The 121,687-nt window shown below is 43.2% G+C and overlaps 3 protein-coding genes and 1 long non-coding RNA gene across 7 annotated transcripts; 1 reads left to right on the top strand and 3 right to left on the bottom strand.

Annotated features, from left to right (window-relative positions):
• Positions 1-7,740: 7,740 nt before the first annotated feature.
• On the bottom strand, positions 7,741-36,602 carry LOC110523945 (long-chain fatty acid transport protein 4). The gene is made up of 13 exons (XM_036977677.2): positions 35,957-36,602; positions 31,148-31,309; positions 24,451-24,845; positions 20,264-20,422; positions 19,889-19,958; positions 15,929-16,020; positions 15,412-15,521; positions 13,362-13,571; positions 12,685-12,811; positions 12,061-12,198; positions 11,454-11,618; positions 9,072-9,218; positions 7,741-8,846 (listed from the first exon to the last, which is right to left on the bottom strand). The coding sequence occupies exons 2-13, from the start codon at positions 31,306-31,308 to the stop codon at positions 8,689-8,691; spliced, it is 1,932 nt and encodes a 643-aa protein (XP_036833572.2). The 5' UTR covers position 31,309; positions 35,957-36,602; the 3' UTR covers positions 7,741-8,688.
• LOC149983300 (uncharacterized) lies at positions 36,435-38,171 on the top strand. The gene is made up of 2 exons (XR_016496084.1): positions 36,435-36,705; positions 37,652-38,171. It is a non-coding gene; the product is annotated as an uncharacterized LOC149983300 (long non-coding RNA).
• A 950-nt stretch (positions 38,172-39,121) lies between these two features.
• swi5 (SWI5 homologous recombination repair protein) lies at positions 39,122-41,742 on the bottom strand. Of its 4 annotated transcripts, none has more exons than XM_021603104.3 (5): positions 41,409-41,742; positions 40,645-40,693; positions 40,453-40,556; positions 40,086-40,180; positions 39,122-39,757 (listed from the first exon to the last, which is right to left on the bottom strand). In XM_021603104.3, exons 1-5 carry the CDS (start codon positions 41,690-41,692, stop codon positions 39,693-39,695), a joined length of 597 nt encoding a protein of 198 aa, XP_021458779.2. In that variant the 5' UTR covers positions 41,693-41,742; the 3' UTR covers positions 39,122-39,692. The 4 variants fall into 4 exon arrangements, with proteins under 4 accessions (XP_021458779.2, XP_021458780.2, XP_090091147.1 ...); XM_021603105.3 differs by having other exon boundaries at positions 39,122-39,754; positions 41,409-41,713; XM_090235021.1 differs by lacking the exon at positions 40,086-40,180 and having other exon boundaries at positions 41,409-41,687.
• A 23,499-nt stretch (positions 41,743-65,241) lies between these two features.
• fam163ba (family with sequence similarity 163 member B, genome duplicate a) lies at positions 65,242-108,351 on the bottom strand. The gene is made up of 3 exons (XM_021603102.3): positions 106,793-108,351; positions 70,840-70,955; positions 65,242-69,421 (listed from the first exon to the last, which is right to left on the bottom strand). Exons 2-3 carry the CDS (start codon positions 70,930-70,932, stop codon positions 69,020-69,022), a joined length of 495 nt encoding a protein of 164 aa, XP_021458777.1. The 5' UTR covers positions 70,933-70,955; positions 106,793-108,351; the 3' UTR covers positions 65,242-69,019.
• Positions 108,352-121,687: the final 13,336 nt, after the last annotated feature.

Below are 121,687 nucleotides of genomic sequence, written 5' to 3'. Positions count from 1 at the left end.
CTTGAGGCTCTCGACCCGCTATACTACAGCCCCATCGACGTGGATGGGGGCGTGCTCGCCCCTCCATTTCCTGTAGCCCACGACCAGCTCCTTTGTCTTGCTGACGTTGAGGGAGAGGTTGTTGTCCTGGCAACACACTGCCAGGTCTCTGACCTCCTCCCTGTAGGCTGCCTCATCGTCGTTGGTAATCAGTCCTACTGATAAATAAAAAGTGCATCATGTGGCTAGGTTGGTGAGAAGAAGAAGGGTTTACTAATATTACTTATACCATGGCATTGTTGAATGCTCGTTTCTGATTGGCTGAAACATTATTGTTTCTGAAACATTATTGGAATTGGTGAATTTGATTTTCATAATAGCAAGCTAGGACTTATAGTTTGGTTAGCTAAACTAGCAAGTCTGTTTGTTTGGTTACTGTCACTATCTAGCAAACTTGTTAGCTACTTCAGTGGATGTTTAACACATTTATACCCACAAATGAACACATTTCTAGCTATACATTTGTTAAAATTATAGCCATGGTATAAAAGGGACAATCAGCTCGGGGCTCTTTGTGTTCCTTGGGAAATAAAGCAACTCCGTGGAAGGTCAGTTCCACTCCGAAAGTGTGTCATGGAACACACCTTCCACATGGTTCATTATTTTCCAGAGAACGCATAGCCCCCTCGTTGATTTTCCCTTCCTAAACTGGAGTGATCCTTTCTGAGACCAGAGAGATACAGAATTATGCCACAGTCAATCATCAGATAGAAGAGAGGTGTTTTGCTCTCCACACACAATACACATTACCCCATAATAGGTTCAGATGTCTGACACAGTTCTCTTGACATGTCAATGGCTAGAGTGCATTGAGAAAACAAGGACACGGAGAGAAACTCAGTTGCATACTCCTGGCGCCAAAACCCATTGGATGAGAAAGCCAGAGGTCCCGCCCCGCCGACCTTCTCCTCCAATGGGTTTTCGGAATGGGGCGAGTAGAGAGGATGCGAGGAGCATGCAATTGAGATTCTCCCCGAAATCACATAGCATATTCATTGCAGGTTTCTAGTTCTACATTCTACTTCCTTTTCTCAGTAGCATCGGGGTTTCATGATTGGCTCAGGCATACCATATAACATGGTTATAGACCATTGCTTACTGGCCATTTGAGACTCTCCACTTCGTTGAGCATCCGCCGAGGACAGTGCCCAGCTGCAGCAGGTAGAGAGGGAATGATAGACATTGCTGAAAATTCTTTACTACAATTCTGAGAGGAGAGCAAAGAAGACCAAGCTTCAAATACACCAGTCGTAGGATTCAGACAGATAAAGGGACATTTGTGCTTTTTTTTTAAACAATTATTCAATTCACTGTTTGTCCTTTTACCAACCAAGAAGCCTTTGTTTTTTGACTGAGTCATACACTGGGCAACACTGTCAGAAGAGCAACATGTCATTTTACAATATAACCCCGCCGCCCAAAAAATACTATTTGAATCCTATTTATTAATATGGATTCACTATTGCCAATATTTTTGTATGCATGATTTAAAGCCAGCTAGTCATTTATAGACAAGAGGACATCAGCATTGTCACGTTCTGACCTTAGTTCCTTTGCTTTGTCTTTGTTTTTGTATGGTTTTTGTATGGTTTCATTAAATATTACATCATGAACACTTACCACGCTGCGCTTTGGTCCGATCCTTCTTCCACCTCTGAAAACCCTTACAGAAACACCCACCACCAAAGGACCAAGCAGCGTGGTAACGAGCAGCAGCAGGAGAGGCAGCGATATTTGGAGATTCTGGACGGCAAAGGACCCTGGGCACAGTCAGGGGAATACTGCCGCCCCAAAGCAAAGCTGGAGGCAGCGAGAGCAGAGAGGCGCTGGTGTGAGGAAGCAGCACGGCAGCGTGGCTGGAAGCCCGAGAGGCAGCCCCAAAAATGTCTTGGGGGGGGGGGGGGGGGGCACACGGGGGGTGTGGTGAAGTCAGGTAGGAGACCTGCACCAACTTCCCGTGCTTACCGGGCAGGCACCGTGTTATGCGGTGGAGCATCCCAGCTCCCCGTATCGGAGTGGGCATCGGGCCAGGTGCCATGAAGCCGGCTCTGCGCATCTAGTCTCCAGTGTGTCTCCTCGGGCCGGCATACATTGCACCAGCCTTACGCATGGTGTCCCCAGTTCGCCAGCACAGCCCAGTGCGGGCTATTCTACGTCGCCGCAATGGCCTGGCTACGGGGTGCATTCAACTAGGTAAGGTTGGGCAGGCTCGGTGTTCAAGAGCTCCAGTGCGCCTTCACGGTCCGGTCTATCCGGTGCCACCTCCACGCACCAGCCCTCCGGTGGCAGCCCCCCTCACCAGGCTGTCTCTCCGTCTCCTTCCTACAGGTGCTCCCGCCTGTCCAGCGCCGCCTGAGCCTTCCTCCTGCCCAGCGCCGCCAGTCTCCCGTCTGCCCTGAGCCACCAGTCAGCTCGGAGCCGCCAGAGCCGCCAGTCAGCCAGGAGCCGCCAGAGCCACCAGCCAGCCAGGAGTTGCCAGAGCCGCCAGCCAGCCAGGAGCCGCCAGTCAGCCAGGAGCCGCCAGAGCCGCCAGGAGCCGCCAGTCAGACAGGAGCCGCCAGAGCTGTCAGTCAGCCAGGCAATGCCAGAATCGCCCTTCACTTTTTTGTGTTTTTGTGTTCGGCCTAGTATGGTTCTCAATCATAGGCAGGTGTCGTTAGTTGTCTCTGATTGAGAATCATACTTAGGTAGCCTGGGTTTCACTTTTGGATTGTGGGTGTTTGTTTTCCGTGTGAGTGTTTGGGCCACACGGTATTATTTCAGTTTTCGTTCGTTCACTTTATTGTTTTGTATTTCAGTGTTCAGTTTGTTTCATTAAATATGACATCATGAACACTTACCACGCTGTGCTTTGGTCTGATCCTTCTTCCACCTCTGAAAACCCTTACAAGCATCCTCACTACCCCATGATAGGTTTAGGTGTCTGATGCAGTTTTCTTGATAGATCAAGGGCTAGTGCATTGAGAACAAGGAGACAAAAATCTAAATATGGTTAACTGCATACTTGGAGTGTGTTTGAAAGTGGGCATTGCAAAAGAAGTGGATGGATCAATAGCGATGGATGTAACATCAGTGGATGGATCAATAGCGATGGGTGTAACTTCAATGGATGGATCAATAGCGACGGATGTAACATCAGTGGATGGATCAATAGCGATGGGTGTAACTTCAATGGATGGCTCAATAGCGACGGATGTAACATCAGTGGATGGATCAATAGCGATGGGTGTAACATCAGTGGATGGATCAATAGCGATGGGTGTAACATCAGTGGATGTATTAATAGCGATGGGTTTAACATCTGTGGATGGATCAATAGCGATGGAAACGGATTAGGCTTAGCTAAAATGCTACAGTTGTCAACAATCGAGTCGTTGTGAGGCCAAATCAGCCCCACAAAACAGTATTGAGTGGCAACAAACCTGCCCAATTAGCTGATTCGCTTTCCATATACCCACTTCTGTTGATCCTCCCACTTCTGTTGATCCTACCACTTCTGTTTACATGCCCACTTTCAGATTCACTCAGTCTATGCAGTTACCCATGACTCCAAAAATCACCTAACATATTCAATGCAGGCTTCTAGTTCTACATCCTACTTCCTGTTTGTCAGTATCATCGGGTCTCATGATTGGCTCAAGCATACCATGCAACTGATATGAACCAATCATAAAAAATAAAGGTATAGAGCATTATTTATTTACCATTTGGGACTCTTCACTTCAACACAGTATACATCCAAAGGTAAACAAAGTAAGTTTCCATTCATCAATCAGTTTTATTCGTTATCCATCATCCCAGTACCCCAGTACTATAGAAGAGCAATGCATTGATATTTCAACAATATATTTTATAAATAAATCAGACATTCTTTGATACAGTTTGTTAGTAGGACATAATAATAATGTTTAGTCCTATGGAATGAGGGTTCACTGGTGTGTTAGGCAGCAGCAAGGATGATTTTGCTGGGAAACAGCGCCTCCCTCTGGTTAAAGACCTGACCAACACCCTGTCCCTCTCACACACGTTACAATACCTCCCATTGGTTTGTGACACATGTGCCCTTGTCCAGAAACAACTCCTAGCCTCTTACCCCTTAGTGTGTGCGTTCTACACAACTTCCTAGCAGCTAGGGAGTTGTCTCTGGACATTACCAAACAGAGTAAACTGGTAACCTCAGAGAGTCTGTGACACTCGCGTCTCTCTATTCAGTGTCACAGGAATAAGATAGCAGTACGTAAAGATAACTCTGAAATTGGGATGTGTGGGTACTAGGTAGGCCTATTCTCTGTACACGCCTGCCCACAAGGCGTTAGAAATAGCGGCATCAAAGTTACAGTGCAAAGCAACAGTATTGATGTAATGGCTTATAAAGTAAGCACGTGGCCATTATTCATCCTCATCTCAAGTTTCCACATATTTTTAATCTGCTGGGGACAGAGTAATCTCGCTCGCCAGACTCAGGGAACTCTGCACAGTTGTGAGACGAGACTGCTTGCCGTGTGGGGTTTTAGGCTGGGTTTCTCCACATCACTTTGTGACATCGGCTGATGTAAAAAGGGCTTTATAAATACATTTGATTGATTGATTGACTGGGGACAGATTGACAAGAGACATATTGGAATGGAATGTAGGACTAAACCTGTTTCTTAAGCGGTTGGACTGTAGCTATCCAAACAATACACTCTGATATTGCCATACTCTCCTTCGACTTTCATCTGTGCGTGTGTCACATTGTGACCAATGCAGGACAGGTATGAAAACAGAGGGCCTCCGCACAGCAGACTGTATAGAAGGGATGGCGTTTGGCGCCCTCCAGTTGTCAGGGGCTGTCATAGGTGTGGGTGCTGGTCAACGGTCTAACAGGCAGACAAACTCGCGGAGCCCCTTCACTCACTTCCAGAATCCTGACACATTAAAGCTTTGATTACACACAGAGAAAATAACAAACAAACACAACGCATAGCTCTGACACAGTCAATGCACATTCAAATAAGGAATAATTCATACTTAAAATATGTATAATTTAAATTCCCCCCCAAAAAGGAAGTGGGAAACACATCTGGGACAGACAGGAGGTGTATCTCAATAGTCTAAAATAGATCCCGCTCCTGGTCTCCTCTCCTTTAACACAACAACACAACAGGTTAGGTGAAAGCAATACGGCTATGGCTGTTTTTCACTCGTCTCCACTCCTTTCATATCAGTGCAGATGAAGGAAAGACGACAAGCGAGGAAACCACTTCAGACTATTGCCCAATGCCCATCCAGATTCCTCTGGGCCTGCCCAGTCATGCGCCACCTCGTGGTCATACTATCCTATGACACCCCAGGATCAAAAACGTCAAAGCAGCATTCTCATATATAACCCCCAAAATGTATATATTCCTCTTTACAACATAACTATTGGTCTAATTGTTTTCTTCCACAAACACTTTTCCTCTTTAAACATTGTGAGCAACAAAACGATCATCACTAATAATAAATACACAAAATGGTGGATAGAGCTGGAGAGCAATGTCATCACTTCCTCTTCCTCCTCATCATCCCGGTGTGCACGTATGTAAGACGACAGACACACCAGACAGGAGACAAAGGGGAGGAACCTGGCAAACTACACTACCCATGATCCTCAGCGTGGTAGGAGAATCCTTCTCCCCTGGTCTCCACCATCGACTTCACACAGACAGGATGTTTGGCTTGCCGAACTGGCTCATGATTTGTTTGCTTGTTTTGAGAGGACACAGAGATAGAGTGTACACTGACAGTCGTCGGAGTGGAGACGGTAGAAGTGCATTTATGTGCTCTGAGAAAAATTACAGCATGACAGAAAATGTCTAGCCGCAAGAGAAGCAAGGATCAAAAACAGAAGTGTCCGGGTGGGATGAGAGTTTGAGGTACTTTGGTGGGAGACATGCCTAACGGGAGTGAGAGAGGGAGAGAGGGAAGAGACTGAGGGGAGAGAGGGAAGAGACTGAGGGGAGAGACTACGGGACAGTAGGGAGAGAGGGAAGAGACTGAGGGGAGAGAGGGAAGAGACTGAGGGGAGAGAGGGAAGAGACTGAGGGGAGAGACTACGGGACAGTAGGGAGAGAGGGAAGAGACTGAGGGGAGAGAGGGAAGAGACTGAGGGGAGAGACTACGGGACAGTAGGGAGAGAGGGAAGAGACTGAGGGGAGAGAGGGAAGAGACTGAGGGGAGAGACTACGGGACAGTAGGGAGAGAGGGAAGAGACTGAGGGGAGAGACTACGGGACAGAAGGGAGAGAGGGAAGAGACTGAGGGGAGAGAGGGAAGAGACTGAGGGGAGAGACTACGGGACAGTAGGGAGAGAGGGAAGAGACCGAGGGGAGAGACTACGGGACAGTAGGGAGAGAGGAAAGAGACTGCGGTGAGAGACTACGGGACAGAAGGGAGAGAGGGAAGAGACTGAGGGGAGAGAGGGAAGAGACTGCGGAGAGAGAGGGAAGAGTGAGGGGAGAGACTACGGGACAGAAGGGAGAGAGGGAAGAGACTGAGGGGAGAGACTATGGGACAGAAGCAAGAGAGGGAAGAGACTGAGGGGAGAGAGGGAAGAGACTGAGGGGAGACACTACAGGACAGTAGGGAGAGAGGGAAGAGACTGAGGGGAGAGACTACGGGACAGTAGGGAGAGACGGAAGAGACTGAGGGGAGAGAGGGAAGAGACTGAGGGGAGACACTACGGGACAGTAGGGAGAGAGGGAAGAGACTGAGGGGAGAGAGGGAAGAGACTGCGGGGAGAGACTACGGGACAGAAGGGAGTGAGGGGTGAAGGAGTAGGGTGTTATGGGACAGGGCCTGTGAATCTGAGTCGGTAAACTCACAGTGAAGGCACAGTGCTCTGTTTGTGTTGATCATTCATGCTGCTAAGAAGATGAAACAAGGAAGAAGAAGAACAAACAACGATGACGAAGAGAATGATCTTTGCCCTTTCCTCTCAACTCTCTTCGATCGTTTGGTTTGCTGCACCAGAGTCTGAGAGAGAGTTGAATTCCTTCTGAGGCACCAGAATATTACTCTGCTCATATTAAATCCGCCACAGAGACGGACAGAAGTTGGTGCTTTTCAATTCAGCGCTCTTTGTCCGGCTTTAAAATATCCACTATGCCATACCATTTAGGCCCAACCTGCACAATACTGACAGAAACCCTCCCCATCTAAATCAGAACCTTTCAGAATTAGAATCTTCTATCCCAGGTTCAGAACCTTTCAGAATCAGAATCTTCTATCCCAGGTTCAGAACCTTTCAGAATCAGAATCTTCTATCCCAGGTTCAGAACCTTTCAGAATCAGAATCTTCTATCCCAGGTTCAGAACCTTTCAGAATCAGAATCTTCTATCCCAGATTCAGAACCTTTCAGAATTAGAATCTTCTATCCCAGATTCAGAACCTTTCAGAATTAGAATCTTCTATCCCAGGTTCAGAACCTTTCAGAATCAGAATCTTCTATCCCAGGTTCAGAACCTTTCAGAATCAGAATCTTCTATCCCAGATTCAGAACCTTTCAGAATCAGAATCTTCTATCCCAGGTTCAGAACTTTCAGAATCATGTTTGAAACTGTGAGAGTTATGTGTTCTAGCGGCCGGTGGTTGGTTGAAGAAGGGGAGGAGAACCCCGTAAGGTAGTGAAGGGGAAGTCAGGAGAAAGCCGAGCGCAATCGTGGACATGACATAACATGATTAGCATTTTGATTTGCATTTTATTAGGAACTCGATGTTAAACATCATCGTTTATTTTTTTTAAAATATGTAAAGACTACTCTACAAATTAAATATATTTGGTGTAACGCAGACATATTTCAATATTATAGACAGCTTCTTCTCAGATCACCTTATGGCTGGCTGATTATTGATCTGCCAATGCTGGATCCCAGTTTCAACCACATGTGAATCTCCCTCCCCTGACATACAGCCTCTAGGCTTGCTGTACTGTATGTCTAACATGGATGGGCAGACCCCGCTCCACTAAAACCAATCTGTCATTTTGTGTAACAACAGAAGCCACTGTTCACTGACTGGGCATTGTGCAGGCTGGGCCTCAGATGGAGTGACCTCATCAACATTAGACAGACAAACCCGACAGACCAATAGGAGTGTTTCCTTTGTTCAATTCACGTTCCTTCATTGTGCCATGTTCATGTTCCTCTAACTAGTTTTTTTTTTTTTTTTTTAGATTTGGAGTAAGTTATTATGTTTTTGCATTCTGGAGACATGCCACATGCCCCTCTCAGCGAACAAGTTGTGTCCTTCCAGCGGGCGCTCCTCTTGGTCCAGGTCAGGTGACGCTCTGGGGTTGGGGGGGGGGGGGGGGTGAAGGGTCGGGGGAAGTGCCTCAGGGGTCAAAGGGCAAAGGTCGCTCTAGGTGTATCATGGGATAGGGTGTCAGATTGGCTTGTCATGTGTTCCAGATGAGACCCAGCTGCCCCTTTCTGGTTGCTGAGGTAACGAGGGGCGTGGGCTTAGAGAGAGCAGATAGGGGGGTTGTGGGAGTTAGACTTTTTCTGGGGGGAGGGAGAGTGACTTCAGGTATAGGGGTGTTTCTGTGTGTGTGGGGGGTGGATAGGGATGTTTTAGGAATATTGCCTGAAGGGAGGGGAGGGCAAAGAGTGACCAGATCAGATGTCACATTTACAGTTTCTGCTTCCCTGAGATGATGCTGCTGTAGAGCTCCTGGTGCAGCTCCACATAGCGCCCCCTGCTGGGGTCAAGGAAGTACAGTTTGTTTGACGTGATGCTTGGGTCAAAACCCTCCCGCCGCATCTCTGTCTTCTGGAACTTATAGGTGCCTGGAGGAGGAGAGTGAGGGAGAAGAGGAGAGGTGGTAGTGCGGTAGAGAAGTGTGCACTAGTTCACTACTTCCCACAAATCTAAAAGCATTGGATTGCCGGAGGCATGGGCTAGTGGGAGTTTACGCCACATTTCTTATACCAGTAATTTCATTTCAAAGTGAACAAATGCACACTTTGGGAAGAAGGAGAGATCATTGGGACACAGCTCCAGACTGAACCCACCTGTCTTGTTGACCTCGTTGAGGAAGCGTAGGAAGACGGGTCGTGCGTATGGCGGCAGGGCTTTCTCCAGATCCTTCCCAAACTTGTCCAGGTCTGTAGACCTCTCTGGGTCTGCTACGGCAGCCATCCCAGCCTTCCCCTCGGCTCCTGAGACAACATAAAACCCCAAAAGCTTTTATTTATTTTACGGTATGGTCATTTAATTAACCTCGATTTAACCAGGAAAAGACCACTGAGGTTATACAACTCTTTTGAAAGGGCGACCTGTACATACAACTAGTGAAAGATCAAATCATTCACATCTGCTGTAACAACCAAGAGGCGGCTGGAATTGCCTTAAAGAGGAAAACATGCTTTAGTGATGACATCATGGGGTCAAACATTCCAAAGCCTGTCTGCTGCTCGGTGCTCACCGCCACCACATTACCGCCAGTAGGCGACATGGTCGGTCGGCAAAGCACAGTCAAGCAGACAGACGTGACTAACAACATATCCTTGAGAGCGCAAAGCACACACCCGTGACACGCTATTGGCAGTCACAGCGCTGCAGTTCTTCCTCTTCTCCTCCCATCACCAGAACCGGGGAGAGTTTCACATAAGCTTTGAAGCTAACGTGGTGCTCTATTTCGACATGGCGACTCAGTCCGACGCCCCTCGTAGAACGGCAAAGTGCTTCCTTTGACACATTCTGTTTGGTCACATGCAGAAGAAACAACGATTGATACACTCTCTTGGCTGTGTGGCTGGGTTTGTCCAAAGAAAGTTAAAAAAGTGCCAGGGTATCTATGACCCTTTCCGTGGGGAAACTATAATGATTAAGAGGTGGGGGAGGGTAACATGGATTATGTCCCCAATGCTGAAAAAAAAAGAGCCGTGCTGACCTAGGGGGTTCTAGCATCCTTAGGTCATTTATATAGTAGCAGGCTCAAGGGGGTGGGGTTTCCACTTCACCCAGTTCAATAAGGGGGGGGGGGGGGGGGGTAATCAGCCAGTCCAGGTCACAACAGGTAATATAGATCGCACGCACACCTCTCCTGTTTGTGCAGCCCGCTTCCTCTTTTATCCCCAAGCACTCCATGGCTTAATGATCCACAGGCTTGCCTCGTTGGGGAAGGAAGTCCATATAAGGCTCGTGGGGTGGAGCCAGCGGGCTGCAAGATATCTCCCTTCAATCACCACTCCCCTCACCTCTCCTTGCCTTCTGCCCAAATATATATACCGTTCTGAGAATATGAAATATACTTATTCATGTCACTGAGGGAGAGATGGGAATGTATAATGTTTACATTCTGTCCGGATATGTTATTGTTAGCCATCAAGGATCCTATGGGAGGAAAATAGACAGTCTGGTACGAGTAAACATGACAGCCGTGAGTTGGGGAGGAGTGAGCACTTTGGGGCAGAGGTCAGGTCAAATGAATTGAGGAAGAACAGATATCACTAAGGCTCTGCCTAGCAAGAGAGATGCATCGGCTGTTCAGATGTGTAGGAGGAGACTCAGCATAGGAGAAAGGGTTAAATACCAGCGCTTGTGTCATTATGTATTTTATCTTATGCAGCTGTGTGTGAATAAACTTGGTTTGAGATTTATTAAGCATCCGTGAGTTTTAATAGGTTCATTTAGAACCTAACAAAACTGAACAAAAATAGAAATGCAACATGTAAAGTGTTGGTCCTTGTTTCATGAGCTGAAATAAAAGATCCCAGAAATGTTCCACACGCACAAAAAGCTTATTTCTCTCCAATTTCTCTCCAAGGTGCACCTGTGTATAATAAAAGGCCACTAAACTGTGCCGTTTTGTAACACAACACAATGCCACAGACGTCTCAAGTTTTGAGGGAGTGTGCAATTGGCATGCAGACTGCAGGAATGTCCACCAGAGCTGTTGCCAGATAATGTAATGTTAATTTCTCTACCATAAGCTGACTCCAACGTCAGTGTTACAGAATTTGGCAGTAGGTCCAACCAGCCTAATAACTGAAGAGCACGTGTAACCACACCAGCCCAGAACCTCAACATCCGGCTTCTTTATCGGCGGGATCGTCAGAGGGGGGAGGGTGGGTGCTGAGGAGTATTTGTGTCTGTAATAAAGCCCTTTTGTGGGGAAAAACTCATTCTGATTGAATGGGCCTGGCTCTACAGTGGGTGGGTCTGATTCCCAAGGGTGGGGTCCTATGCCGTCCCAGGCCCACCCATGGATGTGCTGCTGCCCAGTCATGTGAAACCCATAGATTAGGGCCTAATGACTTTATTTCAACTGACTCATTTCCTTATTTGAACTGTAGCTCAGCAAAATCTGAGAAATTGTTGCATGTTGCATTTATATTTTTGTTCAGTATATATACTGTATATATCTATATATAAGATATGTGTTACTGTACCTGGGACCTCGACTCCGTAGACCACCACGTCCTTCATGTCCAATAGACGACTCAACGTCCCCTCCACTTCCGTGGTCGACACGTTCTCTCCCTTCCAGCGGAACGTGTCCCCAGTACGGTCCTTAAAGTACATGTAGCCATACTGGTCCATGATGAGGACATCGCCTTGAGGGAGACAGGGGTAATAAGCATAAGAATGTGTGTGTGTGTGTGTGTGTGTGTGTGTGTGTGTGTGTGTGTGTGTGTGTGTGTGTGTGTGTGTGTGTGTGTGTGCGTGCGTTTGTAAAGTACAAGTAACCGTACTGGTCCATGATGCCTCAACACCACAGAATGTGTGTGAGAGAGAGAGAGAGAAAACAAGAGAGAGAGAGAGAGAGAGAGAGAGAAAACAAGAGAGAGAAAACAAGAGAGAGAAAACAAGAGAGAGAGAGAGAGAGAGAGAAAACAAGAGAGAGAAAACAAGAGAGAGAAAACAAGAGAGAGAGACAGATAAAAAAAGGGGAAAGTGAGAAAGAGGGAGAAAAGGATACAGCGTGAGAGAGCGAGAGATTGATTGATTGATTGATAGAGACAGGGGGATCTATGATTAAGTTTAGTAGCCTTTTACCTGACAGATAGGCACTGTCTCCCTTCTTGAAGACGTTGTTAGCGATCTTCTTGGTGGTGGCTCCTTCGTTCACGTAGCCATCAAACCTTCTCAGGGGATCATTCTGAATGATCCTACCCACCAACTGGCCGGGCTCACCTAGACAGACAGACAGACAGACAGACAGACAGACAGACAGACAGACAGACAGACAGACAGAGAGACAGAGAGACAGAGAGAGAGAGAGAGAGAGAGAGAGAGAGAGAGAGAGAGAGAGAGAGAGAGAGAGAGAGAGAGAGAGAGAGAGAGAGAGAGCGAGACAGAGACAGAGAGTCTATTACATAAAGCAACAGGCCTGGCCAACTCAACTACTGCAAACACAACAAACACAACATTTTAGTCACAGCGACCTTTTGTGCAACCTTGCTGCTTTTGTTAACAAATGTATACTTGGTTTACTTAACCAAGTACACACAGTCTGCGGTTGTCCATTCCACCAATTTGCTTTGGGTTTTGCTTCTCCTAATATACATTGGTGAACTAAAATGTGACTTTATAGGTGGGCAAAACTAAATATTCAACCACTGTAAAGAAAAAAAAAGAAGGTATAAATAGGTATTGAATGGGTATAGGGCGGGGACGTACCAGGCTTGCATGGGATGCAGACTCCATCGGGCCCTCTAGTGAGCTCCATAGTCTCTTCGTCCACCTTCACCAGTCTGATGGGGTAGATGAAGGGGAGGATCTGGCTGTTGAACCCGCACGCTCCCGTCTGGTGGATAGATAGCATTACTACGACATTACCACACTGTAACATCAACCCAACTAACATCTAGTGGGTACACTACAGGGTTGTGCGGTAGATGAAAGGGGAGGATCTGGCTACTGGACCCGCTACGCTACCGTCTGACAATAGAGGCAACACTACCAGATACAACTACTGGTCAACCCAAACTACTGGTCAACCCAATTCAACTACTGTTACAGAAAAAACGGTGCACTGAAACTCTGTTAACCTTTCAGCCAATAGCTACGTAGGTCAGACGAGGCAAATCAATGGGAGAAATTCAATGTAGAGTGACATTTAATACAGTATTTTACTCCTGATGATTAAATACCATACAATAAACGACAAGACTGGTGAGTTCTTTGAGCCCCGTGAGAACATAATTAAGACCAGGCAGCGTTACAAAGTGGACGTCGATCCCCATGGATTAGATTCTATAGTAAAAGACCAGAACATGCCCCGTGAGAGCCACTACACCATATCATCTGAGATCTAGGTTTGTGCTAGAACCAAAATGTCCGCCTCAACGCCTCACCATGTTGCCGAAGTTGCCTAGGCTGCAGTTGCACTCTGTGGCGCCATAGAACTCTGCTATCTGTGGCACGTTGAAGCGAGAGGTGAACTCCTCCCAGATGGACTGGCGCAGGCCGTTACCCAGCGCCATGCGGACCCGGTGTTGCCGCTCTATGTCCTTTACTGGCTGGTTCAACAGGTACCGGCAGATCTCCCCGATGTACTGGACAATCTGGAGAACAGTGTCAATCAGTCAGTCAATCCATCAATCACCAGCACAGCGAGACAAGGGGGTATGAGTGAGGAACTACAACCCCTGGCCACACACACACACCACTCTTAACACCCTTACTTTATTATTCCACAAATCTTCTTGAGCTACAGTACCGTTCAAAAGTTTGGGGTCACTTAGAAAGGTCCTTGTTTTTGAAAGAAAAGCTACTTTTTTTGTCCATTAAAATAACATAAAATTGATCAGAAATACAGTGTAGACATTGTTAATGTTGTAAATGACTATTGTAGCTGGAAACGGCAAAATTTATATGGAATATCTACATAGGCGCACAGAGGCCCATTATCAGCAACCATCCGTCCTGTGTTCCAATGGCACATTGTGTTAGCTAACAGCGCAAACTGTCTCTAAACAGAATAGATTGAGGAGTGGGAGGCCCCGGTGCACAACTGAGCAAGAGGACAAGTACATTAGTGTCTAGTTAGAGAAACAGACACCTCACAAGTCCTCAACTGGCAGCTTCATTAAATAGTACCCAAAACACCAGTCTCAATGTCAACAGTGAAGAGGCGACTCCGGGATGCTGACCTTCTAGGCAGAGTTGCAAAGAGAAAGCCATATCTATGTCCAGTGTCTGTGTTATTTTGCCCATCTTAATATTTTATTTTTAATGGCCAGTCTGAGATAAGGCTTTTTCTTTGACACTCTCCTAGAAGGCCAGCATCCCGGAGTCACATCTTCACTGTTGATGTTGACACTGGTGTTTTGCAGGTACTATTTAATGAAGCTGCCAGTTGAGGACTTGTGAGGTGTCTGTTTCTCAAACTAGACACTCTAATGTACTTGTCCTCTTGCTCAGTTGTGCACCGGGGCCTCCCACTCCTCCGTCTATTCTGTTTAGAGACAGTTTGCGCTGTTCTGTGAAGGGAGTAGTACACAGCGATGTATGAGATGTTCAGTTTCTTGGCAATTTCTAGCATGGAATAGCTTTCCTTTCTCAGAACAAGAATAGACTGATGAGTTTCAGAAGAAAGTTCTTTGTTTCTGGCAATTTTGAGCCTGTAATCGAACCCATAAAATGCTGATGCTCCAGATACTCAACTAGTCTTTAATCAGCACACCAGTTTTCAACTGTGCTAACATAATTGCAAAAGGGTTTTCTAATGATCAATTAGCCTTTTAAAATTATAAACTTGGATTAGCTAACACAACGTGTCATTGGAACACAGGAGTGATGGTTGCTGATAATGGGTCTCTGTATGCCTATGTAGATATTCCATAAACATTATGCAGTTTCCAGCTACTATAGTCATTTACAACAATAACTACACTGTATTTCTGATCAATTTGATGTTATTTTAAATGGACAAAAAAAAGTTGCTTTTCTATCCAAAGCAAGGACATTTCTACGTGACCCCAAACTTTTGAACGGTAGTGTATCTGTGGGTCCTTCTGTAGAAAAACAGACAACAACCGGCTTTTATAATGCTGTCTACAACCCTTTGCAGAGCCCTTACCCGAAACCATTACCTCAAATTTCACTACTTAGACATCCTGAACAGATTTCTCCCAGACCCCCTAATCCTAAAACCAAATCTCCCTGCGCTATCGTTGAGCTTTTCTGTAGATAAACATCAGCCCAGTGGAACAATACATTAACAACGCTACCTTCTAAACCAAACTAACCCAAAACATGTACAGTATCTCCTCTCAGTCTCTACTGATCCCAATTTTCCTTTTCTGTACAGATTTATCCTCCAGTCTCTGAGCTACTCTGTACTCATTAGGCTACGGAGTTAGATAGCTTACCATGCGGAGTGTGTGTGTGTGTGTGGCTCACCGTGCAGTTATACTTGGCACAGTCATCCCAGAACCGGGAGGCAGAGAACTTCTTCTTGATGACCACTGTCATGCCATGGATCAGGCACTGCCCCACGCCGACTATGTTACCTGGGCAACATATGTATGTGTTTAGTATTTCAGAGGTAACACACACACACACACACACACGGACACCTATAGCCACGGAAAGTAGTTTGCTGGGTGGGCGATGCTGAATTTGTTTTTATTTTGCCTGCGCTATTCATAAAAAGAAAAATAGAGTTCTGAATATTTGTTTTTAGTCTGATTTTTCAGGCGGTGCTGCAGCGACCTCAGCACCCCTACTTTCCGCGACTATGACTGACACGCACACACACGCATGCACGCACACACATTTAGCTTCACCCTCTCAAGCACACACTCGCACCTACACATGCACGTACACAGACACGCACAGGCATGTGCAGACACACACACCACGTGCAGACACACACACACACACACACACACCACACCCGCACTCGCAGCACTGTTACCTGCAGAGTGGTAGAGTGGAAGGCAATCGTACATCACATCATCAGACGTCATCCCGAAGCCATAGTATACCAACGCTGCCATGCGGTAGTACCTGTCAAGCACAGGTGGGAGAGAGAGAGACAGTTAGAAGAGGGGGAAGGAGGGATGGAGTGAGAGACAGTTAGAAGAGGGGGAAGGAGGGATGGAGTGAGAGACAGTTAGAAGAGGGGGAAGGAGGGATGGATGAGAGACAGTTAGAAGAGGGGGAAGGAGGGATGGAGTGAAAGAGAGAGAGACAGAAGAGGGAGAAGGAGGGATAGAGTGAAAGAGAGAGAGACAGTTAGAAGAGGGGGAAGGAGGGATGGAGTGAGAGACAGTTAGAAGAGGGGGAAGGAGGGATGGATGAGAGACAGTTAGAAGAGGGGGAAGGGGGGATGGAGTGAAAGAGAGAGAGACAGTTAGAAGAGGGGGAAGGAGGGATGGAGTGAAAGAGAGAGACAGTTAGAAGAGGGGGAATGAGGGATGGAGTGAAAGAGAGAGACAGTTAGAAGAGGGGGAAGGAGGGATGGAGTGAAAGAGAGAGACAGTTAGAAGAGGGGGAAGGAGGGATGGAGTGAAAGAGAGAGACAGTTAGAAGAGGGGGAAGGAGGGATGGAGGGAAAGAGAGAGACAGTTAGAAGAGGGGGAAGGAGGGGTGGAGTGAAAGAGAGAGATCCAGTGCCTTCAGAAAGTATTTACACCTTGACTTTTTCCACATTTTGTTTTTGTTACAAGTCTGACTTGAAAATGGATTCAATTGAGATTTGTCGTCACTGGCCAACACACAATACCCCACAATGTCAAAAGTGGATTTATGTTTTCCGAAAGTTTTACAGATGAATTAAAAATGAAAAGCTGAAATGTCTTGGGTCAATAAGTGTTCAACGCCTTTGTTCTCACAAAACTAAATAATTTCAGGAGTTAAAATGTGCTTAACAATTCACATCATAAGTTGCATGGACTCTGTGTGCAATACTTGTGTTTAACATGATTTTAGAATGACGTCCTCATCTCTGTACCCCACACAGATAATTGTAAGGTCCCTCAGTCGAACAGTGAATTTCAAACACAGTTTCAACCACAAAGACCCGGGAGGTTTTCCAATGACTCGCAAAGAAGGGCTCCTATTGACAGATGGGTACACATTTAAAAAGCATACACTGAATATCCCTTTGAGCATGGTGAAGTTATTCATTACACTTTGGATGGAGTATCAATACACCAAGGCACTGCAAACATACAGGCATCCTTCCTAACTCAGTTGCCAGAGAGGAAGGAAACGGTTCAGGGATTTGATCATGACACCAGTGGTGACTTTAAAACTGTTACAGAGTTTAATGGCTGTGATAAGAGAAAACTGAGGATGGATCAACAACATTGTAGTTACTCCACAATACTAACCTAATTGACAGAGTGAAAAGAAGGAAGCCTGTACAACATTTTTAGAAATCCAAAACATGCATCCTGTTTGCAACAAAGCACTAAAGTAATACTGCATGGGCAAAGCAGTTCACTTTTTGTCCTGAATACAAATAGTTGAGTACCACTTTCCACATTATCAAGCAAAGTGGTGGCTGAATCATGTTATGGGTATGCTTGTAATCATTAAGGACTGGTGAGTTTTATGGGATAAAAAAGAAACAGAATGGAGCTAAGCACGGGCAAAATTCTAGAGGAAAACTTGGTTCAGTCTGCTTTCCACCAGACACTGGGGGATTAATTCATCTTTCAGCAGGACAATAACCTAAAACACAAGGCAAAATCTACACTGGAGGTGATTAACAACCAATTTGACAGAGCTTGAAGAATTTTGAAAATAATAATAAGCAAATGTTGCACAATCCAGGTGAGAATATCTCTTAAAGACTTACCCAGAAAGACGCAGCTGTAATCACTGCCAAAGGTGCTTCTACAAAGTATTGACTCAGGGGTGGGAATACTTATGTACAGTGGGGCAAAAAAGTATTTAGTCAGCCACCAATTGTGCAAGTTCTCCCACTTAAAAAGATGAGAGGCCTATAATTTTCATCATAGGTACACTTCAACTATGACAGGCAAAATGAAGAAAAAAAATCCAGAAAATCACATTGTAGGATTTTTTATGAATTTATTTGCAAATGATGGTGGAAAATAAGTATTTGGTCACCTACAAACAAGCAAGATTTCTGGCTCTCACAGACCTGTAACTTCTTCTTTAAGAGGCTCCTCTGTCCTCCACCTGTATTAATGGCACCTGTTTGAACTTGTTATCAGTATAAAAGACACCTGTCCACAACCTCAAACAGTCACACTCCAAACTCCACTATGGCCAAGACCAAAGAGCTGTCAAAGGACACCAGAAACAAAATTGTAGACCTGCACCAGGCTGGGAAGACTGAATCTGCAATAGGTAAGCAGCTTGGTTTGAAGAAATCAACTGTGGGAGCAATTATTAGGAAATGGAAGACATACAAGACCACTGATAATCTCCCTCGATCTGGGGCTCCAAGCAAGATCTCACCCTGTGGGGTCAAAATGATCACAAGAACGGTGAGCAAATATCCTAGAACCACACGGGGGGACCTAGTGAATGACCTGCAGAGAGCTGGGACCAAAGTAACAAAGCCTACCATCAGTAACACACTACGCCGCCAGGGACTCAAATCCTGCAGCGCCAGACGTGTCCCCCTGCTTAAGCCAGTACATGTCCAGGCCCGTCTGAAGTTTGCTAGAGAGCATTTGGATGATCCAGAAGAAGATTGGGAGAATGTCATATGGTCAGATGAAACCAAAATATAACTTTTTGGTAAAAACTCAACAAGTCGTGTTTGGAGGACAAAGAATGCTGAGTTGCATCCAAAGAACACCATACCTACTGTGAAGCATGGGGGTGGAAACATCATGCTTTGGGGCTGTTTTTCTGCAAAGGGACCAGGACGACTGATCCGTGTAAAGGAAAGAATGAATGGGGCCATGTATCGTGAGATTTTGAGTGAAAACCTCCTTCCATCAGCAAGGGCATTGAAGATGAAACGTGGCTGGGTCTTTCAGCATGACAATGATCCCAAACACACCGCCCGGGCAACGAAGTAGTGGCTTCGTAAGAAGCATTTCAAGGTCCTGGAGTGGCCTAGCCAGTCTCCAGATCTCAACCCCATAGAAAATCTTTGGAGGGAGTTGATAGTCCGTGTTGCCCAGCAACAGCCCCAAAACATCCCTGCTCTAGAGGAGATCTGCATGGAGGAATGGGCCAAAATACCAGCAACAGTGTGTGAATACCTCGTGAAGACTTACAGAAAACGTTTGACCTCTGTCATTGCCAACAAAGGGTATATAACAAAGTATTGAGATAAACTTTTGTTATTGACCAAATACTTATTTTCCACCATAATTTGCAAATAAATTCATTAAAAATCCTACAATGTGATTTTCTGGATGTTTTTTTCTCATTTTGTCTGTCATAGTTAAAGTGTACCTATGATGAAAATTACAGGCCTCTCTCATCTTTTTAAGTGGGAGAACTTGCACAATTGGTGGCTGACTAAATACTTTTTTTGTCCCACTGTAAATTACATATTACTGTATTTCATTTTGAATAAATGTGCTAAAATCTTATAAACACGTTTTCACTTTGTCATTATGTGGTATTGTGTGTAGACGGGTGAGAAAATACATCTATACATTTTTTAAATTCAGGCTGTAACACAACAAAATGTGCAATAAGTCAAGGGGCAGTAATACTTCCTGAAGGCACGATCGATCGATAGATCGATAGATCGATAGAGCACCCGCACTCGTCTTTCTACAAACACTCCTCTTTGAAAAGGAGCTCCTCAGAGATAGTGTAGAGAAAGACAAGAAAAAAAGAGAGGGAGTGAGTGAGTGAGAGAGAATAGAGAGAGAGAATAGAGAGAGAGAGAGAGAGAGAGAGAGAGAGAGAAGAGGAGCTACTTAGTGCCTACCTGCTGTGAACCACGATGGCAGCTTTGGGCATCCCAGTGGTCCCAGATGTGTAGATGTAGAACAGACGATCTGTAAGACAGAGACAAGAAATCAATAAACACATACAAAAACAAATAAGGGAAAAACAGTCAAAATAAAGGAAATACAATAGAAAACAGTGGACAAACCAGTACAACTATGGGCTTGATTGATCTTGCCTGGCTAGCGCAATGGAAGCAATGGAATAGTCCCGAAAGTGGAAACACTGCACTTCAGACAGGTTCAATCAAATGTTCAAAATATTTGTAAGAATAAACTATTTGAGCCCAGGTCTGGCTCCTTATACAGTGTCTGAGTGTGATTGGATGGATATTTTGAGTGACAGATTGACTGACCTGTGAAGCAGCGGTCTGGGCGGCTGGGCAGGTGGATGGGGGCAGCGTCCAGAAGAGGCTCCAGGCACTCTGTCCCCACAGGAACCTGTTTGGGGTCCCAGTCCCCTGAACACAGCATCTGCACTGTCTTCCCCATGGAACTGTGTACCTCACACATGGCTGGACGACGGAGGGAGAGGAGGGAGGGAGGGATGGGGAGGAAGAGGAGGGAGGGAGGGATGGGGAGGGACAGAGGGAGGGAGTGGGAGAGAGAAAGAGAGAGAGAGAGAGAAATGACAGGAGAGAGTGAGTTAAAAGTTAATTTCACAGAAACAGAGACACAAATAAAATAAAAACCTACTCGGTCTGCATTCTCTCAGCAGGAAAATATGCTGACTGCATTTGGCATGTTTAAAACGCAGAGGGATGCAGGGTTTCCTGACTTAAACATATAAACCAACGGATAAAAGATAAGACTTGATATATACTGTATGCTTTATCATTAGTCTGAACAGGACCCCACATCTCTACATAGTTAATAGTCATGTGTCCTTCCTCTTTTTACTATAGATTAGACGTCTCTCTCTCCTTTCTCTGTCATCCTCCATCTGTCGAGGCTCCTCGTCTGTGTATTCCAGTTCAAATATAATAAAGGCTGGCCTGCAAATTTGGAACACTTCCTCCTCGTGTTCGTAGGCAGACATGTTGGACGCGTAAACACGTCGGAAACGTAGTAGTTTGAAAGAAAATATATATACAGTGCCTTGCGAAAGTATTCGGCCCCCTTGAACTTTGCGACCTTTTGCCACATTTCAGGCTTCAAACATAAATATATAAAACTGTATTTTTTTGTGAAGAATCAACAACAAGTGGGACACAATCATGAAGTGGAACGACATTTATTGGATATTTCAAACTTTTTTAACAAATCAAAAACTGAAAAATTGGTCGTGCAAAATTATTCAGCCCCCTTAAGTTAATACTTTGTAGCGCCACCTTTTGCTGCGATTACAGCTGTAAGTCGCTTGGGGTATGTCTCTATCACTTTTGCACATCGAGAGACTGAAATTTTTTCCAATTCCTCCTTGCAAAACAGCTCGAGCTCAGTGAGGTTGGATGGAGAGCATTTGTGAACAGCAGTTTTCAGTTCTTTCCACAGATTCTCGATTGGATTCAGGTCTGGACTTTGACTTGGCCATTCTAACACCTGGATATGTTTATTTTTGAACCATTCCATTGTAGATTTTGCTTTATGTTTTGGATCATTGTCTTGTTGAAAGACAAATCTCCGTCCCAGTCTCAGGTCTTTTGCAGACTCCATCAGGTTTTCTTCCAGAATGGTCCTGTATTTGGCTCCATCCATCTTCCCATCAATTTTAACCATCTTCCCTGTCCCTGCTGAAGAAAAGCAGGCCCAAACCATGCCACCACCATGTTTGACAGTGGGGATGGTGTGTTCAGGGTGATGGGCTGTGTTGCTTTAATGCCAAACATAACGTTTTGCATTGTTGCCAAAAAGTTCAATTTTGGTTTCATCTGACCAGAGCACGTTCTTCCACATGTTTGGTGTGTCTCCCAGGTGGCTTGTGGCAAACTTTAAACGACACTTTTTATGGATATCTTTAAGAAATGGCTTTCTTCTTGCCACTCTGTCCAATGGACAGAGTCTCCCACCTCAGCTGTAGATCTCTGCAGTTCATCCAGAGTGATCATGGGCCTCTTGGCTGCATCTCTGATCAGTCTTATCCTTGTATGAGCTGAAAGTTTAGAGGGACGGCCAGGTCTTGGTAGATTTGCAGTGGTCTGATACTCCTTCCATTTCAATATTATCGCCTGCACAGTGCTCCTTGGGATGTTTAAAGCTTGGGAAATCTTTTTGTATCCAAATCCGGCTTTAAACTTCTTCACAACAGTATCTCGGACCTGCCTGGTGTGTTCCTTGTTCTTCATGATGCTCTCTGCGCTTTTAACGGACCTCTGAGACTATCACAGTGCAGGTGCATTTATACGGAGACTTGATTACACACAGGTGGATTGTATTTATCATCATTAGTCATTTAGGTCAACATTGGATCATTCAGAGATCCTCACTGAACTTCTGGAGAGAGTTTGCTGCACTAAAAGTAAAGGGGCTGAATAATTTTGCACGCCCAATTTTTCAGTTTTTGATTTGTTAAAAAAGTTTGAAATATCCAATAAATGTCGTTCCACTTCGTGATTGTGTCCCACTTGTTGTTGATTCTTCACAAAAAAATACAGTTTTATATCTTTATGTTTGAAGCCTGAAATGTGGCAAAAGGTTGCAAAGTTCAAGGGGGCCGACTACTTTCGCAAGGCACTGTATATTAGCTAGCTAGTGGACACGTTGTTGTGGACTGGCTAGACTGCTTCTGAACCAAATGAAATCAAATTGCATTTGTCACACGGGCCGAATACAAAAGGGTATAGACTTCACCGTGACATGCTTGCTTTACAAGCCCTTCCCAAGAGAATGCAGAGCGATGCAGAGTAAAATAATAATAATACAATTTTAACAGAAGAGGAATAAAATCAAATACACAAGAATGGAGTTATATACAGGGAGTATCAGTACCAGATCAATGAGCAGGGGTACGAGATATTGGAGGTAGATATGTACATGAAAGCAGGGTAAAGTGACTAGGCATCAGGATAGATAGATAGATAATAATAAGTGGTGGCTGCATCATGTTATGGGTATGCTTGTAATGGTTAAGGACTGGGGAGTTTTCACAGGATAAAAAAATAAACAGAATGGAGCTAAGCACAGGCAAGATCCTAGAGGATAACCTGGTTCAGTCTGCTTTCCACCAGACACTGGGAGATGAATTCACCTTTCAGAAGGACAATAAACTAAAGTGACTAGGTATCAGGATAGATAATAATAAGAGTAAAATAAAAGAGAGAGTAACAGCAGCATATAAGGACCATAAAAGTGTGTACAGTATGTGTGTGTCGCGCAGTAGCGAGAGGAACGAGGAAGTACAAGGCAATATGCTTGCGGCAGAAATTATAGCTTGAGTTCAACAAAATGGATTATAACGTTGCAGATAAAGTTAGGAATGACACAATTTTAGAATTAAAACTAACAAAATGTGGAAAAAGTCAAGGGGTCTGAATACTTTCCGAATGCACTGTTTGTCTGCAAAACCTGCCCATGGTGTATACAATTTCCTTAAAACAAAGGCTTTCAGCCAGAGGTGGCACCACAGGTCCCAGAGTGGTTTGGGGAGAAGAAAATAAATAGCTGGGCCCAGTAGTTTTTCCTGATCTGGTAACGGAACCAGGTAAAACTACAGACCTCATACAGTATAATGTGATTCATCTTTTGTAAAAAGGTTTAATATGGGCTATGATGGGACCACAGTTTTTCTAATCAGGTCACACGGTTTTGAGAAACTCCTCGGGGAGGATGAAAACCCTGTCAAACTGCGGCAACCTTGTACTTGTTCATATGAATGATATTTTAAGGACTTGCGGGGGTTCCTATACACAGACACAAAGGAAGCAACATGATTGGACAATAAAAGTTACAGGGCTGAGCTTGATTTTTGCAGGTTTGCATCGTGTAGTCCTGCCCTATGCAACTGTAGATCTAATAAAATATCAACTCAGAGTTTTTGCTTGTCTGTCGGGAGCACAGGCGGCTAGTGGCACCTTAATTGGGGAGAACGGGCTCATAGAAGTGTCTGCAACGACATAAATGGAATGGTTTCCATGTGTTTGATACCATTCCATTCACTCCATTCCAACCATTATAATGAGCCGTCCTCCCCTCGCCTGCCTCCTGTGGTCGTGAGTGATGTGTTAAAAAAGTGGAGAGCGCCCCTTGAGCTTTGTGCGTTGGGCCCGGTCCGCGCTACCTGCAATTTCCGTGAATCTGATTGGTCATGGCATGCAAAGAGCCTGCAGCAACACTCCGATGTGAAGGACAGAGAAAATGTGCGTGAGTCGAAGAATCAGGAGTCAAATCGGTTTAAAACAAGCAGTACTTTGCCCCTCTTTTATACGCTTTGCGTATAATATATTATATTAAATTAAAATAAAAAGTGGGGTATTAAATGCCACCTCGCCCTGCTTCCAGCAACCTGTCACTCAACCAATCACTCCTTCCGTCCACTCCCTCCATCCCCCCCACTTCCTCACCTAGACCTCCATCCTCTCCTCCCTCCACCCCCCCCTCTCCTCACCCTTGGTCAGCTCGCTGCCGAACACCACAGCCTTGGCGTTGGAAATGGTGACACAGTGCACCAAGGCCTCCAGCCTCAGGTTGAAGTTGATCAGGGCCGCCTCCACACCAATCTTGGCCATGCCCAGCCAGAGGCCCACGTACTGGGACCGGCTCTCCATGAAGAGAGCCACCACATCCCCTTCCACGAAGCCCCTCTGGAGCAGCAGGTTGGCCACGCGGTTGGAGTACTCGTCCAGCTGCCGGAAGGACCACTTCTCGCCAGTGCCTTCAAAGATGAGCGCTGTCTTGTCCCCATAGCGACGCACGGTCTCTGCGAAGATCTTCGGGAGAGTATTTCGTTCCCGCAGGTGACGCTTGACGTTCCATTTCACCTTGATGAGGACGCCCGCTGCACTGTAGGGGTGGAAGGAGGTGAAGGATAGGGTGAGAATACGACGACGACAACAACAACAACAGCTCAAAGGTGCTAAGGACGACGACAACAACAACAACAGCTCAAAGGTGCTATGAGTCTAAAGAGAACAACAAAGTTCATCTGAATGTTGAGACATGGTAGTAAACTGGGCCGTGTTCACTAGGCACCAAACAGACAGAAACAGTTTGAAACAGGGAGGGACTACCTAAACTTAAGTGCCCTAATGAACACGACCCTGATGTTGTTCCGCATGTTTTTTCCTGACTATTTAGCAGTGGACGTGATGTACATAGTGATAAAGCAATACCATCGATCTCTGTTTTGCATCTGGTATCTGGTATCAAAGTTCAAATTGAGAAATTTCTAGAATTCTATGCTGTATTCTTAAAAGTCCAATGTAGCCATTTTTATATCAATGTCAAATCATTTATGGGTAACAATTGAGTATGTTACTGTGATTGTTTTCAATTAACTACTCCCGAGTGGCACTGCATCTCAGTGCTACTACAGACCCTGGTTCGATCCCGGGCTGTATCCCAACCGGCCGTGATCGGGAGTCCCATAGGGCTCCGCACAATTGGCCCAGCGTCGTCTGGGTTAGGGGAGGGTTTGGCAGAGGTAATCTATCATTGTACAATAAAAATGTGTTCTTAACTGACTTGCCTAGTTAAATAAAAAAGTTAAAATTCGAACTAAACCAAAGCATGGATTGCTGTCATACCTTGTCGAATGACTGCTTACAGGCTAAGGAAAAACACATTTGTCATTTTGTAATTTGGGTGAACTATCCCTTTAATGAATTTACATTCATGAATATGACATTGGCAAAGGTCATCAAGAATATCATCAATTGTAAATCTACAAATACCTTACCTTAATCGCTACACATGTAGACCATGACTAAATAACTGCAAAACTGTTTCTGGATGCTCATCACAACAAGTAGAGTTAACGTCAATATGTCTTTTGTTTGTCTCTTCAGGTAATGATTCACAGGGTAACACTTATAAATCATCCTGAAAGAGACCTCTTTGACCTTGTTAACAAGCAGGTATTTGAGTGGTAATAACCAAACTTTTTTTTCCCAACAGATAGGATTGACAAATGTATTCCAGTAAGTTGTGACATCATGAATAGATACAACATTCCCCTTGAAATAAAGTATCTGTTCTTGTTCTGAGGGAGCAAGTCATTTCTATACAACATATCCTTATCGTTCCAAATGAAATACCTATGCGGGGAAAAAGTAGGGTTATATATTAATGACCACGCTAAGAACACTTGTCGATGAAAAGCAGATGATTCTGTAGGAATCTCATCGAATGTTGTAGTTGCAAAGCAGAAACAAATTGAAGCCACCAAAACGGGAGAAGATATGAGGGATGAAATTCCAAGTTGAAGTTGTATTATTTATTAAGGAATGTCCAATTTACCTTAAAAGTATTATTCAAAGTAGGGAAACCCACAAAAATGGACACCACCGTATTCATGCGTTCATAACGACAGATTTCCTAATATAACGTGTACGATTTTTCCGTCTGACGTTGAAAAGCATCTGGTCAACAGATTTACCCATTTTGTTATCAAGATGTTGGGACTGAGCTGCGTAAGGAAGCCTGGAGCCTGGAGCCCCACAGATGTAGATAGCAACACTCAACCTTTTCAGGGATAAATCCCTCTGCAACCATTGGTTCAACTTCTTTTAGTTTTTGTTGTTGTTGCAATTAATAGGCTTGAAGTTTAATGAGCATCTTTCCGGTTGATCCTAAACTATGGTAATCCCAAATTATGTTACTTTTCCTTGACTGGAATATTGCAGATAGAAGCTAACAATTCACACTTAAGATTTAGGCAAAAGACCAGGGGCCTCATTTATCAGTCACGCGTAGGCACAAATCTATGCGTAAACCATGCTTGGGATCGTTTCCACACATATCAACAAAGTACTGAGTAAAGCGTCTGAATACTTGTAATAAATGTAATATTGATGTTTTAAATTTTTTATAAATGAGCCTTTTTTTTTGTTGCTTTGTCATTATGTGGTATTGGCTGTAACGTAAGAAAATGTGGAAGAAGTCAAGGGTTCTGAATACTTTCCAGATGCACAGTATATTTTGGTATGTCATGGCTGAGCTGTGGAGATCTGCCGCAGTCTAATGTCAGCTCTTCTCTCTGTACGGTGTTCTCTGTCATATAACCATGTTGTCACACCCTGATCTGTTTCACCTGTCCTTGTGCTCGTCTCCACCCCCTTCCAGGTGTCGCCCATCTTCTCCATGATCCCCTGTGTATTTATACCTGTGTTTTCTGTCTGTGCCAGTTCGTCTCGTTTGCCAAGTCAACCAGAAGTTCTCTCTCTCAGCTCCTGTTTTTCCCCAGTCTCTCGTTTTCTCGTCTTCCTGATTTTGATCTTTGCCTGCCCTGACACTGGGCCCGCCTGCCTGACCACTCTGCCTGTCCCTAACCTCGAGCCTGCCTGACCACTCTGCCTGTCCCTGACCTCGAGCCTGCCTGACCACTCTCCCTGACCTCGAGCCTGCCTGACCACTCTGCCTGTCCCTGACCTCGAGCCTGCCTGACCACTCTGCCTGCCCCTGACCTCGAGCCTGCCTGACCACTCTCCCTGACCTCGAGCCTGCCTGACCACTCTCCCTGACCTCGAGCCTGCCTGACCACTCTCCCTGACCTCGAGCCTGCCTGACCACTCTGCCTGCCCCTGACCACTCTGCCTGCCTGACCACGAGCCTGCCTGACCACTCTGCCTGCTCCTGACCTCGAGCCTGCCTGACCACTCTGCCTGCCCCTGACCTCGAGCCTGCCTCCCGCCCTGTACTCTTTTGGACTCTGCCCTGGCTATGAACCCTTGCCTGTCCCCGGCCTGCCTTCTGTCTATCCCTTGGACTATAATAAACAGAGCTAAAACCATCTGCCTCCTGTGTCTGCATCTGGTTCTCGCCTTGTGTCGTTTCCTTTTAGAAATCTCATTCAGGCGAATGCCGCCTTCCTCACCAACGGTCCGATAGCAGGGTTTCAGTTGATTTTAGGTGTCAGGACCCTTCCGTGTGTAGTATGCTCGGGAATAACATCTGACCACCTCCTCTTCATGGCCTACGAAGAAGCGACCATCGTGTATATCAAAGAGTATCTCTCCTCTCTCATTAGAACACAAGTTTGACTTTGACGTTAAAGCAATGGTGTTGGGTTTACACTGACGCTTTTCCAGAGGCGGTCTGTGTGATGGCTCTTATGGGTTCGTCATTCCGAAGTACACCATATGTTCCATCCCTTTAAATATTGTATGATCTCTCAAGTTCTGGCCGCTTATGACCACTCCCATGTTAATTGTATTCTCATACACTCCAAGAATTTAAGACTAGCAATGGAACATCAGTTGTCATCACTAGAATTAACACTGCCTTTGTCCTCTCGTTCATGTTATGCTAACTGCATGCTGACCACGGGCTGCACCTGGCGAACCCCTGTCGAACAATGATGCTAGCAAAAATGACAAGATACTGCAACTCATCATGGCTCCGGTTCCTTCGACCAGCGTTGAGAGCGAGCTCTGAGCTACAGACAGCCCACTCCAGCATGGACGCTGCTAGTGCTTCTCAATGGGTCCCAGCGTAACCTCAAGATCATTGGCCTCTGCTGCTTACAAACAGAGATTGTGGAAGCCTAGATGAGTTACTGCAGTAATGGTTAATCGTGTCATTACTACTATATACAGCACCAGTCAAAAGTTTGGACACACCTACTCATTTCAGGGGTTTTCTTGATGTTTACCATTTTCTACATTGTAGAATAATAGTGAAGACATCAAAACCAGGATATAACGCATATAGAATCACGTAGTAACCAACAAAAAAAAAAGTGTTAAACAGATCAAAATACATTCTAGATTCTTCAAAGTAGCCACCCTTTGCCTTGATGACAGCTTTGCGCACTCTTTGCATTCTCTCTGCAATGAAGCAATAAGGCCCGAGGGGGTGAGGTATATGGCCAACAAGCCGACTCGTGGTTTTCTGAGGAGCTATCTCAGTACGGTGTGCCTGCTGTAGCTTACACGTAGTTTATCCTTCACGTCACACATATGCAGTAGCAACCATATTGGTGATCTTAAAAGCTCTTGGTGGCGTGCGCCTGCCGTGAACATAGTCCATTGTCTGTTTTGGGGATTGGTATAGCATACCTTGATATCTGCCTGTTATTATTATATCGGACATGCAGTGAGCTGCCCTGAAGGAGCCGAGCTCCACTGCTGATGTTGCTGCATCTATTGTCATCGTCTAATAAAATGGTTTCCTTTCTGAAATAAAGAGCAAAAGGCTCATACAGGAAACACGAGTGTTGCATCAGCTGATATTGCACCAATTTGATTCATCACCGTACCTTAATATAGCTGTGGACACACACACACACACACACACACACACACACACACACACACACACACACACACACACACACACAGCAATATTGTAATGGCAATGATGGAGCATTGTACATTTGTATAGTGCACAATGTATTGTGTGATGTTTTGTTGCGTTTCTGATGTAGATTATTGCTGTGGTGTGTTGTTTCTTCTTTCATTCCTGTTTGGACCCCAGGAAGAGTAGCGCCTTGGCATCAGCTAATGGGGATCCTAATAAAAACTAAATGGTGGTCTATTAGTCAACCAGGTTAACGCACACATACTCCGATGGCTGCCGTGCACAAGCTATGCGCTGGTGTTCTCGGTGACATGCTAATGCTGTAACATGCGTTACTCGCCATGCCTGTCTGTATTCCTGCTTTCCCACCACCCACCCCAGCCTCCACCTGTTTGGGCTCTGCTTTTGTTTTCGATCAGGGGGATTGGTATAGCAGTACCTTGTTTTCTGCCGGAATTAATACATCTTACATGACGCATGATCGGTCAGTGAGCTAGCCCCGAAGGAGCAAAGCCTAACGCCAAGGCTAACGTACAGTACTGCGTGTATTGCAATCTTCGAATGAATGGCTAAACTAATATGTGACGTTTCCTGTCTGAACCATGGTGGACGCACAACCAGGCTAGAGTAGTACAACTCAGCTCAACTCAGCTCAGCAGTGTGACAGATACGGGTAACAACCGATTCCCCTTCCCCTTCAATGTTTGCAGATGTGTAAGGTCAACACCACTACACCATTCCAGACCGTTCAGATCTGCAAACATTGAAAGGTTACATGGGGGCGAGGGGTAGTGGCTGTACCTGTCACCATGGTTTTGTCTGACACGTTGTTCCCTCTGCTGCTGTTGGACCAGGTCTCTCTTGGAAAAGAGATGTTATCTCAATGAGAAAAAAACCTGTATAAACAAAAGGTAAAAAAAAAAAATTACAAAAAGAAGGTGAACAGCTTATAACGCAGAGAAACCTCAGCACCTGTCTCTCTCGTGTGTCTGCGCTATGTCTCTGTTCTCTCTGAAATAACCCTCCATACCTGACCTGATTAACTCCTCAACTCTTCCCTCTGTCACACACTTTAGCTTGTCTTACAGGAATATGATCATTTTCTTGTAGGAGACATTTGCACTCCTAGTCCTAGTCGCATTTGTTGTTTTAGATCTGTTCTGCAAAGCTGTAAACTGGTTTAAGGAGCAATGACTTCCTGTTGTTGTTTCGCTCCACTTTTTTGCTTTGCTTCCTGTCTTTAAGTTTGGTTTTAAATTTTGTTTGCTTGTTCTTGGGCAAATTAAGTGGGCGCTCATGGTGTGTTTCTTTTAGGTCTCAGTTGCTGTTGCTCGTCAACTTTCAGTGGACACCCAGATGAGTGTCTTTCAGAACCCCTCTTAAAACCACAACTGTTTAGTTTTGCTTGTTGTCAGTGACTCTTTGTTAGTTCTCCTTAAATTTTTGAGCGTCAATTTTTGGTTTTCTTGCTGGGGAACGTAACACACATACCCCTAACCCCCTACTCACTCCAGGTGTCGGCCAATGGTCTTGTCGAGCGAGCTGTGAAGTCACAACACAGAGATACCTCAACAGTCCCCCCCGTCCCCCCCCCCCCGTCCCCGTCCCCGTCCCGTCACACACTTTAGCTTGTCTTGCAGGAATATGCTGCTTTTTTTTGCTGGAGACGATTACACAACTATTTAGCCATGGTCAAATTATCTGTTGTTTGAAAGGTCTTAAAACCAAGCAGGACTGACACACATGTTTCCATAAAACAGGCTTCTGAGTGACTTGAAAAACAAACCCGTGTACTTGTAGGCAGGTACACACACACACACCGCAGCCCACACTATACTCCCACTCACTGTACGTCTCTGCCGATGGTCTTGGCAAAAATGTGTATGAACTTCCAACCTCCAGAGCCCAGGTAGAAGATGAGGATGGAGGGGAGGACTTGGAACCAGGGCAGGCCCACCAGGAGACGGAGCACGAAGAGCAGGACAGTGCAGCAGGCCAGGCGCATCATCCTGGAGAGTAGGAAACACAAGTCACAATGTCAACACATTCTATCAATTTTCAAGAATATTTTCTAAGGGCTTTAAAATCAGTGGTCCCAAGTTCTGAACACAAGTTACTGTACAGTCGGTGACGTGACGAGATGGCATTTGCCTGTCATGTTGCAAAGGACACCGTGATTTTTTTTTTGAAAGGCTGTGAGGAAAAAAACATGATAAAATGTTACAAAGCATAAACTAGACCTTTACTTTCATTTACTGGTATGTCATTTTATTCTAGCACAGAGGTTGCACTTTCAATGAACCTGTGGTGTGTGGTGTGTGGTAGACTCGCCTTCCTTAGCCGAATGCACTTTTTGTAAGTCTCTCTGGATAGGAGCGTCTACTGAATTAGTGATGTGTCAAGTGTAACCGTGCATAGGCCTACACCCTGCCTATCTAGATGAGGAAGGAGACTAAAAATGTGACCTTTGACATTCGCTGCCTCCGAGCCTTTCCTGAGCAGCATTCACAGCTGGGTATGGTGGGGTCGGGGTCGGGATGTTGCTGATCCATTCTGATCATTCATGCTCTTCTCGATCAGAATAGAGGGGCCTCAAACGTTCTCTGTTCTAAATCTCTATAGGAGGTTCTCTGTATTCCACATCCATTTTCCCCTTTAAACGTCTTCCTACCTATTTATAACTTCCAGATTTAGATCTACTCTACATGTCTTTTTGGATAGGCTTTATGCTAAATTACAAGTGAACGAAAGTAAAGGTCTAGTTTATGCTTTGTAACTTTTCCAAGAATGCTTCATAACATGTTTTTTCCTCACAGCCTTTCAAAAAGCAAGGTGTCCTTTGCAATATGTATTAGAGCGGGTCGAGAGCTTCAAGTTCCTCTGTGTCCACATTAGAGGTCGGCTGATTAATTAGGGCCGATTTCAAGTTGTCATAACAATCGGAAATCGGTATTTTTGGGCGCCGATTTTTTTGTATACCTTTTATTTAACTAGGCAAGTCAGGTAAGAACACATTCTTATTTTCAATGACTGCCTATGAACTGTGGGTTAACTGCCTTGTTCAGGGGCAGAACGACAGATTTTCACCTTGTCAGCTCAGGGGTTCCAATCTTGCAACTGCACAGTTAACTAGTCCAACGCTCTAACCACTGCACTCCACGAGTAGTCTGTCTGTTACGCGAATGTAGTAGAAGCCAAGGTAAATTGCTAACTAGCATTAAACTTATCTTATAAAAAACAATCAATCATAATCACTAGTTATAACTACTGATCCAGTATAGCAGGCAATATTAAACAGGTGAAATTGTGTAATTTCTCTTACGTTCGTTGTACGCAGAGTCAGGGTATATGTAACAGTTTGGGCTGCCTGGCTCATTGCGAACTAATTTGCCAGACTTTTACATAATTATGACATACATTGAAGGTTGTGCAATGTAACAAGAATATTTAGACTTAGGGATGCCACCCGTTAGATAAAGTACCGAACGGTTCCGTATTTCACTGAAATAATAAACGTTTTGTTTTCGAAATGATAGTTTCCGGATTCAATCATATTAATGACCAAAGGCTCGTATTTCTGTGTGTTATTATGTTATAATTAAGTCTGATTTGATAGAGCAGTCTGACTGAGCAGCAGCAGGCCCGTAATCATTCATTCAAACAGCACTTTTGTGTGTTTTGCCTGCAGCTCTTCGCAAGCACAGCGCTGTTTATGACTTCAAGCCTATCAGCCTAATGGCTGGAGTAAGGTATGGAGTAACCAATGTGAAATGGCTAGCTAGTTAGCTGAGTGTGCGCTAATACTGTTTCAAACGTCACTCGCTTTTAGATTTGCAGTAGTTATTCCCCTTGCGCTGCAAGGACCGCGGCTTTTGTGGAGCGATGGGTAACGATGCTTCGAGTGTGGCTGTTGTCTATGTGTTCCTGGTTCGGGGCAAGGAGGGGGACGGAAGCTATACTGTTACACTGGCAATACTATAGTGCCTATAAGAACATCCAATAGTCAAAGCTTTATAAAATACAAAAACTTTGTTTTTTGCATTATTTAAACCAAATTGAACATGTTTCATTATTTATTTGAGGCTAAATTGATTTTATTTATGTTTTATATTGTTACGTTTTTTTTTTTTTTTTTATAAATTTTTTTAAAATCGGCAGATTAATCGGTATCGGCTTTTTTGGTCCTCCAATAATCGCTATCGGCGTTTAAAAATCATAATCGGTCGACCTCTAGTCCACATCACTAAGGACCTATCATGGTCCAAACACACCAACACAGTCGTGAATTGGCCAAGCGTCATTGTAAAAAATCATTTGTTCTTAACTAGTTAAATAAAGGTTACATTTAAAAAAATAATAATATTTTTTTTTTTTTAAAAGAGGGCACGACCACACCTCTTCACCCTCAGGAGGCTGACACGGGCCCTCAGATGCTCAAAAAGTTCTACAGCTGCACCATTGAGAGCATCTTGGCTGTCTGCATCCCCGCTTAGTATGGCAACTGCTTGGCATCCGGCCGCAAGGTGCTACAGAGGTTGGTACGTACAGCCCAGTACTTCCCTGGGGCAGAACTCCCTGCCAATCAGGACCTCTGTACCAGGCGGTGTCAGAGGAAGGCCCTAAAAAATGTCTAAGACTCCAGCCACCCAAATTATAGACTGTTCTCTCTGCTACAGCATGGCAAGCGATTACCAGAGCACCAAGTCTGTGACTAAAAGGCACCTGAACAGCTTCTACCCCCAAGCCATAAGACTTCTGAACAAATGGCTAACCGGACTATTTACATTGACCCCCTCTATTATTTTATTATCTTAATTGTTTTGCACTGACTCTCTTGCACTCGCTCTTTGCACACTGACTAGACTCTACGCACACACTCACACATACTACACTCCAACACACACACACTACATACAAAAAAAACACACACACGCATATTGACACGACACATATAGACGCACTTTCCCACACGCTGCTGCTACTCTGTTTACTATATATCCTGGTTGCCTAGTCACTTTTACCCCTACATACTGTATTACCTCTACCTACCTCGTACCCCTGCACATTGACTCGGTACTGGTACTCCTTGTATGTAGCCTTGTTATTGTTTTCATTGTGTTACTATTTCCTTGTTCTATTAAAATATTTGTCTTACTTTTTAAAAACTCTGCACTGTTGGGAATGGGCTCATAAGTAAAGCACTTCACCTGTTGTATTCGGAGCATGTGACCAATAAAATGTGATTTTGATTTGTTTTTGCAAGGTCCAGTTTGGGAATGTCCTGACCACAAGGGCTCTCCAGGCCAGGCACCAGGCCAGCGCCATATTGACGTAAAAACAAAGCCAAAAGGTGTCTCTGCCTATGACATATTTTGGTATCAAAGAATTATAAAATTGGCTATGGGCCATTAGTGTCATGTCAGTATGCAGTAGGCTATGCAGTAGGCTACAGGTGAGAAATGTTGTTTGTTACAATTTTATCTGTCCACTTACAGAGCAAGCTTGGGCTCACAGATGACATAAAAAAAAATATTATTTACTGTTGGACAAACAGATCAGAACCAGCACAGAGCCAGAGGGCAGAGGATACCAGCGGTAACAATAATGTGTTGACGTTGGTCCATCTCAATGCTATCTGATATGGCCAGTGCCTTTTGTTAATGAGATAGAAACCTTTATCTGACGCGACTATCTATGCATCGGTGTCAACAAGAACACATGATTCTTATTTATAATATTTTCTGTTAGGAGGCGGGAGCATGATTATGATAACAAATTATCGCTTGCGTCAAAGTGCTCATCATCAGCGGATATAACACCATCTGGCCAGCATGGCAATAGGCTACATACATTTATAATGTAGCCTAGGCTATGGCCCACAGAAGATGATTAAACATAGCTGCGATTAAATAATATGACTATTTAGGCTATAAATCATCATTCAACATCACAACTTACGCAGGGGCTTGGAAAATGAGAATGTTTGGCAACCTGCGCATCTATAGATGGTCTATAGCTATAGCCTACATCCCGGAAATTTAAACGCGCGTACAGTAGCATCACAGCAGCAGTACTGCGGTAGTAGGGAGAGAGAGAGAGAGAGAGAGAGGCAGGCTCACTGCTGATGGGAAATTAGAAAAAGACTCGACCAACACCAGCAGCTATTTCCATGTGCGCGACCCGACCAAATATAAATCAGAACCGTTACATCTCTAAAAGGTTTCAATCATGTACATCCGATCGAACGTCCATGGTGTCGATCGACACCTATGATAAGGTGATAGCAACATCAGCAAGGTTGCATGTGTCGCTATAGTGCGCAACGAAATACACACCAGAATGGAAGTGGTGGTGGCTATTCTGTAGCCTCTCAATTTAGTGTGTCAACGCTGGCCGATTTTCGGCCACACGCCCTCTTGGCACGGACAACATGTAATATTAGGGTATTCTACATAACGGAATAGAATCGTCCAACAGATTCGAACCTGGTCCATTCAAACACAGGCTTCCATACACTGGCAAGGTTGTTAAAGGACAGTTGGTGAAGCCTACGCTATTCGGACCTCACTAGGCTACTAAATAATCATGGAGCCGGAAACCAGCCCATTGAGGGAAATAGAAATGACAAGTGGTGTGAGTGTTCTCCTTTGACATACCTTGTTTCACGTCCCCCACAATCACAATAATGTGCGTATTACACCGGACGTGGAACCCGTTTTGTAGTCTACAATTCCGCCTTGATCGGCTTAGCAAAGCCTTCCACCGCTCTCTGGCTTTTACTTGTGCGTTGGAACACACACACCCAACACACACACAGCACACACACCAGGGTTTCAGCGAACTGCCCTTCCTCCTGTAGGATTATATCAAATTCGCCTGCCTCCTTGGTTCGACTTTGCCCCCATCTAAATCATCAGCTAATTCATATCGTCAGTATAATTTTTTTTCCAGCTTCATTGTAGCCATGAGCTCTCTCGCTACAGTAATTCAAACGACTATAATTTTCTTAGTTGAGCCCGCCCCCTTCGTATACACTGTTATGTGTAAACGATGAGTGGCATGACCTACGACGAATCACAGCGCCCATAGTTTATAATTGACTCCGATAGAGGTGGAGCTTGCAGCAGAAATTCTGTCAAGGAAATGCGGCCCTGCAGACGAGTGGGTGCACGACCGTTTCCACCCGGTAGTGACATAGGCCTGATGCGGGTCTATGAGACGCACGTAAAAATCCTCACAGCATCAAATCTTAGGGTAGGGTAGATCACCGTATACAGTCATATCGTGGGAGCCGCTCACTGTACCAGACCTGCGCATAACGGTAGTTCTAGTCTGTCCATAATAAACCCAGGCCTCCACCAGAGCGCAGCACTGGTACTGTTCGGATGCTCGGATATGGACCGAGGTAGGTGCAGGGTTCAATAAGGCATTCGTTTCACACCATAACCACATTCTTCTATGGCAATATAGTCAGTGAGGCACTGTGCAGGCAATTGTTTTTAGGCTGCGAAAATTATCACAGGATAATACTTAATCATTTACAGAAAGCCCTTTTTTAATTTAATGAGCGTGCCTTGCGGTTGCTTGCTATTTTGCAAGCTCTTTCTAAAGCAGGAAGTGTGAATAAACACTTGGCCAGTTCGGTAGGCTATAGTCAGAGGAAACCACTGGGCACACCACATCAATTCAACATGGAAATTCGGGTCATTTGTGGTTGAGACGTTGATTAATGGAATTTCAACCTTTTACTCGCAAACTCAAAAAAGCACAATAAAGTTGAAATGGGAATACAATGTAAGATATGTTGTATTTATACAACAACTTAATATGTTATCACTGTGCTTCAACTAATAGCACAACCAAATGACCTGTATTGCAGTTGAGGTTACATTAAAAAAAAAAAATTGTTGTGTAAGTGATCAATGCTGTTCGAGGTTCTGCACAGATATTTATATATGTGAAGATCTCCACTGACCAGAAACCTTTGCATTCTATCTTGAACACACACTTTCTATGATTACATAAGACTTTTATAGTTACAGTAACCTCAATGTTACCATGGATTGTGTTACTCGTTTTAAGGTTGAATAAAAACTTTGACATTAGTTTGTAAGATAGGCTATTTACAAAAGTCACGTAGAATTGTGTTAGGTGGACAACTCAACCAACATTTAAAGGACATGTATCTAAGGCTCGGATAGTTTAATCTGAGCCACTGGCTTAAAATCCTATTCTTTAACTTTAATTTTTTATTTAGTTGGAGATGTGTTCATTGGCCGTAGTTTATGCCTACTGTTACGGATACAGTTATCCTGTGTGTGCGTTTCTTTTCTCTCCTTCTCCCCTCACAGGTGAAAATCATCACTCCCCAATCAGTCAACAATCAACCCATCAATCAGAAGACACACCTCCTCCTGTTTCCTACCCAATCACAGTTCCTTTCCCTTGGTTTAAAAACCCCATCAGTTGTTTGCTCTAGAGCTCAATCTCTCTGTGTAAAATGCCATGTATGTAGATCTCTGTGTTTCACTCTCTCTTTGTGTCTTAAACCTCTCTTTTGTTTGAGCACCTCCATATCACTTTGTCATCTCCTGTGAGTATGGTGTTTGCTGGTGGGAAAAGGGGAAACCAAGACAAGTCGCCCATGGGCATACGCTACCCGTAGGTGAACTTTGTTAAATACACTAGTTAGAACTGGGCGGACCACCCACTGTATTTTTGGTTAGTTAGCTGTTAAAGTAGGCTAGTCTAGCTTAGGGGTGTTTTTGTATACTTATTGTTTCTTTCCTTGGGTCCAGCTCAGCCCCTTTTCCTGCTCCCCCCATTACTGTGTGTTTATCAAATAAACCTTGAGTTTGAGGGTAGATTTCAGTTGTCCTGGTTATTTCGTTCACACTTTTACTTTGTCACAATTCTAATTTGCATGAGTTATGCGTCATTACCATCCCCCCTAGACTGTCGGGCCAAAAGGGATTCGTAACACCTACCCATTCCATAACCTCACCGCCACCAAGCTGCTCACCCACATGACGCCATACACGCTGTCTGTCATCTGCCCGTACAATTGAAACCAGCATTCATCCATACTGCCAAATCTCCAAATGTATGGCATTGCTGAGTGTGACAAATCTGCACGTTTTAGAGTGGCCTTTTATTGTCCACAGCACAAGGTGCACCTGTGTAACAATCATGCTGTTAATCAGCTTCTTGATATGCCACACCTGCCAGGTGGATGGATTCTCGGGAAAGGAAAGACCAAATGGATAGCTGTAGATAAATCAATTCTCCAGTAGGAGGTGCTGCCTAGCCTTTTGTTTTTTCCGATAGTGGATAGAACATTGAAGATCTGATGTTTCAAAGGCACAAATTGAATATATTTCATACAAGGTTTGTCTGTTGAAAATGGGTTACCATGATAATTCTATGGCGGAAATTTCACCCTCAAAACAAGTTTACATTGACTTTTTGCAAATCCAATGTACTGTCCATGACACGTTGAAAAATTAAGTTGAAACAACTAGCTTGCGTCCACTGGGTATGCTCATTGACTCATGCTAAAGAGGAGAACACACACACAAAGCCAACCACACTGATCATCTGGGAAGTGCGGCAGCACTTCTTACAGCCACTTTCAGCTCAAGACAATATTAGTGGTTTCCACAGATTATGACAAGGCACCTTATTTTTTTTAAATCAGTGACAATCATTCTCCTCTGATCTTCAACAGAACGTTCTCCTCCAATAAACAAGCCCAACAAAAACCTCTGAAGACACTGGAGGGACAATTCACTTTATCTCTAAACATGCAGTCAAAAACAAAACACTGCACAAATTGTTATTTTATTGGAACTTGCCAGAACTTAATTTGCAAATATAATACATTTATGAAGTAAAACATTTGTTTTACTAATAATCTTGCCAGCACTACATTTAGAAATAGAGCAGATGTCAGTTTGTCCTTGTACTTCTGAAGCAGAGAGTGCACCATTACTATACTTAATGGAAATAAATGCATTACTCTCTTTGAGTGCAATGTAGGAGAGCAAGTAGATTCCGTTTTGAAGTTAAGATTAATCTGTTCTCTTAGTTCTTTGTCAACACTAAAGACCCATAAAACAGGGGGGGGGGGGGGCGGGGGGGGGGGGTAGTAGAAGAGAACGATGTGCAACAATTAATTCTAGACTCTGTACTGTTCTGAATTTCCACTTTTGTTGTTGGCCCAGAGGGCAATTGTGTACGGTGTGCTACCTACACACATGGTTATACCGATATAGATTAGGCCATACTGCGCCAAACACCCACCAAAGAAAAGACTGTTGAAGAACGCAACTTAGCCCCTCCTTCTTGTTCTGGAGGGGGCAGAGCATAGGATGGGCACCCACTCGCTCTCCCTCAGTCATCCAGCTCAAGCCCAAATTGGCCGTACAGGTCTCGTGTGGTCACTCCTCTCAGGGCTGCTGCAACACACACACGTTTGAAATCATTTCCAACACGATCTGTGCTTGCCTGACAATGTAATTTTCAGAAAAGTAGAATAGAGTTGAAATTATTTGAATAACTAAAGTAGAAGAGTTTGAAATGATATTATGGTCAGTCCGTGAGATGTCCTTCACTATGGCTATTCTACTGAATGGAAGAAAAACATTTTACTACCACCAAAGCTGATTAGATTGTGGCAGAGTAGTTAGTGAATGTGATAATCTGTGTGTGTGTGCGTTTGTATACTGTGTACACCTGTGTGTGTGTGTGTGTGTGTACGCCCGTGTGTGTGTGTGTAGGCCTCACCTATTCTGCCTACTAGTGACTGTCCGATGTCTTTGATGTCGTTGTACTCATGTAGCAAGTCGATGTGCTGCTCCAACTCATCAACTCTGATCCCACTGTAGAAATCCACACGAATTGGTTAGTCTCTCAACAGACATGGTTTCATCTTATACCGCCAATGCGTTGTTTGTGAACTGATAACAGTATAGAAACCGAAGTGTTAATGTTATTGCAAATATTGGACATCACTATCAGATAACACACACACAACCTAATCAACAAGTAAAAGATTTTCACTCCATTCAGTAGAATAACCACAGTGAAGGACATCTTAAGGAACGACATTTAAACTGCTCTACTATTCAACTCTATTCCCCATTGTACGCACTCTTTCTCCAACAGTGTAATCTCAGAGTCTAACTCTGCCCGTCTCTTCTTCAGTTCCTCTAGCTCTTCTTCAGGCTTGGCAGGGCCAGTACTGGAGGTCTGGACCTGGGGAAAGACAAGGACTATGATGATGCCAAAACATGTTGTGGTGTGTGTGTGATATGCAAAAGCAATTCCACATCAGAAGGCTTACAGGTGATTTGAAGCTGGAATGGACTTTTGTGTGTCCCGAGTATGGGGTCCTAAAGGGGAGGAAAAAGAAAACAAGTAGAATATTTCCTATTCAATGAAATCACTGATCTATAACCTAGATGGAATAGTATCACATGCCACATCTCAGTGTGTATAAGAGTCTGGCCAGGTTATCAGGGATCTAGGCCTAAAGATAAGGTAGGTAAGATTACGTTCAAGATCCTGTCACAAAGTTATCAAGTTGTGTTCAAGAGGGAATGGTATGATAAATGTGAAATAAACCTAGATTATTCAACCTAGATGTTGAAATGGTGCCACACTATGGAATTTGCTTTGCCACAAACTTAATTGATTCATGAAAATGCAACTAGTACTCTCTGCCAGGTAGTTTGTACCTTGATGGAAGTGCAGTTAGCTTGTGGAAAAGTCCATTGTGTGGCACCATTCAATATATTGGTTTATTACTCTAGGTGTACTTGATCATAGCATCTTTAAAAAAAAAAAAGTAAATCTGCCAGCCTTGTACGTTGTATAGTTTTCAAACGTGTAACATTCAATAACGCTACACTACCGCCACCTAGCGGCAAAGATGAAGCATCACAACCTTTCAGCGAACAACTGAATAGACGCTAACTACGACACCTTGATAGAAAAGTACCTTGAATGTGGAGCAATTACAATAGTGTCACCCCACGCTATAAAAAGGTAGCTATGACCCTGTCCAGTTAACAAGATTTGGGACTTTGTGGAACACTATTTTCGTACCTTTTATGAGACCCTTTAGCTGTAGAGAAGTCCTTCCCCTTTGGCGTTGACAACGTTACATCCGGGACATTCCCACATATTTCAGGACTCCGTTCTGTAGCCATAGCACCTCGAAGGATATTAGCCAAGATGAAATGACAAACTATGCGAAAACGACGTCTCAAAACTGGCTTCCGTGGGGGGTGTGTGTCTTCGCCTTTTCCCTGTAGTTTACCTATGTAGTTGTCGACATAATTCTTTCCCGCGCTAAGAAAACGTACGGCGTTTTCATTGGTCCTCAGCATTAAATGGGTCGATGTGTGATGTTACTATTTGACCGCTAGGCGGCGTCATTAACCAAAACTATTTCACCAGGTGACAAGCCCAACTCCAAGTCAGAAGGTCTCAAGGACAATAAAATAAAAATACCCTTGTTGAATTATGCAAAATTCATATTGATATTGAATTACATTTATGAATTACATATATTTTTAATTTTCGCACTGTATAGGCCTAGCAAGTGTTTTCCCCTCAGCACAAATTCCATGGCACCCATGGTGATACTGTTGAATTATAATGAACTATTTAACTATTTAGCAGTATTATGGCGTGGGGGTAGAAGCTGTATCATTATTCAATATCTACCCGGACTATCTGCATTGACCCTTTTGCACTAACCAATTTATCCTTGATCTGAAAATGTGGTCGGAGGACTCGTATGTGACGTAAAGACGGAGCATCAGAGGCCAAATCGAGCTCTGTACCGCATCGTTGTGTGGCTCTCAAATCAAATCAAACCTATTTATACGTCAGCTGATATCTCAAAGTGCTGTACAGAAACCCAGACTAAAACCCTAAACAGCAAGCAATGCAGGTGTAGAAGCACGGTGTAGAAGCAATGTGGATGGCAACGTATATCTAGCTCCACATTGACATGATTGGTTTGACGGTAGATGAGAGCGGGATGTCCTGTATCAACACAAACTCACTTCCTTGACAACTTCCTTGACAACAGCGTTGCGTTGGTCGACGAAGTGCTAGACGTATGAATGCCTTGAGTTCTGCGTAGGCCGTATCATCATAAATGCTGCACGGGCAATGCAGACGACGTATTGACCATGCAGCGCCTTTAACTATTTGGACTCATCGCATACACTGCTGCTACTGTTTATGATCTACCCTGTGCCTAGTCACTTTATCCCTACCTATGTACACAACATATCTACTACCTCAATTGCCTCGTACCCTTGCACATCGACACGATGCTGGTACCCCACGTATACAGCCAAGTTGCCGTTACTCATTGTGTGTTTATTCCTCGTGTTTTAACGTTGTTCTATTATCTGGTCTTTTTTTCTATTTGCAATGTTGGGAAGGGCCGACAAGTAAGCATTTCAATGTTAGTCTACACCAGTTGTTTACGGAGCATGAGACAAATAGCAATTGATTTGATTTTGATCGTAACGTAGAGTCGGTACTCTTGTAGCTTTCTCAGGAAAGAGCGGTCACACTTTATTTGGATAGTTCAGATAGTCCATCCGGGAATGTTCTACTGATGGTTATACTAACCAACAAACTATCTGTTGATAAGCCACTGCTTGCTAAGGTTAGGGATATGTTTAGAATGATGGTTAACGGTTAAGGTAAGGGTTAAGTTTAGGGTTAGTAAGTGTTACTAATAGTCTGTATAGCATCTACAGATGGACTATCCAAATAAAGCCTCATGAACAAGCTGTCTTCTTACCTCACGGTTCACTAGGAAAATATCAAAGGAGAAAACGAGATGACATTTTCCATACAAAATAAAGGACCAAAAGAAGCATCCCATTCTACGAGCCCTCTGGCTTTATTTATCAGTCGTTACAGAAAGAGGAGTGCGCAGAATGAAACATTCAGAGAGGCACATGGCCTCTTTCTCCTTTTAGAAATCAGGGGATCAAAATCATGTGGTAATGGTCCTGTAGTGACCTTTCAGGGTCTGAAACTGTGATAATTATGCAACAGGTATGTGTGTCTCAGAAGGTGTGTGTGTGCGTATGTCAAGTTTGTGTGTGAGCTTGCCATGCTTGCGTGTGCGTGCAGTACATATGTGTGTCTGTGTGTGTGTGTGTATGTGTGTGTTCTCACTGGCTACTCTCTCTCTGGTGCTGTGGAATATTCTAGCAGTACTGTACACTGAGTGTCCAAACCATTAAGAAGTCCATGACATAGACTGACCAGGTGAAAGCTCTGATCCCTTATTGATGCCACTTTATTATTTACATTTTTTCTTATTTTTATTTAACTAGGCAAGTCAGTTAAGAACAAATTCTTATTTACAATGATGGCCAACACCGTCCAAGCCCGGATGATGCTGGGCCAATTGTGCACCGCTCTGTGGGACTCCCAATCACGGCCGGTTGTGATACAGCCTGGATAAATCCACTTCAATCAGTGTAGATGAAGGGGAGGCGACAGGTTAAAGAAGGAAGTTTAAGCCTTGAAACAATTGAGACATGAATTGTGTATGTGTGCCAATCAGAGGGTGAATGGGCAAGATTTAAGAGCCTTTGAGCAGTAGGTGCCAGGCGCACCGGTTTGTGTCAAGAACTGCAACGCTGCTGGGTTTTTCAAGCTCAACAGTTTCCGGTGTGTATTAAGAATGGTCCACCACCCAAGGACATCCAGCCAGCTTGTCTCAACTGTGGGAAGCATTGGAGTTCACATAGGCCAGCATCCCTGTGGAACACTTTTGACACCTTGCCAGAGAAATTGAGTCTGTTCTGAGGGCAAAACTGGTAGGTGCTACTCAGCGTTAGAAAGGTGTTCCTAATGTTTCGTATACTCAGTGCCTTCAGAAAGTATTCACAACCCTTGAAATGTTTCACATTTGGTTGTGTTACAAAGTAAGATAAAATGAATTTCATTCAACATTTTTGTCAACGACGTACACCAAATGTACTCTGTAATATCAATGTGCAAAATTCTTTGTAAAAAAAACCCCACATTTGTCAAAAAAAACGTGAAGAAAAACACTAATATATCTTGATTATATAACTATTCAACCCCCTGAGCCAATGCATGTTAGAACCACCTTTGTCAGTGATTACAGCTGTGAGTCTTTCTGAGTAAGTCTCTAAGAGCTTTCCACACCTGAATTGGGCAGTATTTCAAGGCAATTTAACTCAAAACTGTAACTCGGCCACTCAGGAACATTCACTGTCTTCTTGGTAAGCAACTCCAGTGTAAATTTGCCTTGTGTTTCTGGTTATTGTCCTACTGAAAGGTCAATGAATCTCCCAGTGTCTGGTGGAAAGCAGACGGAACCAGGTTTTCCTCTAGGTTTTTCCCTGTGCTTAGCTCTATTCCGTAATTTTTTTTACCTGAAAAACTGCCCAGTCCTTAACTATACAAGCATACCCCTAACATAATACAGCGACCACTATACTTAAATATACAGAGAGTGGTAAGGTGTTGTATTGGATTTGCCCCAAACATAACACTTTGTCTTCAGGACAAAAAGTGAATTGCTTTGCCACATTTTTTGCAGTATTACTTTAGTGCCTTATTGCAAACAGGATGCATGTTTTCGTTTTCTCCTATCACAGCCATTAAACTCTGTAACGGTTTTAAAGTCACCATTGGCCTTATGGTGAAATCCCTGAGCTGTTTCCTCCCTCCCTAGCAACTGAGTTAGGAAGGACGCCTGTATCTTTGTTGTGACTGGATGTATTGATACACCATCCAAAGTGTAATTAATAACTTTACCACGCTCAAAGGAATATTTATTGTCTTCTTTTTTTTTTTTACCCCTCTACCAATAGGTGCTCTTCTTTGCGAGGCATTGGAAAACCTCCCTGGTCTTTGTGGTTGAATCTGTGTTTGAAATTCACTGCTCGCCTGAGTGACGTTATTTTGTAGATATTTGTAAGTGTGGGGAACAGGGAAGAGGTAGTCATTCAAAAATCATGTTAAACACTATTATTGCACACAGAGTGAGCCCATGCAACTTATTATGTGACTTGTTAAGCGGACGTTTACTCCTGAACTTATTTAAGCTTGCAAAAACAAAGGGGTTGAATACTTATTGACTCAAAACATTTATGCTTTTCACGATAATTCAGCTGTAAAAATGTTGAAAAACATCATTCCACTTTGATATTATCGGGTATTGTGGGTATTCCAGTGAGGAAAAATCTATTTAATCCTTTTTAAATTCAGGCTATAACACAACAAAGTATGGGAAAAGGTCAAGGGGTATGAATACTTCCTGAAAGGCCAGTGTGTCTATGTACAGTGTGCCGATGACTCAACACTAGACACGCCAGCTACCGCAGCGAGGGAAATCACTGCAACACTTAACAAAGAGCTGCAGTTAGTTTCAGAATGGGTGACAAGGAATAAGTTAGTCCTAAATATTTGAAAAACTAAAAACATTGTATTTGGGACAAAATCATTCATTAAACCCTAAGCCTCAACTAAATCGTGCAATAATTAATGTGGAAATTGAGCAAGTTTAGGTGACTAAACTGCTTGGAGTAACTATGGATTGTAAAACTGTCACAGTCAACACATGTTGATACAACAGTAGCTAAGATGGGGAGAAGTCTGTCCATAACAAAGTGCTTCTCTGCCTTCTTAACAACGTTATCAACAAGCAGGTCCTACAGGCCCTAGTTTTGTTGCACCTGGACTGCTGTTCAGCCGTGTGGTCAGGTGCCACAAAGAGGAACCTCGGAAAATTACAATTAGCTCAGAACAGGGCAGCATGTCTGGCCCTTAAATGTACACAGAGAGCTAACATCAATGATTTGCATGTACATTTCTTATGGCTCAAAGTGGAGGAGAGATTGACTTCTTCACTACTTGTTTTTGTAAGAAGTGTTGACATGCTGAATGCACAGAGCTGTCTGTTTAAACTACTAGCACACAGCTCAGATACCCATACATACCCCACAAGACATGCCACCAGAGGTCCCTTCACAATCCCCAAGTCAAGAATAGACTAAGGTAGGCACACAGCACTACATAGAGCCATGATTTCATGGAACTCTATTCCACATCAGGTGTCTGATGCAAGCAGTAGAATCAGATTTTAAAAAACAGATAAAAATATATACCTTATGGAACAGCGGGTACTGTGAAGAGATACACACACACACAGGAACAGACACGCATATGCACACACATGCTAGCACATGCACTGTACATACACGTACATTGTAATATTGTTGTATGGTGGTATTATACATTTGGTACTGTAGATACAGTGGGGCAAAAAAGGATTTAGTCAGACACCAATTGTGCAAGTTCTCCCACTTAAAAAGATGAGGCCTGTAATTTATCATAGGTACACTTCAACTATGACAGACAAAATGAGAAAAAAAAAATCCATAAAATCACATTGTTTATTTGCAAATGATGGTGGAAAATAAGTATTTGGTCACCTACAAACAAGCATGTTTTCTGTCTCTCACAGACCTGTAAGAGGCTCCTCTGTCCTCCACTCATTACCTGTATTAATGGCACCTGTTTGAACTTGTTAGAAGTATAAAAGACACCTGTCCACAACCTCAAACAGTCACACTCCAAACTCCACTATGGCCAAGACCAAAGAGCTGTCAAAGGACACCAGAAACAAAATTGTAGACCTGCACCAGGCTGGGAAGACTGAATCTGCAATAGGTAAGCAGCTTGGTTTGAAGAAATCAACTGTGGGAGCAATTATTAGGAAATGGAAGACATACAAGACCACTGATAATCTCCCTCGATCTGGGGCTCCACGCAAGATCTCACCCCGTGGGGTCAAAATGATCACAAGAACGGTGAGCAAAAATCCCAGAACCACACGGGGGGACCTAGTGAATGACCTGCAGAGAGCTGGGACCAAAGTAACAAAGCCTACCATCAGTAACACACTACGCCGCCAGGGACTCAAATCCTGCAGTGCCAGGCGTGTCCCCCTGCTTAAGCCAGTACATGTCCAGGCCCATCTGAAGTTTGCTAGAGAGCATTTGGATGATCCAGAAGAAGATTGGGAGAATGTCATATGGTCAGATGAAACCAAAATATAACTTTTTGGTAAAAACTCAACTCGTCGTGTTTGGAGGACAAAGAATGCTGAGTTGCATCCAAAGAACACCATACCTACTGTGAAGCATGGGGGTGGAAACATCATGCTTTGGGGCTGTTTTTCTGCAAAGGGACCAGGACGACTGATCCGTGTAAAGGAAAGAATGAATGGGGCCATGTATCTTGAGATTTTGAGTGAAAACCTCCTTCCATCAGCAAGGGCATTGAAGATGAAACGTGGCTGGGTCTTTCAGCATGACAATGATCCCAAACACACCACCCGGGCATCAAAGGAGGGGCTTCGTAAGAAGTATTTCAAGGTCCTGGAGTGGCCTAGCCAGTCCCCAGATCTCAACCCCATAGAAAATCTTTGGAGGGAGTTGAAAGTCCGTGTTGCCCAGCAACAGCCCCAAAACATCACTGCTCTAGAGGAGATCTGCATGGAGGAATGGACCAAAACACCAGGAACAGTGTGGGAGAACTTGCACAATTGGTGGCTGACTAAATACTTTTTTGCCCCACTGGATGTAGTGGTGTAATAATGTTATCTGATGTGTGCCTTAATGTGTTTGGACCCCAGGAAAATGGGAATCCTTAATATATACAAATACAAATACACTATGAGATCCCTTCATGGTTTCCCTGCCTTCTAAATGCTGCTACCCACTGGGTGTATCTACCACTCTACATGTTCTGAGTGGTTCTGTATACCTGTTTAGCCTGAGGTGGAAATAGACAGAAAGAAGTTGAGCAATCAATATGCCTTTATAAACCCACATACCTCCCCCCAGCTAAGCCACAGAACAGGAGGATGAAGTTTGTTGGCTTTGTAAAGAAAGGTCACGTCACATCAGAACTCTGTTTGGGTGTTTTAACGCTTCTGGCATCTGGTATCTATTTTGTAACAGATAGACTTGAAAGGTGATAGAAGAAGCATCTTACAGTTGAGATGGAGTTTATATTCTTTCAGGTACATTGGATTTTTTGACAGAAATATATTCAGTACCAGTCAAAAGTTTGGACACACGTTCAAAGGTTTTTCTTAATTTTTTAAACTATTTTCTGCATTGTAGAACAATAGCGATGGCATAAAAACTATGAAATAACACATATGGAATCATGTAGTAACCAAAAAAGTATTAAACAAATCAAAATAGATTTGAGATTCTTCAAAGTAGCCACCCATTCCCTTGATGGCAGTTTTGCACACTTTTAGCATTCTCTCAACCAGCTTCACCTAGAATGCTTTTCCAACAGTCTTGAAGGAATTCCCACATATGCTGAGAATATGTTGGCTGCTTTTCCTTCACTCTGCGGTCCAACTCATTCCAAACCATCTCAATTGGGCTGAGGTCAGGTGATTGTGGAGGCTAGGTCATCTGATGCAGCACTCCATCACTCTCCTTCTTGGTCAAATAGCCCTTACACAGCCTGGAGGTGTGTTGGGTCATTGTCCTGTTGAAAATTTCCACACTAAGCACAAACCAGATGGGATGGCGTATTGTTGCAGAATGCTGTGGTAGCCATGCTGATTAAGTGTGCCTTGAATTCTAAATCAATTACAGACAGTGTCACCAGCAAAGCACCCCCACACCATTACACCTCCTCCTCCATGCTTCACTGTGGGAACCACACACGTGGAGATCATCCGTTCACCTTCCACAAATGAGCTTTTAAGAAGGCACACCTTTTAATTGAAATGCATTCCAGGTGACTACATCATTAAGCTGCTTGAGAGAATGCCAAGAGTGTGCAAAGCTGTCATTATGTTTAACACTTTTTTGGTTACTACATGATTCCATATGTAATATTTCATAGTTTTGATGTCTTCCCTATTATTCTACAATGTAGAAAAAGGTACAAATAAAGAAAAACCCTGGAATGAGTAGGTGTATCCAAACTTTTGACTGGGTCTGTATATACAGTATCTACCATTTTTATTAAAATAACAAAGAAATACCAGAGCCAGAATTAAGATCAATGGACCAAACACTGACTAGCACGCGCACACACACACACACACACACAAACACAGCAACTAAGGGTCAGAGCTGAGGTACTGAGGTGGAGAGGTGGTCCAAAATAGTGGAGGGTTGTCAAACATTTTGTTTTTGCTTTGGGGAGGGTTGTGTGGTTTTTTGGGGGGCACAGTTCCGAGGACAGACGATTTTTACGCACTATGCGCTTCAGCACTCGGTGGTCCCGTTCTGTGAGCTTGTGTGGCCTACCACTTCGCGGCTGAGCCTTTGTTGCTCCTATACGTTTCCACTTCACAATAACAGCACTTGCAGTTGACCGGGGCAGCTCTAGCAGGACAGAAACTTTACGAACTGACTTGTTGGAAAGGTGGCATCCTATGATGCGGACACTGAAAGTTACTGAGCTCTTCAGTACAGGCCATTCTACTGACAGTGTTTGTCTATGGAGGTTGCATGGCGGTGTTCTCGATTTTATACACCTGTCAGCAACGAGTGTAGCTGAAATAGCCAAAATCACTAATTTGAAGGGGTGTCCACATACTTTTGGCCGTATAGTGTATTTCTGTTCGTCGAGATTGACATAGGGAAACCTTGATTCTAAAGTATCGAATTCTGTATTCTTTTTTTATTGTTTGTGTGTGTTGCATTGGCACAGAAACCTGTTGGTGGAAAACCTGTTGGTGGGGAATCCTCAACCTTCGGGCCAGTAGCCCTGTGTGGCATCCACTGTGCCACAAGAGCATGTTGAAGTGGAAAAGTCGATATCCACGTTTATAAACACAGGGTCACTACAGTTATTTTGTGGTTTTGGAAACATTATTTTGAGTTAATTCTATGAGGGTGTTTCATTTATTTTAGAGTACAAGGGGAGGGTAGTGTGAAAATATGTTTTACTTTGGGTAGGGAGGGTTCAAGATAGAGGACAGAGGGAGGAGTGGATAGAAGGTTAAGAGGAGAGAGACACAGAGGATGGAAGAGAGGAGAGGGAAGGAAAGGAGGAGGAGGAGGTGGCGGTGGCTTTCATCATGTTTATAATTCATGATGCCCCCCACCTGCACTGCATCTAAACAACACTTCACTGGTATTACTGCCAAAGATTATAAATCACATTGCAGACACCCCCCTGCTCTCCACTGGGACACTGGGATGGAGAGAGAGAGGGGGCGTAGGAGCGACTCTGACATTGAGGGGGGACACATTCCGCTACGGGGTTTCGGGGGCATGCCGGTTTAAATTCTAGTGACTTTTGAGGAAAGGATATAGACAAATCTTAACTTAAAAATTGGAAATTTTACAAGGCTAATGGGGGGCCTTGCAGAGGGGCACTTACTCTGGTACAGTCCAATCAGTCTTAGGGCCATGGCCATTCATACTGTACTGAATACCACTGTGACTGTTAATGTGGATATATTCAATTAAACCACCTATCTTACCTGTTGGTTTGTAGCCTCTCTCTCTCTCTCTGCCTGTGTCTGTTTGTTGGTATCATCATGGCTGCTTCACTCCTGAATGATGTTAACACATGCAATACACCCTCTAGACTTAAGATGCTATCATTTCATCAGAGACCATATATGATAATTCAGATTGATTCACAATGTGACATATCACCAGTCTATGAACTCTATTGGCTTGGAGAGGCACTTCTGACTTACCTGTTGGTTTGTGGCTTCTCTCTCTCTCTCTCTCTCTGCTTGTCTGTCTGTTCATGGCTGTCACTCTCCTGCTATGATCATGATAGCACCAAACAAAGTTTTAAAACATGGAGCACACATTCATGACCTATGATCACTGTGATTAAGTTAATGACATCTAAGTTGAAAGTTCTCAAATTTGCCAGCTAGTTTGCCAGGGGTGGTGTGCAGGCAGTTGAGAACCTTACTTACAGTCCTTTGCCCTTCCTTTGAAAAAATATATTGTTTTTCTCTTGACTGGTGGTACAATCCATAGCCAACTTGCTGACCCTATGACGAAAACTAAGACGGTGATTGTGGAAACAATTCTGTAGCTTGCAAGTATAATTGGCTTCAAAAAATTCCCCTTCAGTTTTTCACACAGCCAGAACTACCCAGCATTAGCTAGTTAGATACATAGCCAGGTCCTTCAAGATTGACGTTGAAATGGGACGTCTATCCATATCCTGAGGACGTCAGGAAATATCTTCAATACCAGCCACTAGGGGCAATAGTGAGCACTTAAAATAAATTAAGTTTGGATTTTCATAGGGTGCTGTGGAAACGGGTGGTGGGTAGGGGTAATCTCATGACTCTGGATCAGAAGGTTGTGTGTTTGATCACAGTCGTGGACTCTAGTTTTTTATTCGAAGCCTATCCCAAACCTTAACCCGTACCTTAACCCTTAACTTAAAAATTTGACATTTGGAGAAATGGAATGACACAGAGCATCAATTACTTCGGTGAGTAATGATGGTGGTGCTGCACAGTGCTTTTTCTCACACTCACTGCCACACTGCTTGTAACAACCAAGAGTGAGAACGAAGCCGTCAATGGGGGCAGGGGGAAGTGACTTATGTTTCAGCAGTGGAGGCCTTTTCATAATAAAAGTACCTCATCAAATCTGGTGACTTGTATTTCAGGGCAGCCTTAAAGTTAAGGCAGCAAAAATTTAACCACATGTTTTGGAAATAGATAACGAATGTTATATGGAGTTATCTTAGCCAGCAAGCTAGCCAGCCAACTAATGTTAGCTATTTTAGCCTGCTAGCTAGCATAGCCAGCTAACTAATCTGGCTAACTAACCACCACAGCCCAACATTGTTAACAACTAAAGACCAAGTAGCACAGGCAGGAACCCACAGAACACAACTTAAACAACACCAGCAGATCAAAAGCAAAGAGAGAGCAGAGAATAACAGATTGACGGCGGGGGCCCATCTGATTGTGGCTGAGTTACTAAGCGAGAGCCAGGGAGAGAGGCTCTTCAGAGGGCGAGGCCATTTCCCCGGGCCCAAGGGGCCAATGAGGCAGGTAATCCAATAGCTATATATCGAGGGAAATCCAAAGTAGATCGATTCCAGGGGCAATACTCCAGAGGTGGCAGAGGGCACAGGAGACAAGGGGAACAGTCAACAAGCTGGCAATCGGAGGAAGGCTCCAGGCAGGTGGAAATAATCACACAACAGCACAGTCCCAAAAGGTTAACATGAAAGTTCCTCTGTGGAGATGGGATAACCTTCCAGAAGGACAACCATCTCTGCTGCACTCTCTGGAATATCCTGTCACCGTCCATACAGCCAGCTGGGTTGTCATTGATTTATTCTAATAAAAGGAGAGACTTTTAGATTTCCTCAAAGCCATAAACTTTATTAATAATTATTGCAATAATGGAGCATTAACAGTCACCTAAGGGTGATTGTCAATAGCCGAAATAAACAGGGTTAGGTTACAACTCTTTATAGTCCTCCTGGGTCTCCGTGACAAATAACAGATATGTAAAAGTCTACAAGAGTACATTGTACTCTCATGCAACAGACAGCAAGATTTACATGGTGCCAAATGTCTGTCTCTAGGTCATTTACTACTTGTTTATACATAAAAACGAATGTAGCAAGCCAGCGGCATAATAACTGCTGGTTTGCTTCTGAGGCTAAGCAGGGTTGGTCCTGGTCTGTCCCTGGATGGGAGACCAGATGCTGGTGGAAGTGGTATTTGAGGGCCAGTCGTAGGCACCCTTTCCAGTTGGTCCCAAAAAATGTTTTCCCAATGCCCCAGGGCAGTGATTGGGGACATTGCCCTGTGTAGGGTGTTGTCTTTCAGATGGGATGTTAAACAGGTGTCCTGACTCTCTGTGGTCACCAAAGGTCCCATGACATTTACTGTAAGAGTAGGGGTGTTAACCCTCACGTCCTGGAAAAATTCCCAATCTGGCCCTCATATCGTCCTGGTCACCTAATCATCCCCAGCTTACAATTGGCTCATTCAGCTCCTCTCCCCTGTAACTATTCCCCAGGTTGTTGCTGTAAATGAGAATGTGTTCTCAGTCAACTTACCTGGTAAAATACGGGTTAAATAAAAAAACATAGGACACTAGGTGCTTCCCACAAATGATGAAGTGCAGTATTCATCTGTGATGTGGGAGAAATAAACTGGAGGGAGGGTTTGCCTGGCCAACATTTCACACAGACACTAATAATGGAATGCAGTTTTCAGGTTTTATCACCAAGGCATCGTAAATCCACTGTCAGCGTTAAGACTCAGAGACTCATCTCAGAAGAACAGACAGAGTGTGAAAGTACTAATAGAAAAATAATGTGAATAACATGATGTTGTAATTTCCACCACAGTTCTCAGTACATCGCACAGACAGGAATGAAGCGAAGCGTGGTGGTTTATGCGTCATGATTAACCTCCCATGGTGTGATTGTGAAAACGTACAGAAACTCAAGTCCTTTTGTTCACCCAACCTAGAATACCTCACAATCCAATGCAGACCTTATTACTTCCCAACATAATTATCTTTGGTTATAGTCAGAGTCGTCTATATTCCCCTCAAGCAGATACCACAACTGCCTTCAAGGAACTACACTGGACTTTATGCAAACTGGAAACCATATATCCTGAGGCTGCATTTATAGTAGCTGGGGATTTTAACAAAGCAAATTTGACGAAAACACTACAGAAGTTCTATCAACACATTGCCTGTAGTACTCGTGCTGGGAAAACACTCAACCACTGCTATTCTCTTCCAGGATGCCTACAAGGCTCTCCCCCGCCTCCATTCGGCAAATCAGATCATGACTCTATTTTGCTCCTCCCTTCCTATAGGCAGAAACTCAAACATGAAGTACCCGTGCTAAGGTTTATTCAACGCTGGCCTGACCAATCGGAATCCATGCTTCGAGATTGTTTTAATCAGCCGGACTGGGATATGTTCCGTTTAGCCTCGGAGAATAACATTGATGTATACACGGACACAGTGACTGAGTTCACCACAAAGTGTATAGGGGATGTTGTTCCCACTGTGACTATTAAAGCCTACCAAACCAGAAACTGTGGATAGATGGCAGCATTGGCGCTAAATTGAAAGCGCGAGCCACCACATTTAACCATAGCAGGGTCACTGGGAATATGGCCGAATACAAACAGTGTAATTATTTCCTCCGTAAGGAAATCAAACAAGCAAAACATCAGTACATAGACAAAGTGGAGTCACAATTCAATGGCTCAGACACGAGACGTATGTGGCAGGGTCTACAGACAATCATGGATTACAAAGGGAAAACCAGCCACGTCGCGGACACCAATGTCTTGCTCCCGGAAAAGCTAAACACCTTCGTCGCCTGCTATGAGGATAACACAGTGCCATCGACGCGGCTGGCTCCCAAGGACTGTGGGCTCTTGTTCTCCTTGGCCGACATGAGTAAGTCATTTATGCATATTTACACTCGCTAGGCTGCCGGCCCAGACAGTCCTAGCCGCGTCCTGAGAGCATGCGCAGATAAACTGGAAATATTCAATCTCTCCCTATCCCAGTCTGCTGTCCCCACTTGCTTCAAGATGTCCACCATTGTTTCTGTACCCAAGAAAGCAAAGGTAACTGATCTAAATGACTATCGCCCCGTAGCACTCCCTTCTGTCATCATGAAGTGCTTTGAGAGGCTAGTTAAGGGTAATTTCACCTTTACCTTACCTAACACCCTAGACCGCAATTTGCTTACCGCCCCAATAGATCCACAGACGATGCAATCACCATTGCACTGCACACTGCCCTATCCCATCTGGACAAGAGGAATACTCATTTAAAAATGCTGTTCATTGACTATAGATCAGCCTTCAACACCATAGTATCCTTAAAATCAAATCTAATTGTATTAGTCACACGCTTACTTACGAGACCCTAACCAACAATGCAGTTAAAAAAAAATATGGATAAGAATAAGAGATAAAAGTAACAATTAATTAAAGAGCAACAGTAAAAAATAACAATATATACAGGGTGCAGGTATAGAGTCAATGTGCCGGGGCACCGGTTAGTTGAGGTAGTATGTACATGTAGGTAGAGCTAATTAATTTAAGTGACTATGTATAGATGACAACAGGGAGTGAAAGTGGTGTGGAGGGGGGGGGGGGGCAATGCAAATAGTCTGGGTAGCCATTAGACTAGATGTTCAGGAGTCTTATGGCTTGGGGGTAGAAGCTGATTTGAAGCCTCTTGGACCTAGACTTGGTGCTCTGGTACCGCTTGTCGTGTGGTAGCAGAGAGAACAGTCTAACTAGGTTGGCTGGAGTCTTTGACAATTTTTAGGGCCTTCCTCTGACACCGCCTGGTATAGAGGTTCTGGATGGCAGGAAGCTTGGCCCCAGTGCTGTACCAGGCAACCATACAATGGTGCAGCTGTATAACTTTTTGAGGATCTGAGGACCCATGCCAAATCTTTTCAGTCTCCTGAAGGGGAATAGGCTTTGTTGTGCCCGCTTCATGACTGTCTTGGTGTGCTTGGACCATGTTAGTTTGTTGGTGATGTGGACACCAAGGACACCTCTCAACTGTGGACACCACTCAACTGGCTCCACTGCAGCCCCGTCGATGAGAATGGGGGCATGCTCGGTCCTCTTTTTCCTGTAGTCCACAATCATCCCCTTTGTCTTGATCACGTTGAGGGAGAGGTTATTGTCCTGGCATCACACAGCCAGGTCTCTGACCTCCTCCCTATAGGCTGTCTCATTTTTTTCGGTGATCAGGCCAACCATCAACCAATCAAATTAATTTATAAAGCCCTTCTTACATCAGCTGATGACACAAAGTGCTGTTCAGAAATCCAGCCTAAAACCCCAAACAGCAAGCAATGCAGGTGTAGAAGCACGGTGGCTAGGAAAAACTCCCTAGAAAGGCCAGAATCTAGGAAGAAACCTAGAGAGGAACCAGGCTATGAGGAGTGGCCAGCCCTCTTCTGGCTGTGCCGATTGGAGATTATAACAGAACATGGCCAAGATGTTCAAATGTTCATAGATGACCAGCAGGGTCAAATAATAATAATCACAGTGGTTGTAGAGGGTGCAACAGGTCAGCACCTCAGGAGAAAATGTCAGTTGGCTTTTCATAGCTGGTCATTCAGAGTATCTCTACCGCTCCTGCTGTCTCTAGGTAGCACATCCGGTGAACAGGTCAGGGTTCCATAGCTGCAGGCAGAACAGTTGAAACTGGAGCAGCAGCACGACCAGGTGGACTGGGGACAGCAAGAAGTCATCAGGCCAGGTAGTCCTGAGGGCATGGTCCTAGGGCTCAGGTCCTCCGAGAGAGAGAAAGAAAGAAAGAGAGCGAAAGAGAGAGCATACTTAAATTCACACAGGACACTGAATAAGACAGGAGAAGTACTCCAGATATAACAGACTGACCCTAGCCCCCTGACACATAAACTATTGCAGCATAAATACTGGAGGCTGAGACAGGAGGGGTCGGGCCTCCCGGGTGGCGCAGTGGTTAATTAAGGGGGCTGTACTGCAGCGACAGCTGTGCCACCAGAGACTCTGGGTTCGCGCCTAGGCTCTGTCGTAACCAGACGCGACCAGGAGGTCCGTGGGGCGACGCACAATTGGCCTAGCGTCGTCCGGGTTAGGGAGGTTTGGCTGGTAGGGATATCCTTGTCTCATCGTGCACCAGCGACTCCTGTGGTGGGCCGGGCGAAGTGCGCGCTAACCAAGGTTGTCAGGTGCACGGTGTTTCCTCCGACACATTGGTGCGGCTGGCTTCCGGGTTGGTTGCGCGCTGTGTTAAAAAGCAGTGCGGCTTGGTTGGGTTGTGTATCGGAGGACGCATGACTTTCAACCTTCGTCTCTCCCGAGCCTGTACGGGGGTTGTAGCGATGAGACAAGATAGTAGCTACTAAAAACAATTGGATACCACGAAATTGGAGAGAAAAAGGGGTAAAATTCAACAACAAAAAAAGAGACAGGAGGGGTCAGGAGACACAGTGGCCCCATCCTACGATTCCCGGCGATACATGGCCAAACAGATATAACCACACCCACTTTGCCAAAGCACAGCCCCCACACCACTAGAGTGATATCTCCAACTCCCAACTTACCATCCAGAGACAAGGCCAAGTATAGCCCACAAAGATCTCCCCCACGGCACAACAACTGTTGTGTCATCGGCACATTTTATGACGGCGTTGGATTTTGTGCCCTGCCGTGCAGTCATGAGTGAACAGGGAGTACAGGAGGGGTCTGAGCACGCACCCCTGAGGGGCCCCCGTGTTGTGGATCAGCGTAGCGGATGTGTTGTTACCTACCCTTACCACCTGGGGGCAGCCCATCAGGAAGTCCCGGATCCAGTTGCAGAGGGAGTTTTTTAGTCCCAGGTTCCTTAGCTTATTGATGAGCTTTGTGAGCACTATGGTGTTGAATGCTGAGCTGTAGTCAATGAATAGCATTCTCACATAGGTGTTCCTTTTGTCCAGGTGGGAAAGGGCAGTGTGGAGTGCAATAGAGACTGCATCATCTGTGGATCTGTTGGGGTGGTATGTAAATTGGAGTGGGTCTAGAGTTTCTGGGATAATGGTGTTGATGTGAGCCATGACCAGCCTTTCAAAGCACTTCATGGCTACAGACGTGAGTGCTACAGGTTGGTAGTCATTTAGGCAGGTTACCTTAGTGTTCTTGGGCACAGGCACTATGGTGGTCTGCTTAAAACATGTTGGTATTACAGACTCGGACAGGGAGAGGTTGAAAATGTCAGTGAAGACACTTGATAGTTGGTCAGCGCATGCTCGCAGTACACGTCCTGGTAATCTGTCTGGCCCTGCGGCCTTGTGAATGTTGACCTGGCTAAAGGTCTTACTCACATCGGCTGCGGAGAGGGTGGTCACACAGTCTTTCGGTACAGCTGGTGCTCTCATGCATGTTTCAGTGTTATTTACCTCAAAGCGAGCATAGAAGTAGTTTAGCTTGTCCGGTAGGCATGTGTCACTGGGCAGTTCTCGGCTGTGCTTCCCTTTGTAGTCTGTAATGGTTTGCAGGCCCTGCCACATCTGACGACAAGCATCAGAACCGGTGTGGTATGACTCGGTCTTAGTCCTGTATTGAAGCTTTGCCTGTTTGAGGGTTCATCGGAGGGCATAGCGGGATATCTTATAAGTTTCCAGTGTAGAGTCCCGCTCTACACAGCTCTAGCCTTTAGCTCAGTGCGGATGCTGCCTGTAATCCATGGCTTGTAGTTGGGGTATGTACGTACGGTCACTGTGGGGACGACGTCATCGGTGCACTTATCGATGAAGCCAATGACTGATGTGGTGTACTTCTCCATGCCTTCGGAGGAATCCCAGAACATATTCCAGTCTGTGCTAGCAAAACAGTACTATAGCTTAGCATCTGCTGCATCTGACCACTTTTTTATTGATCTAGTCACTGGTGCTTCCTGCTTTAATTTTTGGTTGTAAGCAGGAATCAGGAGGATGGAATTATGGTCAGATTTGCCAAATGGAGGGCGAAGGAGAGCTTTGTATGCATCTCTGTGTGTGGAGTATAGATGGTCCAGAGTTATTTTCCCTCTGGTGGCACGTTTAGCATGCTGTTAGAAATCTGGTAAAACTGATTTAAGTTTCCCTGCATTAAAGTCCCGGCTCCTAGGAGCACCGCCTCTGGGTGAGCGTTTTCTTGTTTGCTTATGGCGGAATACAGCTAATTTAATGTTGTTATCTTAGTGTCAGCCTCTTACTGTCCTGGCATGTAAAACAGCTACCAAGAATATAGATGAAAACTCTCTGGGTAGGTAATGTGGTCTACAGCTTCATGAGAAACTCTACCTCAGGCGAGCAATGGCTCGAGACTTCCTTAGATATCGTGCACAAGCTCATCATCAAGCTCGGGGTCCTGGATCTGAACACACCCTGTGCAACTGAGTCCTGGACTTCCTGACTAGCAGCCCCCAGGTGGGGAGTGTTCAGCCCACTCCTGTACTCCCTGTTCACCCATGACTGCGTGGCCACACACACCCCCAACTCAATCGTCAAGTTTGCAGATGACACAACAATAGTAGGCCTGATTGCTAATAATGACGAGACAGCCTGCAAGGAGGAGGCGAGATCCCTGGCAGAGCGGTGCCAGGAAAATAACCCTCAACGTCAACAAAATGAAAGAGCTGATTGTGGACTTCAGGAAAAAGCAGAGGGAGGTCGCCCCTATCCACATTGACGAAACTGCAGTGGAGAAGGTGGAAAGCTTCATGTTCCTCGGCTGATGATCTGAAATGGTCCACCTACACAAACAAAGTGGTGAAGATGGCTCAACAGCGCCTCTTCAATATCAGAAGGCTGAAGAAATCTGGCTTGGCCCCTAAGACCCTCATACTTTCACAGATGCACAATTGAGAGCATCCTGTCAGGCTGTATCATCGCCTGGTACGGCAACTGCACAGCCTGCAACCGCAGAGCTCTTGACAAGGTGGTCTGCACTAAGCCTTCCCTGGGGCACACTGCCTGTCCTCCTGGACACCTACAGCACCCGATGTCACAGGAAGGCCAAAAAGATCATCAAGGACATCAACCACACGAGCCATGGCCTGTTCACCCCACTATCATCCAGAAGGCGAGGTCAGTACAGGTGCACCAAAGCTGGGACCGAGAGACTGTAAAACAGCTTCTATCTGATGACCATCAGACTGTTAAATAGCCATCACTAGCCGGCTACCACTTTGTTACTCAACCCTGAACCTTAGAGGCTTCTGCCCTATATACATAGACATGGAATCACTGGTCACTTTAGTAATGTTTAAAAACCGTTTTAGTCATGTCATGTGTATATAATGTATTATATTCTACTGTATTTTAGTCAATGCCACTCCTATCCAGTTATAAGGTAAGACCCAGATGCAGACTGTAACAATGTTTATTACAAAAGGGGCAGGCAAACGACAGGTCAGGTCAGGCAGAGGTTGGCAATCCAGAGTAGTAGGGCAGCAGGCAGGCTCAGTGCAGGCAGAATGGTCAGAACTGGGAAACTAGAAAACAAGAGCAAGCAACAGGGAGCATGGAAACAAAATGCTGGTAAGTTCTACGAACAAAACAATCTGGCAACAGACAAAGAGAGAACACAGGTATAAATGCACAGGGGATAATGGGTGACACCTGGAGTGGGTAGGAAGGACAGGGGAAACAGATCAGGGCGTGACAGTACCCCCCTTCTAGGGACGCCATCTCGCGTTCTACTGGGCGCATACATGGTTGAGCGGGGTGCCGGCGTTGTAACTCAGAGATGAGGCCTGGGTCCAGGATGTCCCTAGCAGAGACCCAGCACCTTTCGTCCGGGCAATAACCCTTCGAGTCACCCAGGTACTGGAATCTCCTGCCCCTAGTCAAGCCTTCAGGAGTCAAAGGGCTGTGAGACATGGTTTTAATTCTAGACACAGGAAAGGTAGGAAGTATACGGAGGGTACAAGGCAACAGAGGACCAACAGCAGAGGGGTCAATGATCTTGGAGCAGGGGGGAAAGGTCTCGGCTTCCGGGAGTGTAGCCGCGGGACTATAGCAACAAACACAAAGATAGGTGAAACAGATCAGGGCATGATGACAACTCCGACAATGCTCGTCCTAATATTTATATGTTTCTTAATTCCATTATTTTACTTTTAGATTTGTGTGTATTGTTGTGAATTGTTAGATATTACTGCATTGTTGGAGCTAGGAACACAAGAATTTCGCAACACCCGCAATAACATCTGCTAAATATGTGTATGTGACCAATAACATCTGCTAAATATGTGTACGTGACCAATAGAATTTGATTTGATTTGGAGTGGCCAGATGTAAGCCACTCCTCAGCAAAAGGCACATGACAGCCTGCTTGGATTTTGCCAAAAGCCACCCATGAGAAACAGATCATGAGAAACAAGATTCTCTGGTCCGATTGAACCTGAATGGCATGAATGCCAAGCGTCTGGAGGAAACCTGGCACAGTTAATCACCTGGTCAATACCATCCCTACGGTGAAGCATGGTGATGGCAGCATCATGCTGTGGGGATCTTTTCAGCGTCAGGGACCGGGAGACTAGTCAGGCTTGAGGGAAAGATGAATGGAGTCTCTGAATGTCCTTGAGTGGCCCAGCCAGAGCCCAGACCTGAACCCGATCAAACATATCTGGAGAGACCTGAAAATAGCGACACTCCCCATCCAACCTGACAGAGCTTGAGGATCTGCAGAAAAGAATGGAGAAACTCCCCAAATACAGGTGTGTAAAGCTTGTACCATTATACCCAAGAAGACTCGAGGCTGTAATCACTGACAAAGGTGCTTCAACAAAGTACTAAGTAAAGGGTCTGAATACTTATGTAAATGTGATATTTCAGTTTTTGCATATATATATATATATATATATACACACATATATATATATACATATATATATATACACACATATATATACACACATATATATATACATATATACACACACACACACACACACATATATATACACACATATATATATACATATATACACACACACACATATATATATACACACATATATATATACATATATACACACACACATATATATATATATACATATATACATATATATATACACACATATACATATATAAATACACATATATATATATATATATACACATATATATATATACACATATATATATATATATACACATATATATATATATATACACATATATATATATACACACACATATATATATACACATATATATACACATATATATACACATATATACATATATACATATATATATATACACACATATACATATATACATATATATATAAATACACATATATATATACACATACACACATACACATATATATATATATACACACACATATATATATATATATATACACACATTCGCAAACATTTCTAAAAACCTGTTTTTGCTGTCATTATGGAGTATTGTGCGAAGATTAATTACAATTTCAAAATATATTTTTTAGAACAACAAAAGTGAAGGGGTCTGAATCCTTTCCCGAATGCACTGTATACAATAGTGGTTTACATTTACATTGTTAACCTCTCTGATCTCCCCATCCCGGATCCGGTATCAGGAATACAGACTCAAGCTCATTACCATAACGCAACGTTAACTATTCATGAAAATCGCAAATGAAATGAAATAAATATGCCATCTCTCAAGCTTAGCCTTTTGTAAACAACACTGTCATCTCAGATTTTCAAAATATGCTTCTCAACCATAGGAAAACAATAATTTGTGTAAAAGTAGCTAGCTAGCGTAGCATTTAGCGTTAGCATTAGCATCCAGCACGCAACATTTCAACAAAAACATAAAAGCCTTCAAATAAAATCATTTACCTTTGAAGAACTTCTGATGTTTTCAATGAGGATACTCTCAGTTAGATAGCAGATGCTCAGTTTTTCCAAAAAGATTCTTTGTGTATTAGAAATAGCTCTGTTTTATACATCACATTTGGCTACCAAAAAAAAATGAAAATTCAGTCCTCAAAACGCGAACTTTTTTCCAAATTAACTCCATAATATCGACTGAAAACATGGCAAACGTTGTTTAGAATCAATCCTCAAGGTGTTTTTCACATATCTCTTCATTGATATATCATTCTTGGAAGCATGGTTTCTCCCCTCAATCAAATGGAAAAGTACAAGCAGCTGGCAATTGCGCACCGAATTCCACACAGGACACCAGGCGGACACTTGGAAAATGTAGTCTCTTATGGTCAATCCTCCAATGATATGCCTACAAATACGTCACAATGCTGCTAACACTTTGGGGGAACGACAGAAAGTGTAGGCTCATTCGTTGCGCAATCACAGCCATATAAGGAGACAATGGAAAACAGAGCTTCAGAAATCTGCTCATTTCCTGGTTGACGCATCATCTTGGTTTCGCCTGTAGAATGAGTTCTGGGGCACATACAGACAATATCTTTGCAGATTCTGAAACTTCAGAGTGTTTTCTTTCAAAAACTGTCAAGAATATGCATAGTCGAGCATCTTTTCGTGACAAAATATCGCGCTTAAAACGGGAACGTTTTTTATCCAAAAATGAAATAGCGCCCCTAGAGATCAAAGAGGTTAACAAACATCAGAGTAAATAAAACAAGCTTATATTTTGGGTTGTGATGGGGTAGTTCCTGAGGAAATATAAGTTATATTCTTCAAGAAGATTATTTTTTTAAATTATTATTGAAACATTATCTTCCAACAAAAAAAATAGGATGGAATATTGTTTTCAAAGAAAAAAACTCAAATGTAGCTGGCTCGCTTGCTAACGTTATGTGCATGATCTTATTATTCGTATCTCAAAGTCATTTTCTTGGCGAGTTATAGCCTAATGTTAACTATTTAACATTGAACCTGGTTGGTTAGTTACCTGCAGATTCATGCAGGGTAGTAACGTCATGAGTTGGGATTATGGTTCATTGTTTAGCTAGGTAGCTAGCTACATGTCTTTACAAAAGACTCCATCCACTATGCAAGTAATCATTTCAGCTGCATTCGTAAATTCAGTCTGGCCATCTACTCCAATTTCAGAGCACTCTTGTCTGAGTGTGCCAGAGCGCAGAATAACTGATGAATTTAAGAACACTCAACACCCGTTGAATATGGCCAATGTCAGTAAACGTCGGCAAAAAAAAGTAATTCAATTGTTGCCAGCAGACGAGTTACAGTCACCAACGCCCTGGATAACATGAAAACAGCCTAACCAGCTCTGCTAGGGCGAATAAAATGGTCAGAGTTTGGGTGGTGGCTAAAGTTTAAGAGGGTGTGAGTAGGTACCAGAACATACAAAAGCCATTTTCTCAAAAGTGAGGTTACAAGTTGATCAACTTTCAAAGCAGAATTACTTTCCCATTGTTCCTCAAATGATATACCATTTTATAACTCTGTGTCTGCTTTTATCCAATGTAAAAAACACAATTTCAAATAAACCTGAATCAAGGTGGTTGGTCACAAATGTGTGCAGTAGAAGGTTCATTTACAACTAAAGATTCTAGCTTGAAGTTACAGTGAATAATGTCTTTATAACAGTCTCAGTGACATAATCTGATTACAGTCATTTGAATATGTCAAATTATTGGTCATAGCAGAACAATGTGGATGCATTATAAGGTACTTTTTTTTTACCTCGATGTAACAAAAAGACAAAAAGGAGACAATGACATAATTGGTGTCCTGTCTGTCCATTGTGGTAGGTCTATTTAATTCTTACATGAACCAGGATTGAGTCATCCTATGAACCCGACTCAATGCTTTATCAGCAAAATACGTCTCGGATTCATTCTCATCTCAATGTCATTTCCGGGAGAAACAAAACAACATTTTATTTTCATCCCCATCATCTCAAAGAGGTGTGACCGTAGCACTGGAAAGAGACTTTATAGCTGTGGTCTTTACAGAGTACACCCTGAGTTTTTAGGAGATTTCTCCATCACACTTGCAGCAGCATGAGGCCATGTTTCCCATCACTGGTCTTCAACTATGTTTAGGAAGTGACTTGTTTTTATATGCATTTGTATATCCATCCAATGTCTGTCATATTTGATGTCACCTACAGTAACTGTTTTCTCCATATTTCATAACTCAATGGACATTATAATGGATGCTGATGAATATGCGATGTTGTATAACTCTTGAGTAAATAAGATTTGGGGAGGTCTTTAGGGGGAGGTCCTTAGCCATGTCCATAGTAAATTTCCATCGTTGTAAATAAAAAATGGGTTCTTAACTGGCTTGCCTAGTTAAATAAAGGTTAAAAACGTTTTTTTTTTTAAATAAAAATGTAAAAAAATATAAGAAAATGTATATTTGCTTTCTTTGTAACAACTACAGTAGTAGAGATGTACATAAAATACTAGAGATTTTCACAAACTTTTATTAGTAACCGTGTGTTCTTTAGTCATACAGTTGAAACAATGACAGAAACGTGTTTTACCATAGAGAGCTGGAAACAAAAGTGTATCATAAAATGCAAATACTGAAAGAAAAGCAATACTGTAGTTCAGCAAAGAACACCAATACTGTAAAAATAATATGAACAAAAGTTTAAATAAATGTAATATAATCATGTACTTAAACCTGGAATCCTTAATGGTGAAACAACCACGTCCTTTTGCGATATTACAACAACAAATAAGTTACTGTAAACAACAAACAGTTTCTTCCCCCCCGGATATCATTGCACGTGTGATAGAAGAGCACAATATGTACTGCAATTTTCTTAGCATGCTGTGCGAAGCTCCTCAACTCTGCAACAAAAACAATAACAGCAGTGGAGGGGTGGACAGTGGCGCTGATTCCATCTTTAATATCTGTCTCTCATACAATTCCTTATGACACTACATTTCCTGTGGGGCTCAGTTTTTAAAAGGAAGAGAAAATGTTGAAAGATAATATGTATGCATACATTTATGAATGTACAGTGCATTCGGAAAATATTCAGACCCCTTGACTTTTTCCAAACTTCGTTACATTACAGCCTTATTCTAAAATGGATTAAATTGTTTTTTCCCCTCATCAATCTACACTCCACATAATGACAAAAACTGGTTTTTAGAAATGTTAGCAAATTTATTACAAACAAAAACATCACATTTACATAAGTATTTGGACCCTTTACCTACTAGATTGTTAAAGCACCTTCGGCAGCGATGACAGCTTAAAGTATTTTGAGGTATGACGCTACAAGCTTGGCACACCTGTATTTGAGGTGTTTCTTCCATTCTTCTCTGCAGATTCTCTTGGATGGGGCGCGCCGCTGCACAGCTATTTTCAGTTCTCTCCAGAGATGTTAGATCGGGATCAAGTCTGGGCTGTGGCCGGGCCACTCAAGGACATTCAGAGCTCTGGAGAAGGTTTTCATCAAGGATCTCTCTGCACTTTGCTCTGTTCATCTTTCCCTCGATCCTGACGAGTCCCTGCTGCTGAAAAACATTCTCCTTTTTCACCGTAGGGATGGTGCCAGGTTTCCTCCAGACGTGACGCTTGGCCTTCAGGCCAAAGAGCTCAATCTTCGTTTCATCAGACCAGAGAATCTTGTTTCTCATGGTCTGAGAGTCTTTAGGTGCCTTTTGACAAACTCCAGCGGGCTGTGTTGTGCCTTTTACTGAGGAGTGGCTTCTGTCTGGCCACTCTACCATAAAGGCCTGATTGGTGAAGTGCTGCTGAGATGGTTGTCCTTCTTGAAGGTTCTCCCATCTACAGAGGAACTCTGGAGCTCTGTCAGCGTGACCATCGGGTTCTAGGCCACCTCCCCGACCAAGGCCCTTCTCTACCGATTTCTCAGTTTGGCCTGGGGGCCAGCTCCAGGAAGAGTCTTTGTGGTTCCAAACTTATTCCATTTAAGAATTATGGAGGCCACTGTGTTCTTGGGGACCTTCAATGCTGCAGCCATTTTTTGGTACCCTTTCCCAGATCTGTGCTTCGACATAATCCTGTCCCCGGAGCTCTACGGACAATTATTTTGACCTCGTGGCTTGGTTTTTGCTTTGACATGCACTGTCAACTGTGGGACCTTATATAGACAGGTGTGTGCCTTTCCAATCAATTGAATTTACCACAGGTGGACTCAAATCAAGTTGTAGAAACATCTCAAGGATGATCAATAGAAACAGGAAGCACCTGAGCTCTATTTGGAGTCTCATAGCAAAGGATCTGAATACTTATGTAAGGTTTTCTGTTCAAAAGAAAATGATATATTTGCAAAAATGTCTCGCTTCATCATTATGGGTATTTTGTGTAGATTTTTGTTTTGGGTAAAAAAATAATATTTAATCCCTTTCAGAATAAGGCTGTAACGTAACAAAATATGTGAAAAGTGAAGGGGTTGGAATACTTTCCGAATGCACTGTATGCGTACCTGTGTGTTTATTTGCAGGAATACACATGATGCAACAATAGATCAACTAAATAAAAAGGCCCATACCGTTTGGACAAATTGTTTAATTTGCTGGGACAAACAAACAAAACAACACCCGTGTTTGCTAGTCAACTGGTGGTAGTAAAAGGAAGAAGACAAAAAGAGGCAAAACATCCACTACCACTGAATGTACAGATGGAGTGAGAGGACAATAACATGAGGGAGCCAATCAGATTCCAGCCCCCACCCACTCTGATTTAATCTCTGCAGTAAATAATCTGATAGAAAGAGTGGCCCGTGGGCATAAAAACACAACCGCAGTCTCTCCATCCCCATCCTGACTATACTGAGCACACAGCACAGCGCTTCCTTCAGTCCTGCTTGCAGAGCTCAGAGAGAACGGTCATACTCTCCCAGGCCTCTAAATCGAGTGCAGAGTTCATCCCAATAGTCCAACAAGGCGGGTGGAGAGGGAGCTAAACCAAATCCAATCCAATCGAATGAAGATAAACCACAAAATGTTGTTTAGATTTATTAGCCTATGGATCTCAGATTTTAGACAACACAAGGAATCCGGTGAAAATACCACGATTTGAAACTCCAGTGAACAAGATAACCATAAATTACATAGTAAAGTGTATAAAATATCTTTTTTTTTCTCGTCTGTATGGTTTCTCAGCACTCAGACATAAATAGTATGGATGCTGTTTCACAATATTCAGTAATGACAACGACTGAAGTAAAACTTTGAAAAAAGGACAACTATTTTCAAAAATCCATTTAGCTTTTTTTTTTAAAATCCCAACGGGTTAAGCCAACCCCGGACACATTCTGTTTGGTAAATCACATTAATAAATAACTTAAACGCCCCCCTTTAGTGTCCTTTTAATGTTATTGCAACCCAATTAGAGTCTGAAAAAGTATGATAACGTGTTGTGTACAGCGCTGGCTAGGATTATTTCCAGATATCACTTCCTTGGTATGCAAAACACACACCTCTCATTCTAACTTGATCCACATTGAGATTAAGAACAGAATCCCAATCTCCTGCTTTATGTACAAGAAAAGATCAAGCATTCACCACTGGTTGGTCATCCATGAGAAGCAGCAAGTCTCTAATGCTCTCGTAGCAACCCGGCTCTCTCTCCCCCCCCAAAAAAAACTGCATGTAGAAAACAGAGCAGAGGACTCCACCCCCTACTCTCCAACCCAAGCCTTTTATCTCCTACGTTTTTATGGTCTTTGACATGTTTTTCTTCCCCCTCTCTTCCTCCATTTCCAAACCATGATGCGATGGATGAATAATCCATAACTTGGGATATGATCTGCTCCGTCCCCCTTCTGGTGATCAGGCTGGGGATTGGTGGAGAGACACAGTAGTGCGAAAAGCCTCCATAACCCTCCTTATCACCATGGTTTCTTGGTTTCTTTAGCAGCAACTACGCAAAGTCTGTTTTTTGTTATTTAAAGCTTGGGTTGATTTGGTGGACTTAAACCAGAAGGTGGTTTAGGTTTAAGGTAATCCAACAGTATGAGTCCAGACAGTGTAGAAACTCTATGGTATTTCAGGGTCAACATCCTACTGTACCCACAGACCAAGCAGAATGAGGAGAGGACAAACTCGCAGATTTATCTTTTCACCAGTTAATGTGTGGTTATAACTGAGCGTAAGACAGAGGTTCATGGGAGAATCACAGTCCCACTATCTGTCCCAATTGTATTATCCATCCATTTCCATGAGTCCTCAATGCCACCAAGTGGCGCTGATGCCACTAAACGTCAGTGCTGATGCTGCAGCTGCGGTTGAACATGTCCCTCATAGTGACCGACCGGGTCAGGTTGAGTTTGTGGTAGCTGGGGATTTCTAAGGGCAGGTCCAGGTCGTGTTGCTGGACACTGCGGTAGCTGACGCGGTCGCCGCCGTTCCGCAGTCCGTCTGGGTGCTGCAGGTAGAAGGGCAGCTCATGGTGCGTGCACGACGGGCAGAATGTCTGCGAGCGCGTCAGTTTACGCGCCAACGGCGGGGTGAAGAGGGCGGGGCCGTTGGGGTTGGAGGCGGCGGCCGACGCCGCCACGATGTTGTGGTTGGCGTGTACAGGCGGGAGGCGGGACGTCACCGCGAAGTCGGGCTCCTCCTCCTCCGACTCAGACTCCTCCTTCTTACAGCAATAATACTGTCGGGGGGACAAGAAACGAGGAGAACTTCAATATTCACTGCATATCCTTGAGATGATAAAATATTCTCCTTCGTACAGCAATAATAAGGTCAGAGAGAGGGAAAGAGGGGAGACTGAAGAGATAAGGACATGAATGATCACAGCATGTCTGTCACTAAGAATTTTAAAAAAAGTTTTAGGTCTATTTGATCTGTGACCAACCAATAGTTAAGACTTAAAAGTCTCTTTTGTAAAGTCCACTACCAACATGAAGATAAACAATAATTGGTATTCAAAGTGCAGGTGAAGGCAAAACATTCAGGAGATGACACAAAGAGCAATCCATTAAAGTGTACAGCTACATTACTTGAATGAGATGGCAGGGCTTTTTTTAAATCTCTGCTGCCTTTCTGATACTGTCTCAGGTGGCACACATTGAAGTTTGGTAAGCTGTTACCAAACATTACATTGAGCTATTACACAACATAACACTGAGAGGGAGTCAGGAATAGAGCGTAAGCGTGCATGAGACGGAGATTAACCGACTATTTATACAATTACACTAACATGACTCTGAGAAAAGGAGCTGGATGTCTGTCTATTAGCTGAATGAAATAGGAATGGGTGGTTCGTTAATTAAATGTCATCTCTTTCTGACCCACTTACTGTCTTACATTGTAATGGAAAAAATGTCTCAACACCCCCCACTCTCCCCTACCAGGTTTTACACTACAGTTTAAACAAGGTTGCAAACATACCCCAACTCTCCCCTACCCAGAACACACTAAGTCTTTCTACCTTATAATGTCAAAAGTGGCCAGATTTACCCCACTCTCCCCTCCTCAGTTCTACACACAGCCTCTGTACACTACATTGTACAACTTGTCTCAAGACACCCCACCCTCCCCTACCCAGTTCTATCTACACACTGAAGGTTTGATGATCACAAAACCATCAGGTGTTCCAGAACCAAAGAACCCTTCTGCGTCAAAACATATAGTCTAGTGAGAGACTTCTGAATGCTCTGAGAAACACGTACCCGGCAAGCTGTGCGAGGGGGAACATACCCAAGTCAGTATGTGCAGCTTGAATATACAAAGGGGGGTGTGATGTTGTGATGTCTAACGGCTTCCTGTACCACATAGCCTGACCTCAGTGAAGAGGGGGACAGTCCAGAGGGGCACACCTTGATGAAGACACGTTTGCTGAAGTGCGCCAGTGCACAAGGAAACTAAATAAAGGCTTTTCGAATTACGTGGTGTAATTTTTTTTAGCCTTTTTGTTTTTGGCTTTCAGCAGATTACTAAGCACCCAGTCAGAGGTCTCCATCAGAGGTATAGAGGGACTTGATGCTTATTGTGACAGTAACAGTTCAGTGGCAGTACATGGCCTGACCACAATGAAGAGAGGACCAGAGAGTTGTAAGAGGGGCTTACCTGCAGCCTACAGTAACACAGTACTGCGATGATGCACAGTAAGATAACTGTAGCTAAAATACCGCCTGTGATGACCACTGTCCCGGCTGTCATTCGAAATCCTCTCCATCAACAGCCTACAGAAAAGAAAGAATGAAAGAGGAGGGGGGGGGAATTGAGAGAGAGCGAGAGCGAGAGAGAATGGAACAAGAGAGAGGGAGAGAGAGAGAGAATGGAACAAGAGAGAGGGAAAGAAAGGGTGAAGAGATAGATAGCGAGGTAGAGCAAGAGAAAGAGAGAGAGTGCATTGTGTTCATTAAGTGGATTAACTCTGTGTCATCCCCAGTAACGCTCATTGAATTATCCTTCCTATACATAATCTAGACTTTGTCTCACTGCTTGAAACACAGATAGAGGAGATAAAGAAACAGGAGAATGAGTCGTGGAAGGACAGATAGAGAGAAGGATGAAAGAGGTGGGATGAAAGGGAGGGAGAGATGGGGAGATGGAAGGGAGATGAATAGAGTGAGACGGAGGGCAAAGAGGTATAAGTGGAAAGACAGAGCGTAGAGCGATTGAGAGGAGAGATAGAGAGGAAAGGGAGGAGAGATGGGAAGACAGCGTGATAGAAGGAAAGAAGGTCAATATAAGCTGTGCGGTGAGGTTGGTTGGTAGGATGGAAAGATGGAAAAGATAAAATAAAAGGAGAGCGAGAGGATGGGTGGAAAGGTTTTGAGGAGAGAGATGAGAGTAGAGGGACCTGTTCATAAAAGAGATGGGAAAGGGGGATACCTAGTCAGTTGTACAACTGAATGCATTCAACTGAAATGCGTCTTCCGCATTTAGCCCAACCCCTCAATCAGAGAGGTACGGGGGGCTGCCATAATCGACATCCACGTATTCGGGCGCCCCGGGTAAAAGAGATGGCAAGAAAGAGGTAGAGGTTTGAGGAGAGATGGATGGAGAGCCAGATGGAACTGAGGGATGGAGAGCGAGAGAGGTTTGAGGAGAGATGGATGGATGGAGAGCCAGATGGAACTGAGGGATGGAGAGCAAGAGAGAGGTTTGAGGAGAGATGGATGGATGGAGAATGAGAGAGGTTTGAGGAGAGATGGATGGATGGAGAGCGAGAGAGAGAGATTTGAGGAGAGATGGATGGATGGAGAGCGAGAGAGATTTGAGGAGAGATGGATGGATGGAGAGCGAGAGAGAGGTTTGAGGAGAGATGGATGGATGGAGAGCGAGAGAGAGGTTTGAGGAGAAATGGATGGAGAGCGAGAGAGAGAGGTTTGAGGAGAGATGGATGGAGAGCGAGAGAGAGAGGTTTGAGGAGAGATGGATGGAGAGCGAGAGAGAGAGGTTTGAGGAGAGATGGATGGAGAGCGAGAGAGAGAAGTTTGAGGAGAGATGGATGGAGAGCGAGAGAGAGAAGTTTGAGGAGAGATGGATGGAGCGAGAGAGAGAAGTTTGAGGAGAGATGGATGGAGAGCGAGAGGGAGGTTTGAGGAGAGATGGATGGAGAGCGAGAGAGAGAGGTTTGAGGAAAGATGGGTGAAGAGCGAGAGAGGTTTGAGGAGAGATGGATGGAGAGCGAGAGAGAGAGGTTTGAGGAGAGATGGATGGAGAGCGAGAGAGAGAGAGGTTTGAGGAGAGATGGATGGAGAGCGAGAGAGAGAGGTTTGAGGAGAGATGGATGGAGAGCGAGAGAGAGAGAGGTTTGAGGAGAGATGGATGGAGAGAGCAAGAGAGAGAGGTTTGAGGAGGGATGTATGGAGAGAGTGAGAGAGAGAGGTTTGAGGAGAGATGGATGGAGAGCGAGAGAGAGGTTTGAGGAGAGATGGATGGAGAGCGAGAGAGAGAAGTTTGAGGAGAGATGGATGGAGCGAGAGAGAGAAGTTTGAGGAGAGATGGATGGAGAGCGAGAGGGAGGTTTGAGGAGAGATGGATGGAGAGCGAGAGAGAGAGGTTTGAGGAAAGATGGGTGAAGAGCGAGAGAGGTTTGAGGAGAGATGGATGGAGAGCGAGAGAGAGAGGTTTGAGGAGAGATGGATGGAGAGCGAGAGAGAGAGAGGTTTGAGGAGAGATGGATGGAGAGCGAGAGAGAGAGGTTTGAGGAGAGATGGATGGAGAGCGAGAGAGAGAGAGGTTTGAGGAGAGATGGATGGAGAGAGCAAGAGAGAGGTTTGAGGAGGGATGTATGGAGAGAGTGAGAGAGAGGTTTGAGGAGAGATGGATGGAGAGCGAGAGAGAGGTTTGAGGAGAGATGGGTGGATGGAGAGCGAGAGAGAGAGAGGGTGTGGGGGGGGGGGGGTCAAATCAAAAGTAACAGTAACAGATGCATTAAGTACTGCAGTGCATCTCCTCCTCATGGAATGCACCAGGTTTTCCAGTACTTGCTGTGAGATGTTACCCCACTCTTCCACCAAGGCACCTGCAAGTTCCCGGACATTGCTGGGGGGAATGGCCCTAGCCCTCAACCTCCAATCCAACAGGTCCCAGAAGTGCTTAATGGGATTGAGATCTATGGGCTCTTCGCTGGCCATGGCAGAACACTGATATTCCTGTCTTGCAGGAAATCACGCACAGAACGAGCAGTACGGCTGATGGCATTGTCGTGCTGGAGGGTCATGCCAGGATGAGCTTGCAGGAAGGGTACCAGATGAGGGAGGAGGACCTAACCTCTTCTCCTGTCCAGCTACAGTGTGTTTGGGTCCAATGAGAGAGAGCAAGAACCTGTCTTTGCCAAAGGCCCTTTACTTTGTTTGGCCCGGCGGATCTGATAAAGTCAATCTAGCAAGCTGTCTACAAACAGCACATACCTACCGGATGGACTCTAATTTGACAAATCTAATTTACAGGTCAAGCCCTCAAATGAAATCAATAGATCTGTGCTAAGGATTGGAAAGAGAAGAAACAGAAAAGAGAATTTAAAAAGCCAACAGAATAAAAGTCTCATACAGAAAGGACAGAGGGTAGTGTTAAAATATATATATATATATATATATATAATAAAAAGAGTATTGTACTACAAAATATGACAAATATCTTTGGGTAATATGTCTGTGTGTGTTTCTGGGAGTATTGACCATAGACATAAAATCACTCTATTCTAGCTATATCATTCAATTTAAAATGGCACTGACTTGGTTGTGCTGACCAGCTAGTTTTGGGTCAATGCTCTTTAACCCAATGAATCCCACCATAACGTTGTCAGGTTTTCAACTTCTAACCCCTTTTTAAACATTTTGTGTTTGGGCTACAGACTTCTGGGTTGTACCATTGGATTAATCTATTTCTTCTGTATCCGTTAGTCTGTGTGATTAACGGGGGCTGAGCTAGAGTGACAAGGGGCCCGGGGCCTGGTCTTTTTTTACCAAAAACGTCTGTTGAGTCTGAATGTCTTGACCACATGTTTTGCTCTATGATGCTCACAAGCTACACAAGAGTCGTTCGAATTTGAGGGGGTTCTTCTACGTGGACAATCATAGAAAATCCGAGGACATAGCTTATTACAGTATTATAGACACTAACACACGTGATCGTGAGATTTTAATACGGTTTTAAATACCTCTATGGACCGTAAAGGAAATCACACTACAAACTATCACCCTCAGACACTTAAGGAAATCATGAACGTCATGGATATATTGGAATTTGTGGATATATGCAGGCTTAAATACCCAGATCTTGTGAGATACACATGGCGGAGGCTCGATCAAGCTACTCGGCTTGATTACTTTCTTATGTCATTCTCTCTGGTACCAAAAGTTGAAACAAAGTGATGATAGGGGACAGAATGCAGTCGGACCATCACATAATTGGCATATACTGTATATTGCTCTTACAGAATTTCCACGTGGGTGAGGGTATTGGAAATTTAATCGAAGCCTACTGGATGATAACTTGTTTTTAACTAGGACAGAAGAATTTATAACTAACTTTTTCCTGTACAGCAGATCCCATTTTTGTATGGGACACTTTTAAATGTGCCTTTAGAGGCCATGCAATTCAGTACTCACTTATAAAACAAAAGCAATTTAGGTCAAAAGAGTCCATATTAACAAAGAAAATTGAAGGACTAACAGTACAGATAGATAGCAATAAAAACTGTACCATAGAGGCTCAGAGTAAGTTAGAGGAAAAACAAAAAGAAATGGAAGAACCTATTCAAGAAAGATCCAGTGTGATATATTATAAAAATAAAGCTAACTGGATGGAATATGGGGAAAAATGCAGACAAATTATTTTTCAATCTTCAACATAGAAATGCTACCAATAACTTTTCACTGTAACTTGTGACAAATGATTGAGTCACTCATGATTCCATGAATGATAATTTGAAAGAGGAAGTAAAGTACTTTAAGGATCCTCTTAAGGATCCGTCCCTAAAATGACATACCCAAATCTAACTGCCTGTAGCTCAGGCCCTGAGACTGCCCAAATGTGCCTAATTTGTATTGTATTTGTATTAGATATGTCTATGTCCTGGGAAATGTTCTTGTTACTTACAACTTCATGCTAATCACATTAGCCAACTTTAGCTCAACCGTCCTCTGGATGGGACACTGATCCTGAAGAAGATTTATTAAGAATGTTTTCCCTTCAGTCTCCTCCATCTCCACTAACCGAAGCTAATTGTATGGATTATTTTCCTATAAACAATGTAAAATGAACATCTGTACAGAAAGACTCATGTGAAGGCCAAATTATAGAGGAGGAACTTCATGATGCAATTAAAGTCTGGAAAAACTCCAGGGCTGGATGGCATATCAGTGGAAGTATACCTATTTTTTTATATACTCAGAGGACCATTATTATCATGTTTTAACCACTCCTATATTAACAGAAGATTATCGGACACGCAACAAGAAGGTCTGATTTCATTATTATTGAAAGTGGTATATATAAAGATCCAGTCCATTTAAAAAAATTGGAGGCCTCTTACACTTCAGTGTTGTGATGCAAAAATTCGAGCTAAATGCTTAGCGCATACAATTGAAAAGGTTTTGTCAGATATTATTCATCCTAATCAGACAGATTTTTTACATGGATGATACATTGGAGATAATATAGGACAAGTACTGGAAACAATAGAATACTATGAAATATTAGGGAATCCAGGCCCGGTTTTCATAGCTGACTTTGAAAAGGCTTTTGATCAAGTACGGCTGGAGTTCATATATAAATGCCTGGAAAGTTTCAATTTTTGAAAATCTCTTATAAAATGGGTTAAAGTTATGTATAGTAAAGCTAGGTGTAAAATAGTAAATAATGGCTACATCTCAGAAAGTTTTCAACTGTTAAGAGGAGCGAAACAAGGTTGTCCACTATAGACATATCTATTTATTATTGCCATCGAAATGTTAGCTGTTAAAATGAGATCCAACAATAATATTAAGGGATTATAAATCTGTGTCTTAAAAACAATTATAATCCCTCCACAGCCTCATAGAGGATCTAGATAATTTTTCTAACCTCTCTGGATTAAAACCAAAGTGTACTATATTACGTATTGGATCACAAAAAAAATGCAACTTTTACATTACCGTGTAGTTTACCAATAAAATGGTCTGATGGGGATGTGGACATATTCAGTATACATATCCCGAAAGAAAGAAATGATCTCGCTCCAATAAATTTGAATAAAAGTTATCAAAAATAGATAAGATCTTGCTACCATGGAGAGGAAAATACCTGTCTATTTGTGGAAAAATCCCTATGATTAACTTTTCAGTCACATCACGGTTGACCTATTTGCTTTGCCTACACCTAGCGACCTGCTTTTTAAATTATATGAGCAAAAGATACTCAATTTTATTTGGAATGGCAAGCCAGACAAAATTAAAAGGTCCTATTTGTATAATGAATATGAATTCAGAGGGCAGAACTTATTAAATATTAAAGCATTAGACCTCTCACTAAAGGCATCAGTCATACAAAAGTTATACTTAAATCCAAAATAGTTCTCTAGTAAATTAGTAAGAATGTCTCACCCCATGTTCAAGAATGGCCTTTTTCTCTTTATTCAGATTACAACCGCTCACTTTCGGTTATTTGAAAACTAAATAATCTCCAAAATATAGTTATTTTTTAAACAAGCCATAGGTTGCAATTTCAGTTTAATCCACCTGAAAAGACAGAACAAATAATACAACAAATATTGTGGTTAAACTCAAGTATACAAATTGATTTAAGTATTTTTCAATAAAATAAAAAAGGTCTAATCTTTGTAAATTATATCATAAATAGGACTGGTAGATTTATGTCACACATGCAGGTAACACAGACTTATGGAAAAGTCTGCTCTACCCAAAATCACAACTAACTAATTGCAGCATTACCAGAAAAATGGAAGAGGCAAGTGGAAGGGGGAAAAGTAAGGAACTTGTTTGTCGGCCCTGAATTAAAAGACCAAAAATGGTTCAAGAAAATTGTGAGAAATAAAAATACATACTAGTTTCATTTAAGGACCAAAAAATTGACAGCTGTGCCATATAAATTGCAAAATAGTTCGGAAGAGATTTTCGATATACCAAATCCATGGCACATGGTGGCTGAATGGTTTATGAAACGTTGCCAGATTCTAAACACAAGCATTTTCATTTGTTGTTCTATTTTTTAGGCATTTTTTATTTAACCTTTTTTTCAAACTAGGCAAGTCAGTTAAGAACAAATTATTATTTTCATTGACGCCAAACCCAGACGAGGCTGGGCCAATTGTGCACAGCCCTATGGGATTCCCAATCATGGCCGGATGTGATGCAACCTGGAGTTAAATGTAAATTATTATAAAAATTTATTGCAACCAATAGAATGTTAATATATGGGGGATTCAGTCTTCCCAGCTCTGCCGATTTTTCTGCGAGGAGGCAGAGTTATTAGATAATTTATTTTAGTACTGTTCATATGCAGCTCGTTTTTGGTCACAGGTCCAGGAATGGCTGAAGAATTGCAACATTTACCTAAAACTAACATTGCAGATAGCAATACTGGGTGACTTAAAAAGTCATAGTCAATCTAACGATAATATAATAATTGTTTAATTAATTTACAATCTGTAGAATCTATGAGAATAGAAAGGTTCAGTACTTTTGTGAAGCATCACAGCACAGTTAAAAAATATATGGCAAATGGAAGTCCAAAATGGATGGTGTTAAGAGATAGATGGGAGGGGTTGAATGGAGCTGAAGGGTGGGACTAGTAACAGGATAGCAAATAAATCATTCTCTCTATAATTATTCTGACATTTCACATTCTAAAAATAAAGTGGTGATCCTAACTGACCTAAGACAGGGAATTTTTGCTAGGATTAAATGTCAGGAATTGTGAAAAACTGAGTTTAAATGTATTTGGCTACGGTGTATGTAAACTTCTGACTTCAACTGTAGATACTTTTGTACCGGTTTCCTCCAGCACCTTCACAAGGTCCTTTGCTTTTGTTTTGGGATTGATTTACTCTTTTCGCACCAAAGTACGTTCATCTCTAGGAGATCATCCTGAGCAGTATGACGGCTGCGTGGTCCCATGGTGTTTATAGTTGCGTACTATTGTTTGTACAGATGAACGTGGTACCTTCAGGCATTTGGAAATTGCTTCCAAGGATGAACCAGACTTGTGGAGGTCTACAAAAAAAATTCTGAGGTCTTGGCTGATTTCTTTTGATTTTCCCATGATGTCAAACGAAGAGGCACTGAGTTTGAAGGTAGGCCTTGAAATACATCCACAGATACACCTCCCATTGACTCAAATGATGTCAATTAACCTATCAGAAGCTTCTAAAGCCATGACATAATTTTCTGGAATTTTCCAATCTGTTTAAAGGCACAGTCAACTTAGTGTATGTAAACTTCTGACCCACTGGAATTGTGATACAGTGAATTATAAGTGAAATAATCTGTCTGGAAACAATTGTTGGAAGAATTACTTGTGTCATGCACAAAGTAGAAGTCCTAACCGACTTGCCAAAACTATAGTTTGTTAACAAGAAATTTGTGGAGTGGTTGAAAAACGAGTTTTAATGACTCCAACCTAAGTGTATGTAAACCTCCGACTTCAACTGTGTGTGGGTATGTGCATGTATATATATGGATATACACTACCGTTCAAAAGTTTGGGGGCACTTGAAATGTTCTTGTTATTGAAAGAAAAGCACATTTTTGTCCATTCAAATAAAATGTATCAGAAATACAGCGTAGACTTTGTTAATGTTGTAAATGACTGTTGTAGCTGGAAACGGCAACCATCCCTCCTGAGTTCCAATGGCACGATGAGTTAGCAAATCAAAGTTTATCATTTTAAAAGGCTAATTGATCATTAGAAAACCCCTTTGGCAATTAAGTTAGCACAGCTGAAAACTGTTCTGATTAAAGAAGCAATACAGCTGGCATTCTTTAGACTAGTTGAATATCTGGAGCATCAGCATTTGTGGATTCGATTACAGGCTCAAAATGGCCAGAAACAAAGACTTTCTTGTGAAACTGGTCAGCCTATTCTTGTTCTGAGAAATGAAGGCTATTCCATGCAAGAAATTGTCAAGAAACTGAAGATCTCGTACAATGCTTCGTACTACTCCCTTCACAGAACAGTGCAAACTGGCTCTAACCAGAATATAAAGAGGAGTGGGAGGCCCTGGTGCACAACTGAGCTAGAGGACAAGTACATTAGAGTGTCTAGTTTGAGAAACAGACGTCTCACAAGTCCTCAACTGGAAGATTCATTAAATAGTACCTGCCTAACACCAGTCTCAATGTCAACAGTGAGGAGGCGACTCCGGGATGCTGGCCTTCTAGGCAGAGTTGCAAAGAAAAAGCCATATCTCAGACTGGCCAATAAAAAGAAAAGATTAAGATGGACAAAAAAAACACAGACACTGGACAGAGGAACTCTGCCTAGACGGCCAGAATCCCGGAGTCGCCTCTTCGCTGTTGACGTTGAGACTGGTGTTTTACGGGTACTATTTCAAACATATATATATATAAAAAAACACAAGTGATTGCGTTAGCTGTGTTGTTGGCTAGCTCCTCTGGACAACAGCATCCTGACGAATGAGTACATTTTCTATGCCAGGTGAAATCACGCCTCATTAGCTCATTGTTATCGATGTACCCAAATAAATGTCACTAGAAAACAGCTAAAACAAACGCAAATGCGACTTCTTTGCTGTTATTCTGTCTGCACTTTTTGAAGTGACTAAGTTACAGTAGTTGGCTAGCTAGCAAGCAAGGGATAACTACGTTGCCAGCCAGTATGGCAATGGAACATTTAGAACGAACGACTGAATCTCGCGTCAATAGACACAGAACAAAAAGATGACTGGGTCGCTTCTCTAGCAACAGAACCGTAGAACAAACAACCAGCAACCCTAGATTTGTGTCGGGACTATGTCTTGTGGAAGGATGGAATAGTGTGAATAAATTCACCAAAATAATTTTAAAAATTAAAAGATGTTGATCATTATTTTATGTTGGTAACCTGTTGTATAAAAGTGATAATGCCCTCAAAGCCAGTATTTGGAGGATATATTGGTACGGTTTGCTGGCCATTGTCTTTGTCTCGGGCCTAACAACACCCGTGCCAATATATTCTTCAAAACACCAGCTTCTCGGGCATTATCACTCAACTCCAAACTCCAAACAGTTATCACATTTCCCAGTGAGCAAACAATTTCTGTACTTACAGCATTCATTTAAATTCCCTTTTATCAGGTTTTTGTTTTGGCAGACCTTATTGATGTTAGTGAAATGTGTCAAAAGTCCTGAATGCAACTATTTATGTGAAATTGTTTTGTGTTCTACTTTTAGTCCTGGTTGTCCTGAAAAGAAGATGGTAAAACTCTTCATTGTGAGGCTAAATATAAGGGCTGGACGTGCAGATAAATTCAAGTCCTGGGGTCTCAGGACTGATAGGTTTAACCTCTGTGTCACACCCTGATCTGTTTCACCTGTCCCTGTCACCACCCCCTCCAGGTGTCACCCATCTTCCCCATTATCCCCTGGATATTTATGCCTGTGCTTTCTGTCTGTATGTGCCAGTTCGTCTTGTCAAGTCAACCAGCGTGTTACTCCGTGCGCCTGCTTTTTCCTTTTCACAGATTTCTTCTAGTCCTCCCGGTTTTGACCCTAGCCTGCCTTCACTCTGAACCCGCCTGCCTGACTATACTGCCTGCCCTGACCTCGAGCCTGCCTGCCACTCTGTACCTCCTGGACTCTGACCTTGTTATGATCTTTGGCCTGTCCTTGACCATTCACTTGCCTGCCCCTTGGATACTAATAAATATCAGTGACTCGAACCATCTGCCTCCCGTGTCTGCATCTGGGTCTCACCCTGTGCCCCTATACTCTGACCTATGGCTAATTATGTTGCGGGTACTAAATTACCCAAACCCCACACAGACCAGGAAAATCTGATCAGACTCCCACTCATAGAAGATTGAGGAAGCTACCAATGCAAATACCTTTTCCCTCAGTCTTCTGTGAGTAGGGGGTCTTGATCAGCTTTTCCTGGTCCGTGGGGATTTGGGTAATTTAGCACATGTACAGTATGTGTTATAATCACACAAACTCACGTGTACACGCAGGGAGAACCACAGCGCTGCGGAGGCCGAACCCCTAGTGTCCCCTAGGGATGACCTAATGATAGCGTGCGAGAGATGTGTTGCCGTAACACGACGTGCTGCGTTAATTATTTACCACAGACACACCGGAAGGCGTGTAATCAGAAAAACATAAAGCGTGTCCCGCCACAAACTACAGGAGACACACCATTGTTCAACAATGGAGAAATCTTGTTGGCTCAGCTCCTGTGTGTCTTATGGAATAACAGATGTAAGGGGTGGTGTTGTGTACAATGCACACACACACAATGCAGACATGCTCACAGGTACACACAGTGGTACAAGAGACAAGAGACACACTAAAAAACAGACTATAGACACACACACATCTCTCTCTTCCCCTCCTTCTCCTCCCCTCTCTCTATCCTGCTTTCTCACTCTCTTCTACACACAAACTGACATACAGTAGTTCTAGCTCTAACACACACAGACAGTGGGTCGGAAGGAATAAGTTGGTACGTTAATGTAACATGGCACAAACCACAATAGGAGTCGTGCCAATTACTTTCGACAATCATAAAGTTGAAAAGGGAGAGAGAGAGAATACACGGGGCGGGGGTGAAAGACACGCACCGGGAAATAGGGATACTACCACAGGGAGCTGATTCAACAAAGCTAGCTCAGAGAAACAAAATAATTAACTAGAAGTGTTCTCACTCCTATAACGTTCTTTATTTTTAACGGTGACAACCTAATCTCGTCCAATGGCCGTCTCTCTCTCTCTCTCTCTGACGAACCGTCTGGTTTCACAGCGCCTCAGAATGGGACTTGACTGGAAGTCTCTAGCTAGCCTATGTGGTTTCGACAGAAAACGCTAACATCGGGCTTTCAGGGATCTTCCCCTGGAAAAACTGAAGTGGGAACTCCGCTCAGGTATCTTTCTACGGCTGCTACGTTAGGTTAGTCTATTTTCCTGGCTACCCAGGAAACGTCCTTTTATTCATCATTAGCTTTGATACTTTGATTGGTTAAAGATGATCCATTCGCTGATGATTTTGCTTTGTACAACACCCCTCATTTTGACATCACCACAATCTACTTCAACGATTGTAGTCTCAGACTGAATTACGTAGCCAACGATAGGAGCAGTGGAATAACTCAGTTAGTCTATAGCGCCAGGCGAAACAATCGCTGGTTTAATTGGCTGATCTCTCAGTCCATCGCCATCTAGAATTTGAGATCAAACCGGATGTGATATGTGTTCAAGAAACATGGCTTATACCACATCTTGATTTTTATTATTCTTGGTAATTGCTCAATCTGATCTGATAGATCAATTGGACAGGGTGGTGGTTGTGCTACATTCATAAGGGAAGGTCTTGTATATCGTAACATACCTGTCCCATCTGAATATGAATGCTTGATGGTGGAAATCTACAGTCCAGTTAGTAATATTAAAGTGTTTTTTTTTATTTACAACCCTTGTCGTCAACTATCTGTAGCGATGTTTAATGAAATATCAAGAGACATGGTGCGGCAACTTCCATGCACAGAATAGTTTATGGGGAAGCACACATACAGATGCTAATGGCACTATTGTGGAAGATAGGATGGAAACAAGAGCATCAGTATGTCTTAACGATGGATGTGGTACAGGAGTTGATGTTGTTAGAGGGGTGACATACTGCCTGGACCCCGCACTGGCTTCTAACTCTATTGCATCTACGTGAGAATGGAATGTAATGAATGATTCTGTTGGATCATTTCTGATTTTGTGTACCATGAACCTTGATGTTACTATTCCAGATAGGGTACCGTTCTGCTTTCATAAAGCAGACTGGGAAAAGTTTGGTGATCATTGCTTATTAAAAGTCTGTTGGAGAGTTGTCTTTCGAGGGGCCGGTTGATGTTTGTGCTGCCTCTGTGATCTCTCTTGATTTTGAGTGCTGCGAATTTATATGTACCAGTGAGTGAAATGGGTGAGAAAAAGAAGAAGGTTCCTTGTTGGACCGAGGAGTGCACTGCGGCTATTCGAGAAAGAAATATGGCTTACAGAGGAATATGACTCTGAAAAATCTAGTTGATTTTGAAAGGAAGAGAGCTTTAGTACGTAGGGTCATTAAGTCTGTCAAGAGCAATGCATGGAGACAGTTCTGCTCTACAATAGGCAGAGGGTACTGAGCTGTGGGGTGTATGGTCTATATTGAAGAAGATGACTGGAAGAAGCAAGTCCACGCAAATTGCAGTTTTGGTTGTGGGTCCAGAAAATGTCCCTAATTGATGATGAAAAAGGTGTGAGATTTGGAATGTTCATGTCTATAAGGAAAGGGATACTGTTGACTCTTCTTTGGATGCTGTTTTTACCATACATGAGATGCATTCAGCCTTAATAGGTTGTGGATATACAGCCTCAGGTCATAATCAGTTGTGCTTGTTTTTTTAAACTAGGCAAGTGAGTTAAGAACACATTCTTATTTACAATGACGGCCTAGGAACTGCCTTGTTCAGGGGGCAGAACGACACCTTGTCACCTCAGGGATTCGATCTAGCAACCTTTCGGTTATTGGCCCAACGCTCTAATCACTAGGCTACATGCCACCCTGCTCATCTACCTGATTGTGTCATACATGTTCTCTTGAGATTATTTAACAAGATTTGTAGTGAGGGGGTTATAGCTTCTGGTTGGAAACGTCCGGTAATATTACCTTTTGTAAAGCCTGGTAAGGACACTTCATGTGCTGATAGTTACAGACCAATAGCACTGACCTCTAACTTGTGTAAACTGATGGAAAAGATGATTGTCATATTTCCTGGAACATGAAGGTTTATTGAGTCAATGTCAAAGCGGATAGCGTAAAGGTAGATCTACTTTGGATGCATTAGTAAAAGGTGAGCAATGAAATTGAAAAAATCTCTGAAAAACAGTCTTTTTTTCCTTTTCTTTTTTTTTTTCTTTTCTTTTTTTTTACATTGAATATGCTCATGACACCATTGTGTGGAGAGAAGGCCTACTGATTAAGATGGAAATACTTGGTATTGGTGGGAGATTATGTAACTGCCTTCTTATTTAATCTAGGATTGCTACCCAAACCGGCTGGTCAATCGTTCTATCCATTTCATCTTATGCCTATGGAGTAGACAATGGTACTCCTCAAGGCAGTGCTATCAGTCCTATTTTGTTAAACATTATGAATAACAATGTGTTTTCAATGTAGGTAGGAGTATTGGGGCTTCCCTATATGCTGATGGAGATATTTGGAAGAGGGGAAGGAATATCTCTCGTGATCAAATCTATTCAACAAGCTATAGTGGATGTTGAAATATGTTGTATATTCTTCTTGAAGAATAAAATTGATAATATACAGTTGTTTCTGTATGTACAGCCTATGGGGAGGGTTTCTAAGTACAAATAATTGTGTCTATGGTTCAATAAGCGATATACTGTATATGGAAAGATCATGTCATACATTTTGAAACAAAGTGTAGTGGTGAATCTTATGCTCTCGGTCTCTGGATATGAATGGGGTGTTGATAGATAATTGTTGATGGATATTTATAGAGCTCTGATCAGGGCAATTTATTATGGGTGTATAGTTTATGGAACACTGAAGTGTATGGTCATTGAGGTTGGAAGGGATTTGGGGGATGGGGATTGTATACTAGAAGTTAGTAGGGCTCTTTTTTAATTTTCTCAGAAGTACTGAGTTTGGTAGGAGGATTTAGAAATGTTGTAAACTGTGATTGACCACACACTCCAGCACAGCAGGTGGTGGCATGAACCTTTAACGTTTGTTTGTGGACCGCCATTATGTCATAGAAGAAGAAGATTTGAACAAGGAAGTGAGTTTGGAAAATCTGAACGTACGCATCTTAGAAATAGTTTTCCCATATTAACTTTATATGCCCGAACTCAGAATCCTTTCAGCTTTCCAAAAATAATATGGTCAATTTGATATAAGATTGATTTTGATTGAAAAATGTTGAAAATCTGCAAATCTCATCTAATACAGCTGTAGCGGGCTCACTCCCTCTACTGCCTCAATTTTAACCACACCCCTTTTCAAGTTCCACTTTGCTGCAGTGTCACCAGGCTGTATGAGCCCGCAATTCGAGCCTGGGGACGAGGTTAGTGACAACCCGACAACTTGAATGTTCTTGGCTTGGCTGTCTTCTTCACTCTGTAAGGCATAGAAAGTACACACTTTAAACTCTCCGTACAAACCTCCCAGAGCTCTCTCTCACCAAGAACCCACCTAATGCACCATAAAGTGCCAGAAGAAATGGTGCTATAACCAAACAGGTTTTCAATGGCTTGGTTCATCCTCAAAAAGGTTATATAGAACCGCAAAGTACTCTTATATTTTTAGCAGTGCACACCTAAGCACAAGAGACCATTCGTTAGCCTTTACAGAGTCACCTCCAGTCCATGTCAATAGTAAATAAATCCAATCCTAACAGTCGAGGTGTGCTGTAAAACCTTTCGTTGTACTGTACTGATTTTAATTGATGCAACTCCTTATTTCCCCCTCCACTGAATAGGCTCAAATAAGAGACGAATTCTAAAGTTATTTGTAGGACAGAGAGGTACACTAATTTCCTGAACACATGAATGACAGTGGAGGGGGAAAGGAATGGATTGGGCATCCTTGGCAGCATCCCAAATGGCACCCTATTCCTATAGGGCTCTGGTCAAAAGTGTTGCACTATATAGAGAATAGCGTCCCATTTGGGACAAAAACCTTGTGGCCCGACCTACACTGCATAATCCTTCTCTAGGCACCATCTAACCAAATAGCATTAGTAAATGAAGGATAGGCTTTGTCGCTATGCCTTTAAATGTAGAAACATTAAGACATTTCAAAACGGATGAAACATATACCCAGGGGAATATTCTTGATTTATGGATCACAAAGTCCATTTTTTTCACCTGTTCAGACCTTCAAGTAGATTTCTTCCAGGATATTAGGCAGCCTTTTGGCGTTGCGCTTTAAGTTTTTATTACAGAGAGAAATTTAGTTCCTTGAGGATGGCGATATATATATATTTAAAAAAAGCAATCGCAGCTGAGCACATGACTGACCAGGTAACAAAACACTTGGGTCAGTGGCACACAGAAACGGAGATTTCCTAATTGCATGAAAAATAAATGCTGCCGCTACTTCGCCTCCAAACCAAGTTGCATGAACCGTAGAGCCGACTGAAGTTGGGGGGGAAAAAATGAACCAATACTTTTTACTTTAACGATCAACCTTTACGTTATGCTACATTTGCAATCTTTCAATAAGTCCCAGTATTTAGGCCTACTGACCTAGGTAAGGAATCACAAAGCAGCCAGCGTTCTTCCTGTACCGTATAACTAAAATCAATAAACGTCAGCTTTCCCCTGAAATATTCAGACTCTAAACTGACACTTCCCTGAGCCTGGGTATGAAGATGCTCTAATAAAAGCCTGTCCATGCAATCCATTATAAAACTACCCACTTTTCCTCCTTTAAAGACACTTTTCCCATCTTCTGTCTCTTTTTTCCTAACCCCCATTCATTTTCTTCTTCAAGGACACCATGTCATCTCCCTGACACCTGTCCCTCTGCTCTGACAGACTACAATTAAAACATAGTTTCAATGCTTTGAACCTCGGCGCTTTCATGAGCATTAGTCCACATTGTGTCTCTCCTTTCATCTACGTCTCTCTCTTGCTCTCTAGCTCTCCCCCTCTCTTTCTGGTCCCGTCTTCTTTCTTTCACTGTTTCTCTCTCCCCACCCTCTGATGGTTGCCAAAGTCCCCATGGCAACCAGCAGATACAGTACCTGAAACAATTCACAAGCTTATTTGAGCATACAGGTGCAGTGTGTGTGTGTGTGTGCGTGCGTGCGTGTGTGTTGACTAGACGTGTGGGGTTGGATGATAGGAGATAGGGCGAGAGAGGACGAATGCAACATGAAATTCATCAAGATAAACAAAATGTGCCTGAGCAGAGCGAGCGTCTGCTAGCCCCAGGATATTGTTTATTATGCTTCCTGCTCTTCATTTCTCTCCCTTTCACACGAAACATGTTACATCCTTGTCTCATGGGTTTCACCTCTACCCATGATAACAGCCAGTAAACTAACACCTTGTCTCTTCCACCATGGCCTTTACATTTAAATGTTGTGACAGAACATTCTTCTGAGTCAACACACTAACAGCAGCAAGGTTAATTTGTGACTGACGCTATCCATAAAGTGCTGGGACGGGACATGAGTGACTGAGTTCACCAACTTAACATGACTACATTGCGAAATGGACTGTTATATAAGACCACAGCATACGTCCCAAATGGCACCGTACTCTCTACATAATGCACATCTTTTGACCAGGGCCCACAGGGCCCTGTTCAAAAGTAGTGCACTATATAGGAAATAGGGTGCCATTTAGGATGCAACCCATATAACCATTCAACCCTTCAACCCATGTCTAGCTAATTAATTTATGATATGATTGCACTGTATGTATAGGCTATATACAGTCAGGTCCATAATTATTGGCACCCTTGATGAAGATGAGCAAAAGAAAGACTATCAAATAAAATATTAAATTAAATATTATTTTATACTAATGAAATTGCTCCCCAAAGAATATACTGTTTATCAACGCCCAAACCACCACTGGTGTGCGTGGCCAAAGAGCTCTATTTTCGTGTCATCTGACCATAGCACCGCCTGGAGTTTGATAAAACGTCATTGGAACTTGGATTGGAACCGGTGCTACGGTCATATGGCATAAAAACAGAGCTCTTTGGCCACGCACACCAGTGGTGGGTTTGGCGTTGAAAAACACAAGCATAAGCAGAAAAGTACCTCACACAGTAAAATATGGTGGTGGATCTTTGTTGTGGGGCTATTTTGCTTCCAGTGGTGGAAAAAGTACTCAATTGTCATACTCGAGTAAAAGGAAAGATACCATAATAGAAAATGACTCAAGTGAATGTGAGTCACCCAGTAAAATATTACTTGAGTAAAAGTCTAAAGGAGTCTGGATTTAAATATACTTAGTGGTGGAAAAAGTACTAAATTGCAGCATTCGAAATGTGGGTACTTTTGGGTGTCAGGGAAAATGTATGGAAGTAAAAAGTACATATTTTCTTTAGGAATGTAATGGAGTAAAAGTAAATGTTTTCAAAAATATAAATAGTAAAGTACAGAAGCCCCCAAAAATGACTTAAGTAATACTTTAAAGTATGTTTACTTAAGTACTTTACACCACTGGCCATTGTTAAGGTCAACAAGAACTCTACCAAGTACCAGGACATTTTAGCCAAAAACTTGGTTGGCTCTGCCAGGAGGCTGACACTTGGCCACAAGGGGATCTTCCATCAAGACAACAACCCCAAGCACTAATCAAAATCCACAACAAAATGGTCAATAGACCACAAAATCAACATTTTGTAATGGTCAGTCTCCGGACTTGAACCCCATTGAAAACCTGTGGTTTGAATTGAAGAGGGGAAGTCCATAAGAGCAGATGAAGGATATCAAAGATTTGGAAAGATTCTGTATGGAGGAATGGTCTAAGATCCCTCCCAACGTGTTCTCCAAGATCATAACACATTTTAGAAAAAGGCTCGGGTATTGAAAATCAAATCAAAGTTTATTTGTCACATGCGCCAAATACCTTACAGTGAAATGCTTACATACAGGCTCTAACCAATGGAGCGGGGAAAAATTTACGTGTGTACAGTGGGGCAAAAAAGTATTTAGTCAGCCACCAATTGTGCAATTTCTCCCACTTAAAAAGATGAGAGAGGCCTGTAATTTTCATCATCACTTCAACTATGACAGACAAAATGAGAAAACAAAATCCAGAAAATCACATTGTAGGATTTTTAATGAATTTATTTGCAAATTATGGTGGAAAATAAGTATAATCACTAGCCTGCTATTCTGTGGAGTGGCTGTGTGGTCCCTTATCTCGGATGATCTTTTCCAAGTTTAAAATGATAAACATTCAACATTGGCCATGCTGTCAATGATGCATGATTTGAGTTGTAAATCCGGCATCTTTCTAGAGCTACGACCTGAAGATCAATGACGTCATCATGATTGGGCCCTGTTTTCTTTCAAGTTCCCAGTTGTTTTGAAAGCACCATAAAGTCAGAGAATTACAGACTTTGATGACAAAATTGCCAAAAAGGACCGCCGTGCCACCTTCCTGTTCAAGTGAGCACAGCACAACAAGGTGAGTCCAAAAATGTATTGTATGCTGCTGCATAAATGATGTAATATGCCAGGGAGATATGTATACCGTAGCTTCGAAAAGTAATACTAAATGTATATAGTGTAGTAAGATGTTAGTAGACCGTGTGCGTCACCATAATAATTTGGTCTATTTACCCCTCTTCATTTCGCCTACTGTTCTGACTTTGTGGTGCACATGTAGCCTATAATCTGTTTTAGAGAAATGTAATCATCAAATATTGTAAGAGCTTTTATTGTCTGGTTATATGCCGCCTTTATTTATCCTACGGTTCTGACTTGGTGTACAGGGAGATTACTGTAAGAACGGCTCATGTTCTGAATTCTGTCGCTGTACATTTCAAAAGTGCTAAACAAATTGTTATTTTGCCTTTGTCCGTCCTAGCTCGCTCATTAATGTCTTCAACAAAATTACAGATTGCCTCTTATCCGCTTGTCGTCCCCTTATGCCATAGTTTGTAACCTGAATTGTCATTAGAAACCACATTTGTTTAAGCAAGTCAGCCATATAAGCTATGTTTTTTTTAAAGGAAGTAAATGAGGCTGAATGAACTGTTTCGCTGCTAGACAAGGCTCTGCTGATAGCAAGGTGTAACAGTGGTAAAGTGTTGTGACTGCTGTTGGGAAAGCTTTATGTAGGCCCAACAGTTTGTGGGCACCGTTTGTCACCGTTATAGTGCAATTCATGTATTGTTTAGTGTTTTGTAGTGGCTTTGCTGGCATGCATCCCACTTCTTTTTTTTTTTTGCCCCACCAAGATTAACATGCTAAAATCGCCACTGAATTCTGTACATTTTGCCATGTCTAATGTGTATTTATGCGATATTTGAGTGACTAAAAAAATTACAACAATGTCTATGGGCTAAAAAAACGAAATAAAAAAACAGCTGACTTGGGCTAGTTGATCTGGACATTTCTGACAAGTTAGAAATAGCTCTGTAAGGTATGCCATTGACTAACATGACAAGAGGAACTGATGAAGCACTACCCAATTTCGAAATCTCACCTTATGCATTCTGCTATTACAACTTTCGAGAGTAAGTTTAAAGCCTGAGTTGCTTAGAAGAAAAAACAAATTAAGAAGTTAGGACAAGTTTGCCATTTATCGCAACAATTTGTGTGACAACTATCGGTAGAAAAAAGCAATGGAAACACATTAAACTCATGTTTTATATTCGGTACATGAAAACTACACTGCAATGCAGGAAATGTTCAACTTGTAGTGAATTTGAGGTTGGAAAAAAGTGTCTGAAGTTTGTAATTTGCACTTTTTTCCCCTTACGAAAAATTAACATAATATTTTGCATTTCCTGTTGCTGCATATTTTCTCAAATTAAGATCCCATATCTGTACAGACTTTAATACGCAACAAAGTGAGTCTGATGGAAACAACTCTGGTGGCAAAATGTCCATCTTTTAAATGAAAATAAATGAATAATATTCACATGAAAATCTGTCACAAATTGGATGGAAATCTAGCTAAAGATTAAGACATGAATACAACAGTTCCCTCTTTCTTCCTCCTATCATCCCGTCATCTCCCTCCTCCAGCATCTGCGAGGCATGGCGCAGTTGTGAGGCAGGTGGCGGAATAGAGAGAGAGAGAAAGAGAGAGCACGCACCCGAGAGAAAAAAGAGAGGTCCATCAATCCCCACCACGACTGGACAAATGAGGCACACAAAGAGGAGGGGGGGGGGGGGGGGTGATGAATGAGTGAGATGGAGAGAAGGGGGGGGGGTGAGTTTATCAGAGAGACAGAGACACCACAGGGCCAGGTAAACATGATGCTGCCAGTGACACGGTGACACAGCTAAAATATGCCCAACTGACCAAGACAGTGTAAACCAACTGTTATACAGGCTCGGGAGTTCATCAAGTTCCATATTTTTTATGTGGTGGTGCCGCACCATGAATTATTGCAAAGTACCTGGACATTTCTCAGAACTATGGCACACAGTTTTAACATAACGCGCAAATATATTGCCATTATACATGTTTTTTTTGTGAGCTGTCAGTAAAATATAGACTGAGGTGAAGTGTCATGGTGGATACCCAACCCTATACTTCCAAGGGGGGCCAAAAGGACTGAGCCATATACTTACTGTGAAAGCCAATTTATGCTTGATCCAAAGATGTGGTCGGAGGCTTCGTATGGAGGGTGTGGCGTAATTGTGGAGCCTCCGGAGGCCAAATCAAATTTTGTAACAATGTGGATGGCTCCGTATAGCTCCGCATTTACATGATTGGTTGACGGTAGGTGCGGGCGGTACGTCCTGTTTAAACACAAACTCACTTCATTGACAACCTCCTTCACAGTAGCTCTGCTCTGCTAAGCACAATAAGTATGAAAGCCCTGAAGTTTGCGGAGAGCGGCATCGCAGTAAATGGTGTACAGCCAATTCTGACATCAGATTGACCATGCAACGCCTTTAAGTCATATCTGTATCTTTAGACAAAGACAAACTAGTTTTGCCTGTGGCCCCCTCTGTCTGGGAACATATATGACATGATGTCTTATATTACATATGCCCGCTAGTCTATGTATACAGAACGTACACAGCTCGAGAAGCCAACACATTCAGTACATCAGGATCATACTATGCCCATTCAACCGTCCCCAACCTTGCCCTCTGACAGGTCAACATGACATCCTTACTATAACAGACACATCAGTTCCCACCCCTTGGAGCACAAAATGTCAGCCTGTAGTCATGGCAACAGCATATTAACATGTACCCTTGGCTTCTGGTGTTGAGAGGCTGAGGCGAGTCGTTACAACCCACGCATTCCATAGTGCTGTGATGCACGTAGCTAGTGTGTGTGTGTGAAAGACGGGGCCAAGAAGGTACGCACCAAGTCACACATAAATGAGACACACAATTCAATTAAGCCTGAATTGCACTTTTGTGATCTTGTGATTCATCAGCATTGTTCCAAGAAGACACACAGTAAGAAACACTGACAGAGGCAGACACGTATAGCTCAAACACCCGACTTGACAATGGTCACCATCTAGCTACCACCAACCAATCTATGGGGAGATCTCTGGCACCACACGACTACATGGTGAATAACTCCGCCGAAGGAACGCAGAAATAAAACAGGAAATAGATCAGACATCAGACAGCTGACCAAAGCTTTGTCCTGACCTGGAGCAAATTGTGTTCCCACATAGCGTATGCCTCCAGGACGGAAGACGATTGATGGAAAATGAATAGAGAGCAAATTGTGTGCAGAGTCCAAAGGTTATCCATTAACTGTGCCTAGCACTAATTAAACTTCGAGCAGAGGAGTTTCCATCTAAAACCAAGAAGACCTCATACACTACAGTTCAAAAGTTTGGGGTCACTTAGAAATGTCCATGTTAAAAATCTGCCGTTTCCAGCTACAATAGTCATTTACAACATTAACCATGTCTATACTGTATTTCTGATCAATTTGATGTTATTTTAAAATGGACAGAAAATGTGCTTTTCTTTCAAAAACAAGGACATTTCTAAGTGACCCCAAACTTTTGAACAGTAGTGTATATAGAGGCCATTTATTTCATATGATGCAAGAGGGACTGGATTAATGTGCATTTTCACTATAAACTGATTATTACAATGCCATAATAACGCTATAACTAACAGTTCTATATTAGAATGGACTCTAGAATCATCAACAGTATAATATGAAGACTAGAATCATCAACAGTTTATATAATATGTAGACTAGAATCAACCGTTTATATAATATGAAGACTAGAATCATCAACAGTATATATAATATGAAGACTAGAATCATCAACAGTATATATAACATGAAGACTAGAATCATCAACTGTTTATATAATATGAAAACTAGAATCATCAACCGTTTATATAATATGAAGACTAGAATCATCAACAGTATATATAATATGAAGACTAGAATCAACCGTTTATATAATATGAAGAATAGAATCAACCGTTTATATAATATGAAGACTAGAATCATCAACCGTTTATGTAATATGAAGACTAGAATCATCAACAGTATATATAATATGAAGACTAGAATCAACCGTTTATATAATATGAAGAATAGAATCATCAACCGTTTACATAATATGAAGACTAGAATCATCAACAGTATATATAATATGAAGACTAGAATCATCAACAGTATACAGTAGGGAGAACAAGTATTTGATAACCTTCCTATTTACAAAGCATGTAGAGGTCTGTCATTTTTATCATAGGTACACTTCAACTGTTAGAGACGGATTTTAAAACAAAAATTCAGAAAAACACATTGTATGATTTTTAAGCAATTAATTTGCATTTATTGCATGACATAAATATTTGATACATCAGAAAAGCAGAGCTTAATATTTGGGACAGAAACCTTTGTTTGCAATTACAGAGATCATACGTTCCCTGTAGTTCCCACTCCTCCATACAGACCTTCTCCAGATCCTTCAGGTTTCGGGGCTGTCGCTGGGCAATACGGACTTTCAGCTCCCTCCAAAGATTTTCTATTGGGTTCAGGTCTGGAGTCTGGCTAGGCCACTCCAGGACCTTGAGATGCTTCTTACGGAGCCACTCCTTAGTTGCCCTGGCTGTGTGTTTCGGGTCGTTGTCATGCTGGAAAACCCAGCCACAACCCATCTTCTTCTTGAGGGAAGGAGGTTGTTGGCCAAGATCTCGCGATACATGGCCCCATCCATCCTCCCCTCAATACGGTGCAGTCGTCCTGTCCCCTTTGCAGAAAAGCATCCCCAAAGAATGATGTTTCCACCTCTATGCTTCACGGTTGGGATGGTGTTCTTGGGATTGTACTCATCCTTCTTCTTCCTCCAAACACGGCGAGTGGAGTTTAGACCAAAAAGCTCTATTTATGTCTCATCAGACCACATGACCTTCTCCCATTCCTCCTCTGGATCATCCAGATGGTCATTGGCAAACTTCAGACGGGCCTGGACATGTGCTGGCTAGAGCAGGGGGACCTGATTTTTAATACATGACGGCGTAGTGTGTTACTAATGGTTTTCTTTGAGACGTGGTCCCAGCTCTCTTCAGGTCATTGACCAGGTCCTGCCGTGTAGTTCTGGGCTGATCCCTCACCTTCCTCATGATCATTGATGCCCCACGAGGTGAGATCTTGCATGGAGCCCCAGACCGAGGGTGATTGACCGTCATCTTGAACTTCTTCCATTTTCTAATATTTGCGCCAACAGTTGTTGCCTTCTCACCAAGCTGCTTGCCTATTGTCCTGTAGTCCATCCCAGCCTTGTGCAGGTCTACAATTTATCCCTGATGTCCTTACACAGCTCTCTGGTCTTGGCCATTGTGGAGAGGTTGGAGTCTGTTTGATTGAGTGTGTGGACAGGTGTCTTTTATACAGGTAACGAGTTCAAACAGGTGCAGTTAATACAGGTAATGAGTGGAGAACAGGAGGGATTCTTAAAGAAAAACTAACAGGTCTGTGAGAGCCGGAATTCTTACTGGTTGGTAGGTGATCAAATACTTATGTCATGCAATAAAATGCAAATGAATTACTTAAAAATCATACAATGTGATTTTCTGGATTTTTGTTTTAGATTCCGTCTCTCACAGTTGAAGTGTACCTATGATAAAAATTACAGACCTGTACATGCTTTGTAAGTGGGAAAACCTGCAAAATCGGCAGTGTATGAAATACTTGTTCTGCCCACTGTATATAATATGAAGACTGGAATCATCAACAGTATAATAAGAAGACTAGAATCATCAACAGTATAATAAGAAGACTAGAATCATCAACAGCCTAATATGATCAGTAGATGCCTACTGGACAAATTTTCTTTGTATTGCTTTTAAATCTTTTTAATGAATTGTTTTTATCTTATTAACACTTTGTTCTAGCTAACTATTTGTGTAGGTAGCTATCAAGTAAACACAATGATATAGAATCATCAGCAGTGGCCACAAGGAATTATTCTAATCATATCTAGCAGCCTCATACTGGATATAATGACTGTAGTTGGTCTCTTATGAAGAGAGACTATGGAAAAACACACACAAGAGGCAGGCAACAGGGCCTGACAATCATAACAATGCAAACAAGCTTTCAGTCTAGCATTACATTACGCATGTGTGTGTCTACTTTCATCAATAATACTGTCAACTGAGCTCTGTGTCTCTCTAACACATCTTACAAACGGCCATGCCACTGCTGGACCAGAACGCTGAGGATATAATAACTCACTGCCCTGGAACAAATTTAATTCACAATTTTTTTTTAATTCTCAGGCGTCTCAGTAGAATTAAAATTGATTATATTACACTAGCTCCCCGATGCCATACAATCAGATAATCCTAATGATTTTCCCTCAATCTTTTTCGTCTTAACACAGGACCAATCAAATCAGACCCAAATCAGAGAGACTGGTTATTGGTTGGTTTCAGCTTGGAGGGCGGGGTCATGTCAGTTGACACCCCAGGCAGAGTAGGAAATGGGTTTGTACAGACAGAAAACAGACATTTAGATGCACAAATACACATACATATTGTAAAACAGAGACATAGAAGCACGCACACAGACACACCTGACCTACAGTACCTGTACCCAGCCAAACCGTATAATACACAAGAGGCAGGCAACAAAGATGATATGAGTGGGTAGGTTTCTGAGAAAAGATCCAAGAACCATATTACATCATGAAAACCTTGTTAGCTAGTCCTCACTTCCAAATGACCCCAAAAGTGGGCTAAGGCCTTTCTCTTCGAGCAGGAGGGGAAGATCGAACTGTAAGTAGCACATTGTCAGCAGACAGATGGACTCCCCACACACACACACTTTGCCTAGAAGGCAGACAGCTTAATGTCAACGTAAAGATCCTGGTAAGCACACAGACAGACACTCCATAAGAAGAGCTCAGCTTGTCATCCATCATATATACAATACGAAACCCAGAACACCACATTGCATGGAATCACATGATGGGTTCTAGAATGAGAACATTACAAAAGAACACTATCGATCACCGTCCCCATCAGATAGACATCACGGTTGTTGTATCCTGAATATATGTGTAGAGAACGTACACCGTGCAGGATTACGTCATGTCTGGCATTCAATGATCTGATCGTCTGTGAACCTTTGAAGAGTTGGTCTGTGCTGTGTGAAACTTCACTGTCTTGTTAGTGTTGATTATTCACTGCTATACGTCATTGCTGGTTCTAAACATGGGGTGCTAGTACCCACAGACCATATGTACAGTGGGGTGAACAAGTATTTGATAACCTGCTAAATCTGCAGTGTTTCCTACTTACAAAGCATGTAGCGGTCTGTAATTTTAATCATAGGTACACTTCAACTGAGACGGAATCTAAAACAAAAATCCAGAAAATCACATTGTATGAATAACTAATTAATTTGCATTTCATTGCATGACATAAGTATTTGATACATCAGAAAAGCAGAACTTAATATTTGGTACAGTAACCTTTGTTTGCAATTACAGAGATCATACATTTCCTGTAGTTCTTGACCAGGTTTGCACACACAGCGGCAGGGATTTTGGCCCACTCCTCCATACAGACCTTCTCCAGATCCTTCAGGTTTCGGGGCTGTCGCTGGGCAATACGGACTTTTAGCTCCCTCCAAAGATGTTCTATTGGGTTCAAGTCTGGAGACTGGCTAGGCCACTCCAGGACCTTGAGATGCTTCTTACGGAGCCACTCCATAGTTGCCCTGGCTGTGTGTTTCAGGTCGTTGTCATGCTGGAAGACCCAGCCACGACCCACTTCTATGCTTCATGGTTGGGATGGTGTTCTTGGGGTTGTACTCATCCTTCTTCTTCCTCCAAACACGGCGAGTGGAGTTTAGACCAAAAAGCTCTATTTCTGTCTCATCAGACCACATGACCTTCTCCCATTCCTCCTCTGGATCATCCAGATGGTCATTGGCAAACTTCAGACGGGCATGGACATGCGCTGGCTAGAGCAGGGGGACCTTGCGTGCGCTGCAGGATTTTAATCCATGACGGCGTAGTGTGTTACTAATGGTTTTCTTTGAGACTGTGGTCCCAGCTCTCTTCAGGTCATTGACCAGGTCCTGCCGTGTAGTTCTGGGCTGATCCCTCACCTTCCTCATGATCATTGATGCCCCACGAGGTGAGATCTTGCGTGGAGCCCCAGACCGAGGGTGATTGACCGTCATCTTGAACTTCTTCCATTTTCTAATATTTGCGCCAACAGTTGTTGCCTTCTCACCAAGCTGCTTGCCTATTGTCCTGCAGCCCACCCCAGCCTTGTGCAGGTCTACAATTTATCCCTGATGTCCTTACATAGCTCTCTGGTCTAGGCCATTGAGGAGAGGTTGGAGTCTGTTTGATTGAGTGTGTGGACAGGTGTCTTTTATACAGGTAACGAGTTCAAACAGGTGCAGTTAATACAGGTAATGAGTGGAGAACAGGAGGGATTCTTAAAGAAAAACTAACAGGTCTGTGAGAGCCGGAATTCTTACTGGTTGGTAGGTGATCAAATACTTATGTCATGCAATAAAATGCAAATTAATTACTTAAAAATCATACAATGTGATTTTCTGGATTTTTGTTTTAGATTCCATCTCTCACAGTTGAAGTGTACATATGACAAAAAATTACAGACCTCTACATGCTTTGTAAGTAGGAAAACCTGCAAAATCGTCAGTGTATCAAATACTTGTTCTCCCCAATGTAGGTGCTATATAATATCAGCCTATCTAGTATTCTATATCTATGCTAGTACCCCTGAGGATACCCAGACTAAGCCTTGTTAAACCAGCCTGATATCTAGAGAGCAGCTCAAAGGGAAGTGGAACTTAACGTGAGCAAAGCAGTCAGTCTGGTTTCACAAGGCTATCCTCAAATCAAATCAAATGTATTTGTCACATACACATGGTTAGCAGATGTTAATGCGAGTGTAGCGAAATGCTTGTGCTTCTAGTTCCGACAATGCAGTAATAACCAACGAGTAATCTAACTAACAATTCCAAAACTACTACCTTATACACACACAAGTGTAAAGGGATAAAGAATATGTACATAAAGATATATGAATGAGTGATGGTACAGAGCGGCATAGGCAAGATGCTGGCCTATTCACAGTGTATAAAGTGGGGAAGACTCATAAGAGAAGGGCTGCGACAAATTATTATTAGAAATTGTGTGGTTAACTGTATAGATAAAAGGCAACATTGTGCTGCCCTCTTCATTGACCTGTCAAAGGCTTTCGATACTGTTCACTCGTTGCTAATTCAGAGGCTTTTCAACAATAACTTGACAGATAGAACTCAATGCATATCTACTGATGGTGTTATATCAGGTTTCCTGGATATTATGAAAGGTGTCCCGCAGGGCTTGATTCCGGGTCCTATACTTTTTACATTAACAATATTGACGTGTCTGTAAAAAAAATGTAACCTGCCCTTGTATGCCGATGATACTGCTATGTATGCTATTGCCCCCACGGTTGACCAGGCTCTATCTGAACTACAGTCTGCCTTCATTGTATTACCGAAAAAACTTTATCGACCTGAAATTAGTATTGAATGCAGGCAAAACAAAGTACATGTTGTTATCTAGAGCACATAAAAATAACTCTGATGATTTAAGAATATGTACTATATATGTCTATATTGATAGTGTCACTGATACATATATCTGGGCACTTGGATAGATGAAAAGCTGTTTTTTTAATAACATTTTACTGCAGTGGCAAGATTATGGTCACATAGACCCAGTAATCTTGAACAAATCTACTTTGAAACAAAAGTATACACCTCCCACACATGGTTAAGGGCTTAAAAAATAAGACACCTGTACCATGTCAGATACAGAGTTGAAATGTATAACATTTTTAGTTTGTATCCCAACATTACACTTTATATAGATCACAGAAGACTGAAATATAACAAAACCGTTTAACATGGAAACGCCGGAATTTCAGTGGGTTTTCAGAAATAATGTTTATTAATGATGAAAAATATTAATAACATTACGCCCATGAGGCCAATAGCGGGCAATTTGGTCATTTGACTGCAGGAAAGGGTTGAAAAACCATATCCATGAGTTGAAGCTAAGAATAAAAATGGCCGTCTTCTATAACAGGCCCTGCCTCCTGCTAAATTGTAGAAAGCAGATTATTCAGTCAACGTTCCTATGGCGACATCATCTATGTGAATGCAGCTGCCACTTCATTAAAGCTGTTAGATGCAGGTTGTCATAGCGCTTCATTAAGGGCAACAGTTTTAGTACTCATCACTGCATTCTCTACCAGTAAGTTGGTTGACCCACTTTGATGTCAAGTCGGTTGATACATTGCTATATTTTCATTTATAAAGCCCTTTTGCAAAAAAAGCCCCACTGTATCTAACATCGTTACTAAACTTAAGACATAAGAGTTACCACACCCCGTCTCAGGGACGGCTAACTCTGAAAAAAATTCCTTTGTTCTCTACTGAGTGGAGTAAATTAGCTTTTAGTTTCTATGCACCTTATTTGTGGAACAATCTTCAAAATGTTCTTAGAATGTGATGTGCTGGTGTCTCTAGGGCAATTCAGAAAGCTGATTGAGGACCTTATTACCGATTAATGTTTGTTTTTGTGTCCTTGTTTTTCTTTCGGCTTGCATTTTGTATTTATAGTTTGATGTGTGTATTTTCTGTCATTTCTGTAATTCAGGGTTCATCTGTAAAAGAGACCTTGGGCTCAGTATGACTCCCCGATAAAATAAAGGTGAAATTATTTTTTGTTAATGGCACCCTATTCCCTGGGTCTCGTTTCCCAAAGCCTTCGTAGCGTTAAGACCTCGTTAGAGCCAAGGTGTTTCCATGAGCCTTCGTTAGTAACCTTCGCACATCTATGATCGATCCAGACCACTCATAGAGCAGCCAAAGTGCATCATTAGTTGCTTTTTTTGCTCGTCCTCATCACTTTATTCACAGAACATCTCAGCTAAACATGGAATCAATATGTTTATGCCATCTGTCTGACTGTGACTGCCAATATCTTCAGAACGAAGTTGACTACAAATACAACATTGCCGAAGTATTGGCAATTGTTACATCAAGTGAAAGATAAAATGAAAACTGAGATGATGGCATGAAAATATAGCCTATTTACAGCCATAGGTGGTAATTTCTCTCTAGGTCAGGAGCTGATCGGTTATCAGTATTGTGGAATATTTTTGAAGTTAAAGTACGCTTTGAATGGAGAAAGCTGATCCGAGAGCAGCACTGCTTTTCTTTTTATCCTATCAGTATCCAAATGACACACTTAGCGAACGTTCTCTCTACTTGATTGCTTGTTTGGGAAATTCGCTGGTACTTTTGTATACTTTTTAGGCAGTATTTGTCCCAGAAAATTGCACACTAAGTCACAAATGTGCAAATGTGGGCATGATATTATTGCTCTCGCGCTCTCTGCTGTGTGTGCCTCATGCTACCTGCCACTCAAATGCCGAGGGGGGAGGGGGGCGGTAAATGTCAAGAAAATGGTGCCACACAGCTTCTAGGAAACAGTTGCTTTCAAACTAGGGATGTCTTGGCTAATTGAGGTGAGACAGTAACTCTGCTCATAGAACTACACATTGACACATCCAGCCCAAAGTGTGAGGTTTAGAAAACACTTACTAGTCGCCAAAGTACAGGATAATGTCTTTAAGTTACATGCAACTGGGAAATTAGGCCCTGATCCCTATGGGCCCTGGCCAATAGTAGTGCACAGGGTTCCATTTTGGACGCAGACTTGTCCTAATGGCCAGTTGCACATGAGGGGGTACTCCCTGGGCAGAACAACATGTAAGCCTGGGTTACATGGGAGCCTGGGTTACATGGGAGCCTGGGTTACATGGGAGCCTGGGTTACATGGGAGCCTGGGTTACATGTAACAAAAGAAGGTTGAGACTGTTGGCTGAGTGAATATCAACAGAGGTCATTTATTAGAAGCTGAAGGTTAACCTCCGAGCTCTGCCTTCTATTTTACTGGAAAAGTTGTCTCCTCTAACTTCTGTTTACCAGAATGAAATAAAAAGACCCTTTGTCAGCACACGCTGTGTGCATGTTTTTTTTTGTCACCTCTCCCTCTTTACAGAGTGGCTTCTGTAGGGCAAGCGTGTACAGTCAGTGCCACTAAAATAGTTGATTTTCTTCATCTTTTTATATCTCCATCCTCTGTTTTGGCAGGCCGCCATTCAAGTCTTTTTCTTGTTATTTATTCCGGCCCCCTTTCTCGCTCTCTTGCTGTTTGCCTCTGTGTTGCTGTGGTGACTGTAGGCGGCGGTGCATTGAAACATCGCTCGGAGAAATGTCGGATATGGACTAACCACTATGTTCTGACACACAGATACACGGTTGTAACCTGCTGTGTCTTTCTCCATACATTCAACAGCAACAACAACATGCACATTCAAATTGCTCCCGCTAAGCCAGTACAGCATAACAAAGGTACATTTAAATCCTCCAAGAGTCATCCAACAGCCATCCAACAAGAAAGGAGTTGAGATGTATCCTGTCTGCCTACTGTGCAAAGAACATACGATGCTGGTAACAACAGGGTTGCTTGTTTGATTCTTACGTGTGCCGTATCCTGAATATTTTGTATGCGTCACCGTTAACCGGCAGTTCTGTAAGTCGCTTTGGATAAAAGTGTCCGCTAATTTACCATACGATCGTACCACGCTCAAAGTCACTTAGGTCATCCGTTTTGCCCATTCTAACTTTCCATGAACGGGGTGGTGTACCTAATAAACGGGGCAAAACAGTGACGAACCATCCAAGAAATAACTTGAGAAATGCCCTGTATGTACTTCGTCCTGTACGACAAACACATCACAGACCATGTGACATTCGGGGTTATAACACAGACCGGGGAACATTACATCCCAGTGCCTTGATATCCATTGAATTAATTTCCAAAGGCCCTTTCTTTATGGGCTGGTGAGTCTAATGTGGAGACTTTGATGTCTTCCAAAATGGCACCCTATTCTTTAGTGCACAATCTTGGACCAGAGCCCAGTCAAAAATAATGCACTGTATTGTAATAGGGTGGCATTTCAGATGCAGCCTTTCATGTTGTTCGGTCATGGCCCTGCTGAAGGAGGCATGGCAACCAGGTCTCTAAGCACCCTGTGACTGAAGCTGAGGCCAGGGCTACATGATGATGGTAGTGGAGGAGGGGCCGGAGGAGGTGGGGGGAGGGGGTGAGTGGAGGGAGGGGACATGTGTAGCATGCTGGGAGGCTGGGAGCATGATGGCTGCTGCTGGGAGACTGTGGTGTGTGTGTGTATATGTTTCTTCGTGCGTGTGTGTCTTTCCTCTGAATCCACTCATCAGTAGAATGTTTTTGAAGTTCCCCTGCATGTTTGTGTTCAGTTTGTTCTCCAAATAGCCTATATCTGTTATGTAGGCAAGGAGACACATTTTATTTCCCTCACACAGAAAGTTTACGTTAAAAAAAAAAGTACATTCATTGCGGATGACAATTCCTCCGTCAATTACAAAAATCTTTACAACATTCCACTGATAACCACCAAGCCTCGGTGTGAAACAGTAAATTGTTCCATATCTCCACACAGTAATGCGAACAGGCGTGGGCGTACTGGATGTGATTTTAAATCGAAGTTACCTGCTGCAGTATATCTCAGAGTTCTGCGCTCAGCTCTTTTGCTGCCAGTTGCTCTCTGTATATCATACAATGCGTCCATATGGCAGAGGGAGACACAATAACCAGAGTGCGGAGGCCTACCTGCCGTCCCACCATAGATGGAGCCCCATATGCGCAAAAGCCCACCATTCTATCCCACTAGCCTATAGTGGGCGGTGTATTTTGCAGAAGCATAGCGGGCCTAGCCATTCACCGTGACTCAAATGCAATGGTCAAGCGTAGCCTTTTCCCACGATCTAAGGGCGCTCTCTCTCATTGTTTGAATTTGATCTTTTAAAAATAATTTTAGAAACATTTTTCATTTCGATTTTTTTAAGGTCAACCACATTACAATGATTTTGAGGTACAAAAACGAGATTATAAAATATAAAAATGTAAAAAATAAATAATAAATATAAATAATAATATAAAAAATAAAATATAAAATTTGAATATTTTATTGATCAAATGAAATAAAGATCTGTATAGATTTCTTCACCAGGCTTTTTGAAATTCTCCCGCGACAACATTTTCATATCAGGCTACCCCACACGGGGTCACAAGCCCTAGTTTGGGAACCGCTGGTATAAGGATACTGAAATTGTAAGACGAAAAATATGGTTTGCAAAAACAAATTCTGCATGTCAAGTTATATCCAAATACGGTATGGAAATGATATTTATAATCTACTATTCCTTCTCATCAACACTTCAAAATGCATTATTTTCCCTGTTAGAATAAATGGTTAGTTAAAATGACTAAATGGTGAGCCTATCTGATGTATTGGTGACTAAACTAAATGTTCTCATGGCATTCCTCAGACAACTTTGATTTTGCATGAATGACTCAGGGGTGAAAGATGTGTTTAACTCCAATGAACACAATATCAAATGTTCTGAGTATAAAACAGGGGGCATTACGTGTTATTAGTCTAGAGTTTTTTTAAAATATACCACTTACATCTGAAAAAATGCACCAAAGTCCAAAGTGATTGAAAACAACTGTAATGGCGTAGCTCAAGGGGTTACTACTGCATTCTCCTCTCTCAATCTGTGTGTGTGTGTGTGTGTGTGTTTACATGTGCGTGTATGTGTTTCTTCTGTGTGTGTGTGTTTCTCCTGTGTATGTGTTTACGTGTGTGTGTGTGTGTGTGTGTGTGTGTGTGTGTTTCTTATTTCCCCAACTGTGGGGATTGGGTGGAGGGTGTCGTGGTGTCAGGGGACTTGTGAAAATGGGAGTGGGGATATAATATAGGGTATCACATGTGTGTGCTGCTCTGCTCTCTCAACCTACTGGGCTTAGATGGGAGTCAAAGACAGCATTAAGAGGACGTGACAATGGAGCAGAGAGTAAAGCATGGTTCCCACTAGCGAGAGCAAAGGGTGACACCACACACACATCACATGACAGAGACTGGGCTGGTACAACAGAGTTAATAATCTTGGCACTCAGAATCAAATCTCACTTGCTGTGCATGCTGGTTAAGTTTGTCACAAGAGACTCTAGAGGCAATGGTTCTGTGCTGCCCAATCTTGATTATTCCCTTGATGAACATGCATGTACAGGCCTTGTAAGGTAGATCCAGCCTACTATAGACTTGTATGGAATTTACTGTATGTGGTGTAAGAATGCAGGCAGCCCCAGCCTACAAGTGATATGTATGAAAACATAAGAATATGTGAAAATCCCAATGGACTGTCTTGTCACCACGTGGACAGCATAACTACAGATACGAGTAGTCTTTGGGGAGGAATGAAAACACACAGATCTGGATCGTTTCTTCCTCAGTGTCCTCCTCCTCCCCCCTTGCTGGGATGACCCTTTGGAATGGGCTTGTATTTATCGCAATCACTCTTGCAATGAAGACGGCTCTGTTCATTAGTGTGTGTGCGCAATGTGTAAAGGTGTCACTGTGTGAGGGGGATGGGAGATGGAGACAATAGGGACGGGGAAGTGTTTAACATTATCATTGAGAATATGCCCTTCCCCCAATTCAGTCAGCCTTCCCAATCAGTAGTAAGGGAGTACGAGACCAGAAGGCAGGCAGGCAAGGAGGGAGGGATGGAGGGGGGCAGGCACGCAGGCAGTGAGGGAATCAGGCAGGAAGGGACATAGGCAGGCAGAGAAGCAGGCAGGGAGCGAGGGAGGCAGGGAGACAGGCAGGCAGGGAGGGAGGCAGGAAAACAGTCACTCATTGCTGTGTTACCAGGGGGCCAAGGGTGTTGGAAGGGTCACAGAACGAGTCACCACTGGGGATAACAGATTCCGCCCCTCCTCCCTCTCCACTCAGAGAGACACAGCATCAGGGATGACATATGACATCACTGCTGGTGACTGTTGCAGACCCTGCCTAATCGCCCCCTGCCTGCTGTCCTTCACATACATTGTGACCATGCTGGGGCTCTCATGACAGACTGTTACACACATACACACAACAAGGTTCTGGGTTCAAGGTATAATGCAGACACTGCCTCCATAACCTTCATCAGACTTCCTCTGCCTGATGTACCATGGAAACCCTGCTGGTGCAGGCCCGGCCTGTCACCATTATAGAAGCCAGTCCAAGCATCACTGAAAGTCAACTTGATAGGGAATGTCAGTTCTAGTGATATCATTTCTATGGCCTCCACAGCTTTAGGCCCCATGCCTGCTTTAGCCTGCTTTAGCATGGTGTCCATGCTGGCACAGACCCCCCTTACAACATAGAAATACAATGGGAACGTCCATTCCAGCCACTCTCTTGTCTATGGCTTCCCTAGCCCAGCTTGCTGTAGTCTTGTCTCCATAGCCTTCCTCCCCTGCCTGCTGTAGACTGGTGTTAGCATGATGGTGACCAATGACCATGCAGACCTCTCTGCAGGCGGTTCCACTGTCACATAAGGGCTGCATCATAACACAGCATCAGATACAGACTATTTTGTGGAGAGGAGAGCAGCAGTGAGACAGAGACAAGCACACAAGGAGGAGGAGGACATTTGAGTCTGGTTTGATCATACTACTTAAGTTTTGTCAGTAGCCAGCCCTAAACAGTTGGGTACATTCTACAAAACCGCTTAAACTCTGAACTCTCCCTGCTTAACTAGCGTGTACACACACACACAGAGAGAGAGAGAGAGAAAGAGAGTAGGGAGCTCGACGCTAGATACAAGTTTGTGCACTTCAGCACCATGGACAGCAGCCTAAACGCTACTGGGGAGAGAGGAAACTCGAACACCCAAAACTTCAATTATTCCAACTTGTGATTGTTTGATCGTAGGCCTGTGGCATAATTCGTTGTATGAAAATGTGTAACAGTGTATTTCGGGAGATAATAAATAGCCAACAATTACTCTAAATGTCAACCCAAAGAACAACAAAGCATGGGTACACCTGATTTTAGCGTCACCCAATAACATAAAACTACACTACATTTTTAGCTTGATTCGAGAAAGATAAAGTTTAGTCATGCTAATGTCGAGAAATTATACAACTAACAACAGCTACTTCAGGAGGAAACAATCAGGACACACGTTCTAGGCAAAAACATGCTGCTGGAGCTATGGTTAGGCTAACACCTTACCTTTGCAGATATTTGAAATGTACCGGGTCGCATCTGAGTTGTTGATGGCTCGTGAGAGCTCTATTCCGACCATCAGTGAGGCTGGCACATTAAACACCGAATGGTCGCGGGGCAGCCTCGGGTGATACTGATTAGCTTCTTGCCACTGCTTCAGTGTAAACCAAAACAGTTATGATGACCTCTTTCCTTCCAGCAAAGTGACCAGTCCACAAAACCGTTACATGAAGAACTATGTCATACGAACTATGGAAAGGATTGAAGAAGTAAAAAATGAGTTGATAATGTCTACAAAAATCACAACGAAATAAAAACTCAATAAAAATCCTAATACCTCAAAATAAATAGTGTGGAGTCCACACAAGCTACCACGTTTAAATCGCTGTTGTCCTTTAGTTATTTTCACGTTGCTTATTTGTTTTGCGTGTGTAGCTCTCCTCTTATATCCTCATTCATTTCGCGATAGAAAAGTCCTAAGGCCAATTCCAGGCTCCTTTCAATGCATATGTAACGCAAAAAATCTAAAACGTCTCCAAAGCTGCTTATGATAATCTCAAAATAACCTACATCAAAAGAGTCGACAAACTGTGTTTTTATAAGGCAGTCGTGCACCATCAGCGTCCACTTGGATGAAGTTTCATAGGTTGTAGGCTATTGTGCCTGGTATCTTCAAAATACCGTCCCTACACCGATAACGCATATAAGGACAGCAAGTGTAACGGTCATGTGGGGAAAACACGACAGCTCCATATCACGAAGCTGTTATTCACCATTAAAAGGGGTCAGATTTCCAGTCTTCGGAGCTTCTTTGAGCAATAACAGTCAAGGATTTGAATCTGTTATTTTTTTCCCCTACAAGTCTTGGCTTAACTGGTAATATGGGCACGGGCGCTTGTAGCTGCAGTTGGTAAATCCAGGCAGCCAGCTACTGTAGCCCGTATTGCTGACACTCGGTCAGATTCTTCTGCGGGGTAGTCGCTCAAATTTTTTTGATTGTCGTGTACTGCGCGTTGTAGCCTGGCTTTGTAGCCTATTTTCTTGCGCTCGCAGATCAAATTAAGATTAGTAGGCATTAAAATGATCGGCGTTGGGGGTGTTCCAATCGAAGGCGTTGAGATGGAGACAGAACAAACAAACGAAACACGAAATCTCACTGCTGAATCCGATAAACCGCGGATGATCAGAGAGCAGTAGTCCTTAAATCAGCGGTCCTCCTATGCCCACATGTCCATTTAGAGTATGGAAATGGTAAGACTGTGGCAAGTTGAGTCCTTAAGAAATCGACTCTCGAGATTCAGCCTTCGGAAAGATGTCGACGTGGTGAGAGTTAGATTTGCCACCTCTTCTGTCATTCTCATCTTCGATGGGATGACTATATAAGAAGATCTACTCATCAGTTGAATTGCCCACTTTTCATAAAGCGGTTATGAACCACTGCAATGTAATAGGCTAGACTAGCCAGGTTGCCAGTCTGTTTCCTTTGGCACATGACATGGAGTACAAGGAGTGGAATGTTAGCTAACAGACTGGCAACCAGGCTAAGACTAGGCTACTCGCATGGCAAGTTTCTGTACACTTTGGTAGGTATAAACAGTCTGTTTCTATATTTCTGACATTTCTCACAGCAGCCCCATCAACATGTGACACACACACAACTGATTGAAGTTTGTATGTTTCAGCACCTGGACAGCAGCTACAAACATTTATAAGTGTCATAAGCCTTACAATTCCTAATGAATTATAGCCTATAACGTTTACAATAATGCATAAAACATGTACATATACTAATAAGCATTTATAATGGCTTATTCATAACAGTTATTATAAAGTGTAACCGAAGAGCAACGTGTGAGGGGAGGGCAGAGAGAGAGAAAGCAGAGAGAGAGAAGAGAGAGAAGAGAGATTGCAGACAGAGAGAGAGAGAGAGCATAGCGCTAGAGAACCCATACAGAAAGAGAGAGCTAGAGCAGAAGAGTGAAAACAGAGAGAGCAGACTGGGACACAAAGAACGCATCCAGCCCAACCAACCAACCAACGTGTGTCTGGGGGCCAAAACAAGCAGTGGTGGGCCTAGCTGTTTCAGCCAGAATGGTAATGATCAGTGACTGGGCTACTTAGCGGGTGCTGAGCCCCACTGGGCAGTTAGGGTATTGTTGGGTACTGCTGAGATGGCAGATCAGATGTACATAACCTATTACAAATTGTAACGTTGAAAGACCGCAATATGTCTATTAAGCGGGTGCTGAGCCCCACTGGGGAAGCAGGTAGTTAGGAACGCCATTTGTATAAAGGATGGTTGGTGACGGGAAGTTGGGGGGAGGTAGAGGGGGGTATAAGACATTGCTGTCTAATTCCTTACTGTCTGTATTCCCTGATCATTTAAATTGAAAAAAATATTGATCACAAAAATAGGGGTTTTCATTGAAAGACAGGAATATGCATTTGTAAAAGATGCATGGATTCTCTAAAATCTCTTCGCCCCACAAATCTGTTTACAGTAATTATAATTGCTTTGGAATTTGGCTACCACATCTCTCTGATTCAGAGGGGTTGGGTTAAATGTGGAAGACACATTTTGGTTGAACGTATTCAGTTGTGCAGCTGACTAGGTATCATCTTTCCCGATATAGACAACCTGTACAATAATATGAGACGATTTGGATAGCAAAGAAGGATCGGAAAAATATGGAGAAAGCAAACGAGACTGGTAGAAAACATTAATTAGATGACGATCACAGACACCACCCCCCCCCCCCCCCCCCACCACCTCACTTCCTCACCCCCAGAGCTCATCTCAGAGGGAAGAAAGTTATTTTTATTGCATTAATTATTCAACCTCCAAATATTACAGGAGGGAGGCTGAGATTGGGCTGTGTTGTAGTGACAAGGCTCTTTATTATTCATAGATGGAGGGAGACAGAAGGGAGGTTATTTTATTCTGTTCTGTTACTACAGTTCGCCCTTCCACACAGACAGAGACAACCCACAGGCCCCTCTAGGACTGCTTTATGGTACTGGATGTTAATTAACCTCTATGTCGTACCCCGCCCCCCCGCCCCCCCCAAATGGCACCCTATTCCCTATGTCGTGCACTACTTTTGACCAGGGCCTATCGGGTATATCGGTCTAAAGTAGTGCACTACATAGTGCAGGGAAGAGTGCCATTTGGGATACAGCCTGTGGTAATTGTTAACCTCTATGGTCCCAGGCCTCCTACACGTTGCCCAATGAGGGAGCAGAACCACAGCTGGCAGTCACGTGAGGTCAATATCTCTATATTGCACTGTGACTGTGACAGTGTTTCTTACAGCCACATATACTGTTTATAATTCATGCTACAATAATGGCAAAAATTGTATCTATTCTATACTGAACTATATTCGACTTTAGTTCCTAATATATACTGTGCTATTCTATATTATGTTATTGTCCCATTGTCATGCCCTGATCTGTTTCACCAATCTTTGTGATTGTCTCCACCCCCCTCCAGGTGTCGCCCATCTTCCCCATTATCTCCTGTGTATTTATACCTGTGTTCTCTGTTTGTCCGTTGCCAGTTCGTCTTGTTTGTCAAGCCAACCAGTGTTTTTCCTGTCAGCTCCTGTCTTTTCCCACCCTCCTGGTTTTTAACCCTTGCCTGTCTTGACCCTGAACTCGCCATCCTGACCACTCTGCCTGCCGCCCTGTACCTTTGCCTCTGTTGCTGTAATTAACATTGTTACTTCAAAACGGTCTGCATCTGGGTCTTACCTTATCCTGATACCCATGTCCAGACCAGTAAGAAAGTGTCCTGTCCCGTCCTGTCATAGCCTGCTTTATCCTCTCCTATGCAGTCCTGTCTGAAAAGAGAACAGTATGCTGGGATGTTCCAGGAGTGAGTGACTCTCTCTCCCAAGTGAAGTGGATAATAAAGAAGAGTGGAATAAACAATATAAATTAACAGAGAACATTATGCTCACAGATGTTCCAAAAGAATAAAGACATTTAAAATGTCATATTATGTCTACATACAGTGTTGTAACGATGTGCAAATAGTTCTTCACTGGTGTTGCCCTTTTCTCACTGTGGTATTTCACACAGTAGATATGGGAGTCCCACTCTCCCTCTCGTCTTTAGTTCACAGCTTCCTTTGTGGCATGCATTTTGTATTGCAGCTGCATCAGTGAAGCATCAGTAAGGGATTAAGATAATAAACACAGTGTCAGACAGTCAATACAGTGCATGTGTGCCTGGTGCATAGTCACATCTCACAAAGTGAGAGGGCATCAATCCCAGCAGACCCCTGGCCTCAGGGACTGGGCCCTCATTACGTTACTCATGCTGCCTCTCTAGCTGAGTGTGTGTGTGAGGCTATTAGCTCCACTCATAACCTCCCCCTGCCTCCATCCCTTCATCCCTCCCTTGCTCACACCCTCAACCTTCAAACCCTGATGGCCGAGGGGGCTAAGGCTAACCTTTTCAGCAAACAAGAAGGTGTCCGTGTTTCTTGATGTAGAGAAACACATTTGATAGCGTTCTGATTGTTGCTTCCTTCAACCCTGGAGGAATGGGAAGGACAATTTTGGGGTTAATGGTGTGTTACGCGAGCGAGAGAGAGATAGAAAGAGAGAGAGACACAGAAAAGCAGGACAATAGTGGAGTTAATGTTGTTTTACCTCAAAGACATTGTGCGTTTGAATTAGCTTCCTCCAAAGCCAGGTGAAAGGTGATTGTTCCTAGAAAACTGACACCTGGTGAGGTTTCAGCAACTAGGACAAATAGCTAGATGTGTGTGTGTACTTCTATCTAGCACACACACACGCACTCTATTTTCATTACAGATCTTTTTTGTCTTACTCCAGACAAAAGTAATGACTCTATCCCCCTACAAGGACTACATCTGGCATGTTCATTAAAATGTACTCATACATTTCCATGCACACTAAGGTTTCCACTATTAAACGGATTATGGCAGTAGGCAGATTATTTACATTAGTCACGTAAACACCGTACTCTGCTTATCTTAAAAATCGGCGTAAGGTCATAATCAAAGTAAGCATACGCCGATTAAAACACCTGGATTTCTAAGCTACAGTGCCTTGCAAAGTATTCGGCCCCCTTGAACTTTGCGACCTTTTGCCACATTTCAGGCTTCAAACATAAAGATATAAAACTGTATTTTTTTGTGAAGAATCAACAACAAGTGGGACACAATCATGAAGTGGAACGACATTTATTGGATATTTCAAACTTTTTCAACAAATCAAAAACTGAAAAATTGGGAGTGCAAAATTATTCAGCCCCTTTACTTTCAGTGCAGCAAACTCTCTCCAGAAGTTCAGTGAGGATCTCTGAATGATCCAATATTGACCTAAATGACTAATGATGATAAATACAATCCACCTGTGTGTAATCAAGTCTCCGTATAAATGCACCTGCACTGTGATAGTCTCAGAGGTCAGTTAAAAGCGCAGAGAGCATCATGAAGAACAAGGAACACACCAGGCAGGTCCGAGATACTGTTGTGAAGAAGTTTAAAGCCGGATTTGGATACAAAAAGATTTCCTCTTGCTTTAAACATCCCAAGGAGCACTGTGCAAGCGATAATATTGAAATGGAAGGAGTATCAGACCACTGCAAATCTACCAAGACCTGGCCGTCCCTCTAAACTTTCAGCTCATACAAGGATAAGACTGATCAGAGATGCAGCCAAGAGGCCCATGATCACTCTGGATGAACTGCAGAGATCTACAGCTGAGGTGGGAGACTCTGTCCATAGGACAACAATCAGTCGTATATTGCACAAATCTGGCCTTTATGGAAGAGTGGCAAGAAGAAAGCCATTTCTTAAAGATATCCATAAAAAGTGTCGTTTAAAGTTTGCCACAAGCCACCTGGGAGACACACCAAACATGTGGAAGAAGGTGCTCTGGTCAGATGAAACCAAAATTGAACTTTTTGGCAACAATGCAAAACGTTATGTTTGGCGTAAAAGCAACACAGCTGAACACACCATCCCCACTGTCAAACATGGTGGTGGCAGCATCATGGTTTGGGCCTGCTTTTCTTCAGCAGGGACAGGGAAGATGGTTAAATTTGATGGGAAGATGGATGGAGCCAAATACAGGACCATTCTGGAAGAAAACCTGATGGAGTCTGCAAAAGACCTGAGACTGGGACGGAGATTTGTCTTTCAACAAGACAATGATCCAAAACATAAAGCAAAATCTACAATGGAATGGTTCAAAAATAAACATATCCAGGTGTTAGAATGGCCAAGTCAAAGTCCAGACCTGAATCCAATCGAGAATCTGTGGAAAGAACTGAAAACTGCTGTTCACAAATGCTCTCCATCCAACCTCACTGAGCTCGAGCTGTTTTGCAAGGAGGAATGGGAAAAAATGTCAGTCTCTCGATGTGCAAAACTGATAGACATACCCCAAGCGACTTACAGCTGTAATCGCAGCAAAAGGTGGCGCTACAAAGTATTAACTTAAGGGGGCTGAATAATTTTGCACGCCCAATTTTTCAGTTTTTGATTTGTTAAAAAAGTTTGAAATATCCAATAAATGTCGTTCCACTTCATGATTGTGTCCCACTTGTTGTTGATTCTTCACAAAAAAATACAGTTTTATATCTTTATGTTTGAAGCCTGAAATGTGGCAAAAGGTCGCAAAGTTCAAGGGGGCCGAATACTTTCGCAAGGCACTGTACTTACTTTATATGTCCGAACTGGAGTTAATCATTGAGTGTCTGGCTTGCATGGAGAAAGGCTTGATTTCACGTCACAACAAACCAAAACCAGACTAAAACAGATTTTTGCGTTGCATGAAATCATAATCTCAAAGCAGTCGTCATGGCACAAGGTCCGAGAGTTTTTTCTGGTCCAGTCATGCGGTCAGGAAGAACTCCTAGCTGGCCCATGTACATGTTGTGATCACAGACAGACAGTGACTGAAGGTCAGAGATTCAGTGCCAGACTTGTACAAAAGCTATACGCACACACATACGTACCTTTTCGCAGGTGATGGAGTTATACTGTAGGTGAACTCATGAACAATGAAAAGGAAAACTCTGCACTCTGCTGTTCGTACTCCCAGGTGATTTTATTGATACAGCGTTTCAACCCTATAATCCAGCCAAACATCCCCAATTGGCCCACAAGGCCAAAACCAGCGGAGTTTGGATAGGCAATAAAACTCAGTTTGTCCAACTGGATTGCCATTGATTATGTCCATGGTCTATTAGGATCAATTACGGACTGGCAGATGTCGAGAATCGTGCTTGACCCGAGGGCTTAAAGAAAACAAATCACATTTTGCTCAACAAACATAACGTCATTCAGCCAAATAAAGAGTCGGAGGTCACATGGGATCGCCTTTTAAGAGTAGAGAGAGGGACGAGTCGGGACCCAGAGAAAGTCACATTCCGAAGGAGAAACAACAACCAAGAGGAGACGGACGGGTCAGAGAAAAAGAAAGAGTTGGCGCCCCGGTTTTCGATAAAATTCAAATCAAGAGAGAAAGACTGCTTAGAAAAATGAACTAAGACGACAGGATACTGTGAAAGACTGAGACTTTGGCATTAGACACCGCCTGGAGAAATGGTGAAAAAAAACAGACACCTGTAATGGACTGAACGTGTAAGAACAACAGAAGACCGACAAGAGGAAGAGGAATACTTCCGCATTGACAGTCCGTATAACAAAGCAGACCGTCCTTTGAATGAGGAGATAAAGGTAGAGAAGAGGAAGATGGAGTTACCCTTAAACAGACCAACCTACTGACACACCGGCCAACCGACCGACTAACCAACTCACCAAGCAACCAATCCAGAGTATCGTGTGTCCCAGGTTGTGCGTCTCCTCGACAAGGACCTGTGTCTGCAGGACGTAACCTCCTACCAGGTAGATCCTGCTACCAGCCCCTCCTGGGGAGGATCCACCCCCACCTCCAACCCCCCTGCTGCTGACCTACCCCTCGACCCCTGTGGACACCACCTGTCCAGGAACATCTCCTACCCCCTCCAGGAGCTGTACCTGGAGGTGCGGTGCAGTGAGATGAAACACAGCCTGGTCCTGGGGATGTCACCAACGCTGACGTAGTGGTCCTGTAGGATGATGGCCACTAGTTCTACTTTGGGGTAAGGAAGGGCACTAGTCCTACTTTGTATCCCAAACCCTATTTCCTATGGGGTGCACTACTTTTCACCAGGTTTCTGGTAGTTAGAGAGTGTGATGCTGACTAAGGTTACGGGTTCGATTTCTGCATAAGGTCAATCTTGCTCTGAGTTCAGCTCTGCCCCGAGAGGCAGAACAAATGTGACTGGTTGGAAAGCTGCGCCCAGAACAAGCTTGAACGAGGAAAAAGCAAATCTGCCATATTGTAGCTGGTACCCGCTGTATTGCTTGCCTGTATGTAGAGGTGGTTCATTCTGATGGTAGAGAGTCAGGCAGGACGTGCCTTTATTGTGATCATCCTAAAGTGGGGAATTTTTCACAAGATTAGATAGATGCATATGGACAAAAAGATGTTGTGTGATGAAACATGACGATGCCAAGTTCAAAAACAAATGACCAGAAATACTGTATACTTAATAAACTATTACAAACATATGATCATCCAAATGTTAGCTAATCATCTTGTGACTCATCAGATATGAACATGGGGAAAATCGGATTTTCTCAAAATAAACATGTCACATCAGTTACATTTTGCAATGCTCTCAAAAGAATGTCTCTCACTTTCCATGTGAGGACTGGAGTCTGATTATAGGAATGATCCCAAAACACTCGGCCACACAACACTTCTCCCAGCCTCCATCTCCCTCCATCTCTTTTCCCATCCCTCCCTTCATCCCTTACACTTCACCGTCCGTCCATCTACAGCTCGGTCAGGCTGACATGGCTCTCTTTCTCAACTCCAGACCACCTCAATCATTCTCTGCACACTCCCTCTCTCTCTCTCCCGCCCTCCCTCTCAGCTCCTTTCCTCTCTCTCGCTCTCCTTACTCCTCTCTCCCTCCTCCCTCCAGACCACCATCATCACTCTTTCCACCCCTCCTCCACCCCCTTCCCCCTCTCTTGGTTGGGAGCAGAAAGGTCACAACGGTGTGCCAGCCCAACCCCCCTCCTCTCTCTCTCTCTCTCGCTTCATCTTTATCTCAGTGAGTGGATCTGGTGGTTTATTCTAAACCATCGCAGGGCAGCACACATACATTATACATCCCTTTTCACTCCTCCTGCCTCTGCCTGAACCCGTCCCGGGCCTGCCTCTCTGTGAGGAGCTGCTACTTAGCTGCGCCTTCTATCCAAACGAATGTTGAATGGCCCCTCTGATCCCTGTTCCAGGGAGGAGGTCCAACAGGGACGGATGAGGGGAGAGAGTGAGGGATGAGAAGGCGAGAGAGAGAACTCTGAACATCTGTTAAAAGCCTGGGACCACTGTGGTCACAACAGCACAATGAAACCGCTCCAAAATGGAGACTGAGGTGCACAGAGCCTAACTAACTCTGACACATGGAGCGTCCCTGGTTAATTTGGGCTTTTTACTAAATGCGTGGCTTTTTTTGGAGTCTTTACTCTTCCCAGAGCAATCATACAAGAAGAGAAAACTGGTCTTGGGTGGAGGGTTCTATTTCAGGGCATGTTACATGCGGACAACGTGATTGGAGGAGATGGACTCAGTGGTTACGATTGGCTCCTGGGATATGCATCTTGCCTGCTCACCTGAACGTAGGGTTAGGCATCCACAGAATGACATCACACATGTTTTGTAAATACTTACTTGGCTATGAGATGTTTCCACAGTGTACATTTTTCTCTGGGGGTTCTTGAATTGCAATTGTCCAGCATGTGGGCTGCTGTCCATAGTGCTGAAACATACAAAATGGACCTGGTATCTGACCATCATCTTGTGAGTGTGTGTGTGTTCATGCAGGTGTGTTTGTGCACGTGCATGTGTGTGTACGCATCTCTCGCACTCTCTGTGTTGCTCCAGGATGTGTGGAGTGACAGTCAGGGCCGTGTGAGTCTGGACAGTCAGCAGGACTACCAGCTGATGGTGGCCACTCAGAGCATTTTTTTAGCACCTGTGACCCCATAGAAATAACACAGATAACATATTGTTATACTGTTCTGTACTGGGAAGGTGGGAGGGAGGGAGGGAGGGAGGGAGGGAAGTGCATTGCAGTTGTATTTCCCATTAGGCCTTTTTAATCTGGCTGCTTCTGAAACATTTTTAGTAAGGGTGTTATTATAAATTGAGTAAACCAATGGTGAAATTAGCTGTGCCAACTAACTTTAACTTGCATCTGACCATTCTGTGTGGGTCACTGTTTGTTGCATGCAATATTCTCTTTGTGGATTTAAAACAGGACACATGTTGCTCTCCAGTTTTAACTGGGATGAAACGCAAATGTATGTGGGGTCCTCAGATCCTCAAAAAGTTATACAGCTGCACCATCGAGAGCATCACTGGTTGCATCACTGCCTGGTATGGCAACTGTTCGGCTTCCGACCGCAAGGCACTACAGAGGGTAGCGTGTACAGCCCAGTACATAGCTGAGGCCAAGCTTCCTGCCATCCAGGACCTCTATACCAGGCCGTGAGGAAGGCCCTAAAAATTGTCAAAGACTCCAGCCACCCTAGTCACAGACTGTTCTCTCTGCTACCGCACGGCAAGCGGTTCCGGAGTGCCAACTCTAGGTCCAAAAGGTTTCTTAACAGCTTCTACCCCCAAGCCATAAGGCTCCTGAACAGCTAATCAAAGGGCTACCCAGACCCCTCTTTTACGCTGCTACTACTCTCTGTTGATAATCTATGCAGTCACTTTAACTACACCTACATATTACCTCAATTACCTCGACAACCGGTGCCCCCACACATTGACTCTGTACCGGTACCCCCTGTATACAGCCTCGCTACTGTTATTTTACTGCTGTTGTGTAATCATTTGTTATTTTTATTTTATATTTTCTACTTATCTATTTTTTACTTAACACTCATTTTTATGCATTTTCTTAAACCTTCTTAAAGCATTGTTGGTTAAGGGCTTGTAAGTAAGCATTTCACTGTACTGTACTGTTGTATTCGGCGCATGTGACAAATAACATTATATTTGATGTGGTTGAATTTATTCTGCCACTGTGTGACACTTGTACTTTGGAACTGTCTGTGAAACAATGTAGGCTATGGCTTACCGGCATTAAATTGGCTATCACGGTGCCATATAAATGCATTTCTAACGGGTTATGGAGAAAACAAAACAATTATCGCAAAATTGGTTGTAAAAATGGCTTCCCCATTGATTTCACCCAAACACTGCTACTGTCCACCACCCGAAGGACACCCAGCCAACTTGTCACAACTGTGGGAAGCATTGGCATCAACATGGGCCAGAATCCTTGTGGAATGCTTCGACACTTTGTTGAGACCACGCCCCGACGAATTGAGGCTGTTCTGAGAGCAAAAAGAGGTGCAACTCAATATTAGGAAGTTGTTACTGATGTTTTGTAGACTCAGTGTATTTTCCAAAACAATTAGCCTCCACCATCTCAAGACAGTCGTTAGGGATGTGCATCTTTCCCTATGAAGACGATTCGATACAAATCTAGATACATGGGCCCCAATACAATACGTTTTCAGAGAAGCATTACATCGCTTAGCTTTCCAGTGGCTCAAGGGGCCGCCGTGAGAAAGTCTCAAGCACAATAGACATGTCCCAGTGACGGGGCTAAATGCTTAAAGACCGGTTCTGCGTAAGCGACGTACACCCTCAAAAGGGAGGGGGGGGGGGGGGGAAAGGGAGGGCGGGGGGGGGGGGTTGAATTCTGGGGGAAAGTCAAGGATGTGATCTCTGTACTTATAAACTAATGCAATTAGATCCAATAGTGATGTTGCTTTGTAATGACTGATTTGCACTCCGCCAACGGAGAGTGTGGTTGGCAGGAACCACAGCTGCTAAGAAAACGATTATACAAAAAGTGGATTCCACCTCATCAGTTACCGTTGCAACAATGGCTGCTCACATTAAAATAAATTGTTCTCATGGTGCTTTCCACGGGCCAGGATCCACAGGGCCAAGGTGTCCACTCTGGTTGTACTTATGGAGACAAACCAGACAGCACCGTTTTAATCTAGCATCTATTTAATCGACAGGCAGGGGGACACTCCAACACTCAGACATAAAACAAACCAAGCATTTGTGTTTAGTGAGTCTACAAGATCAGAGGCAGTAGGGATGATCAGGGTTGTTCTCTTGATAAGTGTGTGAATTTCACAATATTCCTGTCCCATTGAAAATCTAAATGAGTAGTTTTGGGTGTCAGGTAAAATGCATTGAGTAAAAAGTACACTATTTTCTTTAGCAATGTAGTGAAGTAAAAGTTGTCAAAAATAGAAATGGTAAAGTGCAGATACCACAAAAAAGCAACGGTATTTTAAAGTATTTCTACTTAAGTACTTTACACAGAGGGTGCTAGTGTAACGGATGTGAAAGGGCTAGCTTAGTTAGCGGTGTTCGCGCTAAATAGCGTTTCAATCGGTGATGTCACTTGCTCTGAGACCTTGAAGTAGTAGTTCCCCTTGCTCTGCAAGGGCCGCGGCTTTTGTGGAGCGATGGGTAACGATGCTTCGTGGGTGACTGTTGTTGATGTGTGCAGAGGGTCCCTGGTTCGCGCCCGGGTATGGGCGAGGGGACGGTCTAAAGTTATACTGTTACAGTACCCTACTGTGCAACTGTCGTTGACTGGACCTTTGGAGATTGTCCCTTTGTCCCCAAAAAGTCCTGCAATGAGGCATATAATCCTTGGGTGCAGAGCATCTGTGTAGGTCACACCACTTCCCCAAAAACGCATTGCCTGTTTCGTGTGTAGGAGGGACACTGGCACTCTGGATCTTAACAGAGTGGCCGGCTTGTTGCATTTCAGATTTATCCTCCCACATGCTACTGGGTTAGGCTGTCAAATCTCTCCGTATGTTTAGGTCAGCAGGTCCCTGTGTAATGGTGGCTACAGGCCTGGTTATAAAGACAGTGATCTCTGCTAACCAGGCTGTCCCTGGTTATGGAGGGGCTTGACGACGAGGGATAAACCTGTTACTTTGCTCTGCTTAGATTGGGGGTGTCAGGCATAGGAGAGAGAAAAAGCATAGGGCATTACCCTTGATAGGATGAGAGTGTGTCCCAGTTAACCGGGATACCTTGTAATGTGTCAGAGGCATGTCAGCATAGTGTTTCTTGCAAAACATGCTCGATCCTCTTGGACTGCTCCTTAACAGGTGGCAATGGGTATGGCTATGCCGCGTCACCAAGCGAGGCTTTTGCAAACTAGGCATGCATAGCTCACCGCATGATCATCAAACCAAAGACCAACTTTCAAAGGTTTTGTACTCTCAGTGTATACATACCATTCACACTGATATGGGGGCTTGGCCTACTGTAAATTGCACTATGTTTGGCATGTCCATGCTCAGCCATAGTCAGTAAGCAAGATTAAATTACTCTTGTTCCATGCGCATATGGTAAGTGTGCGTCACGGCTGGCGTTTCCGCTGTCAAGATTCATGCCATAACCAACCTTATTACTGCCAAAACCAGCTTTAGGTTGGTTTTAACAATCCCTACCAGCGCTACCTGAAATTAGCACTTTGTTTAATGGACACACCTCAAATATTTCCTCCCTTCTGAGCGCAACAAGCTGATATAAAAACAGGTAGATTGCCAATCCTTGCACAACAGTTTGAAAATGTTACAGTTAAAAAGTTGTTGTTGCTGCCAAGGCACCCTAGCAGCAGCCTAAGCAGAGAGCTCCTGTAAATATGTACATATACAATTATTTGTATGTTTTTTTTAAATGTTGTTTTTTAAAATCAGCAGTTATGTTTTTAATAACATTGAGTTTTATTGCATAGTTCTGGTGGTTTTGACCCATAGATTTGCAGATGGACTGGCAGGTCAACTCTTTTTGGCTTGGCTCGCTGGCTAATTGTTTTTGTTAGAATGTCGAATCTGGACATTTTGTTGTTGTTGTTGTTGTTGTTGTTTCACCAGGCTGCTGGTTCCTGATCTTTTGAAAACATCAATTGAAGAGTCACCTGAAGCTTGAGAGGAATGGGACATGCAGTACTGAGGCAGAGGGCTTGTAGTGAGGACTGGCTACTACCCTGAACTGGGGTACACTTGGGCACACTGCCTGCCCTCCTGGACACCTACAGCACCCGATGTAACAGGAAGGCCAAAAAGATCATCAAGGACATCAACCAACCAAGCCACGGCCTGTTCCCCCTGCCACCATCCAGAAGGCGAGGTCAGTACAGGTACATCAATGCTGGGACCGAGAGACTGAAAAACAGCTTCTCTCTCAAGGCATTCACACTGTTAAACAGCCACCACTAGCCGGGTAACATCCAGCTACTCAACCCTACACTTTAGAGGCTGCTGCCCTATATACATAGAATCACTGATCACTTTAATAATGTTTATATACTGCTTTACTCATCTCATATGTATATACTGTATTCCATTCTACTGTATTTTAGTCAATGCCACTCCGACATTGCTCATTGAGCAAGGTGAGGAAGCTAAACTCCTAAGTATAACATTATTCTATCAATTATAATACGCCACTCTTTCCTGGTTGAGGATTGACGGGAGATTAACTACTCGTCTTCTAGTTTCTAGGAGAAATACAGTGTTGCTGTTATGAAAACTCCAGATTGTCTGCTTAACCAAATAACATGAATCACCGACACCCATACCTACCCCACAAGACATGCCACCAGGGGTCTCTTCACAATCCCCAAGTCCAAAATGAATTCAGGGCAACAACACAGTTTTATAAAGAGCCATGATCGCATGGAACCCTTCCATCTCCAATTACTCAAGCAAGCAGCAAAATGACCTATAAAAAAACTGTATTAAAA

This window comes from Oncorhynchus mykiss, chromosome 5, assembly GCF_057628025.1.
Source record: "Oncorhynchus mykiss isolate SJ-2025 chromosome 5, ASM5762802v1, whole genome shotgun sequence".
Lineage (NCBI taxonomy): Eukaryota > Metazoa > Chordata > Actinopteri > Salmoniformes > Salmonidae > Oncorhynchus > Oncorhynchus mykiss.
Note: the sequence above shows the minus strand (reverse complement) of the source record. Positions and strands in the feature narration are given on the sequence as shown.

Coding starts and splice junctions, on each gene's coding strand:
- LOC110523945 (XM_036977677.2), bottom strand. CDS start 31,308: ATGATGCGCCTGGCCTGCTGCACTGTCCTGCTCTTCGTGCTCCGTCTC. Junction 13,572..15,411: donor GTGCCAAGTATAACTGCACG/GTGAGCCACACA, acceptor ACTGTTCTCCAG/ATTGTCCAGTACATCGGGGA. Junction 9,219..11,453: donor CTACGGAGTCGAGGTCCCAG/GTACAGTAACAC, acceptor ATGTTGTCTCAG/GAGCCGAGGGGAAGGCTGGG.
- swi5 (XM_021603104.3), bottom strand. CDS start 41,692: ATGCTGAGGACCAATGAAAACGCCGTACGTTTTCTTAGCGCGGGAAAG. Junction 40,694..41,408: donor GCTAAAGGGTCTCATAAAAG/GTACGAAAATAG, acceptor CCTCCCCTTTAG/GACCCCATACTCGGGACACA. Junction 40,557..40,644: donor ATTCCAGCTTCAAATCACCT/GTAAGCCTTCTG, acceptor GTCTTTCCCCAG/GTCCAGACCTCCAGTACTGG.
- fam163ba (XM_021603102.3), bottom strand. CDS start 70,932: ATGACAGCCGGGACAGTGGTCATCACAGGCGGTATTTTAGCTACAGTT. Junction 69,422..70,839: donor TGTGTTACTGTAGGCTGCAG/GTAAGCCCCTCT, acceptor TCCCCCCGACAG/TATTATTGCTGTAAGAAGGA.